Here is a 144,179-nt window from a genome sequence, read left to right on the forward strand (position 1 = left end):
GTCTGATTTTACATTAATGGCGCTGGTCTCTTAGTCTATTGGTCTACTAACATTCCCCACCCCCCACAATTTTTCTCTCTCAAGTGAGCCAGAACTTCCAAAGATCCCCGCTGGTCTCTCTTCAGCTGAATCCAGCCCTCTTACCTGTCCTACTTTACACAACCCCCACAGCCCTACAGTGATACCAGATGTTTACCCACTGATCCCCGAGTCAATTCCCCTTGCCTGTCAGGCACATTAAAGGTGCTACATGAAGGAGTTTTTAGAATTTTTGCATTGTAATTTCAGAAAATTACTTACCTGCCAGTGTTGTGATTGTCTGTGATATTTACCTATTGATTTCTCTCACCGGGCCAGCTTCTGTTGTCAAAATGGGAAAGTTGTGGCTGTGTAATCTAGTGGGAACACGGGCAAGCGGCCAATGTAGAAATCGCCCTGTCATTTCTTGTTTGCAAAAATTCTACACTGTTCGCTCAATTGCAGGTTATGTGAGAAAACAAGCACTGAATAGTGTAGGGAATCTAAATCGTTGTAATAATCAAAAATATCATTTTTACAGCTGTTGGAAGCTGGTGGACCAAAACCGAAAGTAAAAGGCTCAAGCGCGAGTGTCCAGAGGAGATTTGTTTTGAATACTGTTGCAATTCCCGTCTTCCACATAGCAGAGAAATTCAGAAAATTCTGTATACAGTTGAAGTCGGAAGTTTACATAGACTTAGGTTGGAGTCATTAAAACTCGTTTTTCAACCACTCCACAAATTTCTTGTTAACAAACTATAGTTTTGCCAAGTCGGTTAGGACATCCACTTTGTGCATGACACAAGTAATTTTTCCAACAATTGTTTACAGACAGATTATCTCACTTATAATTCACTGTATCACAATTCCAGTGAGTCAGAAGTTTACATACACTAAGTTGACTTTATCTTTAAACAGCTTTAAAAAAAAGATGTCATGGCTTTAGAAGCTTCTAATAGGCTAATTAACATAATTTGAGTCAATTGGAGGTGTACCTGTGGATGTATTTCAAGGCCTACCTTCAAACTCAGTGCCTCTTTCATTGACATCATGAGAAAATCAAAAGAAATCAGCCAAAATATTGTGGACTTCCACAAGTCAGGTTCATCCTTGGGAGCAATTTCCAAACACCTGAAGGTACCACATTCATCTGTACAAATTACATTTACATTTACATTTAAGTCATTTAGCAGACGCTCTTATCCAGAGCGACTTACAAATTGGTGCATTCACCTTATGACATCCAGTGGAACAGCCACTTTACAATAGTGCATCTAAATCTTTTAAGGGGGGGTGAGAAGGATTACTTTATCCTATCCTAGGTATTCCTTAAAGAGGTGGGGTTTCAGGTGTCTCCGGAAGGTGGTGATTGACTCCGCTGTCCTGGCGTCGTGAGGGTGTGTGTTCCACCATTGGGGAGCCAGAGCAGCGAACAGTTTTGACTGGGCTGAGCGGGAACTGTACTTCCTCAGTGGTAGGGAGGCGAGCAGGCCAGAGGTGGATGAACGCAGTGCCCTTGTTTGGGTGTAGGACCTGATCAGAGCCTGGAGGTACTGAGGTGCCGTTCCCCTCACAGCTCCGTAGGCAAGCACCATGGTCTTGTAGCGGATGCGAGCTTCAACTGGAAGCCAGTGGAGAGAGCGGAGGAGCGGGGTGACGTGAGAGAACTTGGGAAGGTTGAACACCAGACGGGCTGCGGCGTTCTGGATGAGTTGTAGGGGTTTAATGGCACAGGCAGGGAGCCCAGCCAACAGCGAGTTGCAGTAATCCAGACGGGAGATGACAAGTGCCTGGATTAGGACCTGCGCCGCTTCCTGTGTGAGGCAGGGTCGTACTCTGCGGATGTTGTAGAGCATGAACCTACAGGAACGGGCCACCGCCTTGATGTTAGTTGAGAACGACAGGGTGTTGTCCAGGATCACGCCAAGGTTCTTAGCGCTCTGGGAGGAGGACACAATGGAGTTGTCAACCGTGATGGCGAGATCATGGAACGGGCAGTCCTTCCCCGGGAGGAAGAGCAGCTCCGTCTTGCCGAGGTTCAGCTTGAGGTGGTGATCCGTCATCCACACTGATATGTCTGCCAGACATGCAGAGATGCGATTCACCACCTGGTCATCAGAAGGAGGAAAGGAGAAGATTAATTGTGTGTCGTCTGCATAGCAATGATAGGAGAGACCATGTGAGGTTATGACAGAGCCAAGTGACTTGGTGTATAGCGAGAATAGGAGAGGGCCTAGAACAGAGCCCTGGGGGACACCAGTGGTGAGAGCGCGTGGTGAGGAGACAGATTCTCGCCACGCCACCTGGTAGGAGCGACCTGTCAGGTAGGACGCAATCCAAGCGTGGGCCGCGCCGGAGATGCCCAACTCGGAGAGGGTGGAGAGGAGGATCTGATGGTTCACAGTATCGAAGGCAGCCGATAGGTCTAGAAGGATGAGAGCAGAGGAGAGAGAGTTAGCTTTAGCGGTGCGGAGCGCCTCCGTGATACAGAGAAGAGCAGTCTCATGACTAGTGACTAGTAATGACTAGTCTTGAAACCTGACTGATTTGGATCAAGAAGGTCATTCTGAGAGAGATAGCGGGAGAGCTGGCCAAGGACGGCACGTTCAAGAGTTTTGGAGAGAAAAGAAAGAAGGGATACTGGTCTGTAGTTGTTGACATCGGAGGGATCGAGTGTAGGTTTTTTCAGAAGGGGTGCAACTCTCGCTCTCTTGAAGACGGAAGGGACGTAGCCAGCGGTCAGGGATGAGTTGATGAGCGAGGTGAGGTAAGGGAGAAGGTCTCCGGAAATAGTCTGGAGAAGAGAGGAGGGGATAGGGTCGAGCGGGCAGGTTGTTGGGCGGCCGGCCGTCACAAGACGCGAGATTTCATCTGGAGAGAGAGGGGAGAAAGAGGTCAGAGCACCGGGTAGGGCAGTGTGAGCAGAACCAGCGGTGTCGTTTGACTTAGCAAACGAGGATCGGATGTCGTCGACCTTCTTTTCAAAATGGTTGACGAAGTCATCTGCAGAGAGGGACGAGGGGGGAGGATTCAGGAGGGAGGAGAAGGTGGCAAAGAGCTTCCTAGGGTTAGAGGCAGATGCTTGGAATTTAGAGTGGTAGAAAGTGGCTTTAGCAGCAGATACAGAGGAGGAAAATGTAGAGAGGAGGGAGCGAAAGGATGCCAGGTCCGCAGGGAGGCGAGTTTTCCTCCATTTCCGCTCGGCTGCCCGGAGCCCTGTTCTGTGAGCTCGCAATGAGTCGTCGAGCCACGGAGCGGGAGGGGAGGACCGAGCCGGCCTGGAAGATAGGGGACATAGAGAGTCAAATGATGCAGAAAGGGAGGAGAGGAGGGTTGAGGAGGCAGAATCAGGAGATAGGTTGGAGAAGGTTTGAGCAGAGGGAAGAGATGATAGGATGGAAGAGGAGAGAGTAGCGGGGGAGAGAGAACGAAGGTTGGGACGGCGCGATACCATCCGAGTAGGGGCAGTGTGGGAAGTGTTGGATGAGAGCGAGAGGGAAAAGGATACAAGGTAGTGGTCGGAGACTTGGAGGGGAGTTGCAATGAGGTTAGTGGAAGAACAGCATCTAGTAAAGATGAGGTCGAGCGTATTGCCTGCCTTGTGAGTAGGGGGGGAAGGTGAGAGGGTGAGGTCAAAAGAGGAAAGGAGTGGAAAGAAGGAGGCAGAGAGGAATGAGTCAAAGGTAGACGTGGGGAGGTTAAAGTCACCCAGAACTGTGAGAGGTGAGCCGTCCTCAGGAAAGGAGCTTATCAAGACATCAAGCTCATTGATGAACTCTCCGAGGGGACCTGGAGGGCGATAAATGATAAGGATGTTAAGCTTGAAAGGGCTGGTAACTGTGACAGCATGAAATTCAAAGGAGGCGATAGACAGATGGGTAAGGGGAGAAAGAGAGAATGACCACTTGGGAGAGATGAGGATCCCGGTGCCACCACCCAGCTGACCAGAAGCTCTCGGGGTGTGCGAGAACACGTGGGCGGACGAAGAGAGAGCAGTAGGAGTAGCAGTGTTATCTGTGGTGATCCATGTTTCCGTCAGTGCCAAGAAGTCGAGGGACTGGAGGGAGGCATAGGCTGAGATGAACTCTGCCTTGTTGGCCGCAGATCGGCAGTTCCAGAGGCTACCGGAGACCTGGAACTCCACGTAGGTCGTGCGCGCTGGGACCACCAGATTAGGGTGGCCGCGGCCACGCGGTGTGGAGCGTTTGTATGGTCTGTGCAGAGAGGAGATAACAGGGATAGACAGACACATAGTTGACAGGCTACAGAAGAGGCTACGCTAATGCAAGGAGATTGGAATGACAAGTGGACTACACGTCTCGAATGTTCAAATAATAGTACTCAAGTAAAAACACCATGGGACCACGCAGCCATCATACCTCTCAGGAAGAAGACGCATTCTGTCTCCTAGAGATGAATGTACTTTGGTGTGAAAAGTGCAAATCAATCCCAGAACAACAGCAAATGACTTTGTAAAGATGGAGGAAACAGGTACAAAATGATCTATATCTACTGTAAAACGAGTCCTATATCGACATAACCTGAAAGGCCACTCAGCAAGGAAGAAGCCACTGCTCCAAAACCGCCATAAAAAAGCCAGACTACGATTTGCAACTGCACATGGGGACAAAGATCGTACTTTTTGGAGAAATGTCATCTGGTCTGATGAAACAAAAATAGAAGTGTTTGGCCATCATGACCATCGTTATGTTTGGAGGAAAAAGGGGGAGGCTTGCAAGCCGAAGAACACCATCCCAACCGTGAAGCACTGGGGTGGCAGCATCATGTTGTGGGGGTGCTTTGCTGCAGGAGGGACTGGTGCACTTCACAAAATAGATGGCATCATGAGAATAAAAAACTACGTGGATATATTGAAGCAACATCTCAAGACATCAGTCAGGAAGTTAAAGCTTGGTCGCAAATGGGTCTTCCAAATGGACAATGACCCCAAGCATACTTCCAAAGTTGTGGCAAAATGGCTTAAGGACAACGAAGTCAAGGAGTGGCCATCACAAAGCCCTGACCTCAATCCCATAGAAAGTTTGTGGGCAGAACTGAAAAAGCGTGTTCGAGCAAGGAGGCCTACAAACCTGACTCAGTTACACCAGCTCTGTCTGGAGGAATGGGCCAAAATTCACCCAAGCTTGTGGAAGGCTACCCAAAACATTTGACCCAAGTTGAACAATTTAAAGGCAATGCTACCAAATACTTATTGAGTGTATGTAAACTTCTGACCCACTGGGAATGTGATGAAAGAAATAAAAGCTGAAATAAATAATTCTCTCTACTATTATTCTGACATTTCACATTCATAAAATAAAGTAGTAATCCTAACTGACCTAAAACGGGGAATTTTTACTGGAATTAAATGTCAGGAATTGTGGTAAACTGAGTTTAAATGTATTTGGCTAAGGAGTGTGTAAAAGTCTGACTTCAACTGTACATTTACACTTTAACAATTTGAAATAGTTTTATTCATGAGTTTCTTTGAAGAATGTCAACAAAATAAGGTCCGCCAAAGATGAAATGCATTTATATGAATGCTGTTAAGTAGAGAAATTGTCTGTTCAGTCGGAAATTAATATCCAACTCGTCAGTGACAACTGTGTGGAGTTTGTGACAGCAACGATGTGAGTTAATTACAGTATTATAGACACTATGTCCTGGAATTTCTTGTGCTCTTCCATGTAGAAGAACCCTTTACCTTTTAACTACTCTTGTGTAGCTTGTGAGCAATACATGTTACATGTGCGTGTGCGTAGCTCAAAACATTCTGACCCTACAGATGTTTTTGTAAAAAACAATCCAGGCCCCTTCAGGATTCGCCCTTGTCTCACAAACACCGCTCTAGCGCGGCCCCCGTTAATCTCAAAGACCAAGAAATAGAAATAGACTAATCCAATAGTACAACTCAGAAGCCTGTAGCTCAAACACACAACGTTTAAAAGGGGTTAGAAGTTTCTAATCAAGCCAGCTTGATCGTGGGACTCATTGGGTTAGGTTATTTGATACATACTTACGTAATTTTATTTAACTAGGCAAGTCAGTTAAGAAAAAAATCTTATTTACAATGACGGCATACCCCGGCCAAACCCTAACAACACTCTGCCAATTGTGCACCGCCATATGGGACTCCTAATCACAGCCGGTTGTGACATAGCCTGGAATCAAACCAGGGTCTGTAAAGAAGGAATTTTACAAGTCTTGAGACATGGATTGTTTATGTGTGCCATTCAGAAGGTGAATGGATTGAAGTGCCTTTGATTGAAGTGCCTTTGAACGAGGTATGGTAAGTGCCAGGCACACCGGTTTGAGTGTGTCAAGAACTGCAATGCTGTTGAGTTTTTCACGCTCAATAGTTTCCCATGTGTATCAAGAATGGTCCACCACCCAGAGGAAATCCAGGCAACTTGACACAACTGTGGGAAGCATTGGAGTCAATTTGGGCCATCATCCCTGTGGAATGCTTGACACCTTGTAGTCCACGCCCCAACGAAATGAGGCTGTTCTGAGGGCAACTTAATATTAGGAAGGTGTTCCTGATGTTTTGAATACTCATTGTATATCTGTAATAAAAAAAATACATGTAAATAGTTTGACAGTTTCCATCATTTATGTCAACATATTTGAACTGTGAATAAAATATGAATAACATTTTACTGCTGTAATATATTGCTGTGCATTATATTACCCAAATGGACAACCTCACTGGAAGTTTTGTTTTACAATGACAATGAAATGAAGCACAATATTTTAATACCTTGGGTTTAAAATGGCTTTGATTAAGTTTAATTGCTCAATTCAAAATCAACACAGCAACCCTGTGGTTTAAAAGCAGAGAGCATTAATACATGTGGGGAATGAAAACGAGTTATCTTAGAACTTTAGCACCTCCACAGAATTGGGTTTCCTTTCACCCTCCACACGGTAATCATTTAATAGGACAAACAATACATACTTATACATCAGGAGTGAGTGCAAAAAAAGATGCCATAAGTCCTTTGACACACTTAGACAAGAGAGACTCACATTTCACTTGAATGTACAGCACTTTGGCACATTCAGCTGTTTGCTTTGGTTACAGTAACGGACAGCTCATTTACATACACAATCTAAAGGAAAAGCAGCTAGATCATGTTCACTATATATATAGATATCAGTAAGCGAGGGGAGTGGGGTGTAATTCTTAGTTCAGATGAGCATGGAGAGCAGTCATCTCTTTCAGTCACTCAGATTTAGAGGGCTGAATGGAGTCCACATAACACAATCTGACAATCATGTCGGGGACACTTTATAAAAGCAAAGAAAATTATAATTGCAAACCAAAACCAGAGACGCTACATCCAATGTAAAAGAAAATGAGCAACAGACATCAGAGAGTCATCTTCCTGGACTGAGAACCGAGGGGATAAGACTGGTGAGCAGGAGGATGGGAGGGGCTCGAAGTTATGATGACCAGGGGGAGGGGCTTGAAGTTATGATGCCCAGGAGTTCTATTCATCTCTTAGGCTGTTGTTGAAGTGATAAATCAGATGGTCAAGATGAACCATGTGTCAGTTAGCAGAGCCCTCCAGGGAAGCAGCCAGCAGTAGGTAGGGGAATCAGGCTGCAGGCGTTTCTGAGAGGATGGATGAATGTTCAGTAGTGTGATGTGTAACGGCTCTCCTCAGGCCCAGTCTATGGGCGGATGAAGACGTGACAGGGCACCGTTTTTAACAGCGCAGCCCTTTTCTGCCCAGGAACCGCAGCACTGCATAGTTATAGGTGGTAGCTACCACATACAGAAACTAAAGCGAGAGAAAGATGGAGAGAGAGAAGGGGAGCGGGACAAAAGAGAAGAGTTTTAAAACATTTTAAAAAAGGTTTTCACAAAAGTGCAGCTGCATTCAGACGACATGTCAATTATTCAATAGCCTATAGGGCATCACAAGATGATCTTTTTTTGTGTGCACACATTTATCACTCACTTTGGTGCCCCTACAGTAGGCCTATAGAATACTCTAAGTCAGTTCTCTAGGGATTGGTTCACTTTTCTATTACGACCTAGCTGGTCTTATCACCTTAATCATTGTTTAAAATCAATAAATATTTACTGTGCTGATGGACAGTATGATAAGATTGTTCTATTTCTCTGAATTGTATTTTTCTCTGCCAAAGAACCTTAAAATGAACCCCCATACCTATCTGGTGGTTGCCTAAAACTAACCCAGTTGGAGCTGCAAAATCAAGTCATACTCTGAACCTAAACAAAGACGGTGACAAACCCCATAGACTCATAAGTCTGGGTGAACATTCTTACTCACCAGAGCCAAGAGAGCAATCCCTGCACCAGCAAAGGCAGCGATGTATAGGTCATAGGTGACGAAGAACTGCAGAGAGAAAAAAAGGTTTCTTGAATAGTAATGCATTGTACATTGATTTGCTATTCAGAATAATAATTTAGCTGTGTGTTTTGTGGGTTTATGAAAGGTTAACCCAGAAACACACTAATTCTTTCAAAGTAGTTTTAAGACAACGCAAACAGTAACTCACCTCTTTTGTTTTGCAAATGGATGCCAAGGTCATTCCACAAGCTTTCCCTGGCATTGCATTCCAGGGCAGCAGACCTAATGAGAAGCTTGTCTCATTAATGTGAAATTAAAAACTGTCCATTTTAAATGTAAAAAATAAATAAAATAAATACTAACATACGGTGGCCCGGCTAGCTCAATCATAAGCTAAACGTACCATACTGCCGAGCATCCATGCAGATCCAGCTGTGCTGGTTGATGCTGGGTGTCGTCTCAGCCAGGATGTTGATGTTGTGGCAGGTCTGTGCCATATTAAAGAAGAAGAAGACGGGTATGGCTGTGAAGGCAAACACCGCCAGCCAGATAACTGCCAGGACGTATGTCACAATGATGAACTGTGGAGCAGCAAGCAGAGCCGGTCACAGGAAGTTATTGGTCAAACTCCAGGGGGGATACAGGATGTGACACAACATGTCCTATAAGGCTTCATTACTGCAGTCATACAACACTATAGAGGGTAAATACTCTAACAGGAGCCTAATATCCCTGAAGCAATACAACGGGGATTCATGGATAATTAACTTATGGATAATTATCTATAAATTGTTTATGGATTAATTCTCAACAAGTGGGTAGATTACAAGCTAGAGTACGCTATAGTGCCAATATTCTTTTAGCAACCTAAGAAGGAGGTGATGTCATTCCCTCTCTCTCTCCTCCCTTCCTCCCTCCTCACCGTCAGACTAAGGCAGCGGCCACATCTGGTGCTCCGGAACTCTCCGAAGGTCTGCTTGACAGCGCTGGTGGTGTAGAATCCCTCGGCCAGCAGCAGGATGCAGTAGAGGAAGAAGAAAGAAGCCAGGCCATAGATCACGTACTGGAAGTACTTGATACTGGGAGACAAGGACAGGTCATAATAAGGAAAGATCAGAGATTCCATGGTGACAAAAGGTGCTGTTGAGAGGTGTTTTCTCTTAACCCATCTTAAGGAAGGGTTACCAATACTACTACTACTGCTGCAACAGCCTTTGGATTTCTGTTGCTTGATTTGCACAACCTATCTATAAATACAAACAATTAAATTAGGTTATTGCACTTAAACAGAAAAGTTTTAAAGAGTCACTCACAACGAGGCCAGGATAACATAGTCTTGTATGTTACGAGCGAAGTAAGTCTCGACGAGCACCTCGGTGTTTGCCAGTGCCTCGTGCCCGCAGCCACAGAACAGTGCCATGCCGGTGAAGCAGAGCAGAGTGGAAACCAGGGAGGGGTAGGGCACTGCCCCCAGGCATCGGATACAGCAATCATAACAACCTGGTGAGGGGGCATAATACATCAACACACTGGCGGCACACACCAACACACAGCACATCTACGACACAGTCCAGACATCTCTCAGTCACCCTGCTTGGGGAGCTGTTAAACAGAAAGACTCCACTGCTTCTGCCACAATTCCAACAACACCCACTATCAACTTCAATCAACAGGCATGAAAGCAACAGAAAAATTACAGCGAAAAACAACAGCGAAACCAAGTGCAGTGTATCCAATCAAACAATGTTAAAGTGTCTATACAAAACCAGCCGCCACTGACTTCACAGCATTCTCATACACTTCCTCCAATGTAAGCTGTGCTGGGGAAGCAGATAACAAACATCCAGACTGTTAATGGCTGTATTGATATAGGAATCAGAGAAAGAGATGCACCTAGGGCTTTGCAAAGCCAAGGCTGTCTGACCGGAAACATCTGTTCCTTTCGATCTTGTGCTCCTCAACAACAAGCAAAGAGTTTATGAATCAGTGATGCTAAAGGCTCAGCTGCAGGATATTTTAACCAAAAAAACTGCTCTGTCTGCAATGGTTTCATCCGTGTGTAAAAGCTCCTCAGCTCCAGCCAACGCCTCACAGCTCAGCCCCTCTACTCTCCAGAGTTCATCCCTCTTTCTCCACCAACCGCCATCCACCACAGGCGTCACCAGGACAGGAGGGAGGGGAGAGAGAGGAGAGAAAGGAGAGGGCACTGAAGGATGGGTTCCAGGGGCCATGAGAGAGAGCCTGTCTTTGTGGCGGGAGACACAATGCCCTTTGTCTTAGCTAGGAGTGGAGGAGAACAAAGGCCAGCGATGTCAAACAAACAAAGACCACACTAGCACCACCACACACACACCAACAATCTAATAAACAAGCCATGAGCATCTGGGCGGGTGGGGCGGGGGTCAGGGGAGTTTCTCCACCACCAGGATTCTCACAGTATCACTGGCAATGTCAGTACTATGCGCCCAGGCCAGCCTACGGCTACAGCTGGCTGGGACTGGTACCACGGCACTGAATGAGTTTCTATGTCAGCAGGGGGTGGGGACCGTAGTTCAAGTGTTCAAGGGTGGGAGGAAGCACAATACATGGGAGTGGGAACTGAAATATCTTCACAACAACAACCATGTTGCTCATTAAAGTTGTATGATCTATAAACCCCATTCGAGAAGGGCAAACAGTGTCATGATCATATATAATAAATGATTGAGCTGCGACAAAATGTTCCACGCAGACTAAACATTCCTGTAATCTTAAGGTTTGTGTGATTTTAGTGGGTAGGAATGAACAGAGGATATAAATTAAACAAACTGTCATTTAAATAAAAACAGCTACTGCTTGGAGGTTGTTTGAGTCTCTGGAAACTATATAGGCCACAGACACCCCCTCTTCAGCTGTGCTCTGAAACACCAGTTAGAATGACAAATGTGCCATGATAACCCATGAATAAAATCACAGCACAGACATTACCAGAATGCATTGAAGGATCATACCAAGCCAAGTCTTTACTGCATACTAAATCTGAATTAACTTTAGTGTAGAGAAAGTATTTTTTTTGACGGAATAGTAGTGATGGAAGAATAGCCGGCTTAAACTTGGCTCCAGAGTCAGATGGAAGGCGTGTAACAAAGGACTTCATGCAAATTTGCTAATTATGCCCTGCACAGTGTGGGAGTGTGAAAGCCTTTGACACGATCGACCTTTCATGACCTCTGTGCTGCCTACGCTGGTCATCTGTCTATCTGAACCCTAATTAGTTCAAGCCACCTTTCAAAAAACGTTTCACAGATATAAGCTGTGTGAGAGAGGTGGTTTGATTAACATTTGAACATAATTGATATATGGTTATATTGCATTTATTTGAATAACATGTTTTATGTTCAAGAAATGTCAATTAAAATGAGTAACGAGTATCAATAAGCTTGGCTGATCAAAACGTTCAAAACTGACTGTTTAGTCTACAATACTACATATGTATTCCTTTATCTATGTGTTACCTGGAATCACATTCTATCAATCCTGCCTACGCTTCCAAAGTTGCGATATTACCAATGTTGTGTTATAATATGAATAACCCATGAGGTACCCACAAGTGGACATCATAATAGTATCAGACAATCATATAATACAATCAACTTGCAATAAAACCAGTAATTATCACAATATTAATGAAGGCTTCATATTATTCTCCAGTGAAGGAACACAAACTTCTCAGAAATATTATATTTCCAAAGTAGATTAATCACATTCCACAGACCAACTTTTAAGATATGAATAGAAAATATGAAAGACTCATTAGATGACCACTTACCCATGTTCAGAGAGAAGTATGGGGTTATTGAGGTTTGGCTTGGCGGCTTTGTGACTGTGATATGAGAAGTTATTCCCCACCACTCCTATATGAATCTGACTTGCGCTTTTGTCTAACCAACAATAGACAGACCACCAGCTCACAGAGCCAGATCTTAAAGACACAAAGTCCCTTTTCAGCCATCGACCATCAATAATAGAGCCCTGGGTTCAACATTAGGGACAGTGCAGGGTTCAAAGGCCCTAATGAGTTGACACTTGCATTTCAATCACTCTCATGCATACCAAGTTCACACAAAACACAAAGACTCTTTGATCAATTGTATTAGTATAATATATCATTTCCCAATGTTTTTGAGCATACAACATAGCTCACTATTTGAATTACTTTATGCAGTCATTATTGCTCATCTTTATCAAGGGTGTCAATAATTTCAGACCCCACTGTAAGCGTGATCATCATGTGTGCTGGATGCCTGTTGGAAATGTATTCAGTTTGTGGGCCGCTGCATGGCCAGTTCATTCTCTCTCATTGGCCAGGCTATTCATGGTCTGCATAGTATCTGTGCTGCCTGTCTGAGGCACGTAAAGGTCGCCATATGGTCAGTTAAAGCAGACGCTGGCTGGTGGGTGCGTTTGACTCTTCAGAAAACATAGAGATATGAAGAATATACAGACAAAGGAGCAAAACAAAAAGCAGACCATGTAAATGCCACTGGACTGACATTGAGGAAGTAGACTAACAAGGGGACATTGAGGGCTGGGTCCAGCTGCTGCTCTCCCTTCATCACTGACCCAGTTGATGTCAAAGCCCTTACAATGTTCCCAGTGTGCAGCAGGAGCAAACAACACACTGTCTTTTTGGAGTGTGCCTGTACCCTCTTTATCTTCCTTGGCTTTCCTCCTTTACAGCCCATGACCATCATACAGCTACAAATGTATCATAATAACATCTGATCTCCACTGGGCCCAGTCAAAATGGACTATTGCCCTGCCGATGCCCAAAATGTAAGATTCATGTTTTTCTTGGTTTGCGGTTGAAGAATCCTGTTGATACTGTATGTAATACAATTTAATAAGATTGGCCATCTAGCCACATCTGACTCATTATAAAGATGATGTATTATTTTGACAAGACGACCACTGAGTTCCAAACAAATCTTTAAAAATAAGCCCATTGATATTAATCTACGATTGTATCCAGGAAAGCCAGGTGATAGTAATTCTAAGAGGGATGTGTATTCTCCCAGAATAACACTGTGAAGCCCATTACATTCAAAAGAGCCTCTTATAGTAATGCTTGAAAACATGTTATGCTCCAAAATCGGTGTTTTCTGTAAATGGGATGAAGCGCATGGGGGAAATTCAGCTTGCTTAGTCTGCAAATGTTTGTATAAACTATGTCAATACCTTCATATTCATATAAACAAACAAACAATTTTTTAAAAAAGTGCTGGTCTAAGTTTATTGTGTACAAACAAGCCAAGCCAATGGAAACACATCAGTTGGTTAGAGTATGTGCCATCTTAAGCTATTGTCTTTTTATAATAAAGCAGAAGTTGTATTCCCACAACGTGTTCAGCAAAATAAGACACAGTTAACTGAAAATGAACAAAGATACTTAGACAGACGAGCATAGATCGGAGTACAACACTAAATATGATGAAAGCCAATACTTCAAACAAAATGTCAAACAAATTTCTTAACAGCTTTACATTACACTTCAGAGTGTAAACACACACGCGGGCACACGCACGCACATACTGTATATAGGGGTGATATATTGTTCATATTCAAATAGAAATATTATTGGATAAATGGGATACTTTTACTACAAATTGTAATCAATGTTGTAGTAAAGGTTCAAATGATCACAGTCACAGTAACATAGTATTTCTGCAATTCTTTAGTCAGTAAAAAATACCCTTTTAAGTTGAGTTTAACATGAGGAATATGTATAAAATTGCTTAATAACACCGATTTTCTGCTTTTTACAAATGTTATTTCAGTCAGTGATGAGTCCAGATGACACTTGTTCCAAACAGAAGATCAAAACAGATATCATAGGAAGAAAAAAGCTTCCCGTACAAATCCAACTGTACAAACATTATGCTGAGGTCGTACAAGAAAAAGTTCCCAAAAATGTTACCATCAAAAGACAATGGGAAATAAAAAGCACTTCTCATTTTAACCAGCTCACAAGTCTTGAAATTGATGATTAAAAAAATGACACTGCTTATAGACCTCCCTCTATGAGGAGAGGAGGCAGTAGTATATTGGCGGCGATTCTGCACCATTTGACCAGGAAAAGCTTTGCATGGCTCTTGCAGTATGAACATAAACTAATCCCAACCCAACTACTGTTTGTATTAATTAATGTACAGCACAGCTCGCCCCTCAGCTCACCTCTACAATCTCTGTCGACTGTGGTCTGTATATTTTCTGTCCCAGGCTAGGTCTAGACCCGGGTGGTGGAGTGGGAGTGGGGCAGGACAGTGGAGTTGTACCCGGCTGGGAAGGTGCTGTAGGGGTGCATGTTGGGCAGGCCCATCAGGGAGTTGGGGATCATTGTGATGTTGTTTGGCGTCATCAGGGGGATGTCGTCTGGTGAGCGGCGCAGGGTCAGGGTGTAGTCCATGTTGGGGGAGAGGTGCAGGGGGTCGTGTAGGTCAGGGAGGTCGTGGAGGTCATGCAGGGTGTCACACTGGTTCATCTGGCTGCACTGGGTCATCTGATGGGACAGGCTCTCGTCGGTGGTGGTGTGGCTCACGTCGTTGCCGTTGCTCTGCCGCTGGGGGCTGGCCTGGTGGGGGCCACCGTGGCCACCCTGCCGGCTGCGCTTGTCCTTACGGTAGTAGAGCGCTGCAAAGGCCAGCACATTGAGGAACAGCAGCGAGGCACCCACAGCGATGGTGACACTCAGCTCAGTAGAGTAATCTCTGGGGTTAGCCACGATCAGAGGACCCGTCTCCTCCCCATCACTGCTGTGGGCCGTGGAGACAGGCGGACGCTTGGTGGTGCCGGTTCTCTTGCCGTTGGAGTTGGTGGTGTCCTGGGGAGGTACCTTGGTGGTGGTGGAGGTGTAATGGAACATGTCATGGAGGTTATACAGGTGGGGCACCAGGTGCTTCCAGAAGGCTACCTTGGTGGCGCGGTAGTGGTCGCGGATGCGAGGCTTCAGGCCGATGTGCAGGTACAGCTGGTCATGGGGGTTGTACTTGGACCAGGCCACCTCCTCAAAGCGGTTGGCCTTGGTATGGATGAACTTAGTGTCCTGGGGCACTGGCTTGTTGGGGTCACTGCAGACATGCAATGAAGACGGGGGTCAAAGACAGGGCATCATTGATAACATACATAGAGAAGTTATTCTTTCAATTGCTTCATTAAGGGAGATGTCAACTAGCCTCGCAGAGCCGGTGATCCCGCAAGCTTTCATTAACCGCTGCACGGATATCCATTCAGCGTTTAATGTAAGATCACGAGAACGGCAGCTTTGCGAGGCTAGATGTCAACAGGCAAGTTTTGCTGGTCAAAGCCAGTTGTAAGCTGACAAGACTGGTAAATGTAAATGTAAATGTACATAATGTCACAGTCTTTTTTCAAGTGCTAAGCATTCCCTACATCAGGGATGGGCAACTTTGATAGGGGTGGGGGCCACAAAAAAAACTCTGAACTCTTCTTGAGGGGCCGCAGCGGCTCTGCATACCCACATCCATACCCACACATGCAGTCAGAACTGGTCCTAGCCTTTTGAGGCTTAAGTGAAATTGCGTGTAAAACACCTTGTGAGCAAATCATTTTAGCAGCCCCCATGTTGACAGTAGAGAGAGAAAACTAAGTTGTAGAGTACATTTCCTGCAATTCTACACATTTTGTCATGGGGCAGAGGGGAAAAAGTGCAGTTTTACAGTTAATTTCCTGCAACTTTACATTTGTTGCTATAGGGTGGAGAGAAATGTTTGCAGTTTTGAATATGAGATCTGAGTGAGAGTGATTAACAAAATCAATGGGGGGCCCCCGGTCGGTAATTTGACCATGATTACTACAAGTTTAGAAAACTGGCTAGACTAATTTACCAATCAATTTAAAAAAAATCCTGACTCAGGCAAATTGAGGCAATGTCAGTGATTGATGCACAACCAAAATTCGAAATTGCACCTTGTGTATTCTGCTGTTCTAACTCTCAACAGTAAGTTGAGACCCCACCAGTTGCCCATCCCTGCCCTACATCTTTCATTTCAGCCCATCTAAAACCCACTTTCTACTGAGCATCTGTGTCTACATCAGTGTTTACTGTAACATTTTTATAGAGACTAATTGCCGTTTTCTGCTGTGACTTAAGCAGAGGTGTAATGCAGCAAGGCTCCATTTTAAGATACATGTGAAGTGTGTCTATATGTCTATAAATATTGGTTATTCTGCACAGGCTTCAATACAGTATAAAATATGATTAGGACAACTATTTCCATCTATCATTTATAGCATTTCTTAGGTAAATACAGACACAAATGGGAAATATGAAATAATGACCCCATCCTTTTACTATACAAGCATACCACAATCAAGACTGGATTCTGTCTGACCAGGTGCTGTACTGACCTGTCTGACCAGGTCTCGGGTGCTATACTGACCTGTCAGACCAGGTCTCGGGTGCTGCTGTGTGAGTCTGACCTGTCTGACCAGGTCTCGGGGTGCCTGACCTAGTCTGACCAGGTCCTGTCTGACCAGGTCTCCAGGTCTGGTGCTGTACTGACCTGTGAGTCTGACCAGATCTCGGGGTGCCGTACTGACCTGTCAGACCAGGTCTCGGGGTGCTGTACTGACCTGTCTGAGGTCTGACCAGATCTCTCGGGTGCCGACCTGTCTGACCGGGTGACCTGTCTGACCAGGTCTCTTGGTGCTGTACTGACCTGTGAGTCTGACCAGGTCTCGGGTTGCTGTGACCTGACCTGTGAGTCTGACCAGGTCCCGGGGTGCTGTACTGACCTGTGAGTCTGACCAGGTCCCCTGGGGTCTCGCTGTACTGACCTGTCTGACCAGGTCTCGGGACCTGTGAGTCTGACCAGGTGCTGACCTGTGAGTCTGACCTGTCTGACCAGGTCTCGGGGTGCCGTACTGACCTGTCTGACCAGGTCTCGGGTGCCGTACTGACCTGTCTGACCAGGTCTCTTGGTGCTGTACTGACCTGTGAGTCTGACCAGATCTCGGGGTGCTGTACTGACCTGTGAGTCTGACCAGGTCTCTTGGTGCTGTACTGACCTGTGAGTCTGACCAGATCTCGGGGTGCTGTACTGACCTGTGAGTCTGACCAGATCTCGGGTTGCTGTACTGACCTGTGAGTCTGACCAGGCCTCAGGGTGCTGTACTGACCTGTCTGACCAGGTCTCGGGGTGCCGTACTGACCTGTCTGACCAGGTCTCGGGGTGCCGTACTGACCTGTCTGACCAGGTCTCTTGGTGCTGTACTGACCTGTGAGTCTGACCAGATCTCGGGGTGCTGTACTGACCTGTGAGTCTGACCAGGTCTCGGGTTGCTGTACTGACCTGTGAGTCTGACCAGGCCTCGGGGTGCTGTACTGACCTGTCTGACCAGGTCTCTTGGCGCTGTACTGACCTGTGAGTCTGACCAGATCTCGGGGTGCTGTACTGACCTGTGAGTCTGACCAGGTCTCTTGGTGCTGTACTGACCTGTGAGTCTGACCAGGCCTCAGGGTGCTGTACTGACCTGTCTGACCAGGTCTCGGGGTGCTGTACTGACCTGTCTGACCAGGTCTCGGGGTGCCGTACTGACCTGTCTGACCAGGTCTCGGGGTGCCGTACTGACCTGTCTGACCAGGTCTCTTGGTGCTGTACTGACCTGTGAGTCTGACCAGATCTCGGGGTGCTGTACTGACCTGTGAGTCTGACCAGGTCTCGGGTTGCTGTACTGACCTGTGAGTCTGACCAGGTCTCGGGTTGCTGTACTGACCTGTGAGTCTGACCAGGCCTCGGGTTGCTGTACTGACCTGTCTGACCAGGTCTCTTGGCGCTGTACTGACCTGTGAGTCTTGACCAGATCTCGGGGTGCTGTACTGACCTGTGAGTCTGACCAGGCCTCAGGGTGCTGTACTGACCTGTCTGACCAGGTCTCGGGGTGCCGTACTGACCTGTCTGACCAGGTCTCGGGGTGCCGTACTGACCTGTCTGACCAGGTCTCTTGGTGCTGTACTGACCTGTGAGTCTGACCAGATCTCGGGGTGCTGTACTGACCTGTGAGTCTGACCAGGCCTCAGGGTGCTGTACTGACCTGTCTGACCAGGTCTCGGGGTGCCGTACTGACCTGTCTGACCAGGCCTCAGGGTGCTGTACTGACCTGTCTGACCAGGTCTCGGGGTGCTGTACTCACCCACTCTTGGCAAAGTTGGTCCAGTAAGTCATCACCACAGCGCTGAGCATGATGTCGTTCCTGGAGAAGTTGCAGGGGAACAGGTCAGTGGCTCCCACCATGGGGATGCCAAACACATAGGGCACCTCGTCCCCGTGGGCTGAGTCCGACCACACAGGCTTCATCAGGCTCTGGCAGTGGTGGTAGAAGGCGTAGAAGTATGTGGGCGAGCCGTAGCGGGCGTGCAGGTCAGCCGTCACCACCGAGGGCTCCACCCACTGATGGTCAGTGAACAGGGCGACTAACGTCTTCCTCCTGGTGTCTGGGTTGTCCCTGTCAGCCCAGTCCGTGTACATGAACTTGATGGTCTCCCTCAGAGTGTCCTTCCCCTCCGGGTAGCCATACAAGCTGTCCACGAAGTCCGACACGGCGAAGTCAAAGTCGCTGCCGGACACGCCATCCTCCAGGTCCACCACATTCTCCACGAAACGCAGTCCCTCCCCCTGGTTAACGCCCAGCATGATGTCATAGTTGAGGAACTCGCCCTGCTCCATCAGGATCTCGGGGTCGTCGGGGATTACGTCACCATCAATGACGGGGCCGAAGGCTACATGGTAGCGGGCTGGCTGGATGTCCTGCTCCACCAGCTCTCTGGCAGTCTTCTTCTGCAGGCAGGACACCATGTCCAGGGTGTCCAGCACGTTGCAGCCCACCCTCTCAGCCAGCATGCGGGTGTACTTGACAGGCTGGTAGTTGACGGCCCAGCTGGACAGGGCTGAGCCACTCTGGATGATGGCTCTGTGAAACAGGCCTGGGGAGATCATGGCACAGACAGACAAACACAGATCAGATGAGTGCTGTCTGGTCAACAACCATCTGATACAGAACATTTGTAGGCCTGCAGTTTAACATATTGTTAGCTTCATAGGATCTCTCTAGGTTCTGATGATGTCGGTTTTTAACAGTTTTTTGTGCTTACTGCAAAGTTTTATCTGCGATGGTGAGAGACAAACCTCATCAACATCCATTTTTAAAATCATAAAAATGAAATTTAGGTCTGTTCAATCTGTGCATCTCAGTTAATTGTCATTTTCCTTAAAATGTCAGATAAGTCCTTAAATAATATAAATGGAAAGGATGGAACTCTGAAAATCGTATTATTCTAATTGACACAGTGTATAATTCACAATTAAAAATAATGCTTAGTAAGTGGTGGATATGTAACATTGGCTACGCTAAAAAGGGATTTGAATTAATTAAACTCACTCAACACAAAGGGATCATATTTGCATACAAATTTGAGGAAACTCATCTGTGAGAGCACTGCTTTTGGGAAAGAGGAAAATTCAGTGACTCCACACAGTAGCCTTGTTGAAAATCTCTCTCTCTATGTTCAAAAATCAATAATACATCAGGGAGGATAGCAACTGATAATGTAATGAACTTCCAATAACGTAATAAACATTCTGAACACATAACGTAAAAATGTTTTTACTGATGTGTTGATTATTACATTATAGAGTGGGTAAAAAGATAACATTAACATGCAGAGTTAGCTGTGCCACTAAATCACATTTTTATTCTTCACATACACATGGTTAAATCAAATCAAATCAAATTTTATTTGTCACATACACATGGTTAGCAGATGTTAATGCGAGTGTAGCGAAATGCTTGTGCTTCTAGTTCCGACAATGCAGTAATAACCAACAAGTAATCTAACTAACAATTCCAAAACTACTGTCTTATACACAGTGTAAGGGGATAAAGAATATGTACATAAGGATATATGAATGAGTGATGGTACAGGGCAGCATACAGTAGATGGTATCGAGTACAGTATATACATATGAGATGAGTATGTAGACAAAGTAAACAAAGTGGCATAGTTAAAGTGGCTAGTGATACATGTATTACATAAGGATGCAGTCGATGATATAGAGTACAGTATATACGTATGCATATGAGATGAATAATGTAGGGTAAGTAACATTATATAAGGTAGCATTGTTTAAAGTGGCTAGTGATATATTTACATCATTTCCCATTATTAAAGTGGCTGGAGTTGGGTCAGTGTCAATGTCAGTGTGTTGGCAGCAGCCACTCAATGTTAGTGGTGGCTGTTTAACAGTCTGATGGCCTTGGGATAGAAGCTGTTTTTCAGTCTCTCGGTCCCAGCTTTGATGCACCTGTACTGACCTCGCCTTCTGGATGATAGCGGGGTGAACAGGCAGTGGCTCGGGTGGTTGATGTCCTTGATGATCTTTATGGCCTTCCTGTAACATCGGGTGGTGTAGGTGTCCTGGAGGGCAGGTAGTTTGCCCCCGGTGATGCGTTGTGCAGACCTTACTACCCTCTGGAGAGCCTTACGGTTGAGGGCGGAGCAGTTGCCGTACCAGGCGGTGATACAGCCCGCCAGGATGCTCTCGATTGTGCATCTGTAGAAGTTTGTGAGTGCTTCTGGTGACAAGCCGAATTTCTTCAGCCTCCTGAGGTTGAAGAGGCGCTGCTGCGCCTTATTCACGACGCTGTCTGTGTGAGTGGACCAATTCAGTTTGTCTGTGATGTGTATGCCGAGGAACTTAAAACTTGCTACCCTCTCCACTACTGTTCCATCGATGTGGATAGGGGGGTGTTCCCTCTGTTGTTTCCTGAAGTCCACAATCATCTCCTTAGTTTTGTTGACGTTGAGTGTGAGGTTATTTTCCTGACACCACACTCAGACAGAGTTCAGTGTGTCAAATTGGAGGGTCTGTTGTCCGGACCCCTCGCAGTCTATGGGGTACCACAGGGTTCAATTCTTGGGCCAACTCTTTTCTCTGTATATATCAACAATGTCGCTCTTGCTGCGGGTGATTCCCTGATCCACCTCTACGCAGATGATACCATTCTGTATACATCTGGCCCTTCTTTGGCCCCAAATGAGCTTCAATGCCATACAACACTCCTTCCGTGGCCTCCAACTGCTCTTAAACGCTAGTAAAACTAAATGCATTCTTTTCAACCGTTTGCTGCCCGCACCCGCCCGACAAAATTAAATCTATAATCGGCTTCCCATTTCACAACAAAGCCTCCTTCACTCCTTATCTCAGCTCACTGGTCACGATGACAACACCCGTAGCATACGCTCCAGCAGGTATATCTCACTGGTCATCCCCAAAGCCAACACCTACTTTGGCCGCCTTTCCTTCCAGCTCTCTGCTGCCAATGACTTGAACGAATTGCGCAGAAAAATAAAAAATGATAATAATCATAAAAATCACTGAAGCCGGAGACTTATATTTCCCTCACTAACTTTAAACATCAGCTATCTGAGCAGCTAACCGATCGCTGCAGCTGGACATAGCCCATCTGTCAATAGCCCATCCAATTTACCTACCTCATCCCCATATTGTTTTTATTTACTTTTCTGCTCCTTTACACACCAGTATTTCTACTTGCCCATCATCATCTGCACATCCATCACTCCAGTGTTAATTTGCTAAATTGTAATTACTGCGCCACTATGGCCTTTTTATTGCCTTACCTCCTCATGCCATTTGCACACACTGTATATAGACATTTTCTTTCTCTATTGTGTTATTGACTGTATGCTTGTTTATTCCATGTGTAACTTGGCCAGGTCGCAGTTGTAAATGAAAACTTGTTCTCAACTAGCCTACCTGGTTAAATAAAGGCGAAATAAAAAAATAAAAAATAGGATGTAATTCAGAGTGTACAGAGCCTGAGATGTCCAACACTGAGAGGCTGGAGAGGAGGATCTGATGGTTCACAGTGTTGACGGTAGTGGATAGATCTAGGAGGATGAGAACAGAGGAGAGAGTGTCAGCTTTAGCAGAGTGGAGAGCCTCTTTTACACAGAGGAGAGTGGTTTCAGCTGTGTGAGCCTTGACTGGTTAGGGTCAAGAAGATAGTTCTGAGGGAGATAATGAGAGATATAATGAGAGAATTGGTCAGAGACAGCACACTCAAATGTTTTGGAAAGAAAAAAAAGAAGGGATGGTGGTCTGTAGTTGACATCAGAGGGGTTGAGTGTTGGTTTCTTGAGGAGGGGAGAACTCTGGCCATCTTTAAGTCAGAGAGGGTGCAGCCAGTGGTCAGGGATGAGATGAGGGAAGTGAGGAATGGAGGTCTCCAAAGATGGTCTGGAGAAGAGAGGAGGGGGTGGGGTCAAGGTGGTAGGTTGTTGGGCAGCCGGACATCACTAGTTGCAGAATTTCATCTGGAGAGACAGGGGAGAGGTCAAGGTGTAGGGTAGTTCTGTATGAGTGGGAACAGTGAATGAGGAGTGGATGTTGTCAACTTGTTTTTCAAAGTGGTTGACAGTCGTCCGAAGAGAGGGAGGAGGAAAAGGTGGTTGATTAAGGAGGGAGGACAAAGCAAAGAAGAGTTTCCCAGGGTTGGAGGAAGAAGCTTGAAATGTAGTTATAGAAAACGGCTTTAGCAGTAGATACAGAGGAATAGAAGGTAGAGAGGAGGAAGTTGAAGGATGATAGGTCCTCCTGAAGTTTAGTTTTCCTCCATTTCCGTTCAGAATATGCTTAGGTTATGATACTGATACTGTGATACTGTGTACTGATATAAGTCTAACATCCCAGCAACTTTGAGAAAAAACACTTTACATCGTATTTGTCCCTGTTGGAATTCAAGACGAGCTATGCATATTCATGAAGTCGATGAATTTGAAATACTATCAAATTCAGGCGGTTGATGCAACACCCCTCATCTTTATAGCCAAGTTGTGCCCGTTGTTCACATCTGCCCTCTCACTGACTAGAATGGTCCCACCTGATCTCGCATGCCTTCCACCTTTGAGGACACGTATTCCATTGTTAGAGCGGTCACTTGACCATCATGTCAATATAATGGATAATCTATGACCATACCCCTCTGACGGTTATTGGGGTGGTTTTCGTGGGGATACGTCAGGCGGTGTGGGTGGAGCTACGCGCTGCCTGACCACCAGGGTTGGGGTAAACTCTAAGGCAAAGTGGCCTAATCAATCCTGGAATAAGGAGGCATGAAACTCCGTATGAATATTTTTGTGATCATTCGAAGTTGGTTAGTCACATGACTGCAAGGTGTGTCTTCAAATTGAAGAGTGTTTTTTTAACTTTCTCTGAAGACACTGTATGTTTGCAAGGTCAGAATGGATGTGCAATAGTAGTGGTATACTAGTAGCAGTGCAAACCCCTGAGCATTGAGTTGATGTGTAGCATCAGGCTACCATGCCATACAGCACATCCACTAACCCAAGCAGATATGTCTGGAAAACAAAGGACAAACCCCACTGCTCTTCAGTCCCTTAAAGGATTCACTGTGATTATACTGTATGATTCACTTCACTGACCCTCCTGTTTTTGACTTTGTTATGAACCCACCAAACCAAATATGGCCTGTTGTGAAACCAGCTCATTTTACAAAGCCAGGCAGTGGAAAAACATTTCAATTTATGCTTTTTTGTATGTCTAAAAATGTTACATTCTCCAAGTGATTTGTATTATTTTATATCGGCAACGGTCATCATCGGTCTTGATTAATGCTTGAAAAAATGCATGATACAAAGACTGAGTGGGCATTCTGTCTGTATACCACAGTATGACGCTGGCTCACACAAATCTCAGTGAGGGGCCTAAGCTGGCTGTGCTGCCGTTAGAGCTGTGTGGCCTGATGTAATAAAGGGCTGATTGATTAGAGGAGAGGAGGTGGTGTGTGTGTGTGTGTGTGTGTGTGTGTGTGTGTGTGTGTGTGTGTGTGTGTGTGTGTGTGTGTGTGTGTGTGTGTGTGTGTGTGTGTGTGTGTGTGTGTGTGTGTGTGTGTGTGTGTGTGTGTGTGTGTGTGTGTGTGTGTGTGAGATGTAAAGGCACAGATGCCACTGTTTTTGTTTTAGATTGAGTGTCATTAATTCATTCACAACCCTCCTTCCGTATACTCTGGTGAGGATAAGAAAAGATATCAGCAAATCGCTCTAAAACACCGGGGGTAAATTAGTGAGTGTAAAACAAAGTGAGGTTTAAAGACCATGGTATTGACTAATAGATACTGAACAGTATGTGCTGTGCACATATCTCTTGATGTATAGATGTAAATAAATAAAGTCAAATTGATAGATAGTGTAGTGAGATAGATAGTTAGACTCCATCCATGCATTACCTTGAATTTATAGGCGTTTCTGTTAAACAGGTTCATGCTATAAGAGGGAAAGCTTTTAGTCTGATTAGATTGACGAGAGGGGAACAATAGCCATCACTTAACTCCACAACTACCCCCTCCACCCTAGCTAAATATCCAAACACTTCACTTCCTCTGAAGGACTCAATTGGACCCATTTGGAGTTGCACTTGATATAGTAGATGATAGATTGTGATAAAACCTCAATTTATACAGATTTAGTTGAGGATAGGGGTTGTATACAGTTAGATCTAAAGCACTAAATAATACAGAAATATCATATTTCATTTTAGCATAAAAGCAACAAGGTGAAGAGAAAAGCTGATGATACAGTAGATCTGTGAATAATGCCACTTCCCTGAAGCAAGACGAGAGAGCACAACACATTCATGTTAATGCTCCACATGAAGCTATATTACGAGATCAAGTGTCAAATAAAGTAGTATCTAGTATGTGTCTGTGATAACTACAGGCTGATGAATCACTGGGCCGTGTGTGTGAATTTTGTGACGGAACTACATTGAACAAAAATATAAACGCAACTTGTAAAGTGTTGGTCCCATGTTTCATGAGCTGAAATAAATTATCCCTAAAAAAATGTATGCAATCATTTGTTTACATCCCTGTGATTGAGCATTTCTCCTTTGCCAAGATAATCCACCCACCTGACAGGTGTGGCAGATCAAGAGGCTGATTAAACAGCTTGTGCTGGGGACAATAAAAGGCCATTAAAATATGCAGTTTAATCACAAGTGTCTAAAGTTGAGGGCGCGTGCAATTGGCATGCTGACTGCAGGAATGCCCACCAGAGCTGTTTCCAGATAATTTAATGTATATTTCTCTACCATAAGCCGCCTCCAATGTCATTTTAGGGAATTTGGCAGTACGTCCAACTGGCCTCATAACCACAGACCACGTGTAACCTCTCCAGCCCAGGACCTTCTGCACAAACTGTCAGAAACCGTCTCAGGAAGGCTCATCTGTGTGCTCGTCATCCTCACCATGGTCTTGACATGACTGCAGTTCGGCTTCATAACCAACTTCCGTGGACAAATGCTCCCCTTTCATGTCCACTGGCATGCTGGAGAAGTGCGCTCTTCAGGGATGAATCCTGGTTTCAACTGTACTGGGCAGATGGCAGACAGCGTGAATGCCGTTCTGTTTGCAAGCGGTTTGCTGATGTCAATGGTGTGAACAGAGTGCCCCATTGTGGCGGCGGGATTAAGGTATGGGCAGAAATAAGCTACGGACAACGAACACAATTGCATTTTATCGATGGCAATTTAAATGCACAGAGATACCGTGACCAGATCCTGAGGCCCATTGTCGTGCCAGTTCATCTGCAGCTATCACCTCATGTTTCAGCATGATAATGCACAGCCCCATGTTGCAAGGATCTGTACACAATTCCTAGAAACTGAAAATGTCCCTGTTCTTCCCTCCTGCATACTCACCAGACATGTCACAAATTGAGCATGTTTGAGATGCCCTGGATCGACGTGTATGACAGCGTGTTCCAGTTTCCGCCAATATCCAGCAACTTCGCACAGCCATTGAAGGACGAGTGGGACAACATCCCACAGGCCACAATAAAGGCCTGATCAACTCTATGCGAAGGAGATGTGTCACACTGCATGAGGCAAATGGTGGTCACGCCAGATACTGACTGGTTTTCTGACCCATGCCCCTACTTTTTTAAAGGTAAACTATATACAAAAGTATGTGGACATCCCTTCAAATTAGTGGACTTGGCTATTTCAGCCACACCCGTTACTGATAAGTGTATAAAATAGAGCAAAATGCCATGCAATCTCCATAGACAAACATTGACAGTAGAATGGCCTTACTGGAGGCCTCAGTGACTTTCAATGTGGCACCATCATAAGATGCCACCTTTCTAACAAGTCAGATCGTCAAATTTCAGCTCTGCTAGAGCTGCCCTAGTCAACTGTACGTGCTGTTATTGTCAAGTGGAAACGTTTAGGAGCAAGAACGGCTCAGCCGCAAAGTGGTAGGCCACACAAGCTCACAGGACGGGACCGTCGAGTGCTGAAGCGTGTAAAAATGGTCTGTCCTCGGTTGCAACACCCACTATTGAGTTCCAAACTGCCTCTGGAAGCAAAGTTAGCACAAGAACTGTTCGTCCGGAGCTTCATGAAATGGGTTTCCATGGCCGAGCAGCCGCACACAATACAATGACATTCAAGACAATTCTGTGCTTCCAACTTTGTGGCAACAGTTCAGGGAAGGCCCTTTTCTGTTACAGCATAACAATGCCCACGTGCACAAAGCGAGGTCCATACAGAAATAGTTTGTTGAAATCGGTGTGAAAGAACTTGACTGGCCTGCACAGAGCCTCAACCCCATCGAACACCTTTGGGATGAACTGGAACACTGACTGCGAGCCAGGCCTAATCGCCCAAAATCAGTGCCTGATTCCATTCAGCCACTGCTCGTGGCTGAATGGAAGCAAGTCCCTGCAGCAATGTTCCAACATCTAGTGGAAAGCCTTCCCAGAAGAGTGGAGGCTGTTATAGCTAGGATTTTGGACTGAGATGTTCGACAAGCAGGTGTCCACATACACTACTTTACCAAAAGTATCTGTGATCAACAGATGTATATCTGTATTCCCAGTCATGTGAAATCCATAGATTAAGGCCTAATTTATTTATTTTAATTGACTGATTTCCTTATTGGAACTGTAACTCAGTGAAATCTTTGAAATTGTTGCATGTTGCGTTCATATTTTTGTTCAGTATATATATGAAGGCATCTGCATTGATCATGCGATTCACTGGTGACTAACCCATCCCTCCTGCCCTGTCTCCCCAGGTTTAATCTTCGGCTTACCCTCAGAGTGGTGGGACAGTGTGAGCAGGCTGACGCAGGAGGCTCCAATCCCAGATCCAAAGACAGTGATGCGACCCGGGTCTCCTCCAAAATAGCCAATGTTCTTGCTGATCCAACGCAGGGCTTGGATCTGGTCCAGGAGTCCATAGTTCCCTTTAGCTGCCTGGTCACCTGTACTGAGGAACCCTGGAATATATAGAAGAAGATATTAGTGTTATTTAGGTGATTTCTTTAACACTTATCTGTGGTTCAGCATATCATACCATCATTCTTCTCCTCTGCCTCCACAAACCTCTTCTGTTCCTGACACCATTGACCCTTCTCATAAGGACACTCTCGCTGCACGGCTCCTTGAGTTGCAACCTGTCCTTTTCTCCACTATGCTGTGTGTATAGAGGCAGTCTACCTTGGGGCAGAGCCAAGAGAGCACCAGTATCAATCACGGAGAGGGGGGCAGGCCCTTTCCGCCCCTCGCACAGAGATAGATGAAGTGTCACTCCTACAAGAAAGACTCTCGACCTTGGCTGTGACTCCTGCATCCCCTCTTATTTAAAATCATATAGGCTGCCAAAAGCGCTCAATCTCTCCGCAGGTTAGATAAATTCACCTAAAAAAAAAAACTGATTGAAGCAGTGTTTTGGAATATTGTAGCTTGTATACGACAAATCACAACCATTGGCCCTCTGACGGAGGACATTACATTGTTGCAATTCTAATCTTACTCCCATCAATACAATATCAACATACTAAAAAATACCTTCCCTTTATAACCTGGGATAATACATCAGGAGAAAATGAGTGATATAGCAAGTCATAGAAATGTAACAAATTCAAACTCTGGTGGGAAGGAGATCCATAGAATAACATAGTAGAACTCTAACTTAAATAGGATCTCTGTGGGGAGATCAAAGTTATGAGAAGAACATTTATCAATCCTATGCCAGTACTGTATGTACTCTTCAAGGCTGAAATGAATGTCCACAAACACCATTCAGAGACAGTAAGAGAATCTCATCACCTAGTACTCCGACCCTGTAGTTGAGAGTGATGACGATGACATTCCCATAGCTGGCCAGCACACTCCCATCAATCATATTCCCTGTCCCCTCCATGTATGATCCTCCATGGATGTAGACCATCACGGGCCTAGCCTCAGTGTCCCGAATGTCTGCAGAGAGAAGCAGCCATTTACGCTTTGTACAGTAAAGCTTTAAAGACAAGGTAATGCAATGCAACATCAGAATACTGTAACCCCTCCCAGAAACTAGACTCAGCAACATTTACACCACTAAAGCTGAAGGTAAGCTCAAGGTAATGGCATCGATTTTTAGCAGATGTGCTTGGGTGATTGAGGTCGTGGTTGTGACGAACCAATGGAGACAAGAATGCAAAGCAAGGATACTCATCATACAGGCCTAACAGGGAACGTGCAGTAGAAAGAAAATAAATGCTATATTATGTCAAGCTCACTCTTTTACCCCCACAAAACTGTGTTCATACTAGAGCCATTTACAACTATTCTATTATTAGCAATACTTTTTACACATGTAGTATTCCTAAAGTGTATCTGGTTCATACTATATTTGCTCACTGTGTGTTCAACAGAGCATGCTGCTTCAGGCATTGCATGTGTCATATTAGTGGTTCAATTGCAGTACCCGACTTACTTTGCATCGAAAACAACAATTAGATCTAGTTGGTCAGAACAATGCATATGACCTGAATTGTAAGTTCCATGTCAATGTGAGAGGTGTGGGTTGCCATAAAACAACAAACGACACAAATCTCCTACACCACAGTCAATCTCCTGAATAGCACAGTATGTAGTGAATAGTAATAGCTTCATCCACATGAGTCCCTCGTACAGTCTTCCCATGAGACCCACAGAGTATAGTGGAGGAGACTTTGAGATAAGATGCAGTTGGTTATAGACATCACAGTCTGTGATCCCTAGAAGACACAGCAAAATTGTCACTTTTTCAAACATGAAAAGGTACTGTATGTGTACATTTATTGCACTCATGTTCAATTTATAGTGCTGAAAAAAATGAGCTCTTTGTTGATTGGCCATGGGAATGCAACCCTGTTCCTGGAGAGCCAGGAGCTTTAACCGACCTGAAAGATCAGGTGTGATGAATTTAGTCAATCACTTAACTGACCAACTGAGCTAATTGATCAGTGGAGTGGTTGACTAAATTCAAAACACCTGGGCCCAGATTCACAAAACCTTCTTAAGAATACATTTATTTTTAACTGCCATTTTCCCCCTTAACTAAAGACTTGAGAAGAAAGTTAAGCAAAGTTGCTATTCCTCAAAAAGGTTATTGGAAAATGTATTGCGCTATTTCTTATGTTTCTCCTTAAAGCAAAAAGTTAAGAAGAAATTTGATTCTTGAAAATCCAATTATTGGAAATTTTATTTTTTCCAAGATAGCTAAACCCTTGTCTTAAACTCAGGGCAGTGAGAGAAAAAGCTCATAAAAGCAAATGAACATGTTTAATTCACTCACAAACTTCATCTGAAAGTTTCAGTATTGATTATTTTAAACCTAAGAACATGTTTTAGAACAGTAATCTCATTAAGAAATATGCTAACATGATTGCCATTGCTAGCTAGATAGCTACCTAAAATTACACAGTCACCAGGTGTACGTTGTTTCCTCTGACACATTGGTGCTGCTTGCTTGGCTGGGTTGTGATTCAGAGGACGCACGCCTCTCCCGAGTCCATATGGGAGTTGCAGCGACATGACTAACTACCAATGTGGAGAAATAATATTTACAATTGTTAAAAAATAAAATAAGTGTTTTGTGAATCTGGGCCCTGGTCTTCCAGGCGGTTAAAGCCAAATCCTGCATACCCTGTGGATCTCCAGGAACATGGTTGACTTCCCCTGAGACAAGGAGACAAGAAATAACCCATACAATAACCCATTGTACAAATGGAGTACAGTACATTTGGGATCAATTACAAATTGACCAGCATACCTACATTTACCTTCAGGGGGCTGTTAGAGGGCAAAATCCGTTTCAAGTCTCCCCCAAAAAATCCATGACACCAAAAATACTGCAGATATGATATGGATGTCCAGATCAAATCAATTAAGAGTGAAATAGCGAAGGCGCTGAGAAAATCAAGTGACTTGATATTGACTTTGCATGCAAACTGATAAACTACGGTTGAACTACTTCTGAGGTGTGAAAGGTTTGTCAAGAAATCGAAGATGAAGGTCTGTGGAAATTTCAAAAATCAAAAAGTTGTGTATTAAACTTTGAGCACAAAAAAATACCTTCACTGTCACTGTGAGAGAAATCCGCTCCTTGACTCTTGATTTGGGTCCCTAGGATTCACATGAGGGAGGAAAAAAACAAGAAAGAACAAGAGAATTCAAAAATAACACGATTGACCAACAAGGAAGAAAGTGATATCCAATCAGTGTCTCAGAAAATCAGTCCAAAATTGCATTACTGTAAAAAGAACGAAGCATGTCCGTTCTTTAAGCAGAGAGAGGAAATATGATCTAGTCTCCTTTTCCTTGTCTTCTTAAGAAAAAAAACTAGGCTGTTTACATATTGTACCAACAGCAACTTTTTGAAGTCAATATGTTGATTTGTTTTCTAATGAAATAAAAAATCATATTGTATTGAAATCAACATGTCATGGGTGGATGTTATTGTGTAGAATAATCTTACTCTCAGGAAAACACTTCATCTCTGAACACATACACATGCACACACACCTCTGTCCGACATTTATTGGTCTCTACTGGGTTTAACTTTCAAAGACGACGAGGTTGTGATTTTGGCTTTGAGCCAACTCCCAAGTCACTCTGCTCCTTTAAATTCCTTTGTTAGCTTACATACCTTCTTCTCTACATACTTTCTTGTTGGGTTTTCTGGCACATTCCTTGGATATTCTTTTGACTGAAAAATGAACGAGACTACAAAATAACAGAAGCCTCTGAAAAATGTAAGAAACATGCAGGAACCCAACCAACCAGGTCCACTTCCATCACCTTAGGAACGAAAGGGAGGTAGTGAGATAGGGGGTTAGATATATTCATAAAATAAAATAATAAGCATAATGAATTCACATGCACTCGGTCTATAGATTGTGTGAGCCCTAATACTGTCCAAAAAAAATGAAGTAACGGAAATGTGTTTATCAATCACAATAGTGTTTACTGGAGATCAGGCAGCTCTGATTTTGTCCAGTTAATATTGATCAACAGATCCATAGCATACAAATATAGAAATGTATTGCACCTCAGATTCTTATACTGTTACGGTGCTCACATTGTAAACAGACATCTAGTGCACAAGACTAAATATTTAATCAGCCTAACATTTGTCTGAATCTCTTTTATCACACCTATTTACCTATTCCCAGTAGTTAGGTTAGGAAATGCTGTAGGCTATATTCTGACTTTAAATGAATAGTTGTCTGACACATTAACAAGTTTTATATCATTGTGTGAATGCATTTTCCTCTTACAGAACACAAGGAAGGGAGGCAACACGTAAGCAGTGAAGAAGAGTTGATGACATGACTTTGGAGGGGAAAAGAACTTGGGCTGGCACAAATGGGATGCACAATGACAACTGCTGCATGCTCAAAACACGATCATCGCAAGGTGACAGCAAGGCCAATACAGTAAACATGGATTGTCCCTTTGGTGCATTTGACCCATTCCACTCACCATCCTCTGTTGGAACATAGATGTTTAAATACAAACAGTCCTCGTTCTGATCCTGAATGTAATTGGCCACTGTGTCCAGGTTATAGGTGAACCATATGGGCATCATGATCTCAGGCACTGTGTTGCGGATGTTCTGAGGGCACACCGGTGTGAAGTGGGTAGCATTCTTGATCCCTGACCAGGAGGAGGGCTGCTCTGGGGGCATGAAGCGCTTCTCCCCAATGGGAGGGGCAGCGTACGGCACCCCAAGGTACTGGTCAACGGGTTTAAGGACCTCACCTGGCACTGCGACCCGGAGGCCCCTCAGCTTCCCAAACTGGGTGTTCACAGTTGGGTTGAAGTTCTGGCTGGTCACCACTGTGAATGGCCAGTAGGAACATAACATCCACATTAAAAGAACACGGCGGGTGGTGATGGTTGCGGTTCCTCTATGATTTGATAGGTGTGCAGGCAACCGATGGTGCCTGAACTCTGCCAACCACATGGTCTGGGCAAATGAGTGCCTCTGCACCACGCCAATGTACACTCAAGTGTCCTCTCAATCCTTATAACCTACTGTATTCCACTCAACCAGGCATTGCTTAACCTGCCCTGGGCTCCAATTGTTACAAAAAACAAATAAACAAAGGCCAGGTATTCACTCATCTCCAGCTTCAACTCTCATTGATGTTCAGAACCCAGAGCTGCAAACAAGAGAGACAAATGGTCAGGTGAGCAAACATCGAAATCAGCGTTTCAACAAAAAAGTGTGGGTTGCTGACTGCAATACCGCTGAATATTTTGATGGGACTATGTTCCCAGATTAATTGAAAACTAGGGCATTTAAATATATAGTGCTAGAGTAGCTCATCATTCGTATGCTTACACAGAAGATTGGCTCCCTGTAGAAAACCCACACAATAATTTCAAAGCAATCTAATCACTTGGGAGAACTCAAGGGACCATTTGAACACACTATGGTGGTGAGTGAGTGGTAGTGTTGTCTGTAATCCAGCAGAATGTGAATGTAAATATATGCAAATGTTAATATCACAAAGAACATACTCATTGCCCTCAATTGTCTTTATATCTCACAACGATTTCGCCAGGGATAAGTTTACTCTACAAAGAGACAAAATATAATTTCCAGCGTGTTTGGTGTTAACACATCTTCATGATTCTAGAGTGGGCTGATATTACCATGGGGAGAGGATTTGAACTATCTGAAAAAGCATCTGCATCAATGTAGGCGGAATGCTGTGTATGCTGCAATGCATCTGGAAGTGAGGGCTTTAGTGTACTGTACGTTCACTTTGTCTCATGTAAAAGGACAGTAAATGAATCTGAGACAGAAAATATTTTTTTAAAAGCCACTACATTAACAATGTTTGTTCTGGGTTCTTCAGTATTAAAGCATTAACGACACTGATGTAACCGTTAAGCTGTGATGGAAGTACAGTGCCATATCATCACATTCTTTCTCGTTGGTATAGTTTAGATTAGGGATAGGCAACTGCCGGCACGCAGCCCCCCTTTTGAAAGGCCTCGGATCAATTTTAGGAGCTCAGTCGGGGTCTCAATTTACTGTTAAGAGTTAGAATAGTAGAATACACAAGGTTCAATTTTGAAATTTGGCTGTGCATCAGCAGTTTTTCTCTTCTTATGTCAGTCACTGATAGCTGCCATGGGATAATTGAGTGAATAACATTTTTTATATAGCTGTCTGCTAGACTAACCTAGCAATCTAAACTTAGTAATCATGGTCAAATTACCGGCCAGGGGGGCACCCATTGATTTTGTTAGTCAGTCTCACTCAGATATCATTAAAAACTGCAAATAATTCTCTCTCCACCCAAAATGTGTAGAATTGCAGCAAACTTCCTTTAAAACTAAAACATTTCACCTACGACCCATGGCAAAGTGTGTAGAATTGCACAAAATCAACTCTAACACACTCACACAAATTTCTGTCCGCAGGCAAGAGGGGGGCTGCTAAAATGTTTTGCTCGCAATGTGGTGGATGTGGGTAGGCAGACCCAGGGGCAACTGCGGCCCCTCATGATGAGTTCAGCTTTTTTGTGGTCCCCATCAAAGTCTCCCTGGTTAAGATCCACAACAGCATGGCAACAACAACCCTTCAGTAACAGCTAATATAATCACATGAAAATAGTGCAACAACAGTGTTGCAGAGCCACAGGCAGTAGAAACAGAGAGTAATGAGCCTCCTGGGTCATCGGGCTGGGTACTTGCTGGTCAATATGGATGACTCCAAGAACAAGCTTGTTTCCCTAAAATCAATTTCCTTAGCGTGTACTGATAGAGCTGCATATTGAGTCGCCTGAAAGTCAAAACTACTCTTTGCTGGAATGAACAGATATTGATTCTATCAAAAACTGGAATATCTCTGAGTCCTCTAACTCTTTAAAAGTGTAAGAGTTGTGTTGTGAAAACATAACAGCAACAGCTTTAGAAAAGACCAATAGAAAAGGGTACATGTAGGCCCATGTGTGTTCATGTGTCTGAGGGTGGGGGGTAGTCAACATGTCTATTATGCCTCATTACCACAAATATAGGTCATGTTTCTCTTTTTTCTTTTCAACTTGTGCAATGATTGCAATATATTGCACAATGTATTGATAGAGAAAAAAAGGCTAAAAGTTGACAAAGTAAGCCTTGGCTACTTATTCTTTGAGCAGGTTAAGTATTTCTTCAGCCATTAATTAGGAAGCCAGTCAAACCTGAAGAGGTGTATTCCCTCAACACATAGGATTGTGTTTAGACCAGCAGGGGAGATGGAAGAGGCTTTGCGACGAGACAGGAATACGAATAGATTACAACTCCACTGTCTGTTGTAAGACCTATCTGATGCGCCGAGATTGAAAATAAAGACATTATCCCGAGTTCTCATCATCCTTAGATTGAAACCATCACTTCAAAATACTGACATGTCAAAGTCTTTAATTTAGCACGGTCGCAATATGTCCTTTTTCGTGAGCTGTGCGCAATTCTCAGTCGCAATAAAAAAGGCTATTGATTCACAAAATACAGAGTGAACTTGGACAATGGTAATTTCCAAATGCACTTGAATTGTCATGGTCATGGCAGGCCATCGGTTTTATGCATTCGAATAGTAAAATATGCCCAATGCATACAATTAACCATAAATTAGCTACACTCACAACAGGTGTGTTAAGGTCACGAATATAGGCTACAAATGTTGCAATTATGGGCCAAAACTGGACAACAAATATATTTATGATTTTTTAAGCATTTTAAACAACAACATGGTTTCGGGCCGTTATTGCGGCTACAGGCCCAATAATGTTATCAGTAGCTTTATAGGCTATGCCAGTCATAAGCACCATTACAACTACAACCCAAAGGACAACTTGTTATAACTCTATACGGGGGTCTAATTGGACACACAACATGCTTTGACATCTCTCGTAAATTGGTATGAATAAATCCCAATTGTATCAAGGTAGCAGCAGCCTGTGACCATTGGCAGAATGGTGATGGGTAAAAGATAACGAGAGTACGGCGTGAAGCAGTCTCTCGCTCCTCTGAGGTGCTCTTGCTAAATCCGGCGCCCTTTTGCAAATTATTAATCAGTGGTAATCCTTTCAAATCGTTTAGTCTAACTCGATTTAATGTAAAAACTAAAGCATGCACAGTTAAATGTCAAAATAATAATAACGTCACTGTACACCACTTTGAAGGTGAGCTGGTGGCATCGATTCACCAGTGATGTAGGTAGGCAACGATGCGTTAAAATTTCAGAGTGAATAAGAGACTGAAAACCAGACGTTAAGACAAAAGACGAAGCCACTTCCATACTCCTCAAAATCTCCAAATAAACACCAAGGATGCGGTAGATTAGCCTAATAAAACGTCGCAACTGTTTAACCTAATTATCACACGCAAAACATCTCATTAACACCCATAATATATTTCAATTCAGTTTAAACGTACTACAATTAAACATCACATTCTGAAAAAAACAGCCCCGATCCTGCTATGTGGTGTACCAAGATCTTGCCAAACATTCATCTCATGGAAATGGGAATTTTCGACTCACCTGCTCTACCGGAGACTCCTCTTCATCCCCGGCTTGCTCTTCTCTCCATCGTTTTCATGGCACTGCAATGATGATCACAATTATTTTACATTTTTAAATAAAATCGAATGTAAATATTTTGCTTTCAATTCATATGTTCTATTTAGTATTCTTGATTCAAATTAATATCTTAGCCCTCTCGTTATGTGCGCGCGCAGCTCGTTCACGACGGCAAGGTCAGGAGCCCCCACTGCCTTGCGCGTTCCTAGGCAACGATTGGGATAAGCGTGAGCGAAATAAGAAAAGGGGATGTATTTGTAACTTGGTCTAATCAAAATTATGCATATTTTATTATAATGATTAGGCTATTTAGTACATAAAGCATCAGGTAGCCTATAGACTAGAGCTATGGCTTTCCCTGGGTACTTTGTGTAACGAAAGACCGTGATGCAGACTCAGGTCTCATCTAATTTAAAATGATGTTATGTGTGTGATAAGCATAACCGATGCTCATTACGGATAGGCCCATAGAATTAGGAATTAAAATACTAATAATTGAATAGGATCTCTATGGATAGACATATAGTCTGCATTCTTCCTGACAATCCAATGGAAATCATTTGAAAACATTCTGCACATTCTGCTAAAACCATCTCAATGCTTTAACGGAAAAATGGTGCAGGTATTGAATAAGGAAGTTTGTTTTAATAGAAATACAATTAAAGGTTTTCACATGAGAATGGTCTAATATAGACAAATTAATTGTAGCCTAGTAAATGGTGAATAGTTGTAAAATAAGTTCCAAGCAAGAATAGGCCTCAGTAATAGGGCTCAGCAACAGGTGCTCAGCATCACCCACCCAAACACAGAACTCCCTATTTGTGATATCAGGTACTGACGCTAAATTGGACACCTCCCTCTTGTGGTGAGTTTACATACCACAGCCATCGAGTGCCACTTGAGTGAGAAACGATGTTTTACAATCACAATAATTCTTCCTAGGAGAGTAATTTCACCTTTAGGCTCACATAGATGACAGTTTTTGCATCACACTGGTATCACATCTGGACAAAAGGAATATCTATGTAAGAATGTTGTTCAAAACTTCGTCATTAACCTGAAAAATCAAATCAAATCAAATTTATTTATATAGCCCTTCGTACATCAGATATCTCAAAGTGCTGTACAGAACCCAGCCTAAAACCCCAAACAGCAAACAATGCAGGTGTAAAAGCACGGTGGCTAGGAAAAACTCCTAGGGCCAAAACCTAGAAGAAACCTAGAGTATGTGGGGTGGCCAGTCTCTTCTGCCAGATGAAAGAGAAATGCCGTCTCTTTTTTTCAAAATGTACTATATGTTACGATTTGCCAGACGTATGATATGTTATGATCTCTATCTAAGTGGCTAGGTGGCTAACGTTAGCTAGCTGGCTAATGTTTGTTTGGCCAGGGGTTAGGGTTAATTTTAGGAGTTAGGTTAAAGGGTTAGGGTAAGGTTTTTATTTTTTATTTTGACCTTTATTTAACTAGGCAAGTCAGTTAACCAACTCCAATTTGCTTACCGCCCCAATAGGTCCACTGACGATGCAATCGCCATCACACTGCACACTGCCCTATCACATCTGGACAAAAGTGTGGTCCCTCACCCTTTGCAGTCCCTGGTACTGTGATTGAGGCAGACTGGATGCTTGCTGTGAAACGGGACGGGGCATCAGTGTCCTCTGATTTCCCTCTGAAAAACAATGTGCACTTAACGTCAACAAAACAAAGGAGATTTATCGTGGACTTTCAGGAAACAGCAGGACAAGATGCTAGAATATGCATATAATTGGCTTAGGTAGAAAACACTCTAAAAAGTTTCCAAAACTGTAAAAAATATTGTCTGTGAGTTTCAGAACTGTATTGCAGGCTAAAAGCCTGAGAAAAATCCAATCAGGAAGGGACCATTTAGAAAGCTCTGCATTCCTATGCGTCCCTATTGAGCAGTGAATGAGATATCAACCAGATTCTTTTTCTGAAGAATGTGTCTTGTCACAATACATAGTTTCAGGCTTTTAAAAAATGAGCCTGAACGTCAACATTGCATCAGTGGTCAGCTGAAGTCTCTCAGAGTGTTTTGTGCGTGAACAAATGCTTTCTTTCTTTCCTACTAAAAGCCACCTGGTTGATATATATCGAATAGATATTTGAAAAACACGTTGAGAATGCCGTTTGCCATGTTTCTGTCGAATTATGGAGCAATTTGGAATATTGTTCGGCGTTGTCGTGACTGCAATTTATTTCTCAGGACAATCGTGAGGTAAACAATTTAATTTGATTGCTTTTCTGATTTTCGTGACCAGGTTGCCTGCTGCTAGCTAGGCATAATGCTATGCAGGCTATCGATAAACTCACACAAATGTTTGTCTTGCTTTGGCTGTAAAGCATATTTTGAAAATCTGAGATGACATATTAACAAAGAAGCACTGTGTTTCAATATATTTCACTTGTGATTTCAGAACTGAATATGAATATTTTCTAGTAATATTTATGTCCATTGGTGCACCCCCATCCACATCGATGGGACAGTAGTGGAGAAGGTGGAAAGTTTTAAGTTCCTCGGTGTACACATCATGGACAAATTGAAATGGTCCACCCACACCGACAGTGTGGTGAAGAAGGCGCAGCAGCGCCTCTTCAACCTCAGGAGGCTGACACTCCCAAACTTTTACAGATGCACAATCGAGAGCATCCTGTAGGGCTGTATCACCGCCCCACCGTATCACCACCTGGTACAGCAACTGCTCCGCCCACAATAGTAAGGCTCTCCAGAAGGTAGTGCAGTCTGCACAACGCATCACCGGGGGCAAACTACCTGCCCTCCAGCCAATGTCACAGGAAGGCCAAAAAGATCATCAAGGACAACAACCACCCGAGCCACTGCATGTTCACCCGCTATCATCCAGAAGGCGAGGTCAGGTGCATCAAAGCTGGGACCAAGAGACTGACCAAGAGACTGAAAAACAGCTTCTATCTCAAGGCCATCAGACTGTTAAACACATTGAGTGGCTGCTGCCAACATACACTCAAATATCTTGCCACTTTAATAAATGTAATAAATGGATTTAATAAAAGGTATCACTAGTCACTTTAAATAAAACCACTTTAATAATGTTTACATATCCTACATTACTCATCTCAGTATGTATATACTGTATTCTATACCATCTACTGCATCTTGCCTATGCCGCTCGGCCATCTCTCATCCATATATTTATATGTACATATTCTTAATATTCCCTTTACACTTGTGTGTATAAGGTAGTTGTTGTGAAATTGCTTGATTACTTGTTAGATATTACTGCACTGTCGGAACATGGTGCACATGTCCTTTGCACCCTCATGCTGCAGTAAGGCGAGGGAAGTAGCTAGATATTGTAGCCAATTTCAGGCCAGGGTGACATCTAAAGCACAACTATTGGAGTGATTTTCACCGAAAATGTAGGTTACAACTACGGCATTAACATCTAAAAATGTTTGTAAAATCAACAAAAAATGAGCTACTCCGATAAAAACGAAATGATTGTGAACACACTCCCAAGTCCCAATTTCGGCAGACAAGTTTTTAATTCTCTCTGAAGTTTCTAGTCACACCTATAGATAGCTAGCTGGGAAGGGCTCATCATGACAACTGACTTCACTGACCAGTGTTGCCAACTATGTTTCTGCTGTTGCCGCGACGACGTCACAGCACCAATTTGCCTTGCTGCAGCACGAATATGGTCCACAACGTAGCGTTATCGCCCCCTCCTCTTCTATTTCCCATCCTGTGTGTGCGCAATGCTGCGACTTATGTTACATATACTGCAACTCTCGTTTGCGGCAGAATTGATAAGGAAAAGTCGCTAAATGCCATCAAAACCCTCGGTGTCAAAACTCCCCAATGGTTGCCTGAAAAGTAGCTGAATTTGTCTCTAGAATCCTTCACAAATACAATTCGCTGGAGAGGTCTGACTTAATCGAATCCACTCGACTATTGCTGCGCGAGATACGTAATCAATGTATTTGGGAACCAGGCGTGGCATTGTCATGAAAGTGTTGTTCAAAATGTTGGTAGATAAAAGAAAGAGTCGTCTTTTGTAACTCGTTGTAGAACTTAGGTCATTTTACGATTCTCTGATGGAAAGATGCAATGAGGATGAGAGGCCCGTAACGTTAACTTCGGGAAGCAGTGCTCGTACCGTAGTTCTTGCTGTAAAATTGACTAATGGCAGTATAAAGGGGGGGAATTGCACATGCAGGAACGCCCTGAATTGCGCGTCGCAATCACACCCTTCTAAACAATTCCATGAGGAGCGTTTGAAAAAGAAACACTTTAATTGAACAGTTGCTAATTCTACAGGATTAGCATTGAAAGAGTGACTAGCGGTGGAGAAATCAGGTAATAAAGTGTCTGTAGATCATTTGAAAAACGTTTAAGTTAATAGAATGACAGTAAAACACTCGTGTTTTCTGAGTAGACAGCTGAAATTCACCACGATTGTGTTAATGTCCCACCTTGATGACAAACTTTCTGTACAGTAATTTTAGCTACGGCGATGGTCCAATGAATGTGTTTTATAATCATTCTGCATGGAATTATTATGTTAACATTTATTATCTTGAACCTATCTTGCAGATGTATTGTCGTGGGCTTTTTGCAAGTTAATGATCCTCACGTATTAAGTGTTGCATATTGTTTTTCAGAGGGAAATCAGAGGACACTGATGCCCCCGTCCCGTTTCACAGCAAGCATCCAGTCTGCCTCAATCACAGTACCAGGGACTGCAAAGGGTGAGGGACCACACCAATAACATGGGTCACCCCTGCCACAACACCACCAAACCAGAGGATTCTGATCTGGAGAGAGAGGTGAGCAGTGATTTATCATCATGGCATATAGACTGACCAGGTGAATCCAGGGTAAAGCTATGATCCATTATTGATGTCACTTGAGAAATCTATGTCAATCAGTGTAGATGAAGGAGAGGAGACAGGTTAAAGAAGGTTTTTTTAAAGCCTTGAGACATGGATTGTGTATGTGTGCCATTCAAATAACATTTTATTTGTCACATACACATGGTTAGCAGATATTATTGCAATGTGCTTGTGCTTCTAGTTCCAACAGTGCAGTAATATCTAACATGTAATCTAACAATTCCACAACAACTACCTTATCCACACAAATCTAAAGGGGTGAATGAGAATATCTAGATGTAAGTATATGGATGAGCGATGGCTAGTTAGCGGGGTGTGCACTAATAGTGTTTCAATCGGTGACGTCACTCGCTCTGAGACCTTGAAGTAGTTGTTCCCCTTGCCCTGCAAGGTCTGCGGCTTTTGGGTAAAGGTGCTTCGTGGGAGGCAGTTGTTGATGTGTGCAGAGGGTCCCTGGTTCGAGCCCAGGTAGGGGCGAGGAGAGGGACGGAAGCTAAACTGTTACATTGATGCTGTTGACCCGGATCACTGGTTGCTGCGGAAGAGGTCAACTCCTGTAGTAGGTGCCAGGCACACTGATTTGTGTCAAGAACTGCAATGCTGCTGGGTTTTTCACACAAGTTTCCGTGTGTATCAAGAATGGTCCACCACCCAAAGGGCATCCAGCCAACTGTGAAAAGTGTTGTTGGCGATGTGGGAGGAGTTATGTATGACTGAGCTCAGCCAAGTCACTGGGGAGCTGGTTCAAAAGAGAGAGGAAAAAGAGAGCCTCAGCACCCAGGTAACAGTTATTCACAAGAACTCTAGGTTTTTGTTTATTTTCATCCCAGCTCACCCGTGCTAGTAACTGGGGGAAGTTTCAGTTGGTTTGCATCTAGATTGCAGCCACTGTTGAGGTTTTCCTACCAACAGCAACAATGGTATGATTGCAAAACTGTATATTGACTGTCCAAAAAAATGGTGTAGAAGCCTCATCAGTTATGCTTGTAGCCCCCAATGACTGCCATTGTGAATCACTGCTTCACCCCATTTATTTATACTTTTTATTTTTTAACCCTTTTTTTTCTCCCCAATTTCGTGGTATCCAATTGGTAGTAGTTAGTCTTGTCTCATCGCTGCAACTCCCGTACGGACTCAGGAGAGGCGACGGTCGAGAGCCATGCGTCCTCCGAAACACAACCCAACCAAGCCGCACTGCTTCTTGACACAACGCACATCCAACCCGAAAGCCAGCCGCACCAATGTGTCGGAGGAAACACCTGGCGACCTAGTCAGCGTGCACTGCGTCCGGCCCGCCACACAAGTCGCGAGTGTGCAATGAGACAAGGATATCCCTGCCGGCCAAACCCTCCCTAACCCAGACGACACTGGGCCAATTGTGCGTCGACCTCCCGGTCGCGGCCGGCTGCGACAGAGCCTGGGCTCAAACCCAGAATCTAAGGTGGCACAGCTAGCACTGTGATGCAGTTCCTTAGACCACTGTGCCACCCAGGAGGCTCACCCCATTTATTGTTTAAATATCAATTCCCTGCTCCCAGGTTTCCATTCAAACCTCTTTATGTACTCCATTGACTTTGTATTACACAATGTTTTCTGTCTGTTGTATGCAGCTGGAGAGGGAGTCTGGGGAGGTGGAGAGGCTGAGGAGTGAAGTGCAGACAGGAGGCCCAGAGGCTGAGCAGGGAAGCTGAGACAGCTAGGCTGCAGGCTTGGGAGGAAGTCAAGCAGGAAATGCAGAAACTGAAGAAGCAACTGGATGAATCCAACATGAAACGCAGGTAACAAGACCTCTTCAAATTGTTCGAATTTCTTTCTGAACAATTGAGCAAACATGCTGCATATAAATTGAACATTCCAATAAGACTATTTTAAAGAAAGTATTCAGACCCCTTGTCCTTTTCCACATTTTTTCTACTTTTAGCCCATAGAATTTGTAGTAATGCTGGAGTCAATCAAATATCACATGAATACACATTTGACACATGGCAAAATGTATGTCGAATTGGAAGATAATTAGTTTTAAAGCTGCAACATTTTCTCTCTGCCATTTTCTCTCTGTGTTGTGAACAGTTGTTGATCAGTGCTTGTGCCCATAGAAATAGATGTGGCACACACAGGGGGTGTGGGATGTTCCCCAATGCTGGAAGGGGGGCTTGAGTGAAAAAGTTTGGTAACCCCTGCTCTAAGGAAACACAAGGAAAAGGACAGTTGGTGCTTTAACTGAGCAGAGAAATTGGTTGTTCCTCCAGCAGAGAAAGTGTTGCCTGTAGAACAAGGTTTATCTTGGCTGATTTAATATGCAAATATGCTCATACCATACATTCATATTACTATATAATAAGTAGTCTCCAGTATTCTAATCTGAATACCTCTATAGAAGCTGAATAAGGAGAAGAAGGCTCTGCAGGTGACAACAGAGTTTGACGGTCAGACTCAACTCTGAATGACATATTGGCCCTACAAGAGGAGATGAGGGTTGAGAAGGTACGTGATCAATTGTTAACGGTGCCATAGCTGATGTAAAATCCCCTTTATTTTTGCCAGATATTTTATTAATATCCATTCCCACATGTGTATGACTATCTAAGAGCTCTGAGGGTTACGCAAAGGCTTAGTCATGTCCACAGACTAGGTCAGACCCTCTTGAAGGCACTCTGGTTCTGCACCGCTGGAGAGAGAAGGTCTTCATGTTGTTGGTCGAGCTTCGCTCAAAGGACATTGAACTGAGGGGAGAAAAGGACAATTGTACAGTCTGTTCCTTTAAGAGTTTTATATATTTTTCAAAAAGACAAATGACCACCCACTATAAAATAATGTTCAGTCTATTCATCGGCAAATTGTGATGAGGAATATTTTCGAAACATCCATGAGTCTATTGTGTGTCCTTTTGTTTCAGGTCTCGTCTCTGGAGCAGGAGCTGAAGGAGAAGTACCAGTCTAGTGTGTTCCAGCACAGCCTGCAGGACAGAACAGCTGCGCTGGACCTGGAGAGGGTGGCTTGGGAGGTGAGGAGGAACAGGGTACAGCCTCTGGGATTGTCTCCATGCATCCCTTCATAGGATGTCTTTCCTCCATTTTGTTGAAACAGGATGCATCTGCCATTGCCACAGGGAGGTGCCAATTACCTATGCCATGTTAGCACAGCAGAGGGTGCTGCTTCTCATTAAAACATTTGTTACGCACCACCAATCAGTATTAAATGCCCACACCAGTAGAAATCCACATGTTCAAGCTGAAAGACTATTGTTAGAGCTTACTCATGATGTTGCACAACAATAAATAAAGCTGCATAGGCTATTACATTTTTTTGTCTGACATGGTAGGAAAAGAGTGATGGACAGAACAAGGTAAAATGAAAATCAAACACATTTCTCTCCTGAGGGGGAACTTCATTTTCTACACAGAGCCAATCAAATGCTAGGGTTGAATGCTATTTAAATGCAAAAGAGTCAACGAGATGAGATTTGGAAGGATGACCCTGTGAGACTAATTGCAAGTTTACCATGTTAAGAAATATTCTGCTATTGTTTTATCAAACTGACGACTGTCCCCAGGCGTGAGAGGGGTCTGGTGAGTGAGTGTAAGGGCGCTCGGACCACAGCCCTGCAGACTTCTGTGGCCTTGGAGGAGCAGCAGCAGCAGAGACCCTCAGGGAAGAACAACACTCTGAAAGCCAAAGACAAGCTACAGACCGGAGGTAACTTCCACCTACACATCATATTGTCACATTGCCTCTTCATATGAATACCCTCTCCTATTATGTTATACAAGTAGTGTGCCTTCACAAAGTATTCATACCCCTGAACTCATTTTGTTGTGTTAGAGCCTGAATTCAAAATAGATTAAATATGTTTTTATCACCCATCTACATTCAATGACAAAGTTAAAATGTTTTTAAAATCTAATGTATTACAAATAATATACAGAAATATCTCATTTACATAAGTATTCACACCCCTGAGTCAATACATGTTAGAATCAAATTTGGCAGCGATTTAAAGCTGTCTTTCTGGGCAAGTCTCTACGCGATTTGCACACCTGGATCATTATTTTTACCATTCTTCAAGCTCTGTCAAGTTACAGGATGCATGTTTTGGAATAATTTTATTCTGTACAGACTTCTTTCTTTTCACTCTGTCATTTCAGGTTAGTATTTTGGAGTAAATACAATGTTGATGATCCATCCTCAGTTTTCTCCTAGTTTTCTCCTATCACAGCCATTAAACTCTAACTGTTTTAAAGTTACCATTGGCATCATGGTGAAATCCCTGATCTAGAATGCCTAGATCTTTGTAGTGACTGGTTGTATTGATACACCATCCAAAGTGTAATTAATAACTTCACCATGCTCAAAGGGATATTTAATATCTGTTGTTTTTATGTATCTACCAATTTCTTTGCAAGGTATTGGAAAACCTCCCTGGTCTTTGTGGTTGAATCTGTGTTTGATATTCACCGCTCAACTGAGGGAACTTACAGATAATTGTATGTGTGGGGTACAGAGATGAGGTAGTCTATCAAAAATCATGTTAAAGACTGTTGCACACAGAGTCCGTGCAACTTATGTGACTTGTTATGCACATTTGTACTCCTGAACTTTTTTAGGCTTGCCATAACAGGGATTGAATACTTATTAACACAAGACATTTCAACTTTATAGTTTTTATTAATTTGTAAAAACATATCCACTTTGGCATTATGGGGTATTGTTGTGTCACTGGCCAACACGCATCTCAATCCATTTTTAATTCAGACTTTAACACAACAAAATGTGGAAAAGTCAAGAGGTGTGAATACTTTCTGAAGGCACTGATAAGTATTCAACCCCTGTTGTGACAAGCCTAAAAACGTTCAGGAGTAAAAATGTGCTTAACAAGTCACACATTTATAAAACAGATGAAACTAATTTGACTCCAGATAACATATCTATAGACACATAGTAATAACCATTGAACTGTTCTGTGTGTTCCCTTTTAGACTCAGTGGTCCTCAGCTCAGAGGACGATGTAGAGGAGGACGGGGTGGGGCAGTCCAGAGCCAAAAGAGAACTCTCAAAAGTGACCTTCTGCAAAAAGTACTGGGAACTTTTTTGCTTTCACTGCAAGTTTTGAACAATCCATTTCTCGTTTGAAATTGAACTTTTCAAGTTTCAAATCTTTGTTTATTATGACATTCCATTACATACTTATGTAACTCAGACTCTTTATAAAATAACACTGTTGACACAACAGCAATGTTCCCACTTTGAAGGTATGGATTGATTTGTTTGCTTTTGTAGGATTTCATGAATGTTCTTACTGTTAATTAGCGCTGAATAGTAAAGTAATGTCCTCTAGCTTATACCAGTGAGAGATACCATTCCTCACCTTTGGCTGGCAGGCTACGGCCAGGGGAGAAGCTGACGGACTGATGAGTTCATATAAGGTAGGCGGGCATGTGGCCTGTGCTCTCAGTCTAATCGATAAGTCAATGTGTTTTCTCCCAGGGCCTCACAGCAAGGAGGAGCATGACAGGAAAATCAAATGAATGGATAGCCTCGATCAAAACCGCGTGCTGCCTTCCACTGAAGAAGACTAAATAACAGGCTGAGTTATGACCCTAAGTGCTCTGAACTGTAGTACTGGAGAAAGGAGATTGACCTCTGCTGATGGTTTTGTAGTCTTGCTATTGGTTGTGTTTATAAAGACATGAATCAGCATCTTCTTGGACAAAGCTGTGTATTGTTTTGTGTGACGACATAATGTAATATTTTTAACTTGAATTGTGTCTTTTGAAGTGCTGTTTTGAAAGCACTTAGAACTTAAGAAGCATTTCATGAAAATGAGGTGTGTGTGTGTGTGCTCTATTAGGAATGGAGAGGTCATGACAACAAAGAACTCATTCCAGAGAATCAGGAGCAGATTGTGAAATGTTCAGATGGCTCTTACTTAAAGTGACCTCAAAATCCACAGCCAATCAGCAGCTGCCATCGGCTGGTCATTACTGTAAATGGAAGTCCGGTCTAACTGGAAGAGATGTTCAATTTAGTGTTATGAAAGTAGCTATGTCCCTTTCTAAGTTCAATTCTATATCCATTATGAAGCTGCAGTAGCTGGCTAAATTAATGACCAACCAGAAACAACCTGAAATGCAGAAGATAAAAATACACAGGTTTTTGTAGGCATTCGTGATTATGATGAGAAATTGAATTAATTAATTTTGTTTAACCCTAGTTCCTGCTTGTGTCCCTAGCCATCATCTTTTCTTGTTTTTCCTTTTACAGAACACCATTACAGTGTCATGACATTTATTCAGTACTAATTGGGGCTGAGGCTCGATCAAGCATATCTGTCTGAGGCACAATACAAACTCTTGTTGTTGAAGTGCTAAGATAACCAAGCTATCTACAGTTTTTACCATCAGTAAGTAGGTGACGTGCTAGATGCAAGGTTATTTTGGCCAGCGTAAAGGCAGTTTGAGTGTGTGCAGGAAATGCAGGGTGATTAATCTTTTCCCCCAGAAGGCTGTTAAGCAGCAACAAGACTGATTGAATGTATTTTCTGCCCAACAGTGTCCTCATCAGACTCCAGCAGCTCTAAAGCATTGTTTGGTTTGGTGCAGAGAGCCCTGACATAACGTGTATCCTATGCAGTTAGGGGTTCCATTTTTCATTCCAGTGTCCTCCCTCTCTCAGGTTATTGTTATCACAGTGTATGTTTAACTACGGCTCACTGACACTGTAATTACTTTAATTTATGTATTGGTGTTGTCATGTATATGTACACAGATTGACATGAATAGTTTTCGCTGCATGTTAGTACTATAATGAAGAACATTTCTGTTATAATCAATGTAGGACTGTCTATTCTGATTAGGCCGATATCTCTAGAGGACTACCAATCCATCTAATTGAGTGGACAACTTTAGATGATGGCAAATACTATGTACGTACGTGCAAATAGTTTGGGTAGCCATTTTATTAGATGTTCGGGAGTCTTATGGCTTGTCCCCAGCTTCCAATTGCTCATTCGCGCCCCCCCTCCGCTCCCCCGTAACTATTCCCCATGTTGTTGCTGTAAATGAGAATGAGTTCTCAGTCATCTAACTGGTAAAATAAGGGTTAAATAACAGTTCAAAACAAACACAAGTACTCTGGATTCAACTCTTCGATTTCATTCCTATTTCCACCTGCAGCAACATTTTCAAACGGCAGAGGGCATTTGCTGTCCAGTAACGATGGCTGACATTGCAGATGATGTCATGTGAGTCTTTCAGTGGGCTTTATTTGTTATTACACTTACACTGACACATGCACAGTAACAAACAAAGTGACAGAACCGCTATTACTATTGGCTGTGGGGAGTGTGCTGTTTTTTGCACTGAAAGCAACTGATTCAGTGAGTAATTAGAATATTTATTTGTATGTCAGCTTCTACATCTTGTACCATGTTCATACTGCACATTTCCCTGAGGATGTGACAATTCCCATAGCAGTCCATTTACTTTATTGGGCTTAATAAAAATGCCTTCTTGTGAAACAGAAATAACATGTAGCACTTGGGCAGAGAGAGGAAACTCGCCCACCAGCACTTAAAGCCTTCTATCTCCGTTTCTCCACACATAGCCAAGTGTGCAATCTTCATGTCAGCACAGTGATGACAATGATCTGATGGAAAAACCTGCAGAAGGCAACAAATGATCCCTCTATTCATAACCAAACATGCATAACCTACCTGAAACATTTCAGTAGGTTTCAGTTGCTTCAGCAGCTTGGCAAGAGTATTGTGGCACAGTAGCTAGGCAACATAGTGGTAGATAACTTATGAATAATTGTATAGGTTATTGCAAGCCAAACAAGACATGAAATCATTGAGGCGATTAAAAAGCTGTCAATAAGCTCACAGACCTTTTTATTAGCAATTCAGAATGAATCATATGTAAAATACGAGATTCAGACGAGCAGGAAGGTGCTGACCTCCTTGGCTCAGTCACCTACCATCCTTACCTAACGATGTTGGGCAGCCTCCCTGTAAGCAGCTGCTGATCTGTTGGAGAGGAGGGGCAGACAAGGGCCGGGGGGTAAAAGTGTATGCTATGGCACTCAGTGCTGTTTTGTAGTTAGGAAGATGATCAAATCTAGTGGAAAAGGAAAACATCTTAAACTTAAAACTGTCTGTTGTCTTTGGACCATATGGCACATAAACACTATGTACAAAGTATGTGGACGCCCTTTCAAATTTGTGGATTTGACTATTTTAGCCACACCTGCTGTTGACAGCTGTATAACATCGGGCACACAGCCATTCAATCTCCATAGACAAACATTGGCTGTAAAATGGTCTTACTTAAGAGCTCAGTGACTTTAAACATGGCACCGTCACATAGGATGCCACCTTTCCAACAAGTCAGTTTCTCAAATGTCTGCCTTGCTAGAGCTGCTCCAGTCAACTGTTAGTGGTGTTATTGTGAAGTGGAAATTTCTAGGAGCAAAAACTGCTCACAATCTCACAGAACGGGACCGCCGAGTGCTGAAGCGTGTAGCGCTTTAAAATGGTATGTTCTTGGTTGCAACACTCACTACCGAGTTCCAAACTGTTAGAAGCGACATCAGCACAATAACTGTTCGTTGGGAGATTCATGAAATGGGTTTTGCTGGCCGAGCAGCCGCACACAGGCCTAAGTTCACCATGCAATGCCAAGCGTCTGCAGTGGTGTAAATCTCGCCGCCATTGGACTCTGGAGCAATGGAAACGCATTCTCTGGTGTCACCATCTGGCAGTTCGACAGACGAATTTGGGTTTGGTGGATGCCAGGGGAACACTACCTGCCAGAATGTGTAGTACCAACTGTAAAGTTTGGTGGAGGAGGAATAATAGTCGGGCTGTTTTTCATGGTTCGGGCCCCTGAGTTCCAGTAAAGGGAAATCTTAATGATACAGCATACAATGACATTCTAGACGATTATGTATTTCCAACTTTCCTGTTTCAGCATGTCATCTAGTTTACATAATGTCATTCAGATTGAGTATTGCCATCAGACATCCACATCTTTTCAGTACTGGTCTGTGTATTTTGAATAGGCTGTTTGGTTTGTGTTATACTTACCACACAAACTGATGAGAAAAACTCCAAGCCTTTGTTGTAATATTATCTCTAGCAAACACAGTTCAGAATGTCAGTGTCTTGGCCAAGGATGTTTATGGATGTTCAGGCTGACCTGGGGACATAACAGGCACGGAGGGTTAGCTATCTGAGGCGGAGGCTAAAGCTGATGTGATTCAGTCAGTCAGTGCAGTGATCACCACCAGCAGCGCTCCATGCTGGACCAGGACATAGTGGATGTCTTAGTGCTGTGGCAGGCCATATTAAGGGGTACAGCAGTATGCATAAAATAGCTGTGCAACTGGGGGAATGCAGCCCAGTAACCATATTTATAGATACAGTAAGTCTGGGGCATCACCTTAGGGAATGACAGCAGTGTACTGAACTGGCTTTAAAATTAAATCTAACTTTTGCATGGATAAGAAGGATACTCTAACACAGTACAGATAGCTACATGTACTACATTTTCCAACAAGTCTCCACATCTTCAAATATACTGAACAAAAATATAAATACAACAATTTTTAAGATTTTACTGAGTTACAGTTCATGTTAGGAAATCAGTCAATTGAAATAAATAAATTAGGCCCTAATCTATGGATTTAACATGACAGGGAATACAGACATGCATCTGTTGTTCACAGACCTTAAAATAAAGGTAGGGATGTGGATCAGAAGACCAGTCAGTATCTGCTGTGACCACCATTTGCCTCATGAGGCGCGGAACCTCTCCTTTGCATAGAGTTGAGCAGGCTGTTGAACGTTGTCCCACTTCTTTTCAATAGCTGTGCGAAATTCCTGGATATTGGCGGGACCTGGAACACGCTGTTGTACACGTTGATCCAGAGCATCCCAAACATGCTCAATGGTGACATGTCTGGTAAGTATGCAGGCCATTGAATAACTGGGACATTTTCAGCGTCTAGCAATTGTGTACAGGTCCTTGCGACATGGGGCCGTGCATTATCATGCTGAAACATGAGGTGATGGTGGCGGATGAATGTTATGACAATGTGCATCAGGATATCATCACAGTACTCTGCATTCATTGCCATCGATAAAATGCAATTGTGTTCGTTGTTCGTAACTTATGCCTGCCTATACCATAACCTCATTGCCACCATGGGGTACTCTGTTCACAGCTTTGACATCAGCAAATTGCTCAACCATATGACACCATACACGTGGTCTGCGGTTGTGAAGCCGGTTGGACGTACTGACAAATTCTCTAAAACAACTTTGGAGGCGGCTTATGGTAGAGAAATTAACATTTGATTATCTGGTAACAGCTCTGGTGGACATTCCTGCAGTTCAGCAATCCAATTGCATGCTCCCTCAACTTGAGACATCTGTGGCATTGTGTTACATGGCAAAACTGCACATTTTAGAGTGGCCTTTTATTGTCCCCAGCACGCTGTGCCCCTGTGTAATGATCATGCTGTTTAATCAGCTTCTTGACATGCCACACCTGTCAGGTGGATGGATTATCTTGGCAAAGGAAAAATGCTCACTAACAGGGATGTAAACATACATATGTGCATATGGAACATTTATGGGATCTTTTATTTCAGATGATGAAACATGGGAACAACACTTTACATGTTGTGTTTATATTTTTGTTTAGTGGTCATAACAATCAAACAGATTACATTGTGGTAATTATGGATAAGTAGAGAATTCAAGGCTGGTTGAAATGGCAGAAAGGCATATATGACCCAGGTCTGCAGTAGCTGTATACAGCACTGTAGGTAGAGAAGCTGTAATGAGGTTGGTCCTCATGGTCTTTCTGTTTTGTCAGACATGTTGTCAGTCAAGTCACATGGACGTCAGGCTGACATGACAATAATCATTTGGCCCTGTGGGCCCCTGATTTAGAGAACATATATGGCGTCCAACCTAAAGTTCCTGAAGGTCATCTAGGAACCTGCAGTCCCCAAGGGGGTTGAATAAGTTCACTGAATTGAACATTTGACTTTGATCTGGCACAAAATCATGCTATACTACAGTATTATACAATACACTAATTTATCAATTTTAAATGTATTGAAAAAAATAATAATTATGATTTTGTTATTTCTGGTTTCACTGACTATGATCTGTTTTTCAGCTATGCCTCTTCCTCACAAATAGCTAATTAGATAGTCATGCATGTATAACCTGTTCAAAACGTGTCAGTTTAACACTGGCTTCACACTGAATCGTGATCATATAAACCTGTGAGCTGGTATAAGCAGCAGTACAACCAGACCTAGTTTATCTCCTCTCCATGCTATAGGCTACAGTACTTCCTTTTTATCAGGAGTCTTTTGAAGCTTGGTCACTCTAATTACCCCACCAAAATGTTCTTAGATTCACACGGAAACTGGTTACAACACAGTCCACTGCCTCTCCCATGCATACAGTTTCCTCCTTTCGTGACTCACAGTTTTACCTTTTTGTCATTTTTCTACAGTATGGGCATAGTCAATATCTCATCAAAAGGAAGAGGGAGACGGTGGGCTTTTTGAGAAAGCAGAACCTCGCTAATTAAAATTGCCAGGCTAACTTGCTCCGCTCTCTAAGCACTGACAATTTGCCTGTGGGATATTCTGCAGCTGAAGACACAAGGATGTTGGAATCAAATTACCGTTAATATTAATTTGTGCTGCAGCACCTTAGCTCCCTGTAGTTACCAGCATGCTAGTACAGGATAAAATGGCTCTCCAACTTATATAATATACTGAGATCGTCTCATTATTATAGAATACACAGTGGTAGTTACTGTAGGTATTCATCTGCAATTAGAGCTAAATTGTGAGTGCATCTTGCTGTCAAATTGAACTATACCATGAAGTGGCACATTCTCTTCCATTAGAGGATGTTGCATGAATTATAGGGGGAAATGATGTTGTTCCAAACAATCAATGCATTCTTCCAATTGCTCCTCTATTAACAAATACTTAGAAATGGTGTGGAGGACAATCTGTGCCTTCCTTCTGCCAGGAAGCAACATATTAGAGGCTGCAAGGTCATCCTATCATCTGAAGCTGGGGAGCGTTCAGAGTAAATAGCCTTAGAGTGATGAGGCTCATGCCAACAGTGTTTCTGCTGCACATCTCCAAAGGAAAACAAAAAGAGAAAACACTGCCTTGAGCTGCCCTCTTTTGGACACACTGACAATGCTAATAAAGCAGCATTCTGCCTTGGACTTAATCTCATGACAACTTTTGCGCTGCATACTGTATGTGATTCAATAACAGTAATTCAACGGTGCCTGTTATAAGCCATTCCAGGCAGATTCCAGGGACACAGATTCTGTCCAAGGCTTTTAATTCAGCCCCAGTGGAAATCTAGCTAACACTGCTTGATCCACCTGGCCATCATCAAGCATTTACAACTCTATAATAACCATGACATTACAGCTACCATAACTGCCCATGTCTACTGGGTTGTTGTCAAATGTATTTGTTTAATTTTCATTTTAATGAACCTTTATTTAACTTGGCAAGTCATTAAGAACACATTCTTATTTACAATGACGGCCTACTAAAAGGCAAAAGGCCTCTTGCGGGGACGGAGGATTAAATATAAAAATAAATCAAATAAAAATATAGGACAAAACACAGCTCATGGCAAGAGAGACAACATAAAGAGAGAACTAAGACAACAACATAGCATGGCAGCAACACATGACAACACAGCATGGCAGCAACACATGACAACACAGCATGGTAGCAACACAACATGACAACAACATGGTAGCAACACAACATGGCAGCAGCACAGGTTACAAACATTATTGGGCAAAGACAACAGCACAAAGGGAAAGAAGGATGAGACAACAATACTGTACATCACGCAAAGCAGCCACAACTGTCAGTAAGAGTGTCCCATGATTGAGTCTGAATGTAGAGATTGAGATAACTGTCCAGTTTGAATGTTTGTTGCAGCTCGTTCCAGTCGCTAGCTGCAGCGAACTGAGAAGACTTTGGGCATTTTTAACAGAATGTGACTGGTAGAACGGGTGTTGTATGTGTAGGATGAGGGCTGCAGTAGATATCTCAGATAGGGGGGAGTGAGGCCTAAGAGGGTTTCATAAATAAGCATCAACGAGTGGGTCGTGTGACGGGTATACAGAGATGACCAGTTTACAGAAGAGTATACATTTACATTACATTTAAGTCATTTAGCAGACGCTCTTATCCAGAGCGACTTACAAATTGGTGCATTCACCTTATGACATCCAGTAGAACAGTCACTTTACAATAGTGCATCTAAATCTTAAAGGGGGGGAGGGGTGAGAAGGATTACTTATCCTATCCTAGGTATTCCTTAAAGAGGTGGGGTTTCAGGTGTCTCCGGAAGGTGGTGATTGACTCCGCTGTCCTGGCGTCGTGAGGGAGTTTGTTCTACCATTGGGGGGCCAGAGCAGCGAACAGTTTTGACTGGGCTGAGCGGGAACTGTACTTCCTCAGTGGTAGGGAGGCGAGCAGGCCAGAGGTGGATGAACGCAGTGCCCTTGTTTGGGTGTAGGGCCTGATCAGAGCCTGGAGGTACTGAGGTGCCGTTCCCCTCACAGCTCCGTAGGCAAGCACCATGGTCTTGTAGCGGATGCGAGCTTCAACTGGAAGCCAATGGAGAGAGCGGAGGAGCGGGGTGACGTGAGAGAACTTGGGAAGGTTGAACACCAGACGGGCTGCGGCGTTCTGGATGAGTTGTAGGGTTTAATGGCACAGGCAGGGAGCCCAGCCAACAGCGAGTTGCAGTAATCCAGACGGGAGATGACAAGTGCCTGGATTAGGACCTGCGCCGCTTCCTGTGTGAGGCAGGGTCGTACTCTGCGGATGTTGTAGAGCATGAACCTACAGGAACGGGCCACCGCCTTGATGTTAGTTGAGAACGACAGGGTGTTGTCCAGAATCACGCCAAGGTTCTTAGCGCTCTGGGAGGAGGACACAATGGAGTTGTCAACCGTGATGGCGAGATCATGGAACGGGCAGTCCTTCCCGGGAGGAAGAGCAGCTCCGTCTTGCCGAGGTTCAGCTTGAGGTGGTGATCCGTCATCCACACTGATATGTCTGCCAGACATGCAGAGATGCGATTCGCCACCTGGTCATCAGAAGGGGGAAAGGAGAAGATTAATTGTGTGTCATCTGCATAGCAATGATAGGAGAGACCATGTGAGGTTATGACAGAGCCAAGTGACTTGGTGTATAGCGAGAATAGGAGAGGGCCTAGAACAGAGCCCTGGGGGACACCAGTGGTGAGAGCGCGTGGTGAGGAGACAGATTCTCGCCACGCCACCTGGTAGGAGCGACCTGTCAGGTAGGACGCAATCCAAGCGTGGGCCGCGCAGGAGATGCCCAACTCGGAGAGGGTGGAGAGGAGGATCTGATGGTTCACAGTATCGAAGGCAGCCGATAGGTCTAGAAGGATGAGAGCAGAGGAGAGAGAGTTAGCTTTAGCAGTGCGGAGCGCCTCCGTGATACAGAGAAGAGCAGTCTCAGTTGAATGACTAGTCTTGAAACCTGACTGATTTGGATCAAGAAGGTCATTCTGAGAGAGATAGCGGGAGAGCTGGCCAAGGACGGCACGTTCAAGAGTTTTGGAGAGAAAAGAAAGAAGGGATACTGGTCTGTAGTTGTTGACATCGGAGGGATCGAGTGTAGGTTTTTTTCAGAAGGGTGCAACTCTCGCTCTCTTGAAGACGGAAGGGACGTAGCCAGCGGTCAGGGATGAGTTGATGAGCGAGGTGAGGTAAGGGAGAAGGTCTCCGGAAATGGTCTGGAGAAGAGAGGAGGGGATAGGGTCAAGCGGGCAGGTTGTTGGGCGGCCGGCCGTCACAAGACGCGAGATTTCATCTGGAGAGAGAGGGGAGAAAGAGGTCAGAGCACAGGGTAGGGCAGTGTGAGCAGAACCAGCGGTGCCGTTTGACTTAGCAAACGAGGATCGGATGTCGTCGACCTTCTTTTCAAAATGGTTGACGAAGTCATCTGCAGAGAGGGGAGGAGGGGGAGGGGGAGGAGGATTCAGGAGGGAGGAGAAGGTGGCAAAGAGCTTCCTAGGGTTAGAGGCAGATGCTTGGAATTTAGAGTGGTAGAAAATGGCTTTAGCAGCAGAGACAGAGGAGGAAAATGTAGAGAGGAGGGAGTGAAAGGATGCCAGGTCCGCAGGGAGGCGAGTTTTCCTCCATTTCCGCTCGGCTGCCCGGAGCCCTGTTCTGTGAGCTCGCAATGAGTCATCGAGCCACGGGGCGGGAGGGAGGACCGAGCCGGCCTGGAGGATAGGGGACATAGAGAGTCAAAGGATGCAGAAAGGGAGGAGAGGAGGGTTGAGGAGGCAGAATCAGGAGATAGGTTGGAGAAGGTTTGAGCAGAGGGAAGAGATGATAGGATGGAAGAGGAGAGAGTAGCGGGGGAGAGAGAGCGAAGGTTGGGACGGCGCGATACCATCCGAGTAGGGGCAGTGTGGGAGGTGTTGGATGAGAGCGAGAGGGAAAAGGATACAAGGTAGTGGTCGGAGACTTGGAGGGGAGTTGCAATGAGGTTAGTGGAAGAACAGCATCTAGTAAAGATGAGGTCGTACCTTAAGGGAAGAATTCGGCAGTACCTGTATGGTTAGTGAGAAAGTCCATATTGCAAATGTACGGTCCCTTACTAGACGTCCGAAATCGTTTGTAAAATTCGCGGACGGCGTCGGGCCGAGCGGCAGGGCCGGACCTACCAGGAAGTCATCAAATGAACGTTGTCGGACATTCGGTTTCCGTTTACAAAAATAATAAGATTTATGTCATTTTTCCCATGTCCCGGAAATTCCCACAAGAGGGCATAAGCAATCATATGGCTATTGCTACAAAACATCACGATTCACGACGGGGCCTTATCTCGAAAACTGAAAATATTTAGAAGCCGAAACTCGGTGAGCGTAGGGGCGGCATAATGGGCAGTTGGCCCCGAACAAGATGGCGTCTAGGCCTCAACGGTTTTTGAGTTATGGCCATTTATCTGGGATTAAAGGTCCAAAATGAAAATAGAGAAATTATTTTTCCACTTCACGTCAAAGTCAAGGAGCCTCCGGTGTCAATAAAAAAGAACCAGCCATTTATCTATCGTCATTTAAGAGAAATCGTACAACGACACCTTGGTGATGTTCACGGATAGGTGTTTTTTTTTCAACGGTTACAGATCCAGTTGCAGGTTGTTCTTACGAATCTTTTTAAAGTGTGCTGCGGAGCTCTGCGAGATTTCTGTGATTTTCTATGATTTTCTGAAATAACACACACTCACTAAACCCTCCGTAAATAACTCAGTTCTTAACGTAAAGACTTAAAACTCGGGATTCTGTAAAGGCATACCCCAATCATGATATGAGTTTATTTATAGCTTCCTGTGCCAACCGGAAGTGCCTTTAATGGTGTCACAGTGGCAGTTTCCATGGGTTAAAAAGGTCAGATCTTTTCAAAACTTCATATGTGTGACTAGGTAACCCTCATGAACTGTAAATCAGTCATTTCTCCCAGCAGATGTCAAAGAAAAGCTCTCACACGCACACACAGCAAGGATGGAGTGAAAAAGTGCGGTTCTTAAAGACACAGAGAGCAGGCAATGGCATAAACATAATGTCTAGGCCGTGCCGAGTTCAACGAGATATCCCGCTTGACCGTAGCTCGCTCGGTCTGAGCGCAGCGACCATTAGAAAAGTAGGCCCAAAATGAAGCCTGCCCCACAACGTCATTTGCTTTTGGGTGACAGTGAGAGAACCGTTAGGGTGAGAAGCACAATTCGACCTCAGGTATGTTCCTAAGGTCCTTCCGATCCGTGCAAGCCTAACGTTGACAGTGTGGCATTAACCCTTAATAGTTAAAAGATGGTGTTTACTTCAAAAAGTTTGCATTGATTTCTCTCCCCATAGGAATACATTGCCTTTACCCCTAAATTCAACCTGAAGTCTATATGGGTTATGAATGCCGTATGAACCTGTCTTTGGTAACAGTCCATCAGGCCAGTATGAGGTCTACCTGTGTTGATTCTAAGCTTCCTGGACCAACCGGAAGTGGTTAAAATCACCCTAAAAGTGTTTTTCCATTACCTGCCTGCAGTTTGATAGACATAGTGCATTCAACCCTGTGTAAATCAGTCAATTCTTAACGTAAGGACTTAAAACTCAGGATTCTGTAAAAGCATAGCCCAGTGAGGATATGTGTTGACTTATAGCTTCCTGTGACAACCGGAAGTGCCTTAATTGGTGTCTCAGGGGCTGTTTCGAGGGGTTAAAAAAGTCAGATCTGTCCAAAACTTCATATGTGTGATTAGGCAACCCCCATGAACTGTAAATCAGTCATTTTTCCCATAAAATTTCAAAGGAAAACTAAATCACACAGACACACAACTTGGAAGGAGGGACGTATTGGGGGTTGTAGAGACAGACAGTGCCTCCAATAGTTAGCTTTGTTCGAGCTAAAAAGAACCGTCAGACCTAGAGTTCCGAAACTTTAGAAACCTGTTCTAGACCTCGGGTCGATAGTGCGTGGTGAGTTAGGTGGCTCTAGAAGGTTCTCGGACCGAGAAATAGCCTCGTACATTTGCAATGATTTCAATTCATTTTGACCATTACGAAAATGGCGACATTTAGAAAAGTCTCAGAGACACAAGACTAGGTGCATTGGAACCGGCTCGGCCCATAGAGACGGACCCCAACGTTTCGGTCCGATAGCTCATTCAAGGACCCCATAGCAAGGCATGGAAAAAGTGGATTTTCAGCACCAATTAGGGTTTTACTCGGGCACCGAAGGACCTATCGAGCCGAAACTCGGGATTCGGGGTCGCCTCACATAGGCCTTCACATAATGTCTGACCTGGACCCGCAGCTAGAACGTAACTATGTGTTTTACGTTTTTATTATGTTTTAAACTAATGGCGCTGTGAATTATGGGCCTGCTCTGACATATGTGATAGTTGGCTTCTAAATGAGTTGGAAAAAGTGGGTTTGGTGTCAATTGGTATCAGTTTGGTGTCAGAATGACATCTAATTGACTGGTGGACACTGACTTGCTAGTTGACTTTTGTACATTAGCAATATGTTTAAACGGAGAGGGACCATCACCAAAATGGCATTCTGAAATCAACACAAAAAATGGCATCACCATAGTCTCCAGGCTGTGCAGAGTTCAACGAGACGCCCCGCTTGACCGTAGCTCGCTCTGAGTGCAGCGACCTTGAAAAAAAGAAGGCGCAAAAGGAAGCCTGGCCCTCAATGTCATTTGCTTTTGGGTGACAGTGAGAGAACCGTTAGGGTGAGAAGCACAATTCGACCTCAGGTACGTTCCTAAGGTCCTTCCGATCCGTGCAAGCCTAACCTTGACCGTGTGGCATTAACCCTTAATAGTTAAAAGAAGGTGTTTACTTCAAAGAGTTTGCATTGACTTCTCTCCCCATAGGAATACATTGCCTTTACCCCTAAATTCAACCTGAAGTCTATATGGGTTATGAATGCCGTATGAACCTGTCTTTGGTAACAGTCCATCAGGCCAGTATGAGGTCTACCTGTGTTGATTCTAAGCTTCCTGGACCAACCGGAAGTGGTTAAAATCACCCTAAAAGTGTTTTTCCATTACCTGCCTGCAGTTTGATAGACATAGTGCATTCAACCCTGTGTAAATCAGTCAATTCTTAACGTAAGGACTTAAAACTCAGGATTCTGTAAAAGCATAGCCCAGTGAGGATATATGTTGACTTATAGCTTCCTGTGACAACCGGAAGTGCCTTAATTGGTGTCTCAGGGGCTGTTTCGAGGGGTTAAAAAAGTCAGATCTTTTCAAAACTTCATATGTGTGACTAGGTAACCCTCATGAACTGTAAATCAGTCATCTCTCCCAACAGATGTCAAAGAAAAGCTCTCACACGCACACACAGCAAGGATGGAGTGAAAAAGTGTTTTCTCAAAGACACAGAGAGCAGGCAATGGCATAAACATAATGTCTAGGCCGTGCCGAGTTCAACGAGATATCCCGCTTGACCGTAGCTCGCTCGGTCTGAGCGCAGCGACCATTAGAAAAGTAGGCCCAAAATGAAGCCTGCCCCACAACGTCATTTGCTTTTGGGTGACAGTGAGAGAACCGTTAGGGTGAGAAGCACAATTCGACCTCAGGTACGTTCCTAAGGTCCTTCCGATCCGTGCAAGCCTAACCTTGACCGTGTGGCATTAACCCTTAATAGTTAAAAGAAGGTGTTTACTTCAAATAGTTTGCATTGATTTCTCTCCCCATAGGAATACATTGCCTGCACCCCTAAATTCAACCTGAAGTCTATATGGGTTATGAATGCCGTATGAACCTGTCTTTGGTAACAGTCCATCAGGCCAGTATGAGGTCTACCTGTGTTGATTCTAGGCTTCCTGGACCAACCGGAAGTGGTTAAAATCACCCTAAAAGTGTTTTTCCATTACCTGCCTGCAGTTTGATAGACATAGTGCATTCAACCCTGTGTAAATCAGTCAATTCTTAACGTAAGGACTTAAAACTCAGGATTCTGTAAGTTTCTATGTCAATCAAGACATGGGTTTACTTATAGCTTCCTGTGCCAACCGGAAGTGCCTTTAATGATGTCACAGTGGCAGTTTCCAAGGGTTAAAAAGGTCAGATCTTTTCAAAACTTCATATGTGTGACTAGGTAACCCTCATGAACTGTAAATCAGTCATTTCTCCCAACAGATGTCAAAGAAAAGCTCTCACACGCACACACAGCAAGGCTGGAGTGAAAAAGTGCGGTTCTCAAAGACACAGAGAGCAGGCAATGGCATAAACATAATCTCTAGGCCGTGCCGAGTTCAACGAGATATCCCGCTTGACCGTAGCTCGCTCGGTCTGAGCGCAGCGACCATTAGAAAAGTAGGCCCAAAATGAAGCCTGCCCCACAACGTCATTTGCTTTTGGGTGACAGTGAGAGAACCGTTAGGGTGAGAAGCACAATTCGACCTCAGGTACGTTCCTAAGGTCCTTCCGATCCGTGCAAGCCTAACGTTGACCGTGTGGCATTAACCCTTAATAGTTAAAAGAAGGTGTTTACTTCAAATAGTTTGCATTGACTTCTCTCCCCATAGGAATACATTGCCTGCACCCCTAAATTCAACCTGAAGTCTATATGGGTTATGAATGCCGTATGAACCTGTCTTTGATAACAGTCCATCAGGCCAGTATGAGGTCTACCTGTGTTGATTCTAGGCTTCCTGGACCAACCGGAAGTGGTTAAAATCACCCTAAAAGTGTTTTTCCATTACCTGCCTGCAGTTTGATAGACATAGTGCATTCAACCCTGTGTAAATCAGTCAATTCTTAACGTAAGGACTTAAAACACAGGATTCTGTAAAAGCATAGCCCAGTGAGGATATGTGTTGACTTATAGCTTCCTGTGCCAACCGGAAGTGCCTTAATTGGTGTCTCAGGGGCTGTTTCGAGGGGTTAAAAAGTCAGATCTGTCCAAAACTTCATATGTGTGATTAGGCAACCCCCATGAACTGTAAATCAGTCATTTTTCCCATAAAATTTCAAAGGAAAACTAAATCACACAGACACACAACTTGGAAGGAGGGACGTATTGGGGGTTGTAGAGACAGACAGTGCCTCCAATAGTTAGCTTTGTTCGAGCTAAAAAGAACCGTCAGACCTAGAGTTCCGAAACTTTAGAAACCTGTTCTAGACCTCGGGTCGATAGTGCGTGGTGAGTTAGGTGGCTCTAGAAGGTTCTCGGACCGAGAAATAGCCTCGTACATTTGCAATGATTTCAATTCATTTTGACCATTACGAAAATGGCGACATTTAGAAAAGTCTCAGAGACACAAGACTAGGTGCATTGGAACCGGCTCGGCCCATAGAGACGGACCCCAACGTTTCGGTCCGATAGCTCATTCAAGGACCCCATAGCAAGGCATGGAAAAAGTGGATTTTCAGCACCAATTAGGGTTTTACTCGGGCACCGAAGGACCTATCGAGCCGAAACTCGGGATTCGGGGTCGCCTCACATAGGCCTTCACATAATGTCTGACCTGGACCCGCAGCTAGAACGTAACTATGTGTTTTACGTTTTTATTATGTTTTAAACTAAAGGCGCTGTGAATTATGGGCCTGCTCTGACATATATGATAGTTGGCTTCTAAATGAGTTGGAAAAAGTGGGTTTGGTGTCAATTGGTATCAGTTTGGTGTCAAAATGACATCTAATTGACTGATGGACACTGACTTGCTAGTTGACTTTTGTACATTAGCAATATGTTTAAACGGAGAGGGACCATCACCAAAAGTGACATTCTGAAATCAACCCTAACGAGCCATGGAGATGAACCAGAATCACTGCCCAGCTATCCCGAGTTCATCGGGCCAGTCAATTTCACATTCCTGCAGGATTTTTATAGCATGACAAATTCGTGATGGTACCTGCCCATTGAACCATATTGCAAATGCACAGTGACTTTGCAAAAGTGAGAAAACATAAACAAATGGACATGATGAAATCAACACAACAGTGATGGAAATGTACAACTATCACTGCTCAGCCATCCTGTGTTCATCAGACCAGTCAATTTTGCATTTTTGAGCATGTCAAATTTCATATGGTAAATGCACATTGAAACATATTGCAAATGCGCGCGCACTTGCAATATGATTCTATAGTGTAAAAACATCACCTAATGGACATGATGAAATCAACACAACGAGTGATGGAAATGTACAACTATCACTGCTCGGCCATCCTGTGTCCATCAGACCAGTCAATTTTGCATTTTTGAGCATGTCAAATTTCATATGGTAAATGCACATTGAAACATATTGCAAATGCGCGCGCACTTGCAATATGATTCTATAGTGTAAAAACATCACCTAATGGACATGATGAAATCAACACAACGAGTGATGGAAATGTACAACTATCACTGCTCGGCCATCCTGTGTCCATCAGACCAGTCAATTTTGCATTTTTGAGCATGTCAAATTTCATATGGTAAATGCACATTGAAACATATTGCAAATGCGCGCGCACTTGCAATATGATTCTATAGTGTAAAAACATCACCTAATGGACATGATGAAATCAACACAACGAGTGATGGAAATGTACAACTATCACTGCCCGGCCATCCTGTGTTCCCATCAGACCAGTCATTTATCATTTTGACCGCAAATGCATTTACAACCATATTTTAATTTTTGGGTTACCAGTTGCACAACAATGCACGTGCATTTGCAATATGATTCTATAGTGAAAAAACATCACCTAATGGACATGATGAAATCAACACAACAAGTGATGGAAATGTACAACTATCACTGCTCGGCCATCCTGTGTTCCCATCAGACCAGTCAATTTCACATTCCTGCAGGATTTTTATAGCATGACAAATTTCATGATGGTACCTGCCCATTGAACCATATTGCAAATGCACACAGGACTTTGCAAAAGTGAAAAAACATAAACAAATGGACATGATGAAATCAACACAACAGGTGATGGAAATGTACAACTATCACTGCTCAGCCATCCTGTGTTCATCAGACCAGTCAATTTTGCATTTTTGAGCATGTCAAATTTCATATGGTAAATGCACATTGAAACATATTGCAAATGCGCGCGCACTTGCAATATGATTCTATAGTGAAAAAACATCACCTAATGGACATGATGAAATCAACACAACGAGTGATGGAAATGTACAACTATCACTGCTCGGCCATCCTGTGTCCATCAGACCAGTCAATTTTGCATTTTTGAGCATGTCAAATTTCATATGGTAAATGCACATTGAAACATATTGCAAATGCGCGCGCACTTGCAATATGATTCTATAGTGTAAAAACATCACCTAATGGACATGATGAAATCAACACAACGAGTGATGGAAATGTACAACTATCACTGCCCGGCCATCCTGTGTTCCCATAGCGAGCATTAATATCAGAATGACCGGTAAATGCATTTACAACCATATTTTAATTTTTGGGTTACCAGTTGCACAACAATGCACGTGCATTTGCAATATGATTCTATAGTGAAAAAACATCACCTAATGGACATGATGAAATCAACACAACAAGTGATGGAAATGTACAACTATCACTGCTCGGCCATCCTGTGTTCATCAGACCAGTCAATTTCACATTCCTGCAGGATTTTTATAGCATGACAAATTCGTGATGGTACCTGCCCATTGAACCATATTGCAAATGCACAGTGACTTTGCAAAAGTGAGAAAACATAAACAAATGGACATGATGAAATCAACACAACAGGTGATGGAAATGTACAACTATCACTGCTCAGCCATCCTGTGTTCATCAGACCAGTCAATTTTGCATTTTTGAGCATGTCAAATTTCATATGGTAAATGCACATTGAAACATATTGCAAATGCGCGCGCACTTGCAATATGATTCTATAGTGAAAAAACATCACCTAATGGACATGATGAAATCAACACAACGAGTGATGGAAATGTACAACTATCACTGCTCGGCCATCCTGTGTCCATCAGACCAGTCAATTTTGCATTTTTGAGCATGTCAAATTTCATATGGTAAATGCACATTGAAACATATTGCAAATGCGCGCGCACTTGCAATATGATTCTATAGTGTAAAAACATCACCTAATGGACATGATGAAATCAACACAACGAGTGATGGAAATGTACAACTATCACTGCCCGGCCATCCTGTGTTCCCATAGCGAGCATTAATATCAGAATGACCGGTAAATGCATTTACAACCATATTTTAATTTTTGGGTTACCAGTTGCACAACAATGCACGTGCATTTGCAATATGATTCTATAGTGAAAAAACATCACCTAATGGACATGATGAAATCAACACAACAAGTGATGGAAATGTACAACTATCACTGCTCGGCCATCCTGTGTTCATCAGACCAGTCAATTTCACATTCCTGCAGGATTTTTATAGCATGACAAATTCGTGATGGTACCTGCCCATTGAACCATATTGCAAATGCACAGTGACTTTGCAAAAGTGAGAAAACATAAACAAATGGACATGATGAAATCAACACAACAGGTGATGGAAATGTACAACTATCACTGCTCAGCCATCCTGTGTTCATCAGACCAGTCAATTTTGCATTTTTGAGCATGTCAAATTTCATATGGTAAATGCACATTGAAACATATTGCAAATGCGCGCGCACTTGCAATATGATTCTATAGTGAAAAAACATCACCTAATGGACATGATGAAATCAACACAACGAGTGATGGAAATGTACAACTATCACTGCTCGGCCATCCTGTGTCCATCAGACCAGTCAATTTTGCATTTTTGAGCATGTCAAATTTCATATGGTAAATGCACATTGAAACATATTGCAAATGCGCGCACTTGCAATATGATTCTATAGTGAAAAAACATCACCTAATGGACATGATGAAATCAACACAACAAGTGATGGAAATGTACAACTATCACTGCCCGGCCATCCTGTGTTCCCAGACCAGTCAATATCAGAATGACCTGCAAATGCATTTTTAAGCATGACAAATTTTTGGTACCAGTGCACAACATTGAACCATTTGCAAATGCATGATTCTATAGTGAAAAACATCACCTAATGGACATGATGAAATCAACACAACAGGTGATGGAAATGTACAACTATCACTGCTCAGCCATCCTGTGTTCATCAGACCAGTCAATTTTGCATTTTTTTTAGCATGTCAAATTTCATATGGTAAATGCACATTGAAACATATTGCAAATGCGCGCGCACTTGCAATATGATTCTATAGTGAAAAACATCACCTAATGGACATGATGAAATCAACACAACAGTGATGGAAATGTACAACTATCACTGCTCGGCCATCCTGTGTCCATCAGACCAGTCAATTTTGCATTTTTGAGCATGTCAAATTTCATATGGTAAATGCACATTGAAACATATTGCAAATGCGCGCGCACTTGCAATATGATTCTATAGTGTAAAAACATCACCTAATGGACATGATGAAATCAACACAACGAGTGATGGAAATGTACAACTATCACTGCCCGGCCATCCTGTGTTCCCATAGACCAGCATTAATATCAGAATGACCGGTAAATGCATTTACAACCATATTTTAAATTTTGGGTTACCAGTTGCACAACAATGCACGTGCATTTGCAATATGATTCTATAGTGAAAAACATCACCTAATGGACATGATGAAATCAACACAACAAGTGATGGAAATGTACAACTATCACTGCTCGGCCATCCTGTGTTCATCAGACCAGTCAATTTCACATTCCTGCAGGATTTTTATAGCATGACAAATTTCATGATGGTACCTGCCCATTGAACCATATTGCAAATGCACAGTGACTTTGCAAAATTCTATAGTGAGAAAACATAAACAAATGGACATGATGAAATCAACACAACAGGTGATGGAAATGTACAACTATCACTGCTCAGCCATCCTGTGTTCATCAGACCAGTCAATTTTGCATTTTTGAGCATGTCAAATTTCATATGGTAAATGCACATTGAAACATATTGCAAATGCGCGCACTTGCAATATGATTCTATAGTGAAAAAACATCACCTAATGGACATGATGAAATCAACACAACGAGTGATGGAAATGTACAACTATCACTGCTCGGCCATCCTGTGTCCATCAGACCAGTCAATTTTGCATTTTTGAGCATGTCAAATTTCATATGGTAAATGCACATTGAAACATATTGCAAATGCGCGCGCACTTGCAATATGATTCTATAGTGTAAAAACATCACCTAATGGACATGATGAAATCAACACAACGAGTGATGGAAATGTACAACTATCACTGCCCGGCCATCCTGTGTTCCCATAGCCAGCATTAATATCAGAATGACCGGTAAATGCATTTACAACCATATTTTTATTTTTGGGTTACCAGTTGCACAACAATGCACGTGCATTTGCAATATGATTCTATAGTGTAAAAACATCACCTAATGGAGATGATGAAATCAACACAACGAGTGATGGAAATGTACAACTATCACTGCTCGGCCATCCTGTGTTCATCAGACCAGTCAATTTTGCATTTTTGAGCAAGGTCAAATTTCATATGGTAAATGCACATTGAAACATATTGCAAATGCACGTGCACTTGCAATATGATTATATAGTGAAAAAACATCACAAAATGGACATGATGAAGTCAACACAACGAGTGATGGAAAGGAACAACTATCACTGCCCGGCCATCCCGAGTTCATCAGGCCAGTCAATTTTGCATTTCTGCAGGATTTTTGAGCATGTCAAATTTCTTACGTCATTTGGCCCACAAAAAAATCCTTATGCACAATTTAAAAAAATATATAAAAAAATATGATAATAAAATTGGACAAAAGTATATTCATACAGTTCTTACACATGTGTAATTGACAAAAAAATTGAAAGAATTTCAAAACGGTCCAGAAAGCACTTTTTAAGGGTGTGTGAAGTTTTTACAAAATTTTGACATTTTTGACTTTTGACTTTTGACTTCCTATGAAATCATATTGGAATTGGACAAAACATATTCCTTATGCGCATGTAAAAAAAAAAAAAAAATTATGATAATAAAATTGGACAAAAGTATATTCATACAGTTCTTACACATGTGTAATTGACAAAAAATCGAAAGAATTTCGAAAAACGGTCCAGAAAGCACTTTTTATGGGTGTGTGAAGTTTTTACAAAATTTTGACATTTTTGACTTTTGACTTTTGACTTCCTATGAAATCATATTGGAATTGGACAAAACATATTCCTTATGCGCATGTAAAAAAAAAAAAAAAATTATGATAATAAAATTGGACAAAAGTATATTCATACAGTTCTTACACATGTGTAATTGACAAAAAATCGAAAGAATTTCGAAAAACGGTCCAGAAAGCACTTTTTATGGGTGTGTGAAGTTTTTACAAAATTTTGACATTTTTGACTTTTGACTTTTGACTTCCTATGAAATCATATTGGAATTGGACAAAACATATTCCTTATGCGCATATAAAAAAAAAAAAAAAAAATTATGATAATAAAATTGGACAAAAGTATATTCATACAGTTCTTACACATGTGTAATTGACAAAAAAATCGAAAGAATTTCGAAAAACGGTCCAGAAAGCACTTTTTAAGGGGTGATAAGTTTTTGAAAAAAGTTCATTTTTTCAAAATTTTACTTTTGGACATTAATTTGGGTTACATATCCAATATGAAAAACCCCGGTGGAGCGCATTTGCCCCCTGTTGAATTTTTAAAGTGTTACAACTGGCAATTACCATATGGCATTTGCAATACACTTTGGATGAATCAACGCCGAATTGGGTGGTATTGGCCAATGTGTATATGGTTTGTCCGATGCCAATGACATGCCATTCATTTTTGTCCAATACAGGGGAAGGTATCAAGCTCATTGATGAACTCTCCAAGGGAACCTGGAGGGCGATAAATGATAAGGATGTTAAGCTTGAAAGGGCTGATAACTGTGACAGCATGGAATTCAAAGGAGGCGATAGACAGATGGGTAAGGGGAAAAGAGAGAATGACCACTTGGGAGAGATGAGGATCCCGGTGCCACCACCCCGCTGACCAGAAGCTCTCGGGGTGTGCGAGAACACGTGGGCGGACGAAGAGAGAGCAGTAGGAGTAGCAGTGTTGTCTGTGGTGATCCATGTTTCCGTCAGTGCCAAGAAGTCGAGGGACTGGAGGGAGGCATAGGCTGAGATGAACTCTGCCTTGTTGGCCGCAGATCGGCAGTTCCAGAGGTTACCGGAGACCTGGAACTCCACGTGGGTCGTGCGCGCTGGGACCACCAGATTAGGGTGGCGCGGCCACGCGGTGTGGAGCGTTTGTATGGTCTGTGCAGAGAGGAGAGAACAGGGATAGACAGACACATAGTTGACAGGCTACAGAAGAGGCTACGCTAATGCAAAGGAGATTGGAATGACAAGTGGACTACACATCTCGAATGTTCAGAAAGTTAAGCTTACGTAGCAAGAATCTTATTGACTAAAATGATTAAAATGATACAGTACTGCTGAAGTAGGCTAGCTGGCAGTGGCTGCGTTGTTGACACTACACTAATCAAGTCGTTCCGTTGAGTGTAATAGTTTCTGCAGTGCTGCTATTCGGGGGCTAGCTGGCTAGCTAGCAGTGTTGTTTACGTTACGTTGCGTTAAAAGAACGACAATAGCTGGCTAGCTAACCTAGAAAATCGCTCTAGACTACACAATTATATTTGATACAAAGATGGCTATGTAGCTAGCTGTGTAGCTAGCTACGATCAAACAAATCAAACCGTTGTACTGTAATGAAATGAAATGAAAATCTGATACTACCTGTGAATGCGACCGGGTTGTTGAGTCCTATTCGGTAGACGTTGGCTAGCTGTCGGCTAGCTGTCGGCTAGCTGTTGGCTAGCTGTTGGCTAGCTAGCAGAGTCTCCTACGTTAAGGACGACAAATAGCTGGCTAGCTAACCTCGGTAAATTAAGATAATCACTCTAAGACTACACACTCTAAACTACACAATTATCTTGGATACGAAGACAGCAAGACAGCTATGTAGCTAGCTAACACTACACTAATCAAGTCGTTCAGTTGAGTGTAATAGTTACTACAGTGCTGCTAATCGGTGGGCATTTGCTAGCTGGCTAGCTGGCTAGCTGCTGGGCAAATAGCAGTGAAGACTACGTTAGGACGACGAAATACGATAATTATGCAATTATCTTTGATACAAAGACGGCTATGTAGCTAGCTAAGAAGAAATTGCTAAGATTAGACAAATCAAACCGTTGTACTATAATGAAATGTAATGAAAAAGTTATACTACCTGCGGAGCGAAGTGCCGATGCGACCGCTCGCTCCAACCCGGAAGTAGTTTGTTGTATAATTTATAGAGTTCAGTGATGCATCCTATAAGGAACATCTAGCCCTCGAGAGCACCCTTACCTGCTGATCTATAAATTACGTCTCCGTAATCTAACATGGGTAGGATGGTCTTGCCATCACGGTTGACAACTCCATTGTGTCCTCCTCCCAGAGAGCTAAGAACCTTGGCGTGATCCTGGACAACACCCTGTCGTTCTCAACTAACATCAAGGCGGTGGCCCGTTCCTGTAGGTTCATGCTCTACAACATCCGCAGAGTACGACCCTGCCTCACACAGGAAGCGGCGCAGGTCCTAATCCAGGCACTTGTCATCTCCCGTCTGGATTACTGCAACTCGCTGTTGGCTGGGCTCCCTGCCTGTGCCATTAAACCCCTACAACTCATCCAGAACGCCGCAGCCCGTCTGGTGTTCAACCTTCCCAAGTTCTCTCACGTCACCCCGCTCCTCCGCTCTCTCCACTGGCTTCCAGTTGAAGCTCGCATCCGCTACAAGACCATGGTGCTTGCCTACGGAGCTGTGAGGGGAACGGCACCTCAGTACCTCCAGGCTCTGATCAGGCCCTACACCCAAACAAGGGCACTGCGTTCATCCACCTCTGGCCTGCTCGCCTCCCTACCACTGAGGAAGTACAGTTCCCGCTCAGCCCAGTCAAAACTGTTCGCTGCTCTGGCTCCCCAATGGTGGAACACACTCCCTCACGACGCCAGGACAGCGGAGTCAATCACCACCTTCCGGAGACACCTGAAACCCCACCTCTTTAAGGAATACCTAGGATAGGATAAAGTAATCCTTCTCACCCCCCTTAAAAGATTTAGATGCACTATTGTAAAGTGGCTGTTCCACTGGATGTCATAAGGTGAATGCACCAATTTGTAAGTCGCTCTGGATAAGAGCGTCTGCTAAATGACTTAAATGTAATGTAAATGTAATGGTCATCTGAATCAGGGTTAGTTTGGCAGCTGGAGTGAAAGAGGAGCGATTAAGATAGAGGAAACCAAGTCTAGATTTAACTTTAGCCTGGAACTTTGATATATTCTGAGAGAAGTACAGAGGAGGACAGAAGGACAGCTCTAAATCCTCAGAGGTAGTAATCATACCTGTGGGGAGAGGGGCATTCTTCTTACCAAACCACATAACCTTTGTTTTGGAGTTTTTCAGAACAAGGTTAAGGGCAGAGAAAGCTTGTAAGAAAGCTTTATTGTAGTGCATTTAACACAACATCCGGGGAGGGGCCAGCTGAGTATAAGACTGCATCATCTGCATATAAATGGATGAGTGCTGATGATCCGACTTAAACTATCTGTGAATAGTTATAACAGCGCCATTTCATTATTACCATGCCGTAGGCTGGTATACAGTCCCTTAGGTGGATTCAATTGCTTCCATGGAGGACTACTTCAGGACGTCTTTATTATGCTCTCTGTTGTCTCCCCAGAACAGATATGAGAGCTGTGGTCTTCTGAAGAATAGGCACAACCATGTGATTACTTTTGAGCTGTGTAAGTAAACAAGGGTCCTGATAGGGCACACCTGTGGCTTACTTTTGTCCATTTGAATGGCTGCTGAGAAACATGTTGGCAAGCAAAGCCGCCATCCTGTTTCTGGCCCTGCTGAAACGCAGCAGTATCTGCATCCAACGGTACAGCCAGCTCTCATGCTGATGTGCTCATCGAAAGTGTGAGGCAGCATCTCACAAATCAAATCCAAGTTTATTTGTCACGTGCGCCGAATACAACAGGTGTAAACCTTACAGTGAAATGCTTACTTACAGGCTCTAACCAATGGTGCCAAAAAAAGGTGTGTGTGTGTGTGTGTGTGTGTGTGTGTGTGTGTGTGTGTGTGTGTGTGTGTGTGTGTGTGTGTGTGTGTGTGTGTGTGTGTGTGTGTGTGTGTGTGTGTGTGTGTGTGTGTGTGGGTAAGTAAAGAAATAAAACAACAGTAGAAAGACATTTGAAAAAGAGTAGCAAGGCTCTATACAGACAGACACCTGTTAGTCAGGCTTATTGAGGTAGTATGTACATGTAGGTATCGTTAAAGTGACTGTGCATATATGATGAACAGAGAGTAGCAAAGAGGGGTTGGCGGGTGGTGGGACACAACGCAGATAGCCCGGTTAGCCAATGTGCGGGAGCACTGGTTGGTCGGGACAATTGAGGTAGTATGTACATGAATGTATAGTTAAAGCGTCTATGCATATAAGATAAACAGAGAGTAGCAGCAGCGTAAAAGAGGGGTTGGGGGGAGGCACACAATGCAAATAGTCTGGGTAACCATTGGTTACATGTTCAGGAGTCTTATGGCTTGGGGGTAAAAACTGTTGAGAAGCCTTTTTGTCCTAGACTTGACACTCCGGTACCGCTTGCCATGCGGTAGTAGAGAGAACAGTCTTTGGCTGGGTTCTTTGACAATTTCTAAGGCCTTCCTCTGACACCGCCTGGTGTAGAGGTCCTGGATGGCAGGCAGCTTTGCCCCAGTGATGTACTGGGCCGTACGCACTACCCTCTGAAGTGCCTTGCGGTCAGAGGCCGAGCAATTGCCGTACCAGGCGGTGATGCAACCGGTTAGGATGCTCTCGATGTTGCAGCTGTAGAACCTTTTGAGGATCTCAGGACCCATGCCAAATCTTTTTACTTTTCTGAGGGGGAATAGGCTTTGTCGTGCCCTCTTCACGACTGTCTTGGTGTGTTTGGCCCATTCTAGTTTGTTGTTGATGTGGACACCAAGGAACTTGAAGCGCTCAACCTGCTCCACTACAGCCCCCTCGATGAGAATGGGGACGTGCTCGATGCTCCTTTTCCTGTAGTCCACAATCATCTCCTTAGTCTTAGTTACATTGAGGGATAGGTTGTTATTCTGGCACCACCCGGGCCAGGTCTCTGACCTCCTCCCTATAGGCTATCTCATCGTTGTCGGGGATCAGGCCACTGTTGTGTCGTCAGCAAACTTAATGATGGTGTTGGAGTCGTGCCTGGCCATGCAGTCGTGGGTGAACAGGGAGTACAGGAGGGGACTGAGCACGCACCCCTGGGGAGCTCCAGTGTTGAGGATCAGCATGGCAGATGTAATATAGTAAATAGTAATATATGCCATTTATCAGACGCTTTTATCCAAAGCGACTTACAGTCATGTGTGCATACATTCTACGTATGGGTGGTCCCGGGGATCGAACCCACTACCCTGGCGTTACAAGCGCCATGCTCTACCAACTGAGCTACAGGGACCACATGATGTGTTGCTACCACCTGGGGAGGCCTGTCAGGAAGTCTAGGATCCAGTTGCAGAGGGAGGTGTTTTGAGGGTACTATGGTGTTGAACGCTGAGCTGTAGTCAATGAACAGAATTATCACATAAGTGTTACTTTTGTCCAGGTGGGAAAGGGCAGTGTGGAGTGCAATAGAGATTGCATCATCTGTGGATCTGTTTGGGCGGTATGCAAATTGGAGTGGGTCTAGGGTTTCTGGGATAATGGTGTTGATGTGAGCCATTACCAGCCTTTGAAAGCACTTCATGGCTACGGACGTGAGTGCTACGGGTCTGTAGTCATTTAGGCATGTTGCCTTTGTGTTCTTGCGCACAGGGACTATGGAGGTCTGCTTGAAGCATGTTGGTATTACAGACTCAACCAGGGACATGTTGAAAATGTCAGTGAAGACACCTGCCAGTTGGTCAGCACATGCCCGGAGCACACGTCCTGGTAATTCGTCTGGCCCCACAGCCTTGTGTATGTTGACCTGTTTAAAGTTCTTACTCACGTCGGCTATGGAGAGCGTGATCACACAGTCGCCCGGAACAGCTGATGCAATCATGCATGCCTCAGTGTTGTCATGACGTTGGCCTGGGGGGTAGGTTTATGACAGTCATAAATACCTCTTCCCTCCTTTTTTCTCTCTCTACCCTACTGAGGTTACATTTACAAAACCCTTGGTTAACATAGAGATTCTGGGAACATCAGAAGGTGGGGGGAAATGAACTATATTGTGGTAATCCGACCAATGGAACATATGCGGTGGTACTTAATGAATATGACGTCAGTTCAGTTGTCATCTGAGACATTCTCATCAATGATAAGATGACATAAACTCTACAGTGGAAAGTCTACATATCCGAGTTATCGGATTCACATGGAATTGTTGTTCAATTTATATGTTTGAATATGAAATTATTCGTGATGGGATGAAATGTGATTTTAGCTTCTAAAATGTGAGATTTGGGTTTTCATAAGATAGGGAGGGCTCTGCTCAATCAGTGGCCCGCCCCTGTGAAGGGACATGGGCTATAAAACTTTTCAAACACGCCCTCCTCTCCCTTCCTATATAAGCCCTTGACGACAATATAACCATCTGTTCCGAGGACGTGAGGACAACGGTCCTATGTCAGAATGGTTCAGATAATAACTACAGAACGAAGCCAACATCAGCGTGAGATTTGGTTGTGAATGGTATGAACTTTGAACTCTTATTCACTACAGAAGTGATACCTCCTAGCCGTTGAGTTAGCAACAGCAGCTGCAAACGAGGGTTAGGAAGGAACAGACAGAGTATCCCGTCTATCAAAAATGACGTTACTACAACATATCCAATTGACAACCAGAGACATTCTTCAAAGGACTCGGTTGGGCAATTCGGCCTTCCATCTACCACCAACCTACCGAAGCGCAGCTCAGAGTAAATATTTATTGCATTTTCCTTTTCCAAATGGGCAGTAATTTAGAATGCATAAGATACTGTATTTACGATAGCACAGCTTCGGCCTTTGTTCCTCAGTCTTCCTGCTCCTTCACTCAAACCCAGCCCCTTTTCTTTTGTGTAACAAGCTGTCATATCTGTTCCGCCCGCTAGGGACGTTTTTCTTTATGGCGTAATTTGTAATCAAGTTATGATTTAATTATGTGTATGTGTAACTCTGTGTGATTAGTTAGGTATTTAGTAAATAAAGTATTAAACCCAATGTTGTATTGCTGGTTCAACTTGTTAGCCAGGGTTCGTGCAGATAACCAAGAATTTACAACTTTCAGATGAGACTGAATTAAGACGACGATTAATATTGACTGCTATTGATGTAAAATATTAATAGGTCTTTAAGAGTTTATTCGGAAGATAACAGCTCTATAAATAGTATTTTGTCGTGCCCGACTCTGGTTAATTACATTTACATGATTAGCTCAATCAGGTAATATTAATTACGGATAAATTATTTTATAGAATAGTATGTCATATCACTTTATCTGGCATAGCCAAAGACACGACAGTTGCTTGCCTCGAAGCTAGCATAGAAGTGATTTAGTTCGTCTGGTAGGCTCGTGTCACTGGGCAGCTCGTGGCTGGGCTTCCCTTTGTAGCCTGTAATCGTTTGAAAGCCCTGCCACATTCGACGAGCGTCGGAGCCGGTGTCGTATGATTCAATGTCATTTCCAGGACATTTCTTGGCAGCACTACTGATAAAAAATAAAAAATATTTTTGCCACTGAAATATGCCTTGACATTTGACTTTCATTTATGCCATTTTGTTTAAAAATATATATACTTCTATATTGAATACCGGTATGGTTGTACAGACGAGCCAGGATACTTGTTTAAAGCCTTTTTAAGAATCCTTCCCAGTATCTCAGTCTGTCAAGACCTGGAGTGGAATACATGATTCTGAACATTAGTGTATCAGCCTGAGGCCTTCACTCCTGAAATCCAGGGCACTGCCAGCAATGAGAGAAATGGTCAAAAGGAACACATTTAGTCTAAGTTATTAAACTGTCAAGAACAACCTGGTGGTCAGCTCTTTCATCTTATCTGCAGAAACAATAAAATACTTTTTCATGAAAAGTGAACATTTGACATTTTTTTGTCCAGAGCACTTTGGTGAAGGAACATACAGTGCCTTCAGAAAGTATTCATATCCCTTGACTTATTCTACATTTTGTTGTGTTACAGCCTGTATTCAAAATGGAGTGAATATATTTTACAATACCCCATAATGACAAATTTAAACATGTTTTTAGAAATGTTAGCAAATGTATTTAAAATTAAATACAAATATAACAATTACATAAGTATTCACACCCCTTTTCTATGACACTCAAAATTGAGTTCAGATACATCCAATTTCATTTGATCATCCTTGAAATGTCACTACAACTTGATTGGAGTCCACCTGTGGCCAATTCGATTGTTTGGACAGGATTTAGAAAAAAACACACCCGGTCCCACAGTTGACAGTGCATGTAAGAGCACAAACTATACCATGAAGTCCAAGGGACTATCCGTATATCTCCGAGAAATATCTGGGGAAGGGTATAAAACAATTTATAGTGTTTAAAATGTCCAAGAGCACTTTGGTCTTCATCATTGGGAAATTGAAAAATTATGGAACTACCCAGACTCTGTCCAAAGCTGGCCATCTGACCAAAATGAGCAACTGGCAAGAAGGACCTTGGTCAGGGAGGTGACAATGAACCCAATGACCACTCTGACAGAACTACAGAGTTACTTGGCTTAGATGGGAGAACCTGCCAGATTCAACAGTCTCGACAGCACTTCATCAATCAGGGCTTTATGGGAGAGTGGACTGACGGAAGCCACTCCTGAGAAAAAGGCACATGACAGCACGCCTAGAGTTTGCAAAAAAGGCAAGTGAAAGACTCTGTGGACACATAATTTTAACTCTTTGTAAAGCGCTATGTCTGGAGAAAACCAGGCACAGCTCATCACCCGTCTAACACCATCCCTACCGTGAAGCATGATGGTGGCACCATTATGCTACGTGGATACTTTTCAGCGGCATGGACTGGGAGACTGGTAAGGACTGAGGGAACAATGAATGGAGCCAAATACAGGCACATCCTTGATGAGAACCTGCTTCAGATTGCAAACAACCTTAGACTGGGGTGAAGATTTTACATTCCAACAGAACAATGACCTTAAGCATACAGCCAAAGAATCGCTGGAATGACTTCTGAACAAGAATGTGAAAGTCCTTGAGTGGCCCAGCCAAAGCCCAGACTTGAATCCAATTGAAAATCTGTGGAAAGACTGTTCACAGCCACTCCCCATCTAACTTAACAGAGCTTGAGAAAATGTACAAGGAAGAATGGGAGAAAATCCCCAAATCCATATGTACAAAGCTGATACAGACATACCCAAGACAACTCAAAGCTGTAATCACTGCCAAAGATGCTTCTACAAAGTATTCACTCAGGGGTGTGAATACTTATGTAAATTAGATATTTATGTATTTTATTTTCAATACATTTACTAAAATGTCATTATGGGGTATTGTGTGTAGATAGGTGAGAAAAAAATATATGCAATCAATTTTGAATTCAGGCTGTAACACAACAAATGTGGAATAATTCAAGGGGTTTGAATAATTTCTGAAGGCACTGTATTAAGTCCAGCTAATTTACCAGAGGTGTTTATAGGAAGTTCAGAGACCGAGAGGAATCCCAACCATAGCCTTTCATTTGATTCAATATGTTATTTTATTCTTTGACCTTTCAGTACAGTACCCTAAACAGGAGGACAAGTCTCCTCTTGTTGTTATTCTGATGTCAAATACTGTCAAAGAGAAAAGATACCATAATGTTAATGTTAAACACAGGTATTCCTCTCATGGGTACATGCAACAAACTGTAAAATGGACTACTAGACACATGAACTCAACATTAGGATGTATATAACAATGTACACTATTTGTTGGAAAATTATGGAATACATCGGATGTAAACCTATCCTTGTACAGTCTATGGATTTAAGGCGTTTTTGAGATGCATCAGTAGGCTACTAATATGACTTTCCTTTACAATATTAGCAACCAACCAAGCACAAGTGGCATATCAAAAATCAAATAAGTGTGTCATATTCTGCTCTGCTGGACAGCCCCCCCCCCCCATCAGACGACACCACTGGTTATGTCATGTTCTCTTCACTTTGATTTGCTACCCCATCTCTTGATCTCTGATACCGAAGTTAAGCTGTATGACAGGACTGTGCACTGTGCTCTGTTTACATAGAGAGACATTGTTTACCTGTGGATTTTTCATCTTTAATTAGCCAATGCCAACCGTAATTTTCTTTATCTGCCCGAGGAAAAGTAGGCTGCTCATGCATCAGAACACTTTTGCAGTGCACTTGCCAGTTTCTCTGACAGGCTTTGGCCTTAATGTGAACTTGAATGTGAAAGACAGAGCCGCTGCAAACAGTCACATGCCTGGCACGGCCCACATCCAATTTCACAGGCTCTAGCTCTGAGTAATGAAGGCAAAACAGGAGACGTGATGTAAAATAAACAAGACTTCATCCTGACACACAGGCATCACCTCCAAGCTGAGGATTCAGACAGAAATATTTGCATGTCAAGTGCTTTTCTGGGAGAATAATCAAACAGTTACTTCAAAAACAGTTAAACAAGTTGACAAAAATAACAAACCATATTATTGTCCTCCCCTAGACTGCAGTCTCATTCCATTACAATGCATGCTCCATTAAATTAAAGGGCAAATTATTTAGAATAAACCGGCTGGAGAAACAAGTGGGAAGTAAAATGACTTTTTACTGATTTAATTACTGTAGATTGCAGATGGGTCTGAGTCTGACTGTAGCGGTTTGCACTCTGCTCATAGTACAAATGTAGAACACTGCATTTGCCTGGCTGTATATAGGCCATTCCACCCCCTCAGGCTTACAACTTGTGTGTAATTCTGTGTGTTCTAAGAATCCATTACCAAAGGAAAAAGGTTCGCTAGCCAGCTATTTGTCGTCCTTAACGTAGGAGACTCTGCTAGCTAGCCAACAGCTAACAGCTAACAGCTAGCCAACAACAACCCGGTCGCATTCCGCTTCGCTCCACAGTTAGTATCACATTTTCATTTCATTTCATTACAGTACAACGGTTTGATTTGTTTGATCGTAGCTAGCTACATAGCTAGCTACATAGCCGTCTTTGTTTCAAAGATAATTGTGTAGTCTAGACCGATTTCCTAGGTTAGCTAGCCAGCTATTGTCGTTCTTTTAACTCAACGTAACGTAAACAACACTGCTAGCTAGCCAGCTAGCCCCCGAATAGCAGCACTGTAGAAATTATTACACTCAACGGAACGACTTGATTAGTGTAGTGTCAACAACGCAGCTACTGCCAGCTAGCCTACTTTAGCAGCACTGTATCATTTTAATCATTTTAGTCAATAAGATTCTTGCTACGTAAGCTTAACTTTCTGAACATTCGAGACGTGTAGTCCGCTTGTCATTCCAATTTCCTTGCATTAGCGTAGCCTTTTCTGTAGCCTGTCAACTATGTGTCTGTCTATCCCTGTTCTCTCCTCTCTGCACAGACCATACAAACGCTCCACACCGCGTGGCCGCGACCACCCTAACCTGGTGGTCCCAGCGCGTACGACCCACGTGGAGTTCCAGGTCTCTGGTAGCCTCTGGAACTGCCAATCTGCGGCCAACAAGGCAGAGTTCATCTCAGCCTATGCCTCCCTCCAGTCCCTTGACTTCTTGGCACTGACGGAAACATGGATCACCACAGATAACACTGCTACTCCTACTGCTCTCTCCTCGTCCGCCCACGTGTTCTCGCACACCCCGAGAGCTTCTGGTCAGCGGGGTGGTGGCACCGGGATCCTCATCTCTCCCAAGTGGTCTTTCTCTCTTTCTCCCCTTACCCATCTGTCTATTGCCTCCTTTGAATTCCATGCTGTCACAGTTACCAGCCCTTTCAAGCTTAACATCCTTATCATTTATCGCCCTCCAGGTTCCCTCGGAGAGTTCATCAATGAGCTTGATGCCTTGATAAGCTCCTTTCCAGAGGACGGCTCACCTCTCACAGTTCTGGGCGACTTTAACCTCCCCACGTCTACCTTTGACTCATTCCTCTCTGCCTCCTTCTTTCCACTCCTCTCCTCTTTTGACCTCACCCTCTCACCTTCCCCCCCTACTCACAAGGCAGGCAATACGCTTGACCTCATCTTTACTAGATGCTGTTCTTCCACTAACCTCATTGCAACTCCTCCAAGTCTCCGACCACTACCTTGTATCCTTTTCCCTCTCGCTCTCATCCAACACTTCCCACACTGCCCCTACTCGGATGGTATCGCGCCGTCCCAACCTTCGCTCTCTCCCCCCGCTACTCTCTCCTCTTCCATCCTATCTTCTCTTCCCTCTGCTCAAACTTTCTCCAACCTATCTCCTGATTCTGCCTCCTCAACCCTCCTCTCCTCCCTTACTGCATCCTTTGACTCCCTATGTCCCCTATCCTCCAGGCCGGCTCGGTCCTCCCCTCCCGCTCCGTGGCTCGACGACTCATTGCGAGCTCACAGAACAGGGCTCCGGGCAGCCGAGCGGAAATGGAGGAAAACTCGCCTCCCTGCGGACCTGGCATCCTTTCACTCCCTCCTCTCTACATTTTCCTCCTCTGTCTCTGCTGCTAAAGCCACTTTCTACCATTCTAAATTCCAAGCATCTGCCTCTAACCCTAGGAAGCTCTTTGCCACCTTCTCCTCCCTCCTGAATCCTCCCCCCTCCCTCCTCCCTCTCTGCAGATGACTTCGTCAACCATTTTGAAAAGAAGGTCGATGACATCCGATCCTCGTTTGCTAAGTCAAACGACACCGCTGGTTCTGCTCACACTGCCCTACCCTATGCTCTGACCTCTTTCTCCCTCTCTCTCCAGAAGAAATCTCGCGTCTTGTGACGGCCGGCCGCCCAACAACCTGCCCGCTTGACCCTATCCCCTCCTCTCTTCTCCAGACCATTTCCGGAGACCTTCTCCCTTACCTCACCTCGCTCATCAACTCATCCCTGACCGCTGGCTACGTCCCTCCCGTCTTCAAGAGAGCGAGAGTTGCACCCCTTCTGAAAAAACCTACACTCGATCCCTCCGATGTCAACAACTACAGACCAGTATCCCTTCTCTCTTTTCTCTCCAAAACTCTTGAGCGTGCCGTCCTTGGCCAGCTCTACCGCTATCTCTCTCAGAATGACCTTCTTGATCCAAATCAGTCAGGTTTCAAGACTAGTCATTCAACTGAGACTGCTCTTCTCTGTATCACGGAGGCGCTCCGCACTGCTAAAGCTAACTCTCTCTCCTCTGCTCTCATCCTTCTAGACCTATCGGCTGCCTTCGATACTGTGAACCATCAGATCCTCCTCTCCACCCTCTCCGAGTTGGGCATCTCCGGCGCGGCCACGCTTGATTGCGTCCTACCTGACAGGTCGCTCCTACCAGGTGGCGTGGCGAGAATCTGTCTCCTCACCACGCGCTCTCACCACTGGTGTCCCCCAGGGCTCTGTTCTAGGCCCTCTCTTATTCTCGCTATACACCAAGTCACTTGGCTCTGTCATAACCTCACATGGTCTCTCCTATCATTGCTATGCAGACGACACACAATTAATCTTCTCCTTTCCCCCTTCTGATGACCAGGTGGCGAATCGCATCTCTGCATGTCTGGCAGACATATCAGTGTGGATGACGGATCACCACCTCAAGCTGAACCTCAGCAAGACGGAGCTCCTCTTCCTCCCGGGGAAGGACTGCCCGTTCCATGATCTCGCCATCACGGTTGACAACTCCATTGTGTCCTCCTCCCAGAGCGCTAAGAACCTTGGGGTGATCCTGGACAACACCCTGACGTTCTCAACTAACATCAAGGCGGTGTCCCGTTCCTGTAGGTTCATGCTCTACAACATCCGCAGAGTACGACCCTGCCTCACACAGGAAGCGGCGCAGGTCCTAATCCAGGCACTTGTCATCTCCCGTCTTGATTACTGCAACTCGCTGTTGGCTGGGCTCCCTGCCTGTGCCATTAAACCCCTACAACTCATCCAGAACGCCGCAGCCCGTCTGGTGTTCAACCTTCCCAAGTTCTCTCACGTCACCCCGCTCCTCCGCTCTCTCCACTGGCTTCCAGTTGAAGCTCGCATCCGCTACAAGACCATGGTGCTCGCCTACGGAGCTGTGAGGGGAACGGCACCTCAGTACCTCCAGGCTCTGATCAGGCCCTACACCCAAACAAGGGCACTGCGTTCATCCACCTCTGGCCTGCTCGCCTCCCTACCACTGAGGAAGTACAGTTCCCGCTCAGCCCAGTCAAAACTGTTCGCTGCTCTGGCCCCCAATGGTGGAACAAACTCCCTCACGACGCCAGGACAGCGGAGTCAATCACCACCTTCCGGAGACACCTGAAACCCCACCTCTTCAAGGAATACCTAGGATAGGGTAAGTAAGGGTAAGTAATCCTTCTCACCCCCAACAAGATTTAGATGCAAGTGGCTGTTCCACTGGTTGTCATAAGGTGTATGCACCAATTTGTAAGTCGCTCTGGATAAGAGCGTCTGCTAAATGACTTAAATGTAATGTAATGTAAATGTAATGAAAAAAACATCTCACATCATCTACGGTATATTGACAGCTTTAGTCAATATGAATTAGTCAATATGAATTAGATGTAATATCCTGTAACAGGGATTTGGCTATGTGAGTTAGAAATCAGAGGCTCTCACTGATGAAAGGTGGCCATTACTTTTAAGAATCGTATCCCTAGAGACATTACTACCTTGCACACAAAGTCTTACTATGGAAACAGCTTACGATCAATCTCCACCAGCCAGTCAGGCTTCCAGCCTGCAGAAATACACTGTAAAGTTTGCAGTCAGACATGGTAGATATCTGTCACATAGTGGTGATGTTCTTTCTACTTCTCTATGGATGACGAAATTAATGTGTGTCTCTTCTGCTAGCAAACTTGGATTGCATAAAACATATTGACATTTAATGAAAATATAAATATTTCCCTGGGGGATATGGTTTGTTTGTGAGCTAAATACAGCGAGCATTGAGAATATGCCAAAATTAGACTGTGCCATGAATTGTACCATATGGTCAACAGTGTCTAAATGGCATGTTCACTTAAAGTCCTTAGGATGTGCTGGAATGGCCCACTGTCATTTCCACTCAGTGGGGTCTTGCTGAATTCACACACACTGTGTGTGCGTGTCTCATTATAATATGATGAAAAGAATGCTGCGCCAGATATTTGCAACCACCTTTGCATGCTTAGGATAATTCAAAGAAAATGTCTCAGGCAAGCCATTGTCTGCACCAAACCTATTTTTAATGAATACAAACAGCACATAATAAGAGTAATAACAGCATATAATGAATCAACACCAACAGTACATACATTCATATCTTAAATTCACTTTAGCGTGGAAAGAATGCACAGCTGGCTGCTCATCGTTTAAAAGCCTAAAGCACATTTCCATGTCTTCAGAGAGCGTGAGTAAAGACAGGCCTTAGCGTCATGCTGCATCTCTCCCTGACTGCCTGTCTCACCTCTTGCTCATCTCCCTTCCTTTCTCTTCCAACCTATTTAGCTTGACCTTGGAGTCCTTGTTTCCCATCTTTTTCCCGGCTGAGATGTTTTAGACCTAGTCACATCATCATCACCACACCATTCTCTTTTCAAAGGGAGATGTAGTATGAAAACGGTTCATTTTAGGGTGTTCCTGTATATTATCTCTGGATGAGTTTGCCTCTGATGGCTCTCATCATGATGACAGACACACCTCAGTGACTGTAAAGCGCCAGATTGCCACAAGCTCTATCAAATTAAGTCTGTTTGTTTTCGAGTGCACAGGAACAAATTGAATAATTTTCCACAGCCGAGCCGAAAGGGATATGCCATTTAAATGGAAAATTGTGTAGTTCATCAAATCTGTGATGTCTTACAGAGGAAATATACTGTAGATGTTCTAAAGCTAAAACAATTTGCTCCTGGAATGGAATCACCCAACAGTTGTGCAGCACAGCACCACTGTTCTGGCCCTAGATCAGTGAGTGAACTGTAAATTAACATCGGAGTTGTATTGCCAAGCATTTAAATCCCTCTGATTGATCTGGATCAATACAGTCTGACCTATTCTGCATCGGCCTCGTCCTGACAGGAAGCCGTAATGATTGGCTGACTTGCCTTTGGCTCTCCACTGCACACACTGACTCTCTGAACAAAGAGCTTCTCTAATGTAATCTATATCATCTTATTCGTAGTGGTTTGATAGAGATGTGCTGGTGTGTGAATTCTCATTGTTTTGAAGGATCACATCCCTACAGTATAGTGAGAGGCTGTATGCTACCGTGTGTATAGTGGTTAGAGAAGATGGTTTAATACCTTTATAACTGCACAATATCGTTTGTGAACTGTATCCCCCCCCAAACGATGTGTATGCACAAGTCGGTTGGTTGGGGTGGATGGGTAGGCATATAACGCGAATGTCTAGCAACCCGAAGGTTGCGTGTTTGAATCTCACCACGGACAACTTTAGCATATTAGCAACTGTGCAGACGTACTACTTTTTTAGTTACTTTGCAACTACTTAGTATGTTAGCTAACCCTTCCCCTAAACCTAAATCTTTAACCTAACTCATAACATTAACCTCAACCCTAACCCTAACCTTAACCGCTAACCCTAACCCCTAGCCTAGCTAATGTTAGCCACCTAGCTAACATTAGGATTTGCCACCTAGCTTAAACCTGTAACCCAGCCCATATTTGAGTCAGTCAAATATGCCCCAAATTAGTTGAGTGCCACTTGAAGTTTTCATAATTCCTCCCATGATTGCAGAGTCATCTGCACTGCCTGTCTGTGGGGTATGTTTAGAGCGAATGTGATTGAGTCTGTCTAATTAATTCTGGGGTTACGGGATAATGTGAAACAGGTGCTGCTGCAGTGCCCCATCAATGCCCAGGACTTATCAGACCCCTCTTCATCAAGTCCTACTGTGCCTCTAGTCACAGGAAGGCACCCAGAGAAAAGGGATGTGATGTTCCATCCTGGGGAATGAAATTGCTCCCAGCGCTAGAGTGCTCTCGCCTCCACTAGGTTGGAAATGCTCATTAGTATTGCAGAGGAGTTGCACACTGTTGCTTGTCGACTTCAGGTGTAAACGTAACATTGTAAACGTAAATCCGGGACACTCCAATTAGTATGATACGGTATGTTACGTTTCATATGGTATGTATTAATTTGTGGATGTCCATAGTTCTTTTCCTATGATATGTAAGGAATTACAATTGGTATGATATGTTACGAATGCAATTGCTGTGGCTAATGTTAGGGTTTAGTTCAGGGAATTTTAACAGGATCCGCCCCTTTTTTAAAATTTTCACCTGAAATTACATACCCAAATCTAACTGCCTGTAGCTCAGGCATTGAAGCAAGGATATGCATATTCTTGATACAATTTGAAAGGAAACACTTTGAAGTTTGTGGAAATGTGAAATGAATGTAAGAGAATATAACACATTAGATCTGTTAAAAGAAAATACAAAGAAAAAAACAATATATTTTTTTGTACCATCATCTTTGAAATGCAAGAGAAATGCCTTAATGTATTATTCCAGCCCAGTTGCAATTTAGATTTTGGCCACTAGATGGAAGCAGTGTATATGCACATTTTTTTGACTGATCCAATGAATCATTGCATTTCTGTTCAAAATTTTGTATCAAGACTGACCATATGTGCCTAATTGGTTTATTAATAACTTTTCAAGTTCATAACCGTGCACTCTCCTCAAAAAATAGCATGGTAGACTTTCACTGTAATAGCTACTGTAAATTGGACCATGCAGTTAGATTAACAAGAATTGAAGCTTCATGCCAATATCAGATATGTCTATGTCCTGGGAGATATTCTTGTTACTTACAGTCTCATGCTAATTGCATTAGCCTACGTTAGCTCAACCGTCCCGTGGGGGACCCACCGATCCTGTAGATGTTAAAAACATTGGCATGTCTTCAGGAATATCTCCAAAGACCACTTACACAGGTGATGAGAGGGAGACCAATTTGCCTGGCATTCATTTAATATCCGTGTCAATAATATATTTAGAAATATAATTTAGCCTAAAGCAATTTTTTTAATGTAAACAAATTTAATCTTCACCGGATAGTTTATAGATGATGCATTAAAGTCTACCAGTAATGTGATATACCCTCAACTAGCCCACTTGAGTAGAGTAGATCAGATGTTAGATGATAGCATGGTATCTTGACTCTCTTTACACCATGTGGACAAACTACACTGCGCCCGCGCGGTTTCTTCCCAGCCAACAAAGTCTGCAGTGGCGGGATGGGGAGGATGATGTTATAATTCAACGTTAGATCAAGTTTGATCAACGTCCCCCTGCTGGCCCAATTGGATGATCCTTATTCACAATAAGATCCGCTTCTCGCTCCACCATCTTTGAGATAAGTCTTTGCCTTTTCCCCTCTCAACAGCATAAGATTCGCTTTGCTGCAGTTCCGCTCGCATCTCAACGTACCTGTAGTATATCATTGGTAGTACACAGTGGGAGCTGCTTACACGTCTGGCGGATTTTCTGTGCGCATAGGTTTGTGTACATGGTTTTCCTATATCAGATTCGTTTGAGGAGTTAAATTCAGAGTCCGGAGAAAATGAGGCATCGCGTAATAGCCATTGTCCTTTTTTTGTTGTGGCTTTTTGGGAAATCGCATGGAGCGTTTCCAAACCAGATAAATATAGGTAAGTTATATTTGAAATAGCATAACTAACATGTTTTTTCTTTAGCCTGAACATAAAACGAGATCAATGTACATAAAGACAGTGTTGTGTGGTGTTGACTTCATTTTATATTTGCATAATTCATTGTCAAGTTGATCAGTAATAGCCTACACTAACGACAGGTAGGGTAATAGCCACCTAAGAGAAACACCGCTTTAGAGTGGGGGAGGGTGAAAATGGCACAAAGTTGCTCATAGCCTATTTAAGTACTGTATCTTCCTACAGAACTTTCCACGACTGCAATGGGTAGTGTAGATAATACATTAACAAGTGAATCTATGTATAATTAAATAGGTGGTGTTTATTCTAGATAAAGTAATGGTCATCCAGTTAGTTATGTGATGCGTAAAATTGGACTGATGATTTATAAGGACTGATATTGACGTCATACTGTATTTTCACGAAACATTATAAGAGCAACTAGGCAATGAAAAGTGACATTCTTCGTAATCTCCTATTCTCTTTCTTCTATAGGTGGTCTCTTTATGCGCTCCACAGTGCAGGAGCACAGCGCTTTCAGATTCGCTGTCCAGCTGTATAATACCAATCAAAATGTGACGGAAAAACCTTTCCATCTCAATTACAATGTAGACAATCTCGAATCCTCGAACAGCTTCTCCGTCACACATGCTTGTGAGTACCACGATACTCAATTATGGCAATGTATTTCATTCAACAACTACCAAAACCGCCCCCCCCCCTCAAAATTCATGAGAAAATATTGTAGCCCAACAGTACACCCACTCACATTGAAACATTATAAAGCTGTTGTGTCAATGCAGCTTCTTTTAAACATGGTTGATTCAAGATTGAGAATAAAACAAATATATAGTTTAACTGTTAATTCTTTCCTTTCTGGATATAATATCTTCCTTTGTATACAAAACACTTTTTCACACCACTATGATTGTGAATAGAGCTTGAGTTGTTTAGGAGGATACCATAGAATAGATGATTCTATAGAAATAATGTTGTGTATATGTGCGGAGTAAGTTTGACTATACAAGCCCCAGTTTATTTTTAGATGAAGCCATTGATATTTCAAATAGGTGGTTGTTGCCTAATAATCCAAATGACAGATTCAGTTCTCTGTTATATCACTGCTTTTTGTAACACACACTGTAGCAGACAGATGTACACTATTGTATACAATAATAGCATTTGACATTTTTTTCAGGGTTGAGGAGGTTAGGGTCAGCCTGGTTTATGAAACACAGTGGTGCATAAGTACAGTACAAATGTGTAATGTATACGATGAAGCACAGTAAACTTGTCATGTCTGTCTATAGCTGAGATAATGGCTATAAACAATGGCATGACAATGTCGCGGTCATCATATATAGGAAATGCTACTCCTTCCATGGATACAATTCAACAGAGGTGGCTGTTGTTCTGTTGAAAAGCTGTAATGCTAATATTGATCTGGTATGACAATTCCACAGCATCTCTATGCCCTGGGTGTAAAACATTGTTCGTTTATGGCACTTGACAGTGTTGTCTTCTCTTTTAGTTGCTGCTCACTTGAGGCACTATTGTAAGATCCCAGCGATAGGTCTGTAATGAGGGTGCACATGGATAAGCCTGCAGTGTATCCCAGTGTTGGTCTTTATTTAACCCCCCTATATCTGGTTGCATCATTTTGCTAGAGCATATGCTGCAAGTTGCTGGATTTACGATGTATCAACATCCATTTGCTGTGACTGTGATAAAATAATTTTGTTAAAATAATTTTCCTCTCTTAGATTTGTAGAATGAATTCTCATGAATTACTGGAACAGACTATTTAATTTGATTGCCATGGGAGATATAGACCTTTAATTGGAGCGGATGGGTTTTAGTTATTTCAGGATTCATGAAATGCCTCCAGATGCTCTATTATAGTGATCAATCTGACAGAATATGGGTATGTCACATGACTGACATGCAAGTATGAGCACATTTCAGTAGCATATTCCACTGTGATTAGATACAGTATTGCCGTTTCTAGTGTGAGTATTTATCTCTTCAGTTCATAGAGGAGCCAATGCCAACATCAGTTTGATGCTACATAGCTACCCCAGGATACAATGTTTTTGCTTTGGCATGGAACCTTCTTTGATGAGAAACCAGACATGGTGTCCTTAATTTACGGTATCTGCTCCCTGCAGTTCAGTTCATTATTGCATTGTTTATGGAAGACAGTCAGCTATGGATAGCGTTTCTTTTCTTTTTACCTGAAAATAAATATATTTATCTGTTTGCTTATTTAATATTCAACATGTTGGAGCTGGGAGTGTATTCGAATGTCAGGTCTTGGTATTTGTTTTTGTTGAAGGGCAATGGGACCCTCTGGTTCATTCAATATGAGAATGGTTGTAGACAGTGAGCAGGCTTCCAAAGTCTTGCTGACTACCCCTCACAGCACTGGAGGCATCTGAGTGTCAGAAGCACTCGTTTGGCACGCCAACTTCTCTCTAACTGTACTTCTCTAAGGATCAGTCAGACTATTCAAATCTGTGTCAGCAAACAGAATTAGCTGCTCAGATGGTTGTGTATCTCAATCAAGAGAAAAAAAGACGAGGAAATCTGGAGCTTGCTTGGTGCCTTTGGGGGGGCTTGTCTATAAAAATACAAAACCACCTCTCTCATTGTAATGGTTTTGTAGAGTTCTGTGTAATTTTTGTGTTTTGTTTTTCCCAATAATATTGCAGTATTTCCATGCTGAATCATAGTGATCTTAGTTTTTGGAAACCGTGTCTGTTATAAGCATGACACAGAAGAAAATCAGAAATGAATATCAGTCAGACTTCCACGAAGCCTTCATAAAGCATTCATAACACCCAGTGCCAAGATATAATGGTATTCTGTTTGTCACTTCCTCTTTGAAGTTGACATCAGAAGAAGAAGGGGGAGAGTAGCCAACATGGATTACCTTTGACTTAGACCAGAGAGGCTACAAAGCCTGACTTTTCAATGTGCAGCACTTCTATAATATTAATTTTCACATTTATTAAATTAGATCATTCATTGCATCTATTTAGCATCAGTGGGCAATTTTTGTCCATTAACATTATTGGACAATAACACAATAATTAATTACTCACCAATTTTACTGTCAGATGAAATGACCAAATGGATGATATGTATGTACACTGAACAAAAATATAAATGCAACATGTAACATTTTGGTTCCATATCCCAGAAAAGGTCCATACGCACAAAAACCTATTTTCTCTCCAATTTTGTGGACAAATTTGTGTTCATCCCTGTTAGTGAGCATTTCTCCTTTGCCAAGATAATCCATCCACCTGACAGGTGTGGCATATTAAGAAGCTGATTAAACAGCATGACCATTACACAAGTGCACCTTGTGCTGGGGACAATAAAAGACCAAATCAAATTTTATTGGTCACATACACATGGTTATCAGATGTTATTGCGAGTATAGCGAAATGCTTATGCTTCTAGAGCCGACAGTGCAGCAGTATCTAACAGGTAATATCTAACAATTCTACAACAAAACCTAAGACAATCTATTAAAGGAATGGGATGAGAATATATAAGTATAAAATATATGGATGAGCAGTGACAGAGCGGCTGAGATAGTAAAGAATAGATAGTGAATGATACAGTATACATCATATACATATGAGATGAGTCATGTGAGATATGTAAACATTCTTAAAGTGGAATTAATAAAGTGACCAGTGTTCCATTTATTAAAGTGGCCAATTATATCAAGTCTGTAGGTAGGCAGCCACTTCTCTGTGCTAGTGGTGGCTGTTTAACAATCTGAATACCTTGAGATAGAAGCTGTTTTTCAATCTCTCTGTCCCAGCTTTGATGCACCTGTACTAATCTTGCCTTCTGGATGGAAGTGGGGTGAACAGGCAGTGGCTCGGGTGGTTATTGTCCTTGATGATCATATTTGCCTTCCTGTGACATCGGGTGTTGTAGGTGTCCTGGAGGGCAGGTAGATTGCCCCCAGTGATGCGTTGTGCAGACCGCACCACCCTCTGGAGCGCCTTGCGGTTGTGGGTGGTGCAGTTGCCGTACCAGGCGGTGATACAGAGTGACAGGATGCTCTCAATTGTGCACCTGTAAAAGTTAGTGAGGGTTTTCGGTGACAAGCCACAATTTTTCAGCCTCCTGAGATTGAGGAGGCACTGTTGCGCCTTATTCATCACACTGTCTGTGTGCATGGACCATTTCATTTTGTGATATGCACATTCTCCACTGCTGTCCCGTCGATGTGGATATGTGGGTGCTCCCTTTGCTGTTTCCTGAAGTCCACGATCATCTCTTTTGTTTTGCTGACATTGAGAGAGAGGTTGTTTTCCTGACACCACACTTCGAGGGCACCCAACTTCTCGCTGTAGACTGTCTCGTCGTTGTTGGTAATCTGTTGTGTTGTCTGCAAATTTGATGATTGAGTTGGAGGTGCGCATAAGGTGCGCATGGTCACACAGTTGTGGGTGAACACAGAGTACAGGAGGGAACTGAGAACACACCCTTGTGGGGCCCCAGTGTTGAGGATCAGCGGAGTGGAGATGTTGTTTCCTACCTTCACCACCTGGGGGTGGCCCGTCAGGACGTCCAGGACCCAGTTGCCCAGGACGGGATCGAGACCCAGGGTCTCAAGCTTAATGATGTTTTTGGAGGGTACTATGGTGTTAAATGCTGAGCTATAGTCAATTAACAGAATTCTTACATAGGTATTCCTTTTGTCCAGATGGGATAGGGCAGTATGCCGTGTGATGGCGATTGCGTCATCTGTGGACCTTTTGGTGCGGTAAGCAAATTGAAATGGGTCTAGGGTGACAGGTAAGGTGGAGGTGATATGATCCTTGACTAGTCTCTCAAAGCACATCATGATGACAGAAGTGAGTGCTACAGGGCGATAGTAATTTAGTTCAGTTACCTTAGCTTTCTTGGGAACAGGATCAATGGTGGTCCTCTTGAAGCATGTGGGGACAGAAGACTGGGATAGAGATTGATTGAATATGTCCGTAAACACGCTAGCCAGCTGGTCTGCGCATGCTCTGAGGACGTAGCAAGGGATGCTGTCTGGGCTGGCAGCCTTGCGAGGGTTAACACGTTAAAATGTTTTACTCACATCGGCCACGGAGAAGGAGAGCCCACAGGCTTTGGTAGCGGGCTGCGTCGGTGGCACTGAATTGTCCTCAAAGTACCCAAAGAAGTTGTTTAATTTGTCTGGATGCAAGATGTCGATGTCCGCGAAGGGGCTGGTAATCTTTTTGTAATCCGTGATTGTCTGTAGACCCTGCCACATATGTCTCGTGTTTGAGCCGTTGCATTGCGACCACTTTGTCTCTATACTGACACTCTGCTTGTTTGATTGCCTCACGGAGGGAATAACTTGACTGTTTGTACTTGGTCATATTTCCAGTCGCCTTGCCATAATTAAATGTGGTGGTACATGCTTTCAGTTTTGCACGAATGCTGCCATTAATCCACAGTTTCTGGTTAGGGAAGGTTTTAATAGTCACAGTGGGTACAACATCTCCTATACACTTCCTTATAAACTCTCTGACTGAGTCAGCGTATGCGTCAATGTTATTATCTGAGGCTACCCGGAACATATCCCAGTCCACGTGATTGAAGCAATCTTGAAGCGTGGAAACCGATTGGTCAGACCAGCTTTGGATAAACCTAAGCACGGGCGCTTCCTGTTTTAGTTTCTGCCTATAGGAGGGGAGCAACAAAATGGAGTCATGGTCAGATTTGCCAAAAGGAGGGCGGGGGAGGGCCTTGGATGCATCGCGGAAGTGGTTGAGTGTACTGCAATCGATATGCTGATAGAGTTTAGGTAGCCTTGTTCTCAGATTAGCTTTATTAAAATCCCCAGCTACAATAAATGCAGCCTCAGGATAGATAGTTTCCAGTTTGCATAAAGTTCAGTGAAGTTCCTTGATGGCTGTCTTGGTATCTGCTTGCGGGGGGATATACATGGCTGTGACGATAACCGAGGAGAGTTCTCTTGGGAGATAATACGGTCGGCATTTGATTGTGAGGAATTCTAGGTCAGGTGAACAAAAGGACATGGGTTCCTGCGTGCAATGAACGCAAGAGAAGTGACACAATTTCACCTGGTTAATATTGCCTGCTAACCTGGATTTATTTTAGCTAAATATGCAGGTTTAAAAATATATACTTCTGTGTATTGATTTTAAGAAAGGCATTGGTGTTTATGGTTAGGTACAGTCGTGCAATGATTGTGCTTTTTCCGCAAATGCGCTTTTGTTAAATCATCCCCCGTTTGGCAAAGTTGGCTGTCTTTGTTAGGAAGAAATAGTCTTCACACAGTTCGCAACGAGCCAGGCGGCCCAAACTGCTGCATATACCCTGACTCTGTTGCAAGAGAAGTGACACAATTTGCCTAGTTAAAATAAATTCATGTTAGCAGGCAATATTAACTAAATATGCAGGTTTAAAAATATATACTTGTATTGATTTTAAGAAAGGCATTGATGTTTATGGTTAGGTACATGTTGGAGCAACGACAGTCCTTTTTCGCGAATGTGCACCACATTGATTATATGCAACGCAGGACACGCTAGATAAACTAGTAATATCATCAACCATGTGTAGTTAACTAGTGATTATGATTGATTGATTGTTTTTTATAAGATAAGTTTAATGCTAGCTAGCAACTTACCTTGGATTCTTACTGCATTCGCGTGACAGGCAGGCTCCTCGTGGAGTGCAATGAGAGGCAGGTGGTTAGAGCGTTGGACTAGTTAACTGTAAGGTTGCAAGATTGAATCCCCGAGCTGACAAGATAAAAATCTGTCGTTCTGCTCCTGAACAAGGGAACAGTTAACCCAACGTTCCTAGGCCGTCATTGAAAATAAGAATGTGTTCTTAACTGACTTGCCTAGTTAAATAAAGGTGTAAATGTCACGTCTAATCAAGGTGGGTGGAATCAGGCGCAGAGAGCAGATAGCGATAATAAAGTTTATTCTCCGGTGAACAAAATAAACACGGTCAACCCAAATACACACAGGGTGAAATTATCCAACACAGGATAACAGACTAACCGGAGAATAAGAAACACAATAACACCGACAGACGAAATGAATGACAAAATAAACAATCCCGCACAAAACAAGGGCGGGACAACCTACATTATATACAGACACTAATTAACTAAACAACACACAGGTGAAAACAATCAGACAAAACCAACAGATACACGAAAAGGGATCGGTAGTGGCTAGTAGGACGGTGACGACGACCGCCGAGCACCGCCTGAACGGGCAGGAGAGCCAACCTCGGCGGAAGTCGTGACAGTACCCCCCCCCCCTGACGCGCGGCTCCCGCAGCGCGCCGCCACCGTCCTCGAGGACGACCCGGAGGACGAGGTGCTGGGCGATCCTGGTGGATGCGGTGGAATTCTATCAGGAGAGAAGGGTCCAAAATGTCCCTCACCGGAACCCAGCATCTCTCCTCCGGGCCGTACCCCTCCCAGTCCACGAGGTACTGTAGGCCCCCCACCCGGCGTCTAGAATCCAGAATGCCTCGAACTGTATACGCCGGGGCCCATCGATGTCCAGAGGGGGCGGAGGGACCTCAGACACCTCACCTTCTTGCAGGGGACCAGCCACCACCAGCCTGAGGAGAGACACATGAAACAAGGGGTTAATACGGTAATACCTAGGAAGTTGTAACCTATAACACACCTTGTTTATTTTCCTCAGGACTTTGAGCGGCCCCAGCTTCCGACAGGGCAGGCGGAGAGACAGGTTTCGGGTCGAGAGCCAGACCCTGTCCCCCGGTACAAACGCGGGGGTCTCACTGCGGTGCTGGTCAGCGCTCCTCTTCTGCCGTTCTCCCGCTAACCGTAATGAGTCCTGAACGGCTTTCCAGGTGTCCTTGGAGCGCTGTACCCATTCCTCCACCGCAGGAGCCTCGGTCTGACTCTGATGCCATGGAGCCAGGACCGGCTGGTAACCTAACACACACTCAAAAGGAGACAAGTTAGTAGAGGAGTGGCGTAAGGAGTTCTGGGCTAGTTCGGCCCATGGAACATACCTTGCCCACTCACCAGGCCGGTCCCGACAATAGGACCGCAGAAACCTGCCCACATACTGGTTAACGCGCTCCACCTGCCCATTACTCTCGGGGTGAAAACCTGAGGTTAAGCTAACCGAGACCCCCAGTCTCTCCATGAACGCCCTCCACACTCTGGACGTGAATTGGGGACCCCGATCAGAGACGATGTCCTCAGGCACCCCATAGTGCCGGAAGACATGGGTAAACAAAGCCTCAGCAGTCTGCAGGGCCGTAGGAAGACCGGGCAACGGAATGAGACGACAGGACTTAGAAAACCAATCCACAACGACCAGGATCGTAGTACTTCCCTGGGACGGGGGAAGGTCGGTAAGAAAATCCACCGATAAATGTGTCCACGGCCGTTGTGGAACGGGGAGGGGTTGTAATTTCCCTCTAGGTAGGTGCCGAGGAGCCTTGCTCTGAGCACACACTGAGCAGGAGGAGACATAAAATCTCACGTCTTTAGCCAGTGTGGGCCACCAGTATCTCCCTCTCAGACTCTGCACTGTCCTCTTGATACCAGGATGACCCGAGGAGGGAAGAGTATGAGCCCACCTAATCAGCTTGTCCCGGACCACCCTCGGCACATACTTGGTCCCTACTGGACAGTTAGGAGGAGCCGGCTCTGACCGTGAGGCCCTCTCTATCTCAGCATCCACCTCCCATACCACTGGTGCCACGAGACATGACGGTGGAATGATGGGAGTTGGCTCTACTGACCGTTCCTCGGTATCATAGAGGCGAGACAGTGCGTCAGCTTTGGTGTTTTGGGAGCCTGGCCGATATGTGAGGGTAAACTGGAACCTAGTAAAAAACATGGCCCATCTAGCCTGACGTGGATTTAGTCTCTTAGCTGCCCGGATGTACTCGAGATTACGATGGTCAGTCCAGATGAGAAAAGGGTATTTAGGCCCCTCAAGCCAATGTCTCCACACCTTCAGAGCCTTGACTACAGCTAACAACTCCCGGTCCCCCACATCATAGTTTCGCTCCGCTGGGCTGAGCTTGCTCGAAAAGAAAGCACACGGGCGGAGTTTGGATGGCATGCCCGAGCGTTGGGACAGCACGGCTCCAACCCCAGCCTCGGACGCATCCACCTCCACTATGAACGCTAAAGAGGGGTCCGGATGCGCCAACACGGGCGCATTGGTGAACAGCTCCTTCAGACGACTGAAAGCTCTTTCCCGCCTCTGCTGACCAGCGCAAGTGCACCGGTCCTCCCTTCAGTAGTGAGGTGATGGGAGCAGCCACCTGACCAAAACCCCGGATAAACCTCCGGTAGTAATTGGCAAACCCTAAAAACCGCTGCACTTCTTTCACCATGGTCGGAGTCGGCCAATTACGCACGGCTGTAACGCGATCATCCTCCATCACCACCCCGGAGGTGGAAATACGATACCCCAGGAAGGAAACGGACTGTTTGAAAAACTCACATTTCTCCGCCTTGCAATACAGGTCATGCTCCAGTAGTCGCCCAAGTACCTTACGCACCAGAGACACATGCTCCGCGCGTGTGGCAGAATAGATCAAGATGTCATCAATGTACACTACCACTCCCTGCCCGAGCAGGTCTCGGAGAATCTCATCTACGAAGGATTGGAAAACGGCTGGAGCATTCTTCAACCCGTATGGCATGACGCAGTACTCATAATGACCAGAAGTAGTACTAAATGCGGTTTTCCACTCATCTCCTCCCCGGATACATACCAGATTATACGCGTTCCTCAAGTCCAGTTTTGTGAAGAATCGCGCCGCGTGAAATGATTCCATTGCCGTAGCGATGAGAGGTAGTGGGTAACTAAACCCCACTGTAATGGAATTTAGACCTCTTTAATCAATACACGGACGCAGACCTCCATCCTTCTTCTTCACAAAAAAGAAGCTTGAGGAGACGGGTGATATGGAGGGCTGAATGTACCCCTGTCCCAGCGATTCGGAAACATATGTTTCCATTGCAACTGTCTCCTCCTGGGACAATGGATACACGTGACTCCTAGGAAGTGCAGCGTTTTCCAGAAGGTTTATCGCGCAGTCCTCTCGACGATGAAGTGGTAATTGGGTCGCCTTCCCTTTACTGAAGGCGATAGCCAAATCGGCATATTCAGAGGGAATGCGCACGGTGAAAACTTGGTCTGGACTCTCCACCGTAGTCGCACCAATGGCAACTCCTATACACCTACCTGAACACTCCTCTGACCACCCCTTAAGAGCCCCCTGTCGCCAGAAAATCACTGGGTTGTGTTGAGCTAACCAGAGAACCCCCAACACCACTGGAAACGCAGGTGAATCTATAAGGAACAGGCTAATCTGCTCCTTATGATCACCCTGCGTTGCGTTACCATGTCCAGCGGCACCGTAGCCTCCCTAATTACTCCTGACCCTAATGGTCGGCTATCTAAGGAGTGCACGGGGAAAGGTCGATCTAACGACACCAGGGGAATCCCTAGCCTTAACGCAAGCCCACGATCCATAAAATTCCCAGCTGCGCCTGAATCGACTAGCGCCGTATGCTGTAGAGAGGGGGAAAACCCAGGGAAAGAAATCAATACAAACACATGACCGTAAGGAAGCTCTGAATGAGTTTGGTGCTTACTCACCTGGGGTGATCAAGCAGTGTTCCGCCTGTCCTCCCGACTCCTAGACGAGTTCCTCCAGCACCGGTCGGACGGGTGCCCTCGTCGACCACAACTGGTGCAGGAGGACACTCCTCCTCCGGTCCCCCTCGAAGCCGTACCTCCTAATTCCATAGGGATAGGAACAGGGGGGCTGGGGATTGGAAACGACAGGACCTGATCCGAACGCCCGCGAGCAGCCAGCAGGTTGTCGAGACGGATAGCCAGATCGATAAGTCCATCCAGTGTGAATGTGGTGTCCCGACATGCCAGCTCCCTGCGGACGTCCTCCCTGAGACTACATCTAAAATGATCAATCAAGGCCCTGTCGTTCCATCCTGCTCCTGCTGCCAAAGTCCTAAACTCTAGGGCAAAATCCTGTACGCTCCTCGTCTCCTGACGCAGGTGAAACAGCCGTTCACCCGCCGCCCGACCCTCGGGTGGATGGTCAAAAACAGCTTGGAATCGGCGGGTGAACTCTGGGTAATTATCCTTACCCGAGTCCGGACCATTCCACACTGCGTTGGCCCACTCGAGGGCTCGCCCAGTCAAGCAGGAGACGCTCTCCTCTCCAGAGGGAGCAGGACGCACGGTAGCCAGGTATAGTTCCAGCTGAAGGAGGAAACCCTGGCACCTAGCCGCCGATCCGTCAAACTCCCGTGGGAGTGTCAGCCGAAGAGCCCCAGAGCCAGCTGTGGTCGCAGAAACAGGAGGTGCTGGAGAAGGGGTTGCTAGAGATGAGGTGGGGAGGCCACTCCTCTCCCATCGATCCATTCTCTCCAACATTTGGTCCATAGCAGAACCAATCTGGTGAATCATGCTGGTATGATGGAGGACCCTCTCTTCCATCGATGGGAGAGGAGACGCTGCTGCTCCTGCTGATTCCATGGTGGTGCGGGATTCTGTCACGTCTAATCAAGGTGGGTGGAATCAGGCGCAGAGAGCAGTTAGCGATAATAAAGTTTATTCTCCGGTGAACAAAATAAACACGGTCAACCCAAATACACACAGGGTGAAATTATCCAACACAGGATAACAGACTAACCGGAGAATAAGAAACACAATAACACCGACAGACGAAATGAATGACAAAATAAACAATCCCGCACAAAACAAGGGCGGGACAACCTACATTATATACAGACACTAATTAACTAAACAACACACAGGTGAAAACAATCAGACAAAACCAACAGATACACGAAAAGGGATCGGTAGTGGCTAGTAGGACGGTGACGATGACCGCCGAGCACCGCCTGAGCGGGCAGGAGAGCCAACCTCGGCGGAAGTCGTGACAATAAATAAATAAATCGGCCAAAATCAGTGTCCAAAAATACCGATTTCCGATTGTTATAAAAACTTGAAATCGGCCCTAATTAATCGTCCATTCCGATGAATTGGTCAATCTCTAGTGCAGACAAAGGATCCGCTTTGGGAAAGTCGTATTCCTGGTTGTACTGCTGGTTGTGCTGGTAAGTTGATGTCTCTCTGATATCCAATAGTTCTTCCCGGTTGTATGTAATAACACTTAAGGTTTTCTGGGCTAACAATGTAAGAAATAATACATGAGAAACTAAATACTGCACAGTTTCCTAAGGACTAGAAGAGAAGCTGCCATTTCTATCGGCGCCATCTTGCTCAGTAAAAATGTGCCGTTTTGTCACAAGCAGCAGAGTTACCACTGCTGCTGAGGATAAGTTCATTAGACTTACCAGCCTCAGATATTGCAGCCAAATAAATGCTTCACAGAGTTCAAGTAACAGACACATCTCAACATCAACTGTTCAGAGGAGACTGCGTGAATCAGGCCTTAATGGTCTAATTGCTGCTAAAGGGACTAATAATAAGAAGAGACTTGCTTGGGACAAGAAACACGAGCAATGAAAGGACTGATGGAAATCTGTCATCTGGTTTGATGAGTCCAAATATGAGATTTTTGGTTCCAACCGCCGTGTCTTTGTGAGACGCGGAGTACGTGAACGGATGATCTCTGCATGTGTGGTTCCCACAGTGAAGCATGGAGGAGGAGGTGTGATGGTGTGGGGGTGCTTTGCTGGTGACACTGTCAGTGATTTATTTAGAATTCCAGGCACACTTGACCAGCATGGCTACCACAGCATTCTGCAGTGATATGCCATCCCATCCTGTTTGCTCTTAGTGGGACTATCATTTGTTTATCAACAGGACAATGACCCAAAATAGACCTCCAGGCTGTGTAAGGGCTATTTGACCAAGAAGGAGAGTGATGGAGTGCTGCATCAGATGACCTGGCCTCCACAATCACCTGACCTCAAACCAATTGAGATGGTTTGGGATGAGTTGGACTGCAGAGTGAAGGAAAAGCAGCCAGCAAGTGCTCAGCATATGTTGGAACTTCTTCACCTGGTTGAGAGAATGTGAGAGTGTGAAAAGCTGTCATCAAGGCAAAGGGTGGCTACTTTGAAGGATCTAAAATCAAAAATATATTTTGATTTGTTTAACACTTTTTTTGGTTACTACATCATTTCATATATTTTTTTATTTCATAGTTCTGATGTCTTCACTATTATTCTACAATGTAGAAAATAGTCAAAGTAAAGGAACACCCTTGAATGAGTAGGTGTGTCAGAACTTTTGACTGGTTCTGTATGTGTGTATGTTCTTTCATCTCAGAAGATACTCTTTATTCTCTCAGCCTCACTCCATAACCCTTTAATGTGGGATTTTACATGGGTCTGCTGCTACTCATTCTTTAATGCATTCTCATGCTTCCTCAAAACACCTGCATAACAGATGGATATTCAGTTTGAAGATGGAACATAGCAGATGTCTCCCACTTAACAAAAAATCTGTTTTATTTTTCTTCTATTTATGAGACCTGGAACATATAAGACAGGATCGTCTGTAACATAAGGATGTTAACAGTGGGACAATGCTAACAATATATTCAACTGGGCTGGTAGAAAAGGAGTTGCATTATTTAAATGCTTTTCAAAGGGTTTTTCTCTACTGAAAGAAGTCATATGGTGTCTCACTATACAGAGTGCTATATATAATAGCTTGTTTTTTAGATGTTATTCTTTTGTAAATTACACATTTTGGGATTTTTTGTTGTTGTCTGTGGAGACTTTGCATCTTAAAAAAATGCCCATTCATATACAAAGGGTTAAACCAATGTCTTTGAATCACATGATCGAATCAGGCGATCAATTACATATATGGTAGGGTGTCATAACATGTGTAAATGATTTATCGATTAGGAGCCACTTGTAAGAATTGCCAGTCAGATTAGAATAACGTCCGTCGCTCTATAGCTCTCCCCTGGTTGGGTCAGGATGTAATGATAGTCACACATCCCCATCGGCCATGTTATTGCCTGGGAAGATCAATAGGCTGAAGGCCACAGGACAGGTCAGTGCTTCACTGTGGTGAAGACTATGGAGAGATCAGCTCTCATGGCCCATATCTTTCTCTCAATATTTCCTGATATGTGACAGAACAGAATTCATTTCACCAGAGCTTTCTATTACTTCAAAGAGTGTAGACTTCTAGGAAAAATATAAGCCCCCGAGAGCTTGACACATATGGCTGTATGGTACACAACCAACACACACACATTTACAAATATACACACGCTTAACTGACTATCACTGTGCAATATGAAATAACTATATTGTTTTGGTATTTTTCATAGTAATATTGTCTGTGCAGTGAAAAGTAGGGAGGTGGAGGGAGACAGGTGTATGCCAAAACATTGGCCTTAGGGTCCGCTGACTACATCATGCTAGTCAATGAGGAGTTGAACTGAGTCATACTGGGATGATGTGCTGTGGTGAGGAGGGTGGACAGGACAGTGGAGAGAATCACCACCGAGCTCCTCCATCTCACCATGTATTAAACCCATCATCATGCTGCAATAGTGGAAGTCTAGGCTAGCACCAGTGACCTGTGACTGTGACAAGCTGATATCTTCAGATAATGTTCAAATACTTTACATGGCTGTCTGTGCATCTGACCCTAAAAGGAGGAATAGTCCCAAACTGCTCTGTGAACATACAGTATAACCACAGTAAAAAGCCCCACCATGCATCTTTTAGAACTTACTCCATGCCCCATCTCTGAAGTAAAAGCAGCACAATTTCTTCAGAGATTTACTTCTATTTTATCAGATGTTATTATATCAGCATATTATTTATATAGCGTTGAAAAGCAGCTCCTAATCTCTCCCTGCCCTTCATATGACTCAACCAGCACAGTGCTATTGAAGCACCGGAAAGCTCTACCACAGTACATACAGCACTGAGCAGTCCCGCTGATGCACCACTACCAGCAGCACCATCTGACTGCCATCTGATCTGGGTTATAATGAACAACATTACATCGGACTTATGATTATTGGCTGAAACAACATCAAGGATTTGATTAGAAGTCAGGGGGGTGTTGGACGGAGCGCCGAGAGAGATCTGCTCACAATTCCTCTGGAATTAGACTGCCCCTTCTAAACCACCTTTGGGTCAGACTGTGGATAATTCCAAAATAGGCCATTCCAAGAGAGTAACTATGTTACTCATCCACTCAGAAGTAATGTTCACTGTTAGTTACATGCGCTGAGCAATATTTCAGCCAAAATCAAAGGCATGCAATTGATTTACCTTTGAGAACTTCATAGAGAATTCCTCTCATGATGACCATGTTTGAAGCGAACCTTTCCTGATCAGTGGCCATATGGTTTGTCGCTAGCTGAGCTTCAATAGTCTATGGGCATAGCTCCAGGACAATAACTTAGCTCTAGGGTCATGTTTGAACGTGGAGTTATGTGGAGGTTTTCTTGGAAGGGGACACCAGGGATGAGAGAGAGACTAGTGGAGGTGTAAACTGATGTGCTGATAAAACACACCTTTGGTGCTGTTAACACTACAACCCATTGTGAAGAAGAAGGAATGTTCTGCACTTTTTGTTCATTCAGGGGAACATTTCTTAGTGTTTTGTTAATCCTTAACTGTGTGTGTGATATTTATTCGTTCTTAGAGGATGGAGGGACAATTTGCAGTCTTCATCTACACTCTTAGAGAAAAAAGTTATATCTAGAACCTAAAATGTTTTTGTCAGCTGTCCCATTAGGAGAACCCTTTGAAGAACCTTTTTTGTTCCAGGGAGAACCCTTTTTGGTTCCATGTAGGACCCTTTCCATTCTACATAGAACCAAAAAGGATTCTCCCTCGTACCAAAAGGGTTCTCCTATGGGGACTGCCGAAAACCCTTTTGGAGCCCTTTTTTCTAAGAGCGTAGTGGAGAATAGATGGTAATGAGATACAGCTCAATCCATTCTGTTCACTGGAGGGCAAATTCAACAAACTGCATATTTAATACCAATATCAAAAGACACACTTAGAGTGAACTTGAACATGGAGGCTGCTGTCAAAGATATATTTGTATTTTGAAATATATAATGTTTTATGCTAAACAGCAGTTTGGTGGTCTTGTTATTCCATTTAAAACATCCGACCTCCAGCCTAGGTGTGCTCTTGATCAGAGATGATCCCATATCTCCACTCAGAGTTATTCTAGCTTGCCTATTTATCTATCGTTGGGATCTTTCATTGCAGCAATTGCTGTTTGTCCCAGAAAAAGCAGGAACACTTATTCCCTGCAGCAGCATGCCCTATATAAGATATAGATCAGACATACCAGGGGTAATGATGGGACAACTGCATTAAAATTCATTTTACAATATGGCATAGAGAGCACAGCATCTGCAGTGCCTATTTTACCAATAGAATGGTTTGGAGGAAAATTGTACGTCTTCAATCTAATGTCAATTATTCTCCCAGCTCCGTGAGAGCACAGGTGGACCAGGTAGTCCCATTGCTACTCTGAGTGCTGCTCATTTATAAATGCAACCTCATGAATGACGGCCCAGCACAGGGGACCAGTGTTGAAAAATATGTTGACCCCAGAGATGAGCAGCTTCCATAGAATGTCTGTCTGTCTCACCTAGAACCAGACTAATTTAAGATATGATCTGGTGGCAGAGTAGGACATGTATTTACAGAGAGCAGATAATAATGTTAGGATATATTATTAATTTGATTTAATCCGAGCCGGGTCAGAGTGCTGGAACCTACTGTAAAACGTAATTATCTCTATAGCTAGAAACTTCCACCCACAACAGTATCATATCATGATCATTGACTCTCAATCTGGTGGGTGATTAACACTAATAATATTAGTATTATTACATGCTTGTATTGGTAATGGTCAAGAATTTGTCCTTGTGGAATGACTGAGTTCTGAGATTTTTGACAATTGACCCAGTGGATAAAGATGGATCAAATTAAATTCCCTTGAAGGCACAGGCGTATGTATGGAGAGTAATGTGACAGTCTGCCTCTGTTCTTTTGTTTCATTTGAAAGTCGAAAGTGTACCCTCTGGATTTGTGGAGCACTCGGACAGACTGAGAAACTTTCCCAAAGTGTGTCATTTTTGTTATAATGTACTGACAAAAAAAACCACAGTCTTGTCAGTTTGGATATCTTGCCCCAGGTTGACAAGCAGTCATCTTCAGTTTTGTCGTGGGGTTATCATTTGGTAGCATGACATAACTACAAGAGCTTAAAAAATCAGAACAATCTGTTCTAACTGAAAATCATTTTGTGGAACACAGGATGTCTCTTTATAATCATTGTGTCTGAGCAAACATCAATCTTCAGCAGTGGACAGACACTATGTTTACCCTCTTGTGTTTATTTCCCAAGCAGTGAGCATATTCAAATGATTTTGAGTCCTTCCAGGAATGCCTTGCAAGACAATCCAAATAGGTTTCTACAGTTTGTTCAAACTTCACTATGGACACATGCTGTGCTTGTGACCTTCACTTTGAGTTTCACTTTGAGACTGCAGCATAAGTATTGTGTTATGAAAGATTTTCTGCTCTTTGTGTGCTCCCGCACATTGGCTAACCGGGCTATCTGCATTGTGTCTCGCCACCCACCAACCCCTCTTTTACGCTACTGCTACTCTCTGTTCATCATATATGCATAGCCACTTTAACCATATCTACATGTAAATACTACCTCAATAAGCCTGACTAACCGGTGTCTGTATATAGCCTCGCTACTGTTATTTCAATTGTCTTTTTACTGTTGTTTTATTTCTTTACTTACCCACACACACACACACACATACTTTTTTCTCCGCACTATTGGTTAGAGCCTGTAAGTAAGCATTTCACTGTAAGGTCTACACCTGTTGTATTCGGCGCGCGTGACAAATTAACTTTGATTTGATTTGATTTAGCGTAAACAACATTTTCTGGTCATTAGTGCAATGACCTCTCCTTGACTTTATACTCTGTGTTTATCCATAACCATGGTTTGCACTACTCTGCCATCATTGCCTGTGGGTCATTGGAGACAGGAAATATTGACGCTGGCTTCCAGTACTACATACACCCACCCGCAAATACCAGAGGTAGATCTAGCACCATGAATCACAGACAGTAGCTAGGTTTCCATCCAATTGGCGAAAGATTTTCATGCAATATTCTAAAATCCCCCACAAAAACAATATATACATTTTCACACCAGAGATGTCTCCATCAAATTGTCTTGTTGCAGATAAAAGGTTGTGCATTATGACATACCATTTGCAGTTAAGTTCCCATGTACCGAATAAAATATACAAGTTCAATGGGTTTCCATCGCATTTTCCACTGTACTGAAGGTTTTCTCACAAAATGTTTTACTTTATATAGCGAGTGTGCCCACTCTGGTATAGGCTCGTGTGTATAGCCTACATCATGATATTATTATTATGGACAAAAGAGCAAACTCATTTTTATTTGTCAAATGGCAGCCAAGTATCGATTATCATGTCACCAGAATAAGACCTTGCACTTTCACCACCCTGTGAAGTTCATCATAATTTATTTCATCTGTAGCCTAATAAACTGCATGCTTTCCTGAAGTGTTGTAGTGGGATGACCTCACAAAATGCCATCGCATAACTCAAAGTTTACTTCGATATGATGGTTATTATATCAATATTTGCGCATACATCGACAATTCTTGCATAATTAATTTTACCAACACAAAAAGTCCCACCTTGTCTAGCGTATTTTGTTATTACATGTTTTTATCCGACACGTACTTTACTCGCGTAAAAAGGTTGGATGGAAACCTGGTTACTGACTTGCATAATAACAACCATAGAGAGTGATTTTCACATATACAGTACACTGAGAACACCAAACATTGGGAACACCTTCCTAATGTTGACTTGCACTCCCGTTCAAAGGCACTTACATGTTTTGTCTTGCCCATTCACCCTCTGAATGGCTCACATACACAATCCTTGTCTCAATCATTTCAATGGTTAAAAATGACCCCCAAAAATATATACACTACCTTTCAAAAGTTTGGGGTCACGCATTTGTGGGTTCGATTACAGGCTCAAAATGTCCAGAAACAAAATTATTTAATCTGAAACTCGTCAGTCTATTCTTCTTCTGAGAAATGAAGGCTATTCCATGAGAGAAATTGCCAAGAAACTGAAGATCTTGTACAACGCTGTGTACTACTCCCTTCACAGAACAGCGCAAACTGGCTATAACCAGAATAGAAAGAGGAGTGGGAGGCCCCGGTGCACAACTGAGCAAGAGGACAAGTACATTAGAGTGTCTAGGTAGAAACAGACGCCTGTCCTCAACTGGCAGCTTCATTAAATAGTACCCGAAAAACACCAGTCTCAACGTCAACAGTGAAGAAGCAACTCCGGGATGCTGGCCTTCCAGTTTTATTGCTTTTTTCATCAGAACAACAGTTTTCAGCTGTGCTAACATATTTGAAAAATGGTTTTCTAATGATCAATTAGCCTTTTAAAATGATCAACTTGGATTAGCTAACACAACGTGCCATTGGAACACAGGAGTGACAATAAATTCTTATATTGATATTCCATAAAAAATTAGCTGTTTCCAGCTACAATAGTCATTTACAACATTAACAATGTCTACACTGTATTTCTGATCAATTTGATGTTATTTTCATGGACAAAAAAATTTGCTTTTCTTTCAAAAACAAGAACATTTCTAAGTGACCCCAAACTTCTGAACGGTGGTGTATATATGAATCAACATTTCTCAATTAATTCCTTTGTCAGTCTTTAAATAGATGAAAGTAGCATAGGACGTCTGCATCAGGAGATTATTTTATTTTAAATAGATGAAAGTAGCATAGGACGTCTGCATCAGGAGATTCTTTTATTTTAAATAGATGAAAGTAGCATAGGACGTCTGCATCAGGAGATTCTTTTTCTAGACAGAGCATTAGGAGCACTACAGACATAGTGGCTGATATCCTGACACGTTTAAACATCCCCAGCTTGGACCACATTTGGAGGAGGTCACTTCTCACACCTGACTAGAGTAACAGGTTCTCCTCAGCATGTGGTAAATTAAGTTGTATAGAAAATTAACAAAGTGGCAGATGGATTTTGGCATCGGTGCATTGAATCACGGTAATTGATAAACAAAGATAATTACATACAGTCTGAATAGAATGTCACCTTGCCAGTCTCAAATTAGTATCTAAATGAAAGACTTAACCCCATGGAGATACAAAACACAGTAGTGTTCTATTTCATTTTGTGCTTAACCCAATCCCCAGTACTGAACACCCAGTTCCAACACATGCGGAAGGCAGTATGTTCTGCCCACAGTGCACTTGGTGGTAATGGTGAAGTTGTAAAATGGCATCAGTGTTGGATGATCCTGAGGGCTAGTCATTGGGATGTGCAGTGCCCCTTTCAACCTGTGCGTCAGAATGTGCATGCATGTCTAGTGTGGCAACCAAGCGACAGTGATCTCTACTGACAGGTCACAATGGCCCCCTTCGCCGCTGAAAGATTTTGCACTCTTACACAACAGCTAGCTATAACAGCGCACAATGAAGCTCTGAACTGAAGGCTCTGCTGTGATTCACTATTACCTGAGATTATTCAAGGACAACAAGCTATGTGCTTCACATTTAGAAGCCTAATGAAAAACGAACCAACCACACCATTGAGCCTGTGAATAATTTAAAGGTGCTGTATTTATAGCTTTCAAGGACTTGCTTGTACCTCGTTCTTAATTCCACTCGGCATTTGTACAGATGTAAGATCTTCATTTGAGCCAGTTTGCTACAGCAGGGAAATAATCCTGCAGCAACAGGAAGTGTGAATTATTTTGTGGATTTTAATTAATGGACATTTTTGTAGGGGTTGATACAAATGTTTATAAGGGAGAATCAGGTCTGACATTTCAAAGTGGAAACCTCAAATACACTACAAGTTCTCCTGCAACAGGGTGATCAAATTAAGATCCTACATCTCTACTGAATTGGCAAAAGCAGTTAATTGAGCATCACACTACTGCCTCAAAGACAAATTAAATGATGATGAATTGTGAAACCACACAGAGGATGAACATTTTATGATGTGCTTGATGAAAGGTAATCGTACAAGAATCACTTCATGTTCATTTATAACCCCCCATGGCAGTTTGTCAGTTTATTAAATCTTTCAGTACATTTTCAGAACAAGCATCTGCTTGAAATGAGTTGTCTAAGCTGGCACTTGTGTCATATCAACTTTTATATACAGTAGAACTATGGGTTTCACTCTAATACTGTCTGTCTATAGAAGAGTGTGTTGGTGGATTTGAAGGAGATTCGGGAAGGTAGTTGATCCTGTGAGGTTATCAGGCAATATTCCAAGGAGACTTTTCATACTGGGTTTCATGGTGATGATGCACAGCCCTCTGGTGTCACGATGGAATTCCTCCCATTACAATCATCTGAACAGTGCTTCACATGCGTAATTATTGAATCCCCTAACCCTTTCCTCACAAAAAGCATACAACACACTGTAAATCCTCAGAGTGCAACCTTTCTCTTGTGAGGCTCTCTTGTGATTTCTTTCAACTCTCCAATCAAGGGCTTTGATGCTAAGCTAGCAGCATTTAAGAAAGCAATGACTTTAAAAGAACATGACATCTGTATCAAGCATGTTCTCCTCTCCTTCCCCTGCTCTTCATAAACAGTCTGGGGCTGTTGTTCCTGCAATATGCAAATGTATGTGTGGGTGGAGGGTTAGCTGTGTTGCTGTTCCACCATGTTGGAATATTAAATCATAATTCTCTCATACAGGACCATAATAGTCAGTGGGCCTGACCGTTGCTCACTCACACTGATTTCCACCTAATTATTTTGTTTTACTTGTGGCCTGCATACATACGCCAGTAGGCCTGAGATTAGGCCTACCGCTAATCCACCTCAGATGTGTTCTGAGGACAGAAGTGAAAACACAGGAAGACCATTGGTGCAACTTCATGTTATGTACTTACCTGTTGGAAGATGTATCCCGACCAACATCTCACATTGGTGCCTGAGGCATACCTACTCACCGAATTTCTGTTTCCAATATTATAAACAGAGGAGCAGTTTTGCTAACGTACAGTTTCCCCTAGTGCTAGTTCACAGCTCTAACATCATGGGTATAACAGAAGCAGAAGCACCCTCTTTTTATTTCTGTACTATGTCACGTTTTGTTTGCATTCAGGGACTTTTTTCAGCCTGATAATAACTTTGGTCATTTGTGACTATGATAAGATTGGACTAGCGATGACAACTCGCCTCTGGGTGGAATGAGCACAAGGCACAGAAAATGCGTCATAAAATGTCTCTGTGCTTGTCGGCTGTATCTGATGAATAACCATATCAGCCGACAGACCTGGGGAATTAAGACGGAAGGCTGTTCCTTTTACACTTTTTATCACATTTTCAACCTCTCCCTGACCCAGTCTGTAATACCTACATGTTTCAAGCAGACCACCATATCAAATCAAAATTGTATTTGTCACATGCGCCAGACCTTACAGTGAAAAATAAGTGTTAAGTAAAAAATAGATAAATAAAAAATAAAAGTAACAAATAATTAAAGAGCAGCAGTAAAATAACAATAGCGAGGCAACATACTGTACAGGGGGTACCGGTACCGGTTAGTCGAGGAAATTGAGGTAATATGTACATGTAGGTAATATGTACATGTATAGTCCCTGTGCCCAAGAACGCCAAGGTAACCTGTCTAAATGCCCTGCCCGTAGCACTCACATCTGTAGCCATGAAATGCTTTGAAAGGCTGGTCATGGCTCACATCAACACCATCATCTCAGACACACTAGACCCACTCCAATTTGCATACCGCCCAAACAGATCCACAGATGACGCAATCTGTATTGCACTCCACACTGCCCTCTCCCATCTGGACAAGAGGAACACCTATGTGAGAATGATGTTCATTGACTACACCTCAGCATTCAACACCAATAGTGCTCTCCAAGCTCATCACTAAGCGTAGCCTAGTGGTTAGAGCGTTGGACTAGTAACCGGAAGGTTGTGAGTTCAAACCCCCGAGCTGTCGTTCTGCCCCTGAACAGGCAGTTAACCCACTGTTCCCAGGCCGTCATTGAAAATAAGAATATGTTCTTAACTGACTTGCCTGGTTAAATAAAGGTAAAAAAAAAAAAAAAAGCTAAAGACCCTGGAACTGAACACCTGGATCCTGGACTTCCTGGGGGACCGCCTGGTGAGGGTAGGCAACAACACATCCGCCACGTTCACCAGAAAACGTTCCAGTATGGGATTGCTAAGGTTTCCATGGAAACATGCAGAATGAGCTAGAGGTTAACACGGGGGGAGTGCGTGCTTAGTACTCCCTGTTCATGCCCTGGCCGTGCACGACTCCAACACCATCATTAAGTTTGCTGACGAAATGGCGGTGATAGGCCTGATCACCGACGACGATGAGACAACTGGCAACAACCTTTCCCTCAATGTCACCAAGACAAAGTAGCTGATCGTAGAATACAGGAAACGGGGGGCCGAGTACTGTTCCACTGTTAGTCCACACCTGTTGTTTACTAAGCATGTGACAGATAAAATGAGCTTTTGATTTGATTCATGTATTCATTTAAAAAAAACTAGATTAGATGTCAGGTCCATATGAAGTTACTGCCTGTTACAACCACAAAAACACTCACATTCCCTCATTATATGTTATCTCACTGCTCATTATGGCATTACATATGGATCTGATTAGGCACAATTTCATTTGGTTTAATGCATGCAATCTATAAAATACAAGTCAATTATATAATACAATTATATATAATCAATTATATATATACATTTCTTTTCATGGGACAATATCCCTCTTCTGGGATAAGAGAAGGAAGTATGTATTTATTTTGAAACACAGGGGTGTTGTGGCCACAGGCATGCTTTAGGTGTGCTTGAACAGTCTTGAGAGCAGTGAAATGCATTTGAAGCGTAACAGCAGCATATTGTACCATTGGTTATGTTGTCTGTCTAACAGTGCTTCCCACATTACAGTAGGATAAAAACAGTATTTTCCACCTCCAAAACAATTTCACATCCAGTAGTTAGTAAGGCTGTGGCTTTGAACATGTGCCGGTTGTTTCTCTTTCTCAATAAGTATACCATAAGAGTATTATGATGTCTTTTATCTACAGTATTTATATTTTGGAGTTGTTTGGATCTTTTTTGTTGTTATTTCATATAATTTCAAATATTGTGTGTAGTGTGTGTGTGTGTGTGACGTGTGTCAGCAGCTGTTGTGTGCTCTGCTCTATTATGTCCATGAACATGTGGCCCTTATACAGGTATACCCATGCTGCTTAGAGCCTCTCCCTGGGCCCCTGACCTGCCTCTCACCCAGGATGCCTCTCTGAAGAAGGGGGAAGTTGCCCTGGACAGCAGTCAACACTCTCCTCCCTGCTAGCTCCCAGCACCACAGTAGAGTACAGCCAGTCCAGTACCAACAGAGGTTACTTGTCTTAGGCATTACCTAATAACTGTATAACTTAATAACCTCACCCTCAGGCAACAGCATTTCTAGTCATCCAGTGCCCCAGAGGGTGATGCAGTTGTCCATAGTAGGCCCACATCCCCTGTCTGTCTGCCGTCAGACCCCAGGACCTTTAAACAAGCATGACAATGCCACCAGCCATACTGCTCGTTCTGTGCGTGATTTCCTGCAAGACAGGGATGTCAGTGTTCTGCCATGGTCAGTGAAGAGCCCGGATCTCAATCCCATTGAGCACGTCTGGGACCGGTTGGATCAGAGGGTGAGGGCGAGGGCCATTCCCCCCCAGAAATGTCCGGGAACTTGCAGGTGCCTTGGTGGAAGAGTGGGCTACGCTCATCCTTACTCCATCAGAGATATAATAACCTGTGTAGGAGGTTGGCCTCAGCAATGTCAAGGAGCTTGGTTTGCCTTAGTTAGCCCGTAATGCCCTCTTACCACTCTACTCAGTCACATGGATGGGGGATTGATTTTCTGACTGCCTTACTGATGCCTCTTTTGTTACCTTGTCTGGGCAAGGAAAGCAGCAGCAATCTGGAGAGAAAGCCTGTTGCTTCTGTTCTGTTAGCTTCTCCTCACCCCGTCTTCAGCGATAGCAGCTAGCTAGCGCTTTAAGAATTCACTTTGCAGGCAAGCAGGCTGTCTGGACTGTGTTGGTGCGGTGTGGTGTGGTGCGGTGCACAGCGTTCATACAGCTTAATCCTCACCTCACTGAGTGGTGTGTAAGACTCACAATAGATCCAACAGCTGCCTGTAGGGGAGACCTTCTGATGTGCAAATCCCCAGGTTTCTGGGAAACATGATATAACGCTGGGGTCACTGGGACCGCAGCAACCACCCATTACGTTTAATGAGTTGTCAAGAGAGGGGGACCAACAGAGAAAGAAGGGGGAGGCAGTGCTAGCTACGTCAGCAGTAATGAATGACAGACAGCCACGTCAGAAGGTGAGGGGCCTAATTAGAAGAGAGAAGAAAGACAGAATGTCAGAGAATACTTAGAGAAAGTGAAGAGAAATGATGCTTCATTTTTAACTGTGAGTTAATCATGCGATTAACACCTCTGTGGTATTATTCTGAGCAGAGGTGCACAGAGCTAGGAGCGACTGTAGAATAGAGCTGTGGGTTTATAGAACCAGGGTTGGGTAGTTTACTTTCTAAATGTAATCTGTTACAGTTACAAGTTACCTGTCCAAAATTGTAATCAGTAACAACTTTTCGATTACTTTTCCTTAAGAGGAATTAGAAGAAGACAAAAATTAGTATTACCAATTGAACGACATATTGCTGGATAAATCAATGTTAGTTTACCTAGCTGGCCATGAATAGATGTTGCATTTTACTTTACGGTTTGGTTATATAGGCTTCTTTTAACCAATTTCTTTCTACCTATAGATAATAATACCATTAGGCTATGTCTTTACATTAAAAACCAAAGTCAGACACATTTCCAGTCATTCCAATAAATGTAATATTCATTGATCTTCAAGAATAGGACTTGGAAATATGGAATTATAGATTAGCCGAACTGTTTTACCTGAGCATAACCCCAAAACTAAGGACTAATTCGCCTACTCTGTTGTTTCTGATTTTGTTGCCATAGAGGACAGATTGGGCTCACTGATTTGAGTTGAAAAATAAAATGCAGCTCTCATGAAATGGCATGCTTTTAGCACTATACCGATAAATGCTATTTGCATGTTAAAAATGTATGCCGTATGCTGAGTTTGATACAGGCCTATAGATATCTCGATAATTTGCAGCTGTTTATGACATCAAAATGTCGCAAATTTGAGCATGTGTTCGTTAGGCATATGGACATTTATCAGAACATTAGATTGAGCAATAAAAAAAACACTTGTGGTCTTCTTAAATTAAACTTGTTTTTGACAGTAAGGTGCACAATACTACTGAGGATTGTTGAAGGGAGGAACTCCCTCAAACTGTTATTCCGTAGGCTTGGATCGACCCTATGCACATTGTTCACTGGCTGCCCACAGTTCGCAAAAACAATGATTGATAGGCAGCTTAAACATCTTCAATTCAACCATTATTGGGTTAAAATACACAAACATATAGATTTGTGATATCCATACAGCCCATAGGCTACAGCACTGCTGTCGTCCTTACCTCCAAGCGTTAATTCAAATTGGATAACCTTTGTATACGGATAGTAGTTGAGCCATTGGAAGAGATAGATTGGACTGTAGCCTACAAAAGCCTATTTCTGCTCTGTTCCCGCGATCCAAATGCATTTGTATCATAGTGGTCTCTGACTTTTGGTCAGACTCGCTCAGGCGGAACAAACTTAAATTAGTGACTTTTTTCAATGCTAATTTGAATGTCATTGAGTAAAAACAGAAAGTCAGTGTCAATGCAAGAGCATATTGTTCAAAGTGGCTAGAATGATACGGAAAATATTAGCTTACAACATTCAATCTAGCTACGTGTAATGAATACTCGGGGAGAAAAATATGTAGATTCACGCGCAGAGCGCGGCAGATGTTTATTTCGCCTTCGCAGAAGGCAGGTATCGTGTTCACAGGCAGGCAATGGTCATACACCGATAGGCAAACAGGCAGGTAAATCAAAATTAGGACTGAAGGCTATAACTGGTTCTCACAAATGAGCTAGGAAAAGGCTTAGTAAACCTGCAAACTTAACCCGTAAATATATGTATGAACATAAGATTTAACAACTGAGACAAACTGAACAAGTTCCACAGACATGTGACTAACAGAAATGGAATTATGTGTCCCTGAACAAGGGGGGTCAAAATCAAAAGTAAGTCAGTATCTGGTGTGGCCACCAGCTGCATTAAGTGCTGCAGTACATCTCCTCCTCATAGACTGCACCATATTTGCCCGTTATTGCTGTGAGATGTTAACCCACTCTTCCACCAAGGCCCCTGCAAGTTCCCAGACATTTCTGGGGGGGAATGGCCCTAATCCTCACCCTCCGATCCAACAGGTCCCAGACGTGCTCAGTGGGATTGAGATCCGGGCTCTTCACTGACCATGGCAGAACACTAACATCCCTGTCTTGCAGGAAATCACACACAGAACGAGCAGTATGGCTGGTGGCATTGTCATGCTGGAGGGACATGTCAGGGAGGTACCACATGAGGGAGGAGGATGTCTTCCCTGTAACGCAGGCAATATCAACGCTGTGCAATGACAACAAGATCAGTCTGATAATGCTGTGACACACCACCCCAGACCGTAACGGACCCTCCACCTCCAAATCGATCTCGCTCCAGAGTACAGGCCTCGCTGTAACACTCGCTCCTTCAACGAGAAACGCGAATCCAACCGTCACCCCTGGTGAGACTAAACCGCGACTTGTCAGTGAAGAGCACTTTTTGCCAGTCCTGTCTGGTCCAGCGACGGTGGGTTTGTGCCCATAGGCGATGTTGCTGCCGGTGATGTCTGGTGAGGACCTGCCTTACAACAGGTCTACAAGCCCTCTGTCCAGCCTCTCTCAGCCTATTGCGGACAGTCTGACAGTCTGATGGAGGGATTGTGCATTCCTGCCGCATTCCTGGTGTAACTCGGGCATCTGTTGTTGCCATCCTGTACCTGTCCCGCAGATGTGAGGTTCGGATGTACCAATCCTGTGCAGGTGTTGTTACACGTGGTCTGCCACTGCGAGAACGATCAGCTGTCCATCCTGTCTCCCTGTAACACTGTCTTAGGCATCTCACAGTACGGACATTGCAATTTATTTCCCTGGCCACATCTGCAGTCCTTATGCCTCCTTGAGCATGCCTAAGGCATGTTCACACAGATGAGCAGGGACCCTGGGCATCTTTCTTTTGGTGTTTTTCAGAGTCAGTAAAAAGGCCTCTTTCGTGTCCTAAGTTTTCATAACTGTGACCTTAATTGCCTACCGTCTGTAAGCTGTTAGTGTCTTAACGACCGTTCCACGATGCATGTTTATTAATTGTTTATGGTTCATTGAACAAGCATGGGAAACAGTGTTTAAACCCTTTACAATGAAGATCTGGGAAGTTATTTACATTTTTACAAATTATCTTTGGAAGACAGCGTCCTGAAAAGGTGACTTTTTTTTTTTTTTGCTGAGTTTATAATCTAAACAAACAATACCTCACCAAGGCACAAACAGAATGAACTGAACTAAATAAGGAGCTGACGAGACCAGGTGAGTAACTAACACAGGTGAAATCAATGAACAAAAATTAAAGACAGGGCTACGTTCAAGAACACAAAGAAACAGGGCTACCTTCAAGAACACAACGAAACAGAACACATGGTTGACTAAGAAAATAAATACAGAACCTTACACTACTTTTGCTTCAGTTTCTCTCCCATTATGAGAGGGAAGAAACGCAAAACTGGCACCTGTCGTCATTCCTTGCATTTGCTAATCATCATGACATTTTTACAATTTTGCTACGCTAATTTCAGTTATAATATTAGTCCCTCCTCTCTTATTAAGATGGAGTCCAGACAGGCTACTTTAGGATACTTTCTGATGGACATTCGTTTTTCCAAACTGCCCCCTGTAATTATTTTAATGCCCTCTGTAATTTCTTTAATTCAACTGAGTCTATGACGGAAGCATGCTGTTTTTTATTATAGGAGTGAAGATATTTCAACATCACGTCTAAACTATAAAAGGCTACACTGATCACTCGTGCTTTGCTGCCAAATGAATAGGTGTCCCCATAAGCATAATATTTAAATTGTGGAAATTATTTTCGCGGTAGACTTTCAACGGTAGACTTTCCTCCTAATGAAAAGCCCCCATCCTGCTGGTGTGGGCTTCTGGGCAGTGCACTTAATATGCGTTTATGGATGAGAAAGTGAACTTGACATTTCCAAAAAAGAATTCAGTGAGGAATCGGGGATTGCCTGCCCTGCGATCTGTTGTCTACAGCCAGTGTATCATTAAATATGCCTAAGCACTATACATTTTTATTGAGCATTTAATTAAGCTGACACATTTGGCTGTGTTGAACTTCAATTCATTAGCAGAAAACATGCGTCTGAAAAAAATATTGTTTTTGTCATACATACCATAGCACAGGTGTTGGTCGCCTGAATTCACTGTAGTAGGCTGGGGCTAATATATAGGCTAGCATACGAATGGAAGATTAATATCCCAGCCTATGAATTAACTTTTCATTTACACATCTCTGTCTTCACTGTTCCCTTCTTGCGTAATTCATGCATCTCCGCGTCCGCTGGCATGTCCACTGGCCTTTCTCTCTCTTCCGTCCTCTCTCTATTTCTCTTAAGGATGGATATACAGTTACATAATCGTTGTAAATGTGATATTTCAGTTTTTTACTTATAATAGATTTGCACAAATGTATAGAATACTATTTTTGCTTTGTCATTATAGGGTATTGTGTGTCGATTCTGGTAATTTACATTGTGATATTGAAATTTGAAGCAGCAGCCGCGGTACAATCAAATGGAAATGGACAGCTCATAGTGCTGAAAGTAGGCACATTCGAGTAGGCATAATTCATTTAAACCGTTTTCATTTTATTTAGACTTTGCTAACAACAAGAGGAGTTTGTGTTGGAGCCTATTTCTTCCTATGTAAGAAATACAAGGTAGGCTTACCTGTTTGACAGACGAAATTAGGCTTTAGGCTGCTATGTACAGTGCCTTCAAAAAGTATTCACACCCCTTGACTTTTTCCACATAAAGCCTACATGGGTTTTTGTTTGTCACTGGCCTACACACAATACCCCATCATGTCAAAGTGTTACTATGTTTTTCAAAATACGTTTTTACAAATTAAAAAAAGATTAAAAGCTGAAATGTCTTGAGTCAATAAGTATTCAACCCTTTTGTTATGACAAACCTAAATCATTTCAGGAGTAAAAATGTGCTTAACAAGTCACATAATAAGTTGCATGGACTCCGTGTGCAATAATAGTGTTTAAACATGAGTTTTGAATGACTACATCATCTCTGTACCCCACACATACAATGATCTATAAGGTGAACTTCAAAACACAGATCTAACCACGAAGACAAGGGATGTTTTCCAAAGGTTCGCAAAGAAGGGCACTATTGGTAGATGGGTAAAAATAAAAAAGCAGACATTGAATATCCCTTTGAGCATAGTGAAGTTATTAATTACACTTTGGATGGTGTATCAATACACCCAGTCACTACAAACATACAGGCGTCTTTCCTAACTCAGTTGCCAGAGAGGAAGGACAGTTCACCATGAGGTCAACTGGGGATGGATCAACAAAATTGTAGTTACTGCACAATACTAGCCTAATTGACAGAGTGAAAAGAAGGAAGCCTGTAAAGAATAAAAAATATTCCAAAACATGCATTCTGTTTTCAAAAAGACAGTAATACGGCAAAAAACAAACATTTAATGCCATTAACTTTTTGTCATGAATATAAAGTGTTATGCTTGGGGTAAATCTAATACAACGCATTACTCAGTACCAGCTTGCATATTGTCAAGCATAATGGTGACTGCATCATGTGTTCCTGTGTATCTCAGTTGGTAGAGCATGGTGTTTACAACGCCAGAATTGTGCATTTGATTCCCATGGGGACCAGTGTGAAAAAAAGAAAAGTATGAAAATGTATGCACTCACTACTGTAAGTATGGATAAGAGTGTCTGCTAAATTACTCAAATGTTATGGGTATACTTGTAATCGTTAGGACTGGGAGATTTTCAGAATAAGAACGAAATGGAGCTATGCACTGGCAAAATATTATCCAGAAAGACTCAAAGCTGTAATCACTGCCAAAGGTGATTTCACTCAGGGGTGTGAATACCTATGTAAATTAGATATGTATTCATTTAATTTTCAATACATTTACAAACATTTATCAAAACATGTTTTCACTTTGTCATTATGAGGTATTGTGTGTAGATAGGAAAACATCTACCTAATCCATTTTGAATTCAGGCCGTAACACAACACAATGTGGAATAATTTGAAAGGTATGAATACCTTCTGAAGGCACTTGTACATAGATTAGTTGGCCAATTCCTCCACCCACCATACTCTCTTTAAATTGCCCACCTCCGTGTCAGTGAAGGGCTGTTAAGTTAAAACCAGAACTCGAATTGAGGGGGTATGAGAGGGAATGCCATATGCCTACCTTTTATTTAAGAAAATGGCAAAAGGCACAGGCCTACCCATTGTTAGCTCAAGATTTTGAAGAAAATAAAAAATATCTGATTATATAAAGTGATCTATGACAGTGCTTTGGTCCGCGATACTTTATGCTAGAAACAAGCTGTAAAATACCCAGAAAAGACATGACTCCGATGCATATGGGGATATCATTGTTTTGTTTCTTTGACATTGAGGCTGAGCTACGACTTTCTATAGCCAGGAGACAAAAAAAAGACTTTGCTTGGGAAGTAATCAAATTCTGTCACTATCAATTGATTAAGCTTTTCCGTACAATAGAATATGTTTAAACTCAGACAGCTTTTAGGGCAACACTTCTGTGTGATCTTCTCTTGTTGGGTTAAGCCATGGAAGAAGAGTAGCCAGCAGTTAAAGCTTTCATTTCTCTGCATTGGTAGGCCTACTGTCTGGGATGGAAGGTAGGCCTACTGTCTGGGATGGGAGGTAGGCCTACTGTCTGGGATGGGAGGTAGGCCTACTGTCTGGGATGGGAGGTAGGCCTACTGTCTGGGATGGGAGGTAGGCCTACTGTCTGGGATGGGAGGTAGGCCTACTGTCTGGGATGGAAGGTAGGCCTACTGTCTGGGATGGAAGGTAGGCCTACTGTCTGGGATGGGAGGTAGGCCTACTGTCTGGGATGGGAGGTAGGCCTACTGTCTGGGATGGGAGGTAGGCCTACTGTCTGGGATGGGAGGTAGGCCTACTGTCTGGGATGGAAGGTAGGCCTACTGTCTGGGATGGAAGGTAGGCCTACTGTCTGGGATGGAAGGTAGGCCTACTGTCTGGGATGGAAGGTAGGCCTACTGTCTGGGATGGAAGGTAGGCCTACTGTCTGGGATGGGAGGTAGGCCAACTGTCTGGGATGGGAGGTAGGCCTACTGTCTGGGATGGGAGGTAGGCCTACTGTCTGGGATGGAAGGTAGGCCTACTGTCTGGGATGGGAGGTAGGCCTACTGTCTGGGATGGGAGGTAGGTCTACTGTCTGGGATGGGAGGTAGGCCTACTGTCTGGGATGGAAGGTAGGCCTACTGTCTGGGATGGAAGGTAGGCCTACTGTCTGGGATGGGAGGTAGGCCTACTGTCTGGGATGGGAGGTAGGCCTACTGTCTGGGATGGAAGGTATCTCTACTGTCCCGGATGTAAGGTAGGCCTACTGTCTGGGATGGAAGGTAGGCCTACTGTCTGGGATGGGAGGTAGGCCTACTGTCTGGGATGGAAGGTAGGCCTACTGTCTGGGATGGAAGGTAGGTCTACTGTCTGGGATTGAAGGTAGGCCTACTGTCTGGGATGGGAGGTAGGCCTACTGTCTGGGATGGAAGGTAGGCCTACTGTTTGGGATGGGAGGTAGGCCTACTGTCTGGGATGGGAGGTAGGCCTACTGTCTGGGATGGAAGGTAGGCCTACTGTCTGGGATGGGAGGTAGGCCTACTGTCTGGGATGGGAGGTAGGCCTACTGTCTGGGATGGAAGGTAGGCCTACTGTCTGGGATGTAAGGTAGGCCTACTGTCTGGGATGGGTGGTAGGCCTACTGTCTGGGATGGGAGGTAGGCCTACTGTCTGGGATGGAAGGTAGGCCTACTGTCTGGGATGGAAGGTAGGCCTACTGTCTGGGATGGGAGGTAGGCCTACTGTCTGGGATGGGAGGTAGGCCTACTGTCTGGGATGGAAGGTAGGCCTACTTTCTGGGATGGGAGGTAGGCCTACTGTCTGGGATGGAAGGTAGGCCTACTGTCTGGGATGGGAGGTAGGCCTACTGTCTGGGATGGGAGGTAGGCCTACTGTCTGGGATGGGAGGTAGGCCTACTGTCTGGGATGGGAGGTAGGCCTACTGTCTGGGATGGGAGGTAGACCTGCTGTCTGGGATGGGAGGTAGGCCTACTGTCTGGGATGGGAGGTAGGCCTACTGTCTGGGATGGAAGGTAGGCCTACTGTCTGGGATGGAAGGTAGGCCTACTGTCTGGGATGGGAGGTAGGCCTACTGTCTGGGATGGGAGGTAGGCCTACTGTCTGGGATGGAAGGTAGGCCTACTGTCTGGGATGGAAGGTAGGCCTACTGTCTGGGATGGGAGGTAGGCCTACTGTCTGGGATGGGTGGTAGGCCTACTGTCTGGGATGGAAGGTAGGTCTACTGTCTGGGATGGAAGGTAGGCCTACTGTCTGGGATGGAAGGTAGGCCTACTGTCTGGGATGGAAGGTAGGCCTACTGTCTGGGATGGAAGGTAGGCCTATTGTCTGGGATGGAAGGTAGGCCTACTGTCTAGGATGGAAGTTAGGCCTACTGTCTGGGATGGAAGGTAGGCCTAACTTTTAAAAGTACCATGCTCAGATTCCTAATGACGTCTCAGATTTAATTATTTCAAAACAGGGACAGTTTAATTGCAAACAAGATACACTTATTTGTCATTGGACAAATATGGTACTATTTATTTTTATTTTATTTCACCTTTATTTGTGGTCCTTCTGTAGCTCAGTTGGTAGAGCATGGCGCTTGTAACGCCAGGGTAGTGGGTTCGATTCCCGGGACCACCCATACGTAGAATGTATGCACACATGACTGTAAGTCGCTTTGGATAAAAGCGTCTGCTAAATGGCATATTATTATTTATATTATTTATTTAACCAGGTAGGCAAGTTGAGAACAAGTTCTCATTTACAATTGCGACCTGGCCAAGATAAAGCAAAGCAGTTCGACAGATACAACGACACAGAGTTACACATGTAGTAAAACAAACATACAGTCAATAATACAGTATAAACAAGTCTATATACAATGTGAGCAAATTAGATGAGAATGGAGGTAAAGGCAAAAAAGGCCATGGTGGCAAAGTAAATACAATATAGCAAGTAAAACACTGGAATGGTAGTTTTGCAATGGAAGAATGTGCAAAGTAGAAATACAAATAATGGGGTGCAAAGGAGCAAAATAAATAAATAAATTAAATATAGTTGGGAAAGAGGTAGTTATTTGGGCTACTATGAACACAGGCCTATCTCCCTTTCCATTCTTAGCCTGTAATTCCGGTAATATGTGTGCTATTAAAACAGATTCTGCTAGTATGTAAAAAACAAGTAGAATTGCCTTAAATATTTCTAAAAGGCATTTTTTTTGTCGGACCTGTAAATACGATGATAGATTCATGCAATGCTTTGACTGTAAAGGAGATCTTTCCACCCCTACTCTTGTCCGTGGTGGTCTGTGAACCTGCACAACCTTCTGGCCCACAGCCCTGTGCGCTATGGAAATTCCTACATTGCCATGTAATGCTGACAGGACGAAGAAGAGTTTCTAAAACTGCACATCTAAGGCTCTGGTCTGTCCGTGAAATGAGGATAAACGGTGTTCTGTGCTATCCACTTTGTTTGAATTATTATTTGGGATATAGGGGAGTGTCACTTGTTTTCTTTCAAGCGTTCAGGGAGGGTTTAAGTAAAATATATTTGGCTGAAGAGAGGGCCATTCATTTTCATTTCAGAGAGGTCCTATTTTCTCCATGTAACCCTTATTACACATGACGTTCAGTCCCTTATAGCTCTTGAACCAATATCCTAGCCCGATTCGTGTCCCAGAAGTAGCAATATAGATAGGTCACTCGATCAATACATTTTTTTATATATTCGAGGAACGAGCCAACTTGCCTTGCTCTTGCTTGATGGATATAAAATAGGCTACAGCGTTGACAATGTTGTGCTCACAGTGGCTGGTGGTAAAAATGCAATGAAGGGGAATTTTCTGTACTCCCCACAATCAAATGTATTAAAAAATGCCCAATGTTAGAATGTTTCCAATCAAATGTATTAAAAAATGCCCAATGTTAGAATGTTTCCAATCAAATGTATGAATTAAGTTAGGAAAACTTTCTATCAGTCTACTTTGTATAAAATTGTGATTGGATGATAGCTCCCACTGGGCACATTTCAATGAAATTACATTGAACCAACGTGGAATAGACGTTGAATTGAGGGTTATCGAATCAGGATCAAATCCTCCAATCTCCTTGAGCTCATTAATGATAGAATAGTCATATTTGAATACTGCTGAAAGGCCAGTCTCTTTGTCTAATGACAGGAGTGGCAAGGAATGGAATGTAATAGCTGAACAGAGATGGCAACCAGGTTAGTTAGCATATAGAACAGAGCTGTGAATTACCCTAGAACAGTAGAACAGGGCCTGTTACCAGGGGCTTTGATTCACTCCTGTAATAAAGAAAGTGTTGTGCATCCCCATTGCCAGACCAGGCCATGATCACAGGGATGCTGTTATACCAGCAGCTAGTCCACTCCCGAGCCCAGATGATGCTGTTATACCAGCAGCTCGTCCACTCCCGGAGCCCAGAAGATGCTGTTATACCAGAGGTTAGTCCACTCCCAGAGCCCAGATGATGTTGTTATACCAGCAGCTAGTCCACTCCCGGAGCCCAGATGATGCTGTTATATCAGCAGCTAGTCCACTCCCGGAGCCCAGATGATGCTGTTATACCAGCAGCTCGTCCACTCCCGGAGCCCAGATGATGCTGTTATACCAGAGGTTAGTCCACTCCCAGAGCCCAGATGATGTTGTTATACCAGCAGCTAGTCCACTCCCGAGCCCAGATGATGCTGTTATACCAGCAGCTAGTCCACTCCCGGAGCCCAGATGATGCTGTTATACCAGCAGCTAGTCCACTCCCGGAGCCCAGAAGATGCTGTTATACCAGAGGTTAGTCCACTCCCGGAGCCCAGATGATGCTGTTATACCAGCAGTAAGTCCACTCCCGGAGCCCAGATGTTGCTGTTATTATACCAGCAGTTAGTCCACTCCCGGAGCCAGATGTATGATCTCATTAGTGCAGAAGGAGAATTGGGGCTATATTTAACCTTGATGAAACAGGAGCTATTATCGTTTTGTGCAGCAAACATGCTAGCACTGCATTATTATGATGTGGCTGTTCCATGCTACAGTGTATATTGATAGTATGAGTTAAAGCCTCCCCTTTGCTGTGGAAAATTACAAATCCAATATTTTCCGTGCATTGAAAACCAGGGCTTGGAAGGGATTCTATTTTTTTTATCACCAGAGCCTGGCTCCCTTGGTATGTAGTGGAGAAAACAGTCTTTGTCTTGAGTCAAAATCCATAGACTTGGAATTGGTTGTCTTTAAAAATAAATGTGTCTCAGTTGCATGTGTGTATTAGTCAATATATCAGGTCTGTGGTATGTCAGGTTTGTAAGCTAAGGAGTGTGTGGTTGTTATTATTTAGGCCATGGGCTGGCTTTGAGAGAGGCTGTGGTACTGTATATGAGGACTAGCAGTGCATGGGAATCTACTCTGACATTTTCTTATATGCCTGTCTCTTAAGCCTCTTCAAAGGGAGAGGGAGGAGAACACATTCAATTAAAAAAGGTACTTCAAGCCTGCAGAAAAACATTATATGATTAGACTATGAAACAATGCCACAACAGAGCCTCAGGTCAATTCCTACCACGTGCAGTAGTTTCAGCCTCATCTGTCACTAGTTATTCCAAGCAGATGGAATGCTTTACCTTCACACAGATATACACCTGCTGTAGTAGAGTCATTATGCTGGTGTTGCCCCTGGCCCCAGAACAAACACACATCCATCTGATGTGTGCACAGACCAAAGGGGAAGGCCATGAACGGATGGATGGAGGGAGGGATGATTCATTGATGGATGGATAAGTGGTTGAATTGAAGCATGATAGATGGGTAGAGAAATGTGTAGTGAATAGTTGGCTGGATGGAGGAAAGATGCTGAGATGCCTTTAAACCAGTGTTGTGTAACATGCAGCATTGAACTTGAAAATAATACTGGAAGATCACAGAAGCGCGAAATGAGTCAGGTGTGTCTCCAGACTGTTCTCTTTTTACCAATCCACTCCAAAGGTCAGTCTTTCTAGTTTTATGCAGCAACAATGCTGTGGTGTTTCAAGGCTTCCAAGAGATTTATTTGAGGGGTTGGCCCCTATTTATTCGATAAGCTCTAGTACTGCATTCCTTTTCAATGGTTATTTCTTTCATTTTCTAATTTTGCATGCTGAAAACAAGAGCAGACCACCCTGTGAAAAAAAAACGAACACTTTCAGCAACATTTTCATTTTCTAATAAAGAAGTCAGTCAGGTGAAGAGGGGTGAGGAGGAGCACAGTCCACGGAGGGCAAAGAGCTTGAGGAATCAGCCAGATGGTGTGGGACAGTGGAGTTGTTATCAGTAGAGTTGTTATTCAGGGTTCACAAATGTCCACTCCACTTAAAACAAACATTTATAGGAGACAGAGTTAAGGTGGGACATAGGAGCTTGTTTAAAACCTTTTGTACATGCACAAGAGAGGTTTGTTCACCTATTTGTTGTGTAAAAATCTAATATCTACACCTTGTTAGACCAAGTACACGGTGCATTGTACATAGTGTTTATAGCCAGAGCTAATTTTCATCAGCCCCACAGATGGCCCTATATAGCAGCTTCTTATAAATCAATGTATACTGCAGCGACCAGCGAGCACAGCCCTATGCTGCAACAACGCCTGCCTGCGTCCTGCATGGTGGTAGGAGGTATTTGTCCATTAAGAGCACTGGCCAGTGCACTGATTTCCCCCATTAGTTCTAGTTGTTTAACCAAGCAGATACATTGTCCAAGGAGAAGTGAAGGGCACAGAGAGGCAGAGAGCACTGCCATGGGAACGCACATCCCACACGGCTGTCATTTATTCAAATAGTCACCATTTATTTTCCTATTTATATAGATTAATGCTTCTTCACAACCTTACAAGTAATAGTTCATCTTCTACACATGAACTCCCTTGAATTCTCTATTACTCCACCATCACATCTTCATCCTACAATATTCTGATTCATCCATTCTCTCTCTCTCTCTCTGCTTGGTAGCTATTATTTTGAGATCTGATCATGTTGGAGGAGGCACTCTTTCCTCTGGTCCCCCCAAAATATATCCCCATGTCCCAGGCAGTGATTGGGGACAATACCCTGTGTAGAGTGCCTTCTTTCGGATGGGATGTTAAACAGGTGTCTTGACTCTGGTCACTAAAGATCCCATGGCACTTATCGTAAGAGTAGGGGTGTTAACCCCAGTGTCCTGGCTAAATTTCCAAGCCACATAGCATCATGGCCACCTAATCATTCCCAGCTTCTTATTGGCTCATTCATCCCCACTCTTCTCCCCTGTAACTATTCCCCAGGTCATTGCTGTAAATGAGAATGTGTTCTCAGTCAATAAATTAATAAATACATGTCAGGCTGTGTGTTATGTTCTATGACTGCATGGAGAGATATGGCCTTATTGGACTGTGTGTGTAGTTGACTGTGTTCTGGCCCTCACCTGGATGTCTGAATGTGGGAAGAGATTACTTCATTTGTCTGCTTGTGGTCTGCCTGGAAGCTTGATTGACTGTGTCCTAATCCTAACCAACCTGTTTGGTTGACTGTGTTCTGAGTTCTGGCCCTCACCTGAACTTACTCAAACAGACTGTTTGTCTTTCTAGGTTGACTATGTTCTGACCCAGAACTGACTGTTCTGTCTGTTTGTCTGTCTGTTTGTCCAGTCTGCTCCCAGTTCTCCAGAGGAGTGTATGCCATCTTCGGCTTCTACGACCAGAAGTCCATGAACACGCTGACCTCGTTCTGTGGGGCTCTGCACACCTCCTTCATCACACCCAGCTTCCCCGCCGATGCCGACGTGCAGTTTGTCATCCAGATGAGGCCTCCTCTACGGGGAGCTGTCCTCAGCCTGCTGGCCCACTACAAGTGGGAGAAGTTTGTCTACCTCTATGACACCGAGAGAGGTAAGAAACAGCCTGGCTAACAGTCTGACAGACTTCATTGCATTGGAACACACATGAGATACTGTACTATACTGTACAAAGAGGCTCTCTGTTAAAGCCATAGCTCCTCTCTCCTCCTCCCATGTCACCTCACATTAAGCCATGAAGTATATCATTATTTCCCCTCAGTGTGGAAATCCTCTGATCCCAGTCCTCATTTTAAGAGTGATCTAAAAGCTTTAAATCTGGGCCTGTAATGATGTCTAAAGTGCTTTAGTGTCTGGAGGCTTTTCCTTGGCTTCCACATTAAACAGGCCCCTGGCTGCTTCAGTAAATGAGTCCAAGGCAGGTGACGTTCCTGTCTGTGTGACTGTTGCTGTGCTGTAGGATCTCCCTCAGAGTCAATACGCTACCAGCCTCTAATCCTCTGAATATAATTTAGACTGTAATTGGATTATATAAAGGAGCCACAACACAATGTGACTTTTACACGTCCTTCATGCCCCTCCCCCCCTTCCCTCTCCACTGTACCCCAGCAGCAGCCACAGGCTGATGGAGGGAGCTAGCAGAGGTCTCCATCCTGCTCTGTGAAGCTCGACATCTGGAGAGTTCAGCCTTAAAACAGAACACTGATGACACTCCAATCTGTCAGGGTGGGATATTCCTGGTCCTGGATCAGGCTACTGTACTGTAAAGCTGGCTGTAGAGAGAGACATACTGTACTGGACCAGGCTACTGTACTGTAAAGCTGGCTGTAGAGAGAGACATACTGTACTGGACCAGGCTACTGTACTGTAAAGCTGGCTGTAGAGAGAGACATACTGTACTGGACCAGGCTACTGTACTGTAAAGCTGGCTGTAGAGAGAGACATACTGTACTGGACCAGGCTACTGTACTGTAAAGCTGGCTGTAGAGAGAGACATACTGTACTGGACCAGGCTACTGTACTGTAAAGCTGGCTGTAGAGAGACACATACTGTACAGGAACAGGTATTCTGTTTACAGTACCATGTTGTTGCTGTAATTAGATACTGCTGGTAGGAGAAAAGGCTGAGGCTAACAATTACACAGCATTTCTCTCCTGTGTATAATTTAGGGGAAAGGGGGGGATACCTAGTTGGTTGTACAACTGAATGCCTTCAACTGAAATGTGTCTTCCGCATTTAACCCAACCCGTCTAAAACAGAGAGGGTCGGGGAACTGTCTTAATCGACATCCACGTCTTTAGTGCCCAGGGAACAGTGGGTTAAATGCCTTGTTCAGAGGCAGAACAACATATTTTTATCTTGTCAGCTCTGGGATTCAATCCAGCAACCTTTAGGTTACTGGCCCAATGCTCTAACCACTATTTACCATTCACTATAGTGTAAAACTAAAGTGTAAAACATTTTCCATTTCTTCCTCTGGCTATAGGAGATTTTAGTTGTAGTCTTTATCCTCTGTGGCACATGGGAGGTTCCTAACACCAATACCATTGAGCTTTATCAAAACATAAGGTATTTTCTCAAAGAATAGACCATATTCTATACCACTTTAGATTTATAGCGATGGGGAGGGCTATTAATTGTATTGGGATCGTTTACTAGTTTATATAGAGTGCATTCAAAGTGCTTTTAAGCCTACATTGAGCCAGCTTTTACAGTGCATTCAAGAGGTTTCCTTGCTGGCTTGCATTAACTCCAGTATGGTGGGTACTTTATCCATGTTGACAGGATTGTCAATGGTTCTCATCAAACCATTTTGTTCAACGTTCAACTAGAAAAAAAGATTGCTCACTTCTAACATATTTTCTCAAATAATTGAATAGGTTTATCTCAAAGCGGTAGTTTAAAAAAATCTCCCCTCTTCACCACCACAGCGCACAACCCTAATTGAGATGGTGGTAGCTAACAGCCTTTCTTCATGGTGTTCCAGATGTTCTATCCCTTCCTAAACCATATTAAGAAAGGGCCAATTGCATTTGAAATTGGGGTTTGCCTGTCAGAAACATAAACATGGGTAGTGTTTCTTAGTGTCTGTGTATCTGCGGCAGGCCGTACCAGCTGATAATTGGTTGGCTGCTATGGTGGAGGAAAGGTGATTACGGGGTTTATTGCCTCTCTCGGGCACAATCAACCTTCCTCCATGTACCTCCTGATTCGCCCCTTACATCTTTACTTGACTTATGGAGGCCCTTCCACCTGCTGTGTCTGGGCTAGATCGCTACCATCTGTAACACACTCCCCATTTCCACAGCATGACAAAAAAGCAGTAAAGAAAAAACTCCAACCCGCCAAACGGATGACAGGAGTGGAGAGCCCCATCAAGTCGCTGCAGTGTTTGTGTCATAGGAAATGGATTTTCGGTCCAATGGGCCTTTGGCTGACAGCAACATTGGCACTTGAACCACTGTCGTTTGGATTCTTACCCCACATGCTGTGCTGTGTATGCCTTACACACAGCTTGTGTTTGCTCTGAGGCAAGAAAGGCTAGAGAGCCCTCCTGCTCCTCCTGTTCTTACCAACCCTTCGCTGTTCTGTTCCCCACATGGATCAGAACATAGTGTTTAGGCTCTACAGTGATCACCACTCATCTAAATTCCACCTTTTAAAAATGACATTTTAAATGTCACTTTACTATTGGGTAACATTGATATGGACTTCCTGTTACAAAAACAAGAGGAAGCTTTTTGAAGTTGGGGAGGCTCTCAAATTCCAGTGGGATGATTTCTCCATCACTGATGACAAAGCCATCAAACACACCCGAACAGAGACACCCAAACAAAAGGAACCAAGAAATCAAAGGAAGAAACATATACATAACTCTAGTGAGTCTAGTCCCTTCCCCTCTCAAGCTTGAAATAACAACAAAAGGCATGAACATGGTAATAGTGAAGGATGCAAATCCACTCTCCTGGATCCCAGTGAGGTGAACCCCATCATGGCTGTAAGCTCTGCTTAGGCTCTGAGACACTGGGTTGTAATAGGATGATTTGTTACTATGGCAAGGTACAATAAAATAGCAATCTCCCGCCTACATTTTCACTGGGATTGTGAGACTGAGTGTGGAGCAAAATAAACACCCAGAGGTTCTGACCTCGCCTTCCATGTCCATGGAGCATTCCATTTCAAATGTGATTTGGCCTCTTGGTGAGTGTCTCTCACACCGGCAGTCATATTCTCCTCTTTTAACCTCATTGATTCCACCTCACCATCATGCTGGAAATGTCTAGAAAATTCTGTATCCATTGTTGTGTTGAATCTAAATCCCATTGATTTTGCTATTGAGACCTTGAAGAGTGTTTTGAGTCCTTCACCACTAGTTCTTGTTTACAGAAATGGGGTTTAGTTTGTATACCCTCCACCTCAAGTCCTTGAAGAAAAATGATCAATAAAGTAGTGTGTTTGAATGGAATTGATTTGTGCCTTTGACTCAAGAGCTAGAACCCGTTAGTGTTTGTGTTTTGAATAATATATTGTTGAATATGCCCTAAAGCGGATACATTTTTTATATGAGAAATCAAAAACCCTTTTCATATAATGTCCACAAACAGACACACACTGCTGTGAGAGGGTCTACTCTTTATTTGTCATTTTATGTGACTAACATACTGTGTAAATATCGTAATATTTACTGACTGACCTATTTCTTGTAGGATATAGGTCTTTGTAGTAAACTTTTTGTTGCCTTGCTTTGGAATAATCTTATGAAATCATCTTAACCAAAGACTACAATAGTACAGGCAAAATTACATCTTTTCTCTGGTCCCCATGTTAACCCTGACAGTAGGGGAAGGTAGGGTTTGAGGTGGAAATTGCATGTATGGGAGTAAAATCACAGTGCTCCCCTGCTGGAAGTCTCACTGGCTTTCTCTCTGCAGGGAAAAGTCTGATTAATTGCACAGTGCTAAATGGCTGCGTTCAGCAGTCAGGCACAGGCTCATTAACACAGTGTGAGAGAGCTAGAGAGACAGACAGAGAGAAACAGAAAGAGAAAGAGAGAGCGGCACAAACCAGCCGCTCCTGTCCTCTCCATCTCATTGATCTCTCTACTCCATCTTCACTTCCAGCCCGGGCCGGGCCTCGCTGTACAAATCAATGAGCACAGGCAGCCTGCTGTGGCTAAACACTGTTTATCTCTTCTTCCCCATCACTGGCTCTGCCTTCCGTCTGTCTGTGTGGTCCCTCTCTCCCACTCTTGTTAGCTCTTCCTTGAAACTTCAAGATTTCAACTGGCTCTCAACTTCTCCAAGACAAGTCCTTAATTCTCTATAGGACCTGTGTGTCTCTCTCAGGGGGGTCCAACCTGACACGAAACATGGAGAACATTGGGTCGGTCCAATTTGGAGCTCTGTGTCCTTGGACGATTCTGTGACGGTAAACAAATCCCTTTTGAATGCCCAACTATATCTACTCTAGAGATAGATGATACAGGTCTAGCTTTAGATCAACTGAAGCTTTATGGAGGTACTGTACAGTGTGTTTTAAAAATTGCACGCTCAGTCAGAGTTCTCAGTCAAGAGTATGAGATAAAGGTAAAAACGAGGTGGTGTATTGTACTGTATGGGTGGGTGGGCTTTTCATTTGTAAAAGGTGAGCCTGGTCTTGTTGTTTGTGTTTTTGTAAGGCTCTCTCTGTGTGCATGGACTGTGGGATGACCTCATTGGTGAAAAGCGCTGACTCATAGAGCATTGTGCATTCACAGCAGATGGTGACTCTACAGCTGGGGCATCTGTTCTCCCTGAGTGCCCCTGCTCTCCCCCTGAACAAAACCAAGCCTGCCCACTCCGCCAGAGGCCCCAAATGGTCACCATGTGTCCAGGCACATTCAAGCATGTAGTGGAATGGAAGGAAAATATTGTGATTGTGCTGTGCTGCTGACCACATGGAATAGTATGATAGTAGGCTACGATATTGTGCCACAACATACTGTTGCATAGGGTTTGGAACCGAAATATATAAAGTGTTGTTCCCATCTTTCATGAGCTGAAATAAAAGATCCCAGAAATGTTCCATACACACAAAAAGCTTAATTCTCTCAAATGTCATGCACAAATTTGTTTACATCCGTTAGTGAGCATTTCTCCTTTGCCAAGATAATCCATCCACCTGACAGGTGTGTCAGATCAAGAAGTTGATCAAACAGCATGATCATTACCCGGGTGCACCTTGTGCTGGGGACAATAAAAGGCCACTCTTATAAGGGCACAGAACAAGACCAGATGCAGACACGGGAGGACAAAACAAGACGAACTGGCACAGACAGACAAAACACAGGTATAAATACCCGGGGATAATGGGGAAGATGTGTGACACCTGGAGTGGGTGGAGACAAGCACAAGGACAGGTGAAACAGATCAGGGTGTGACAACTCTAAAATGTGCAGATGTCTTGTGTTTTGAGGGAGCGTGCAATTGGCATGCTGACTGCAGGAATGTCCATCAGAGCTGTTGCTAGAGAATTAAATGTTATTTTCTCTACCATAAGAGAATTTGGCAGTACGTCCAACCGGCCGCACAACCACATACTATGTATGTAATAGTAATCCACCACATACTATGTATGTAATAGTAATCCACCACATACTATGTATGTAATAGTAATCCACCACATACTATGTATGTAATAGTAATCCACCACATACTATGTATGTAATAGTAATCCACCACATACTATGTATGTAATAGTAATCCACGCCGGCCCAGGACCTCCACATCCGGCCGATGACACTGTGGGTTTGCACAACCGAAGAATTTCTGCACAAACTGTCAGAAACCGTCTCAGGGAAGCATATCTGTGTGCTCGTTTTCCTCACCAGGGTCTTGACCTGACTGCAGTTTGGTGTCGTAATCGATCGTTGGAAAATGCTCACCTTTGATGGCCACAGGCACGCTGGAGAAGTGTGCTCTTCACGAATGGTGCAGCAATCTAAGGCACTGCATCTCAGTGTTAGAGGTGTCACTACAGACCCTGGTTCGATTCCAGGCTGTATCACAACCGGCCGTGATTGGAAGTCCCATAGGGCAGCTCACAATTGGCCCAGCATTGTCCGGGTTAGGGTTTGGCCGGGATAGGCTGTCATTGAAAATAAGATTTTGTTCTTAACTGACTTGCCTAGTTAAATAAAGGTCAAATAAAACATTCCCGGATGAATCCCGGTTTCAACTGTACCCGGGCAGTGGGGTTATTGTATAGGCAGGCATAAGCTATGGGTGGCAATGTGCTGGACATCATGTTAAGGCATGCATTATTTGAATTAGGCCCACTTAATTATACCTGCAGAGGAGCAGCTTCTATACAGGAACTTTGAATGTGTTCTGTGGTTCTGTAGCTCAGTTGGTAGAGCATGGCGCTTGTAACGCCAGGGTAGTGGGTTCGATTCCCGGGACCACCCATACGTAGAATGTATGCACACATGACTGTAAGTCGCTTTGGATAAAAGCGTCTGCTAAATGCCATATATTTTTATATATATTTATTGAATGTCTTTGAACTTGCCACAGTTGGCTTTACGCTGGACCAGAGCTAGCCAACAAGCTTGTGTGTGCAGAGCAACAACAGACTTAAAAACACTTCTTATCTTTTTGTAGTTAATAAATCCATTATTCTCTAATTAGCAAAAATCTCTCTCCCTATCTTCTGAATCATGCTAGTAAAGGCCTGGTGTGTAATGTCAGTACAGTAGGCTATGCTTCGGAGGGCAGGTAGCCTAAACACCTACAAACACTGGCAAAGATTTTCAGCTGGCAGACAGATACTGGAAGAAGTTTCTACATGACAAAGTGAGGGCATTTCATAGGTGCTTCATTGCCGTTTTACTGTGGGACTGAAAACATGTCAGAAACATTTTTTTTTTTTACTAAACCTCTCTGGGATATGTGGGACGGTAGCGTTCCACCTCGCCAACAGCCAGTGAAATTGCATGGCAATTCAAAACAACAGAAATCCCATAATTAAAATTCCTCAACGTAAACTGGTTCTCATGCTTTTAAAATAACAATTATGTTCCAGAACAGTAGAGATCACTTTAGTTCTTGGTTCTATTGCTGTTCCTCAAAAATGCTATTCTTTTCCAGTTATGGTTTAGGGCCTCGTTTCCCAATTGCGATGTACAGTGCACTCTGAAATTTCAGACCCCTTGAATTTTTCCACAATTTGTTATGACACAGCCTTATTCTAAAATTAATACAATTGTTGTTTCCCCTCATCAATCTACACACAATACCCCATAATGACAAAGCAAAACAGGTTTTTATAAATTTGTGCAAATTTATTACAAATAAAAAAAAAAAATATCATATTTACATAAGTATTCAGACCCTTTCTGTCCTGTGTTGAAGCACCGTTGGCAGCGATTACAACCTCAAGTCTTCTTGGGTATGACGCTACAAGCTTGGCACATATGTACAGTATTTGGGGAGTTTCTCCCATTCTTCTCTGCAGATCCAGGTTGGATGGGAAGCATCGCTGCACAGCTATTTTCAGGTCTCTCATTATGGGGTATTGTGTGTTGATTGATGAGGAAAGAAATGTATTGTATACATTTCAGAATAAGGATTTAACGTAACAAAATGTGAAAGAAGTCAAGGCGTCTCAATACTTTCCGAATGCGCTCTCACTTTATGATGATTCTTACCAGATGCATCATTATATACAAGGCAACTTTTTAAGAGTGTTTTCCAAACAAGCACGTATAGAGAGACCGTGTCATTAGACCATGTGTTGATACTAATGGGGTCTAAAGAAAAGCAGCGCTGCTCTCAGATCAGCTTTCTCTATCCAAATCTTACCTTATAATATTATTATTCAACAATACTGACAATGGATCTGCTCCTAGAGAGATATTACCACCTGGCTGTATATAGGCTATTGAGGCGGCATTTTAAGTTTACTCTATAATAATGCACTGAATCACAGATTGGGCTCATCATTGTTGTCACATGTTGTCACACATCATGAAACACATTGAGCCAGAAATTACAAATAGTAGCCTGATTTCAATATGATTAATGATAAACAGTTGAAGTCGGACGTTTACATACACCTTAGGCAAATACATTTAAACTCAGTTTTTCACAATTCCTGACATTTAATCCTGCTAAAAAATCCCCTGTCTTAGGTCAGTTAGGATCACCAATTTATTTTAAGAATGTGAAATGTCAGAATAAGAGTAGAGAGAATGATTTATCTCAGCTTTTATTTTTTTCATCATATTCCCAGTGGGTCAGAAGTTTACATACACTCAATTAGTATTTGGTAGCATTGCCTATAAATTGTTTAACTTGGGCCAAACGTTTCGCTTAGCCTTCCACAAGCTTCCCACAATAAGTTGGGTGAATTTTGGCCCATTCCTCCTGACAGAGCTGGTGTAACTGAGTCAGGTTTGTAGGCTTTTTCACTTCTGCCCACACATTTTCTATAGGATTGAGGTCAGGGCTTGTGATGGCCACTCCAATACCTTGACTTTGTTGACCTTAAGCCATTTCATTGACAATTTGGAAGACCCGTTTGTGACCAAGCTTTAACTTCCTGACTGATGTCTTGAGATGTTGCTTCAATATATCCACATAATTTTCATTCCTCAAGATGCCATCTATTTTGTGAAGTGCACCAGTCCCTCCTGCAGCAAAGCACCCCCACAACATGATGCTGCCACCCCGTGCTTCATGGTTGGGATGGTGTTCTTCGGCTTGCAAGCCTCCCCTTTTTCCTCCAAACATAACAATGGTCATTATGGCCAAACAGTTCAATTTTTTTAAGTATTCAGACCCTTTCTGTCCTGTGTTGAAGCACCGTTGGCAGCGATTACAACCTCGAGTCTTCTTGGGTATGACGCTACAAGCTTGGCACATATGTACAGTATTTGGGGAGTTTCTCCCATTCTTCTCTGCAGATCCAGGTTGGATGGGAAGCATCGCTGCACAGCTATTTTCAGGTCTCTCATTATGGGGTATTGTGTGTTGATTGATGAGGAAAGAAATGTATTGTATACATTTCAGAATAAGGATTTAACGTAACAAAATGTGAAAGAAGTCAAGGCGTCTCAATACTTTCCGAATGCGCTCTCACTTTATGATGATTCTTACCAGATGCATCATTATATACAAGGCAACTTTTTAAGAGTGTTTTCCAAACAAGCACGTATAGAGAGACCGTGTCATTAGACCATGTGTTGATACTAATGATACTAAAGAAAAGCAGCGCTGCTCTCAGATCAGCTTTCTCTATCCAAATCTTACCTTATAATATTATTATTCAACAATACTGACAATGGATCTGCTCCTAGAGAGATATTACCACCTGGCTGTATATAGGCTATTGAGGCGGCATTTTAAGTTTACTCTATAATAATGCACTGAATCACAGATTGGGCTCATCATTGTTGTCACATGTTGTCACACATCATGAAACACATTGAGCCAGAAATTACAAATAGTAGCCTGATTTCAATATGATTAATGATAAACAGTTGAAGTCGGACGTTTACATACACCTTAGGCAAATACATTTAAACTCAGTTTTTCACAATTCCTGACATTTAATCCTGCTAAAAAATCCCCTGTCTTAGGTCAGTTAGGATCACCAATTTATTTTAAGAATGTGAAATGTCAGAATAAGAGTAGAGAGAATGATTTATCTCAGCTTTTATTTTTTCATCATATTCCCAGTGGGTCAGAAGTTTACATACACTCAATTAGTATTTGGTAGCATTGCCTATAAATTTGGGCCAAACGTTTCACTTAGCCTTCCACAAGCTTCCCACAATAAGTTGGGTGAATTTTGGCCCATTCCTCCTGACAGAGCTGGTGTAACTGAGTCAGGTTTGTAGGCTTTTTCACTTCTGCCCACACATTTTCTATAGGATTGAGGTCAGGGCTTGTGATGGCCACTCCAATACCTTGACTTTGTTGACCTTAAGCCATTTCATTGACAATTTGGAAGACCCGTTTGTGACCAAGCTTTAACTTCCTGACTGATGTCTTGAGATGTTGCTTCAATATATCCACATAATTTTCATTCCTCAAGATGCCATCTATTTTGTGAAGTGCACCAGTCCCTCCTGCAGCAAAGCACCCCCACAACATGATGCTGCCACCCCCGTGCTTCATGGTTGGGATGGTGTTCTTCGGCTTGCAAGCCTCCCCCTTTTTCCTCCAAACATAACAATGGTCATTATGGCCAAACAGTTCAATTTTTGTTTCATCAGACCAGAGGACATCTCTCCAAAAAGTACGATCTTTGTCCCCATATGCAGTTGCAAACCGTAGTCTGGCTTTTTTATGGCGGTTTTGGAGCAGTGGTTTCTTCCTTGCTGAGCGGCCTTTCAGGTTGTGTCGATATAGGACTCGTTTTACTGTGGATATAGATACTTTTGTACCTGTTTCCTTCAGCATCTTCACAAGGTCCTTTGCTGTTGTTCTGGGATTGACTTGCACTTTTCGCACCAAAGTACGTCTCCTTCCTGAGCGGTATGACGGCTGTGTGGTCCCATGGTGTTTATACTTGCGTACTATTGTGATACAGTGAATTATACGTGAAATAATCTGTCTGTAAACAATTGTTGGAAAAATTACTTGTGTCATGCACAAAGTAGATGTCCTAACTGACTTGCCAAAACTATAGTTTGTTAACAAGAAATTTGTGGAGTGTTTTAATGACTCCAACCTAAGTGTATGTAAACTTCTGACTTCAACTTTAAGCCAATGTAGCCTATGTAACTTCTAATGTGGTCATCTCAGGTTTCATTCGAAGCACCATTTTATCCTTGAACTTGTTTGTAACAATTGCAAATACGTTGGCAATTTTGTATTTGTAGTCAAATTTTTTATGAAGTTATCAGCAGACACAGTTAGACAGATAGCCTAAACATTTAGCAGAGATCTTCTGTGAAAAAGGGCAACAAAGTATCTAACGTTGCACTTTGGCTGCTGTATGAGTGGTCTGGATCACTCATAGAGGATCAAAGGTTTTTAAGAGCTATCTTACTAATGAAGTCTTTGGGAAACACCTTGGCTACTAAAGATGCATGGTAAGAAGGTTCTAATGATGATCTTAACACTACGAGGGCTCTGGGAAACGCGGCCCTGTCCACTGATCCGCTTCCCTGAACCTGTTCCAACCCCTGCGGTTGCATTTTCAGAATTGAAATGCCTTAATTATGTATATAGAACGTGTTATGGCTTCATTTTTAATCTTGCTAATGAAATTTTTCAAAGGAAATACAGTATCAGGAGCATGCAGGTTAGATGAGGGAGAAGGGGAGCTTTTTTAACTAAGGAATGAGTCCTGGTATTTATAAGAATGACACATTGATTTCTGTACTTTTAGGCTGAGTAATTTGCACTCTTGATGCATTTTGGAGTTACTCACTAACTGTAAGTTGCTCTGGATAAGAGCGTCTGCTAAATTACTAAAATGTCAAATGTGCCTCCCGAGTGGTGCAGCGGTCTAAGGCACTGCATCGCAGTTTTGCGGTGTCACTGCAACCTGGGGTTTGATCCCAGGCTATGTTACAACCGGCTGTGGCCGGGAGTCCAATAGGGCTGCCCATAATTCGCCCAGCCTCGTCCAGGTTAGGGGTGGATTGGGCTGGGGGGGGCTTTACTTGGCTCATCGCACTCTAGCGACTCCTTGTGGCGGGCCGGGCACCTGCAGGCTGATTTCGGTTGTCAGTTGAACGGTGTTTCCTCCTAAACATTGGTGCAGCTATCTACTGTATTACGCGAGCAGGTGTTAAGAAGCGAGGTTTGGCGGGTCATGTTTTGGAGGATGCATGACTCGACCTTCGCCTCTCTCTCGAGCCAGTTGGAGAGTCGCAGACATGAGACAAGATCATAATCATGAAATTGTTACATTTTTTAAAAATGTTCTCAATTATAAAGACAAATGAGGAGCAGTTATCATGCGGTTTTCAGGGTGACAAACAAAGGACATTGAGTAAGAGAATCAACAGCAAAAATGTATATTTGAATATAATTCAGTGTCAAATATGAAATCACAAGAGTCCATAGTGTTGCTATAACAACAGCTTGTTTTCCACCTGATATGTTAGAGTCCTCCATAATGTGCACACCTAGTCTACATTCCCATTATTTTCCAGGGAGCACGTTACAGTATGTTACTCAACACATCAGTCTGGTTTGGTCTGCGATCTGCATTGGATCCTACATCCCACCATCACAAACCTCAGGATTTCAGACTGGTGTGTACTCAACTTTCTTTGAGCAGCTAGTATTTCAGCACTGGGCTGAAACAGCTCCGAACACTTCTCCCAATGCAGCAGCCTTGAGTGCTTCAGTTCCATTCTCAGATCTTTCTCCTGCTTTCCACTGCTCTCTGTTCTAAGCTGATAATATTTCAGAACCTTGGACAGTTCTACTCTACAGTACCTGATCTGACTGCAGAAATCACTATTTCAGCATTGGACATTTCTCCTTTCTCTGCTGCCTGCCTGGTTGGTGTAGCGACCGCCCCTACTGCTGGGGAAAAATACAGAAATCGCTACACATGATGCAGGCAGGTGCAGAGAAAAAGGAAAACCAGCACAGTCACAGACCTTAAAATGTAGGCTTGGCCTGCAGGCTATAAAGGATGGCCACATCAGCCAACACTCTCTCTCTTCCTCTTCCCTGACTCTAGTTTTTTTGTCTGTTTCACCATACAACACCCTCTCCACTCATCCACACACTGCATACGCTACTGATCCTACAGACGTCCACAGCTTGTTACATTTTTGTATTTATTATTATTTAGTATAATAAATGTATTTGTTTTTAGATTTAAGTCATGCGTGGTCTCCCTTTGTTGTTAGGAACTATGAGCCAGGTCGTAACAATGTGCATACCTCTAACATCGACATGTAATGTGACTTATTTCAGTATTATCCTAGGTATGTAAATATTTACAAGGTGTTAGCATTTAAAACCTATTGTTATACAACTTTTGTATCCCAAACAGAATAATTCCCTTGCATTTGTATCCTCCAGTGCCCTCTCTGCTACAATACCGTAGTATGTGAAAACCTGACATTAGGGGAGAAATGTACACACATCCATTCTAAACAATAGTAAGAGAGGAGCCCAGGATCCTTATAATGGCCGGGATATGTTTTTTTCTCTCTTACTCCCCCAATCTTTCACTATCTCTCACTCCCAATCTTTCACTATCTCTCTCTCTCCCAATCTTTTACGATCTCTCTCTACCAATCTTTTACGATCTCTCTCTCAATCTTTCACTATCTGTCTCTCTGCCAATCTTTCACTATCTCTCTCTTATAATCTTTCGCTATCTCTCTCCCAATCTTTCACTAACTCTCTCTCACATTATTTCACTATCACTCTCTCTCTCTCGCTCTCTCTCTCTCTCTCTGTCTCTGTCTCTAGCTGACTGCACTAGTCTCAGCTGTTTGCAGGAGAAATAGCAGAAACTTTAATAGAATACAAAACAGTAGGGAGGCGTAGCCTGAGGAAAATAATGTAGGAGTCAGCAAAGCCTTTGTGCCTCTGCCTCAACAGAAAAACAGCAACATGGCACATGGGGCCAAGCTCTGTCAGACGCCCGGTAGCAGCTCAACCAAATATGATTTACTTTATGAATTCTAAACATCTCCTAAGGAGACTCACAGTCTGTCACATCTAATTTGACCCTGACCCTATGACTTCAAATGGCACAGTCCTCTGCTCACTTGTCTCTGTCCGCCTGTCTCCAATGCCTTTCATCTATTTTGGGGCACTAGCTTTCAGGATAATGCAGGGGCCATTTGAATAGTGGTCTATCTGCATTATGAAAGAGATTAATGTGCTGTGTTCAGTTCATGGTTTGCCCAAGATGAAAGGCCATTTTTGTTTGTTTAAGAGATGGGTGTTCTCTAGGCATCTGAGCAGAAACAGGGAAGTACTGTAAGTGAAGCTTTAAACTCAAGAAGAAAGCCAGCCAACAAACTCAATTTTGTTTAAATCTGGTTCAGGGAATTGGAATGTCTCTCTCTGCAGTAGCTCTTGTTGTTTTTTCTCTCTGACTTAAGCTTTGAGATATTGTGACCTTTCTCTAAAAGTGGGTTCAGAAGCTTTGTGTGACATCAACATGGTGGTGCACTGCTCAGCTTTGGGCAAGCCCTCACAGCAAATACTGTAGCGCAGATTCCTGGCCTGAGAGAGAGTTTAAAAGAGGTCACCATCTCCGAGGAGGCATCGGGGAAGACTGAGTCAGAGTTGAGACCACACAGCATCCATGATGCTGCAGAGGCCATGATGCTATCTACCACCTGCGACAACATAATGTCCATTCTACCTCACATAACCCCCACATGAGACAACATACTGCATACTAGAGGTCGACCGATTCATCGGAATGGCCGATTAATTAACACATTCTTATTTTCAATGACGGCCTAGGAACCACCAACTTTCATATGTTCTCATGTTCTGAGCAAGGAACACAAACGTTGGCTTTTTTACATGGCACATATTGCACTTTTACTTCTCCAACACTTTGTTTTTGCATTATTTAAACCAAATTGAACTTGTTTCATTATTTATTTGAGGCTAAAAATATTTTTATTGATGTATTATATTATGTTAAAATAAGTGTTCATTCAGTATTTGTTGTAATTGTCGTTATTACAAATAAAAACAAAAAAAACTGCCGATTAATCGGTATCGGCTTTTTTGGTCCTCCAAATATCAGTATCGGTATCGGCTTTGAAAAATCATAATTGGTCGACCTCTACTCCACACTAACCTCACATACCCTCATAACCTCTAAATGACATAGCATACTATCCACACGAACCTCAAATACCCTCATAACCTCTAAATGACACAGTATACTATCTACACAAACCGTATATACCCTCATACCCTCCAAACAGGGCTCTACATGAACTATTTCCATTGGTAGCAATAGTGCTCCTCAATTCAAAAACTAAGGAGCACCAGACAAACTTTTGGAGAACCAGCATTTTTATATATTTATTTTTCTGCAACTGACTGTTCAATCATTCTTAATTTTCATCAGTTGTTACGTTGATTATGTAGAACGCATCACTAGCGAGTGGGCAGGACGTTAGAATATAAAAAACTTAATCATTGTGTTCAAAGTGCAACTGCAAACATATTTACATACACTACCGTTCAAAAGTTTGGGGTCACTTAGAAATGTCATTGTTTTTGAAAGAAAACATTTTGTTCATTCAAATAACATCAAATTGATCAGAAATACAGTGTAAACATCGTTAATGTTGTAAATGACTATTTAGCTGTAAATGGCTGATTTTAATGGAATATCTGCATAGGCGTACATAGGCCCATTGTCAGCAACCATCACTCCTGTGTTCCAATGGCACGTTGTTTTAGCTAATCCAAGTTTATAATTTTAAAAGGCTAATTGATCATTATAAAAACCCTTTTGCAATTATTTTAGCACAGCTGAAAACTGTTGTTCTGATTAAAGAAGCGATAAAACCGGCCTCCTTTAGACTAGTTGAGTATCTGGAGCATCAGCATTTGTAGGTTCGATTACAGGCTCAAAATTGGCAGAAACAAAGGACTTTCTTCTGAAACTCGTCAGTCTACACTTGTTCTGAGAAATGAAGGTTATTCCATGCGAGAAATTGCCAAGAAACTGAAGATCTCGTACAACGCTGTGTACTACTCCCTTCACAGAACAGCGCAAGCTGGCTCTAACCAAAATAGAAAGAAGAGTGGGAGGCCCTGGTGCACAACTGAGCAAGAGGACAAGTACATTAGAGTGTCTAGTTTGAGAAACAGATGCCTGAAGTCCTCAACTGGCAGCTTCATTAAATAGTGCCGCAAAACATCAGTCTTAACGTCAACAGTGAAGAGGCGACTCCGGGATGCTGTCCTTCTAGGCTTTGGTACTCTTTCAGAGCTCAGGACAACAGTCCATTAGGGACAGACACTTTTGTGCACAGTCCATGACCAAGAGACCTACTGTATGCCTTCCCTCTGTTGTCCTACATACGACTGCTGATGGCACTGGTGAGATCAGAAGAGCTGTCAATCATTATGATAGCTCCCAATCCCCCGGGGGCTCTATGGTGGCAGGGATGATCCAGATTTAGATTTTAGCCAGGTTCCACACTGCCGGGATGTACTGTCTCAGGGGTGAAGACCAATAGGATTGTGGCCTGTACTGGGCCAGCCATTGATGGCTTGGTTATTGTTTATTTATTTTATTTAACCTTTATTTAACTAGGCAAGTCAATTAAGAACAAATTCTTATTTAAAATGACGGCCTACCCCGGTGACGCTGGGCCAATTGTGCGCCGCCCTATGGGACTCCCAATCACGGCTGGTTGTGATACAGCCTGGAATTGAACCAGGGTTTGTAGTGACACCTCTAGCACTGAGATGCAGTGCCTTAGACTGCCGCACCACTCGAGAGCCCCTAAGAACAAAAGGGACAGGTTAGCGCACTGTGGGCTATCTGCCCCTGTGATTAGCATGATACAGGGCTGCGGGCTGGTTCCACATCCAGAACTTATGCCAGCATATGGAAAATGTTTATGCAATGGTGCTCTGGAAGAGAATGTTGACCCAGCATGCTGCCAGGTGGAAACGATTCTCAAACAGGAACTCGTTCTCACTATCAAGGTGTACGCCTCAGCGATTTCAGTTTGTCATGAGGGTTTTGATCGAGTGTCTTTGTTTAGCCATCCTCCCCTCAAACGTTTCCTTTTGGGAACACTGCGACTGAGACCAGCAACCCAAACTATAGTTCCACCGTGAGATTTGACATTGGTGCTCAATGTGCTCTGTGAGCTGCCATTCGAGCACTTGGATCAGATTCCTCTTAAAATGTTGTCTATTAAAATTGTATTGTTACTTGTGAGCAGATTTGAGGCTCTGTCAACGCGACCCAACTGTCTCGCCATCAATGGCGACATGCGCTCGTCCTAATCCGTCTTTTTTTGCCTAAGATTGTCAAGAGCTCCTACAGATCAGACTCTCTTTTCCTCACAGGGAACAGAGAGAGGAACGGCTGTATTGCCTGTAGCCAGTGGGCCCAATTTTACATCTAGCTCAGGATTATTGTGCTTCATTGAGCAGTATTTGAGTATTTGACTTTAATTTTGATTATGGGAACAACAGCTAACATAAATTTGTCCTACATTAATGTTAACTTGCTAACGTTAGCTGAGCCAGTCACTGAAATCATCTTTGGCTGAAGGTGCGGGCATAATACATAATACATTTTCTCAGGCGATGCTGTCTTGGTAGCAGTGTAAACCAATGGGATGCCCCCCTATGAGGCTCCGCTCTACTCATATAACTGGAGTTAACCTCCCATTAACCTTCGTTATGATTTGTAATCAATGTATCAGCCTGTCTTGTTTGAGCAATGAAGAGAGAAGAGTGTTGCGACTAAATATTGTTACGCCTTTACTTTTTTTATTGGATAATTTTTTTGCCTCATGGTGCTCCTAAAATAAAAGTATTGGTTGCACACCAAAATGTTTAGCCGCATGGTCACACTTTAGAGCCCTCCAACTGAGACAAAACACTGTCATAACCTCACTACACACTAGCCGGTATGATGGCGCCGATGGAGATGATAGCATCGCGACTAGCTCTTAGGAAACTTTGCAGTATTTTGTTTTTTTATGTACTATTTGTTTTTCATTTTTAGCTCAGGAAATGTTTTGAGTCATTACATATAGCCGGGAATAACTATTGGATATTAGAGCGGAGGTAACTCACCAGAACTACCAGCATTACGACCAGGAATACGACTTGCCTGGAGCAGATCCTTTGTTCACTCTCCCCAGCGGAGGAAAGGCACTCGAGGCGGCCTGCTGGTTTGACTTACGAGGCGCGCACACCATCCACCGCTTCCGAGTATATTACTCGCTAATGTTCAGTCTTTGGATAACAAAGTTGATGAGCTTAGAGCAAGGATTTATTTCCAGAGAGACATCAGGGCCTGT

General features: G+C 43.4%; 3 protein-coding genes and 1 long non-coding RNA gene across 9 annotated transcripts in view; 2 read left to right on the plus strand and 2 right to left on the minus strand.

Moving 5' to 3' along the window:
• Positions 1 to 6,784: 6,784 nt before the first annotated feature.
• LOC118390194 (myelin proteolipid protein) lies at positions 6,785 to 12,306 on the minus strand. 2 transcript variants are annotated; one of them, XM_035780517.2, is made up of 7 exons: positions 12,151 to 12,306; positions 9,656 to 9,842; positions 9,265 to 9,421; positions 8,746 to 8,923; positions 8,551 to 8,624; positions 8,322 to 8,387; positions 6,785 to 7,805 (listed from the first exon to the last, which is right to left on the minus strand). In XM_035780517.2, exons 1-7 carry the CDS (start codon positions 12,152 to 12,154, stop codon positions 7,731 to 7,733), a joined length of 741 nt encoding a protein of 246 aa, XP_035636410.1. In that variant the 5' UTR covers positions 12,155 to 12,306; the 3' UTR covers positions 6,785 to 7,730. The 2 variants fall into 2 exon arrangements, with proteins under 2 accessions (XP_035636410.1, XP_035636409.1); XM_035780516.2 differs by lacking the exon at positions 12,151 to 12,306 and adding an exon at positions 10,236 to 10,485.
• A 121-nt stretch (positions 12,307 to 12,427) lies between these two features.
• On the minus strand, positions 12,428 to 36,506 carry LOC118390193 (neuroligin-3-like). 5 transcript variants are annotated; one of them, XM_035780511.1, is made up of 8 exons: positions 36,290 to 36,506; positions 32,233 to 32,915; positions 31,397 to 31,456; positions 30,823 to 30,873; positions 28,552 to 28,701; positions 27,534 to 27,719; positions 18,534 to 19,323; positions 12,428 to 15,448 (listed from the first exon to the last, which is right to left on the minus strand). In XM_035780511.1, the coding sequence occupies exons 2-8, from the start codon at positions 32,714 to 32,716 to the stop codon at positions 14,608 to 14,610; spliced, it is 2,562 nt and encodes an 853-aa protein (XP_035636404.1). In that variant the 5' UTR covers positions 32,717 to 32,915; positions 36,290 to 36,506; the 3' UTR covers positions 12,428 to 14,607. The 5 variants fall into 5 exon arrangements, with proteins under 5 accessions (XP_035636404.1, XP_035636405.1, XP_035636406.1 ...); XM_035780512.1 differs by lacking the exon at positions 31,397 to 31,456; XM_035780513.1 differs by lacking the exons at positions 30,823 to 30,873; positions 31,397 to 31,456.
• A 3,498-nt stretch (positions 36,507 to 40,004) lies between these two features.
• Positions 40,005 to 46,939, plus strand: LOC118390728 (uncharacterized). Its single transcript, XR_004826986.2, has 8 exons — positions 40,005 to 40,688; positions 40,994 to 41,158; positions 42,835 to 43,002; positions 43,602 to 43,708; positions 44,121 to 44,228; positions 44,778 to 44,920; positions 46,201 to 46,297; positions 46,709 to 46,939. It is a non-coding gene; the product is annotated as an uncharacterized LOC118390728 (long non-coding RNA).
• Positions 46,940 to 86,297: 39,358 nt separating this feature from the next.
• LOC118390772 (glutamate receptor 3-like) overlaps positions 86,298 to 144,179 on the plus strand; it is a 126,683-nt gene continuing 68,801 nt past the window's right edge. The window contains exons 1-3 of the mRNA XM_052457088.1: positions 86,298 to 86,727; positions 87,241 to 87,399; positions 126,035 to 126,274. Coding sequence (XP_052313048.1) covers positions 86,640 to 86,727; positions 87,241 to 87,399; positions 126,035 to 126,274 — 487 coding nt within the window. The 5' untranslated portion in view covers positions 86,298 to 86,639. The remainder of the gene's footprint in view (positions 86,728 to 87,240; positions 87,400 to 126,034; positions 126,275 to 144,179) is intronic.

The sequence above is a fragment of the Oncorhynchus keta genome, chromosome 11 (genome assembly GCF_023373465.1).
Source record: "Oncorhynchus keta strain PuntledgeMale-10-30-2019 chromosome 11, Oket_V2, whole genome shotgun sequence".
In the NCBI taxonomy this organism is placed as follows: Eukaryota; Metazoa; Chordata; class Actinopteri; order Salmoniformes; family Salmonidae; genus Oncorhynchus; species Oncorhynchus keta.

Bases quoted from the DNA above. Each gene is read 5' to 3' on its own strand.
- LOC118390194 (XM_035780516.2), bottom strand. From the start codon at position 10,275: ATGTTTCCGGTCAGACAGCCTTGGCTTTGCAAAGCCCTAG. The intron at 8,924-9,264 runs GTGAGGAGGGAG...GCTGCTCCACAG, and splicing joins GCCGCTGCCTTAGTCTGACG to TTCATCATTGTGACATACGT. The intron at 8,625-8,745 runs GTACGTTTAGCT...GCTTCTCATTAG, and splicing joins CATGGATGCTCGGCAGTATG to GTCTGCTGCCCTGGAATGCA.
- LOC118390193 (XM_035780511.1), bottom strand. From the start codon at position 32,716: ATGTGGTTGGCAGAGTTCAGGCACCATCGGTTGCCTGCACACCTATCA. The intron at 30,874-31,396 runs GTATGTAAGCTA...TGTGAATCCTAG, and splicing joins GAAAGTATGTAGAGAAGAAG to GGACCCAAATCAAGAGTCAA. The intron at 28,702-30,822 runs GTATTTTTTTGT...TTCTCTCTGCAG, and splicing joins CTCTCACAGTGACAGTGAAG to ACATTCGGGACACTGAGGCT.